At 33.8% G+C, this 144179-nt stretch overlaps 3 protein-coding genes and 2 long non-coding RNA genes across 8 annotated transcripts; 3 read left to right on the top strand and 2 right to left on the bottom strand.

The window, feature by feature from the left end:
• The first annotated feature begins 2351 nt into the window (after positions 1–2351).
• Positions 2352–57007, top strand: GEFmeso (Guanine nucleotide exchange factor in mesoderm). Of its 4 annotated transcripts, XM_075313811.1 has the most exons (10): positions 2352–2915; positions 7030–7709; positions 7916–7977; positions 48888–50448; positions 50509–50703; positions 50762–50927; positions 50991–51144; positions 51197–51339; positions 51500–51716; positions 54273–57007. In XM_075313811.1, the coding sequence occupies exons 3-10, from the start codon at positions 7971–7973 to the stop codon at positions 56477–56479; spliced, it is 4650 nt and encodes a 1549-aa protein (XP_075169926.1). In that variant the 5' UTR covers positions 2352–2915; positions 7030–7709; positions 7916–7970; the 3' UTR covers positions 56480–57007. The 4 variants fall into 4 exon arrangements, with proteins under 4 accessions (XP_075169926.1, XP_075169925.1, XP_075169924.1 ...); XM_075313810.1 differs by lacking the exon at positions 7916–7977 and having other exon boundaries at positions 2352–2519; XM_075313809.1 differs by lacking the exon at positions 7916–7977 and having other exon boundaries at positions 2352–2727.
• On the bottom strand, positions 44762–45145 carry LOC142239223 (uncharacterized). The gene is made up of 2 exons (XR_012722961.1): positions 45020–45145; positions 44762–44957 (listed from the first exon to the last, which is right to left on the bottom strand). It is a non-coding gene; the product is annotated as an uncharacterized LOC142239223 (long non-coding RNA).
• On the bottom strand, positions 45801–47486 carry LOC142240467 (uncharacterized). Its single transcript, XR_012723285.1, has 4 exons — positions 47181–47486; positions 46900–47053; positions 46162–46449; positions 45801–46063 (listed from the first exon to the last, which is right to left on the bottom strand). It is a non-coding gene; the product is annotated as an uncharacterized LOC142240467 (long non-coding RNA).
• A 13321-nt stretch (positions 57008–70328) lies between the features above and the next one.
• LOC142240176 (uncharacterized) lies at positions 70329–142055 on the top strand. The gene is made up of 19 exons (XM_075311877.1): positions 70329–70647; positions 99439–101902; positions 102186–102416; positions 103244–103355; positions 103434–103687; positions 105193–105331; positions 105402–105556; positions 105613–105721; positions 109416–109630; positions 113688–113870; positions 114654–114721; positions 125953–126182; positions 132216–132324; positions 132949–133195; positions 135785–135967; positions 140288–140893; positions 141160–141337; positions 141398–141695; positions 141759–142055. The coding sequence occupies exons 2-19, from the start codon at positions 100411–100413 to the stop codon at positions 142053–142055; spliced, it is 5106 nt and encodes a 1701-aa protein (XP_075167992.1). The 5' UTR covers positions 70329–70647; positions 99439–100410.
• On the top strand, positions 109101–112580 carry LOC142238396 (serine protease 33). Its single transcript, XM_075310034.1, has 8 exons — positions 109101–109237; positions 110731–110864; positions 110986–111266; positions 111325–111698; positions 111764–111909; positions 111971–112078; positions 112196–112231; positions 112290–112580. The coding sequence occupies exons 2-8, from the start codon at positions 110780–110782 to the stop codon at positions 112418–112420; spliced, it is 1161 nt and encodes a 386-aa protein (XP_075166149.1). The 5' UTR covers positions 109101–109237; positions 110731–110779; the 3' UTR covers positions 112421–112580.
• Positions 142056–144179: the final 2124 nt, after the last annotated feature.

The following is a 144179-nucleotide window of genomic DNA, read 5'->3' as shown; positions in this document are numbered from 1 at the left end:
ACTAATAGAATACATTTCGTTATATTAACGAAATGTGTCGTTAAAAGTCAGCCAATGAAAAAATTTTCATTGTATTAATGAAAATGTTTCGTTATATCAATGAACATTTTTCGTTGGCTGACTTTTAATGAAATTTTATTTGTGTGTAGCCAAGAAAATTAGATGTTTTTCGCTTTAATTTAAAAAGTAATTAAAGGCCGATCGCAACAATAAAAAAAATCCAATTTGAATTTCTATCTGGCTAAATCTGACGAAAAATATTTACTATGCCCGAATGATATAATTTGGGCTGAATTTAATCCACAAAAATGTAAGTTTTCCCATTTCATGGAGAAAGTACCGCAATCCTGCCAAGAAAATTTTGTTAAGAGTAAATCGAACCTGAGCAATACTTTTTGCTTAATATATTTTTGATCAATATATGCATACAGAACTGTTTTTTTATCTTTAAATTGGATGGAGAAATTACATCTCAAAACTATACATGAAAAACTATTGATATAAGAAATTGTAACAAATCAAAAGTTCATAATCTTTGCTTTAACAATTTTATTTCTTTAAATTTAGGACACGAATCTCAGAAATTTGCATCTCTCCGTTAAAGTCGTATGTCGCAAATTTTCCTTAAAGTAAAAAATTATTGATATAAAAAGGAATAATATTTAGACTTTGAATTAAAAATAAAAAAATCTTCCAATATAGACTAATGGCGATTTCGATTGGGAAAAAAGGTGCAACATTCTTGAAAGTGATTGCTATATATGAAGGACACTGTCATAGATTTTGGATCCTGTATCCCTCACAATATTATGAATTAACAATAACTTTGGAATGACACTATCATTTGGGCGAAAATACAATGAGGGAAAAAGTAGTGTAACCCAAATGCAACATATTTTTTGCGAATCGAAAACGCCCTAAGACTTGACTTATTTTTAGGATTATGCATTTTTTATTTAGTGTCGTTTTTTTTTAATTAGGAAAATATTTTTTACTTGGAACCATCTTTTATAATTTCGATTTTAAATTTCCATTTATTTGTGATTAAAAAGCTATTTCATGAATAGCTTTTTAACTATTTAAAAAAAGAGTATAAAAATTCCATACATATCTCATTTTATCATCTGTATACTGTAGCTAGATAGAACCCTAAACAAATTGTTTATTTTAAAGAAATTGAATCTTTGGCTCGGAATCATTACCAAAATCCATATGGGAAGGACAAAACCTTTGAAAAAATTTTTTTGGAGTACAACCAGTAAAAATGTCCTGAAATTTACAAACTGCGGTATGACGTATATTATATATAAAAATTGGATTCTATATTTACTATTGCATTCTAAAATCAAGGTTATCCTTTACCTCGAAACTTGTTGTGGAGCTTTTTAGCATCCATCCTCTGCAGAAGAATTATAATAGCGTTTGTGTAACCGATATCTCCAAACCGTGTGTAGTGGTCACCTACTGAAATCCTGTTCACTTCATGAAATCCTTAGCTTATTCTTCTATTTTCTTTTCATATGCTTATTCATTCTTTTATGGACCCGATAATCTGGTCTGAGAATCCGACACTTGTGTCGGTGCTAATGTTATTGACGGCCCCTTCGATGATCTTTCGAGAGTATGTGAACTATGCCATGCAAAATGGGAGGTTGCAATATTCCACTATCTCCTGCTAGTTTAAAAAGTGAAATGCTGTTTCCAGTATCCTATTCCTTCTTATACTACCCTCCAGCTTAATCATTTACCCTTTCTTTCGTTGAACTTAGCTCTAAGTCTAGTTATAGTTTTTACAAATGAGTTTTTATGCGTTATTTTGTATCGCATGTAAATTCTCCGAAGCTCTTTCCCAATATTGCGGATTATTCTGTCATCTAGGATTCTTCTCGGGAGGATAACTCTTCTTGAAACCCCTTGTCAGTACTGACATTAGCGTTTAATGATTGTCCACTATGTCTGGGTCGTCGGATTTAAAATCCTCCAGTTCATGTCTTATTATTGTTTCAGATGTGAATGCTATATTATGAGGGCAATAAATAATCCCAGTTTTCGGAAATAAACTTCCGAATCTGGCAACCCAAATATCACCGATTTGTTTAGATTCTCTCAAAATCTGCGATGTGCTCTTTGACAACTGAGTTACCTCTTTCGAATATCCAAACAATACACATTCGTTTAACAAACAAAATTCACACACACTCACTAATACTCTCAGTTCACATATGGGTGCAGATATCTCTCTGTTTGTGCTTTGGAACATAACAAACCAAACGAAAAACCAAAAAACATGATTCTAACAAACTGAGGAGATACGCTCTGGATGCGATCTCTCCGAAACCCATTCTGTCAGTTGGAGTATAAACGTTGCGCGAACATGAAGTACGGAACGCATGCCATTACGATGACTACGGCGAGATCCTCTTAAGGCACTTGAACAAAGTCAATTCAAAATTTAAAGAAAAAGATAATAACAACAACTGCACTGCAGCAATAATAATAAAATATCAGCAACAATTGAAGTGAAGTGAATAAATATTGTTTGTGTTTTTTTTACAAAAGACCCCCTCCTTAAATGATAGAATAAAAGAAATTCCAAGCATCTACAAAAAAGGTGGTGGAGCAAAAAAAAAAGTTAGCTAACGAAACGCTTTGGAATGTGTATCTTTGTGTATAGTTTCAGTGAACAACGATTGATCTGTGTTACATGCTTGGGGCTCCAAACGGGAAGTGAGTGCATTAACAACGCCTAAATTAACCTCCCCCATCCAACCACCATTGGCTGTGATAGCAGAAACAAAGTGACAAAAGGGGAGCTTCTTTTACGCAATACACTACCCAAATGACAGCAACAACAATAACAGCAGTAGTCCCCCAACAAAAAACAACAATCATGGAGCATTTGTTCTATTCTTAAAGTGAGCCAAGTTCAAATGATTTGTTGTTTGTCTAAACTTAGGGTGTGTGAGAGTGTATAGTGGCGTGTGTTCAGTGTTTGTGTGTGTGTATTCGAGTTCGTGTAAGCAGTGTGCTGGTGTTTGTTTTGAATTGCTAGTGGGGGTATCGGTGCGTTACTGAATACCCACCACCCTCTTGCATTCCCCTTAGAACAAATCAAAACAAGTGGCGATGGTGGTATTTGAATAGGTTGTAATGACAATGAAATCATTTTGAGCGAGGTATTGTCAATATTTAATTGAATTCTTAATTCTGAACTCTGAATATTTTTATTTATACAGGCCGTATATCTACATATCGCAATGCTAAAACAACAAAACAAGATATTTGCCATAACGACAATTCGTCGCCTTTCGATTACATGTTGACTACTGAAAGTAAGCGAATATCGAGTTGAAGAGTAGTTATTGTGGTATAAGGAGTACTATAGAAACTCTTCTTTTTTCGCTGAGAAGGCTAAAATCTTTCGATCTAAAAAAAATTGTTGTTTGTTTGTAAGTCGATCCTCCTCTGTGGGGATATTGGGAATACTAAAATACGCGCGCTCTCTCTCTCTCTCTCTCCGCACTCTCTACAGGTTTTCTTCAACAAGGTGTTGAATGTGTTCACAACTACCTGATAAGGGGGAGGCGGGTTATGAGGCATTTTGTATGGAGTTTTGCGTTCAGTTGGTATCTCTGTTTGGATTTGATTGAAATTAATTTTCGTATTCGGTTCGTGCGCCACACGCGCCGTCTGTCCATATTCATGGGTTTTATTTTCACTGTATTCGTTTTTCTTAATTGTCTGCAAAAGTTTTGCATGAGTAACTCACTTTCTGAGAATTAGGGTCGTTTGTGGCTGTCCATTTTCGCAGTTGTTATAACGCCACCGATCACCAGTCTTAGTAATAAGAAAATTTTATTTCCTCCTCTTTCTTGTATTACTAATACAAACTTGAATGCAATAAACCATGGATGGAAATTATTTTAATATAAACTATAGACCATATAAACAAATAAAAAAAAAAACAAAAACACGTTAATAACTTATATGTGAAAAGCAAAGGGTTACCATGATTTTGGAAATACGATTTGCTGATAAACTGGGATCAAAATGTATGTTTGAAGGCAAATATAGAAAATTCACATAAATAAAAGTATCGAATATCATGTGCAATTAAATATCCCACAAATAAAATTCAATACAATGTACTAAGGCTAATATGTAGAAATGTGATTTATTTGTTTACATGTCTTCGGTATCACAATTCAAATGTGTGAAAATTTGAGACTTCTATCTAGTCTAATAATAATGATATTTATTTATGCTTGGACTTTTTGATATTCAACATATGATCGATATGTGATCCACCGAAATCAGCCAATATGTAATAAAGCCTACATGCAAACCGACTGCACGCTTTTATTTTCCATTCTAACAATATAGAAATTGTTTATTGTTTCGGAATAAGGTGTTATATCCTATGTCTAATGTTTTTTCGCCTCGAGACGAACAAAAATTAGCAAATACAGTGAAACCTCTCAAACTTGGACACTCTGAAAATCGGACACTTCCCAAACATGAACAGTTGTCTGGGGACGTTTGCTATACTAGCTCATTAAAATTAACCTCTCATACCTGGACACCTCTCAAAGGTAGACAAAATTTAGGCGACCGTGGGTGTCCACCTTTCAGAGCTTTCACTGTATATCCAATAAGCAGATAACGAATATAATCATGATATGATATGTTCCAAGAGCAAAATGTTATCTTTTAACGAGAAACAAGCAACATTTTTGTCACGAAAATATTTCTTCAAACATATACATGGTTGCCGAAATCAGAAACATAATTTTCGAGAATGTTACATGGTTGCGACAAACATATTACTGATCCCCGTTTGTCATTGACGTGGTTAATTTACACTTTAGGAACCGACTTCGACTCATTCCAAAAGACTCATCCTGAGAAAAGTTATTAGGATACATCATAGACAGGTCCTCCATGAACCAGTCTGGGATAAACTCTTAGAGGCACGTTTTTGTGAGCATCCGAATTACAGCAGAAAGTAAAAACTGTAGGAATATGTTGAACAATGGCTTATTCTGATATTTGTTTTTTTAATAAATGTGTGTAATTTTAATATCAAGAGAGCATAGAAATCAATAACTGTCCTGTGATAAGACCTTTATTGGCAATTTCCATCAATTTTCCGTAGGTTGTGTATTATGATAAATTGAACTAGAATTCGTTCTAGAGTTTGGAAGAAGTAGAGGTAAGCAATTCAGGCCTGCACCTAACAGTCGCCTTAGCCCATTGCACGGAGTTGCCGAAAGAATGCCGATGGACAAAACAGTGAACATTCCGTTTTAATTTTTCGTGAACGTTTCCTTTTCATTTTGTTACCGTCCGTTCACGATTTTGGAACGTAATTGTTTCTATTAGTGAATTCTCTACCAAAATACTGCTTTACACAAATATGTCCATAGCTCCAAACCCTCCTTCAATAATGCAAATGTCTTAAAATGTTAGAAAATAAATATCCCCTTCTTCCTTACAACATAGAAGATTTTTTCAATTTCAATATACTGTGCCAAAATGTAATATAATGTCTTTAGAAGATAGAATTGGTTTTTATTATAAAATATTACTGTATATTTCCTTATCATCGTAAATATAGTTGTTATTGCTTGTAATTTTTTTTTTATTACCAGTTGTCAGTCGGTTTGGCCATAATGAAGACAGACAAATATCAAGCAATTTCTTTGAACAGTTTGTTCACAACAATAAAAAAATCGATTTTATTAAAAATTATACCTTTATTACATCACTTCAAACTCAATGTGGGTTGGCCCACTCTATTGTAAAATGGTGAGGGGGTTTTCAAACACAACACGAATATTGTTAGCAACAAGTTCTAAAATATCCATCTTAAAATAGTCAATAATGTTGACATTTTTATTGCTAATATTTTTATAATTATCCACCTCAAATTTGTTCACACCTACGGTATGGTGATAATTTTTTAATGTTTTTACGATTTGGATAATTTTATACACATTTCTCATTTACCCCCTTCCCTTAATAGATGAATGGGGGTTCTTCAAGAAGGTAATCTATCACAGAAGAAGGCCAATGTCGTTGTTATTTCCCCTTTTACGAAATGACACTTTGTCTATTTGTTCAGAATTTGAGGGAAAAGGTTTATTTGTTGTCTTTGAGTTTGTCAAAGACAAAGTTTGATAAGATAGCAATGAAAATATAAGCTTCAAAATGGATTCCAATATTACAACCAGGTACACATACCGTCGATTGTAATAACATTGTACACTGGGGAAAATTGAATTTAGCACAAGTGAAAAGAACATTGACTATACATTAACATGGAATCATATGAAGATGAAGTTATGCTATGGAATCCTTTATCAGAGAATCATCCCAAAAGGCATGTATAACGTTGTAGGCCTATCCAGGTTCTCATTAACAAATTTGGGACAAACTCTTAGTGACCTGTTTCATATTGAGCATCCGAATCGGACCACATAGGAAAAACATTGGAATACGTTGACCAATAGATTATTCTGATAATCGTATTTCAGTAAATATTTAGATCCAATAAGACTTGATCATCAAAAGTTTAACAAAATCAATAAATTTTATGAACATTTGGCAAGGTGCTCCAATTTCCCATATCATGATAGAGAACGACCAATATGAGTACGATACTAAAAATGAATCTCTATTATTTCTTTCTATGTACTGATATTATATCTGTATCTTATCGCTACAAAATTTGACCAATTGATATAGGTTCTTACCCACTGCACGAACCTCCTCTAGGTTAGTCATTGCTATACAATCACAATAAAAACACTGAGCAACGCCTGTCAACATATCACCACTAAGATCGGTTAGTCGCGTACCGCTATGATGACTCGATATTATCGTTAAAAAAAAATAAACAACCATATTCTCGCCTCTAGCCTCCCAAAAGCATAGCGTTTGTTAGGTCAGAGCTGAGATTGTTTCTATACCAGATAAAGAATCAAAATAGAAGCATGAATCCTAAAGAATATATTTTTTTACATCCAGTTAGCGACGCAGCTCGGTCAGCTAAGAGAATAAACAGATTGACAACTCGACCACGAGTTCTCAGTGAATAATAGCTGAGGAGATAAATTACTACATATATAAATAATAAATAAATAAAATAAATGCATGATTTAAGTAGCAGTAAATGAGCAGTGTGTCAGAGAGTGGATATCGTTTTCCGTCCACCACGTCCGTATGTGAGTGAAAGACCTCCAATCAATCCAACGCCAGAAACATTCACGCAAGACAGTTGTTTCTTTGTACTGTGCTGTAGTGTCTTGACTTTACTAGCCCACGATATCAGGCTGCGGGAGTGAAAATAGTCAATGATCCACCCAGTAAGTGTTAATGTCAAAAGATAAATACAAAACAAAAGATATAGCAGTGATTTTGATGTGGTATTCAAAGAAATAAAATAGAATAACAAGAAAATATACCAAGAGCATACTCGTTGAAGCGTTGAATACAAATTATGTTAAATATTTACATAAAACAATACACCCAACAACAAGACCATCATCATCATCAGTAAGCTGAGCAAATAATTTTGCACCTCTAGGATAGAGTTTTCCTTTCATCTTCAAAACAAACATAGATACTTGCATCGCAAAGTCCAGGCATTGAACCTGTTATCATGGATATAGAATCTGATGATTCTGAACGTTGGGAGGATTTCTTTGGTAAGTTTTTACCCCTGTCATACACAAGTTATAGCCGTTAATTAAATATTCTCAAAAATTATCATTTCAAATATTTCCAAGACTGGTTCTAACACACATTAGATTACAAATTCCTATTGGTATATAACAAAGATGAGTGTTTGTGCAAAATTTATTTATACATAGTGTATAAGATTAAGTGGTATTTTTGGTATTGTTATTTTCAGATTGAGGTTTTCTCTAAACTAAAAACAAACCGAAGACAATTAATTATATAGGCAAATGGAAGGTTTGTAGCACGAAACTATTTTTTTTAATAAAAATATCTCTATAAGATGCATTGATTATATGTTATTAATGTGACAACATTGAGAATGAGACATTTTTAAAACTATTTTTTAGACAACATCATATAATGCTTGAGAAGATCTAATGTGGAGATTTAATTATACACGCAAAAAAATAATTCTTTCCTCCCAAACGAAATTTTAGACAAACAAAGTTCGTTTCTCATTTGCTTTTCGCTGTAAGGAAGTGTATTTGGGAGAAAAGTATATACTTTTTGTGATAAACGTTTATACTTTTCCAGGATGTAAAAACAATTTCATAAGGACAAACTAAAAAAACATTGTTTTCTTGCTAATTGCATTTTCTCTCACATCCACGATGTTTTTTAGTTCTTAACACCTTTTTCTGTAATACCAACAATGTAGAAGAAATTATACGATTTTTAAAATTTTTTACCTTTCGCCTGGACGGAGAATCGAACCGCGGACCATGCACTTTGTAAGTCAACACACTAACCACTGAGCTATGTACCTGTTATGGTCATCAATAGATAAATATCCATATAAGTCATATTTATACAGCATAGCTTGCGGCGCCCACGAACCGAATAAACAAAGTTTATTTAACAGAAACAAACATTTAGTTTGGCACCGTGGTGCAGTGGTTGCTACGTCCGACTTGCATGCCAAGGGTCGTGGGTTCGATTCCTGCTTCGACCAAAGTTTTTTTTTTGTTTTTTTTTTTTACATATATTCCAGATATGTTCGATTCCGAAAAAATGTTCAACATTACATTGTAGTATATAAAATTTTGAACTGTAAAATGTGTCTTATTAAAGACCTAAAGTCAGAAAAGAACAGTGTTTGATATAAACGAAATGGACTGTGTTGAAGTTTCAAAAATAACTTTTTTTATTGAAAAACTAAAAATTTTGTAACAGACGAATTTTTTTGGTGATAAAAGTTTAAAATTTTCGAAGCAATTCAAAAAACTCTAACAAAAGAAAAACGTTTTCGATACACGTTTTTCAAACGTTTTTTTTCTTTGCGTGTAGGATCTGAGCACATCTGAAAAATGGTAAGAGAATTACCCAGAAAAAATAGATCTGAGAAATCTCAACATTAGCTTCGATAGTTCATATACACTGAAAGACAAGTTTTCCTTTCTGAGAAACATAATTTTAGACAAACTACATTTTCGTTTGACTCTAAAAAAATTATTTTAAATACATATAAAAACGATTGGACACAAGCGGTGCAACGTTTGTCATAAATTCGGGTTCATTTGCTCTTAAAGAAAATACTTTGTAGTGTCATTTGTCTAAAATTTCGTTCTGATATCTTTATCAACATAATTTTTTTCGGTATGTGAAAGCTGAGGAGTTTTCCTCTAAGTTGGCAAGTATGTGGGTCCATATTGTGTCCACGGGATAACCTGTACACGATGAAAGTTGGTCGCTTCCGGTGAATGGAATTTACACCAAATTTCCCTTTAATGTAACGTATTTTCTATAAGAGCAAATAAAGCTGTATTGACGCTAAACGATTCAATGATTGCCTATAAAGATTTTTATTTGCTCTTAAAAAAATAGTTTACCGTCAGAAGAAAACTTTGTTTGTCTAAAATTTCGTTCCTCCGAAAACAAAACTCTTCCTTCAGTGTAGTTGTTAAATCCGCTCTTAAGAAACATATACGATGTTTTTTTTTTTGCACAATAGAATGGCCGTCAGCCCGTGGACCCACAAGTTTAGAGGAAAACAACTTTCACACAAAGAAAAATTGAGTTAATATCTTCACCCATAGAAAAGATCATGAACGGAGTGATCATTTCAAAACGTTTCGTTCATGAAATTGAATCAACACTGATAACGTAAAAACTACACCATGCGTTGTCAAAACAACAGCCAGCGTTCATGATCTGAAAACATAATGGTTACGAATTTATAAACAAAACAATTTCCGCTACAGTGGCTCGAATCTGTGTTGTCTGCACTATAAGCGTCGCCTTAGCAGATTGCACCACCATCGGAGTAGCCATAACAGCGTCTAACGAATATTTTACGACTTTGCATAGCCAAAGAAAAACGAACGTCATTCATGAAAACGTGAACGCCCGTGGACGAAATCGTGAACATTCCGTTTTGATTTTTTGTGAACGTTTCCGTTTCATTTAGTCACCGTCCGTTCACGATTGTGGATCGCAATTTTTTCTATTAGTGTTTATCCGTATAAAAGTTGCAGATTTGTATCCGAAAAAGGGATTTGGAAGCTTAAAAGGTTTAAAAGCTTTTTTTTTGATATATATATATATATATATATATATATATATATATATATATATATATATATATATATATATATATATATATATATATATATATATATATATATATATATATATATATATATATATATATATATATATATATATATATATATATATATATATATATATATATATATATATATATATATATATATATATATATATATATATATATATATATATATATATATATATATATATATATATATATATATATATATTTTTTTTTTTACTTTCACCCTTTGCTTGGACGGAGATTCGAATCATTGACCCTTTGTGTCGTAAGCCAACACACTATCCACTGGGCCATGTAGCTTTTATGTTCATCAACACACAAATATCGATATAGACATCAGCATACAAATAACGCCTACAGCATAGTAAAGCTATTTAGAGACCAGTGTGTAATGCACACATAAGCGCATTTAAAGAACTTCGTTTAAAGAAAACAAACAAACTTAGTTATAAATGTCTGATGCTCAATTTCTTACAAACGATACAAATTTTGGGTAGAATAGAAACGGAGATTAAATGTAATGTAATTTTACAATATATTCCAAAAAAAATTGCGTACATTTTCGAATAGTAAATTTTGGATTTGATGTTCTGTTTAGTATCATACTACATTTTTAGCATGAATCTTCACGATATGTCATCTTTGCTGCGTAAAGTCATTCGTTCTTGAGAAAAGAACAGAATAAAATCAACTGTAATATATGGATACAAATGGTTTCATTTACGGCGAAAATAAAAAAAATGGAAATAATATGCCCAAATTTATAGAAACCTTAAAATGTCACTTACTGAGTACAAATACTGATGGAATGAGAATTTTGCAGTTCTAAAGAAAATGACCGATTTCAGTATCGCCTTTGTCTATCTATAATCATCATCAGTATTATTAACTTTGTTTATGAAACGGATATTGAAATGTATAGTGGGCAGTAACAAGTCCACTGATCATGAATTGATCTTTCTCAGATCAATTTTCGAATTATGACATTTTAATGAAAGAAAACTCCTCCACTGAAGTCATTGCCTCCGAAGCACTTAAAATTCCAATTGCTATCAATAAATAAACTCTTATAAAGAGGATTTTTTTTTGCAATATCGTTCACAACCCTAAGCCCCTCCTCAAGCCAGATACAAAGTGAAATGCTTAAATAAAAGCGAAACATACATATATAAATTTCGCATAAAATGACAACGCATGTCAATGAACTCTCTCGCCATGGAATTGTCATTCAATACCAAGCGTATTTAATTATGCCACTCTAAATACCTACGAAAGCGAATCATTAAAAAATATGGTCTGCTTATTTGCAAAGATGTGAATCCCTAAAGCTTCATCAGATGTAAGGAGGAGGGTGGTGTGAAAAAGCAAACGGATTTGATGCCCGTGCGAACGATATTGATTTGCTGCTATTGATGAATGTGATCAATTGCCCATAAATTGACAAAGAAAAACTGCGACAATGATGATAACAATCTCAGCGATGGGCACTGCGTCGCCAACGATGAGGAGGGAAAAATGGAATGGCTTTAACCCCAATACCACTTTAATGGCGGTTTGTTCGATTGTTTGTTTTTACCAAAATTAGCTGCTGTTACCACCCATCCACCCACCTACCCCACTCTCCCGCCACATGGTACTGTGGATGCGCCAACTACTCGCAGGCACTGAAGTAGTTGTCTTTGGAGGAGCGATCAAAGTTCGTTGTGGACCAGAAACTATGAAACCAGTTTTCGAACGGTGGGGTCGCATGCCTGCCTGGTCATATACGGCGTCGCTGTGTGCTTACTTTTTACCATAAATGAAAAGCCAACAATAACAGCGTATCCAAAACAGGGAGAGAGAGAGACAATCGAGATTATTACACAATAACCTGTTGGACCTCAACAGTGGTGCCAGAAATAGCACCAGCCGCAACAGTCAGCATCCACTGGATATCATCATTACACCGTGCCCGTATCTGTCAAGCAAATGAATGCTGGGCGCACACACATTTAGATTAAACTGTCCGCATTCCTTCCATTTAGACAATCAATAGCAGACCATTAATTTGGTATAGGCCATAACAAATCGTCCAATAACAAGTCAATGCTAAGTGAATTCAGCCTTCTTGCGGCGACTGCATGCTGCCTAGTCCACAGTCACCATCACAATCCCGGTGCGCAATTAAAGGCATTGACATTCTAAATACCCATATGGAGCGTTATATGGTGTTGGACGATAATAAAAATGTCAAATAATTTAATTAAAAGATAATATGCAAGACAATGTGATTGGATAAACAAATGGAAGTGGCGCGAGGGAGGGCGCCTGATTGCTATGAACTGAATTAAATTAAACCAAAAAAAAGAAGAAAATCACCTATATCAAAGACATTGTTACATAGTTAAATATCTAAAGGGAATCGCTTCGAATAGTACGAGGGTGGTCCGTTAAGTACTTCATTTAACTCAATGCACATTACCAGCGATGTCTCAACTTTCTGAAAAATACCTTTTATGGAGGGCTGCCAAATAATTCGACATGACAGCGTTGACCTAGGAATACAAAAGAATCAAATCGTCCTTTTGTCAAAAAGTCTAGTTCGATTGGCAAATTTAAAAAAGTCAAAAATTCAAGACAATGGCTTTTGCACAAGTCTCATATTTTCTTTTTTAAACTTTGTAAAAACCGAAAAGTCAAAAATTAGTAGAATACTGTGAATGCGGTGACAGTTCGTAGCGCCATTCAACAAATTTGATAGAGGCGTGACGGGAAGTGTATGCCGATGCGTTATCAAAGTGAAATAGCTCAGCTTCTCGGTCCTAGTAAATCCTATAAAACGGTGGTCACCAGAATGACACCCTTTTGAGTTTGAAAATTCAAGACTTGATTAAAGCTTTGGTATTTAGTTGCGAGAAGTCTTTCATGCTTTTCAGAAGGTGTAATTTTGATGTGGTAGGCAAAAATTGTCCAGGTCAGCCGAAGAACATTGATATTGGTGAATTGGAGGCATTAATTGATAAGAAATGTCTCCATCGATCCATCGGAACACTTGGGTATGATGAAATTGGAAACCTTACGAAGCCAATAGACGTCTTCTTTGTTGCTAAAAAGGCAACAAAGGAAAGGTTGAATGTTTGGCATCGTTATTGGTGATGAAAAGTCTTTCATATTGGTGATGAAAAGTGGACCCAATACGACAATCCCAAGCGAAACAGAACATATAACATATACCGAAAGAAAAAATACTTTCCTCCCGAACCAAATTTTAGACAAACGAAATTTCCCTTTCTTTTATAAAGTATTTTCTTTTAGATCAAATAAACCCGAATTTATGATAAGCGAGACCACGATTGTTCGGATTCTTTTCAATTGCTTTAAAAAATGTTTAGCATCAAAAGAAACCTTTTTTACGTTTCTCAGAAAAAAAACTCTTCTTTCAGTGTAGTTACCACGGTGATGCCTCAACATTGACGGCAAAGCCAAATCTCCATGGAAAGAAGCTGTGGTGTGGTCAACCGGGTATAACCGAGTGAAACGAAAGTATCGAACTCAGTTGATGCGTTTGAGCTGAGCATTTCAGATAAATGGCCACAATATTTGCAAAACACGTATGCACCGTATAGCTCAGACATTGCTCCTTTTGATTAGCACTTATTCCGATGGATGATGCATGACGCATCAGCATTTTCGTTCTTATGAGGAAGCCTAAAATTGGGTCGATTCGAGGATTGAGTAAAAAGACGCCTTGTCGTCGCGATATCAGAAAATGGCTACCGAAGGACAATACTTTGATTGATGAGTCTGTTACAATTTTTTTGGAATAAATTCTCAAACATTTGAAAAATCCGCGATTTTTCAATTGCGCACCGAAGGATTTCATTAAAAATAGAGAAAAAATTAACGATTTTATTATGAAAAATTTACTACTTACAACATAATTCGGTAATAACACATCAAACATAAAAATTTTACTGCAAATAAGGATAGATTCCTTTGAAATACATGAAATTTTATTGAAAGAAAGTTTCAATCTCTTTTCAAACAAAATTCTTTTATGTGTTCCCATGTATTTGAAGTGAAGTAAAATATGCTTAAAATAAAGAAGGATACTTTCAATTTAATGAAGTAATCTTTAAACTAACAGGAATTTCGAAAGATTAAAGAAAATTAAAAAATATTCTCAAATTTATTTTGGAATGCTTAAAAAATTTCAAATTGAAGATAACGTCTGTGTCTTTATCATACCCTGGCCATAAAGTGGTTTATCTTATTATAACCAAATAATATATTTGCTATTTGGTTTTGCATTCGTATCATTTATTGAAAGTTACCATAGAAATCCACAAAGTTCCCCTTAATTTTTTTACTTCAATGACAAATGCGATGAGTTATGCCTTAGTTTCATGCCCTTCGATCATTTACAAGGAAGTCTCCACAATCGATGTAAGTTACAGAAAAAAATAATATATACTTGTAGTTAATTCACTCGTATGTTTGCGATTTGTTGCCCCACAAGTTTTTTTTTTTTTCTTTTGTTTATTTTCCTTTTAGATGTCCGTCTTAGTATATCTCTGACGCCACCAGCCCATACAAATATTACCTCCCGCCTCAATTTCCCAACACGAACATATTTCATCTTCTTGGACTGTATTAAGCTGCCGGTTTTGAAATACTTAGCGCACGATTTTTTTTGTTATTGTTTTTCAGAGATTTGTTTTTCGTATAGATTCGAAAAGTTCATAAATCTAAATGACATCTTTTTGGTGAATTGCACACATCCATCGAATGCCGAAAACTAGTGCTGGTCTCTATGCTGGTGGTTGGCGTTAATAGTTTTTGTCTTTTTAGATTGTGATTTTGTTTTTTTTTCAAATTTATTTTCGTTTTGAATATTTACTCGATATCCATATTGTGTGTGCTGAATTGAACAAATGAGCACGAACAGGTTTTACCTACTGATGCAACAGCACTCAATAGCTCCATGGGCCAGCCAGCCAGCCAGCATCCATTTAGCTTGGGCAGCCCACGCATCCAATGGCCACTTATTTACCCGAGGCTAAACATTTCACAAATTCAAACAAGTCAACTTCGAGATACATTCGAGTACGTCAAGAGGTAATGGGTCTAAGGGTATGGAATTGAAAAGTTTCAAACTCCTATTAGGATTCACTGCAGAAATTATTTGCGATCTGACATATTAAGGATATATCTACACAAAGTATCAAATTTCAATAAAATTTTCTAACAACTTTTTTAAAAGAAAATTGTTTATCTGCGTATTCTTCTTTTTAACCATCTACTATCATACTCTAAATCTATTTTTCTTTGGGATATTTAAAAACTAATGGAGCTTAATTATGAAAATTTGCTGCCTATGTAAATTTGTCCATCCAACATCAAAGAAACCACTAAAATCGAAAGAAAAGGAAGTTGTTTTTTACCTTTTTCTATTGCCTCTGTACATATTTCTGAAGGTGATTTCTCTTTGCAAATAACGAAACGTAAAAAGCCTTGCGCACCATTTGCATTGGGAGTGCGTTTATGCTTCCTACTCCCCTGGACAATGGTGTAGATACTTGATGCACGTACAAGGTGGAGCCACAATGCTAGCCTCCGCATACTTCAACCATATCAGCGATTTTAGTTCAATTTTTTGTTCCATGTTTTGTGTTTAGTGATCACATGGAGATGTGAAATTTCATCTGCTCTTTACACATGGTTATACAACCCAGCAAAATATCTGCTGTTGGAATTTTTCATGAGATGGAAAGAAAATCCAATGGCGGCAGTAGTTCTGGATTCTGAAAATTGAAAACAAATACGAAATTTAGCACTTCAATAAAATTTTGTGTTTTTCGTTTCAAATAAAAGTCAAAATGATTTATGTCCACTTAGATCATATTAAATTCAAAGATTTTTTTATTCTGATATGAAAAAAAATGTATAAGGGGGTACACAAAGGAAAATCAAATTATTATGCTAGAAGAACATCCAAGGCAAATCTTATGTACTCTCTACATACACCTAGGGAATACAATAAACTTTCTTGAATACTCTGCTTCATAACGGCAGATTGCATGACTAGCAGTCCCTAATAATCTACATAAGCCACTACTTTTAACCTTTACTTCTTTTAAAAAGAGCAGAAGACTGTTTATAGCAACATTCCACAGTAAAGGAGACATAATTCCACCATGAATGGTTCACATTTTTCTAATTTAACAGGTTGGCTGATAAGTCCCCGGTCTAACAAAGAAAAGCACATTTTTTTGTCAAAATTCGTTTTTATTATTCAACATAGTTCCCTTCAAGAGCGATACAACGATTATAACGACCTTCCAATTTGTTGATACCATTTCGGTAGTACTTCTTCGGTTTTGCCTCAAAATAGGCCTCAGTTTCGGCGATCACCTCTTCATTGCAGCCAAATTTTTTCCCTACAAGCATCCTTTTGAGGTCTGAGAACAAGAAAAAGTCGCTGGGGGCCAGATCTGGAGAATACGGTGGGTGGGGAAGCAATTCGTAGCCCAATTCATGAATTTTTGCCATCGTTCTCAATGGCTTGTGGCACGATGCATTGTCTTGGTGGAACAACACTTTTTTCTTCTTCATATGGGGCCGTTTTGCCGCGATTTCGACCTTCAAACGCTCCAATAACGCCATATAATAGTCACTGTTGATGGTTTTCCCTTCTCAAGATAATCGATAAAAATTATTCCATGCGCATCCCAAAAACAGAGGCCATTACTTTGCCAGCGGACTTTTGAGTCTTTCCACGCTTCGAAGACGGTTCACCGGTCGCTGTTCACTCTGCCGACTGTCGATTGGACTCAGGTGGGTAGTGATGGAGCCATGATTCATCCATTGTCACATATCGACGGAAAAACTCGGGTGTATTACGAGTTAACAGCTGGGCTCGCGCGGCACCCATTTTGCACAGAGCTTCCGCATATCCAAATATTGATGAATGATATGACCAACACGTTCCTTTGATATCTTTAAGGCCTCTGCTATCTCGATCAACTTAATTTTACGGTCATTCAAAATCATTTTGTGGATTTTTTGATGTTTTCGTCGGTAACCACCTCTTTCGGGCGTCCACTGCGTTCACCGTCCTCCGTGCTCATTTCACCACGCTTGAATTTTGCATACCAATCAATTATTGTTGATTTCCCTAGGGCAGAGTCCGGAAACTCATTATCAAGCCAAGTTTTTGCTTCCACCGTATTTTTTCCCTTCAGAAAACAGTATTTTATCAAAACACGAAATTCCTTTTTCCCCTTTTTTTCACAATAACAAAAGTTGCTTCACAAAAGACGCTCTATCTCACAAACTAATTGACTTACAGACGTCAAATTTTGACCCGAATCATTTGAAGGTTGGTACTATATAAAAATAATATGCATTTAATACTAGTGACGCCCTCTATGTGTAATAATATGCATTTAATACTAGTGACGCCATCTATGTGTCAGACCGGGGACTTATCAGCCAACCTATTATGCTGTCCTAAAAATGCTAAAATAGTGTTCCTCATTAGGAGTGCGTCTACATTCCACCATATTCCTTGTTAAATACAGTAATCCCTCGATTTACGTCGTCTCGGTTTACGTTGTTTCGATTTACGCCGTCAAATTGTTTATTCCATCAAACTCCGATTTACATCGCCATTCGATTTACGTCGTCGATTTTTTTGCCCACTTTATCAGAAACGCCTTCCATAAGTAAAATATGTATCAATGATGATGTATTGACTGTATTGACTGCTTCTTTAGTATCAAAAAATCGGTGTTTTTCGTGTTACAATAGGGTTTTCTTACATTAAAAGGATGATGTGTTTTCCAAACAACCACTAGATAATTCTTTCAGACGCTGCTTGTATTTCCATCGGAATAATTTCAGCATTCATTTTCTCAAAGCTACACGAATTCCACTTTGAACATTCCGTACAGACGATAAATTAACGTTGAACTTTTATGACTCAACATCTTGAGTGTTATATATATTTCGTATAACAAATGGACCGTAAATCTTTTTGTAAAGGTGACTTTAAAGATCTCTTTCTAAAGGTCCTTGTAACAGCAACCATGATTTTTCCATTTCAAACAAAAATCTGTTTTATTTGGCATCGCAATATTTTCGTCAACTATCATATTATATTCAAATCTTCTGCATTTGGGCTCGATTACATCTAAAATCGGACAATGCGTATCTCGTGTGGTATCACAATGGACGAGTAAGTCGAACTTTTTATCAATGGTTCTTCTTTTTTTAATATTTTTTTTTTTTTTTTGCATATACAAACTGTTCTTCATAGTTCTCCAATAACTCTTTTGTTCGAACAACTTGATATGTATATGCTTCAATACCCTTCATTTGCATTATTTGAAAGGGGTTCATCCATATATCATAGACAATCATGTGATTGATGATTCCAATTAAAACCTATTTTCTATGATGACTGGGAGGTGTCTTCGAGCTGCAGGTGATTACCATGGACCATCCGCATAAAATAAACCTCGATAATTTATATTGAGTTATGGTACTCTCGCTTCTAATTACGCTCAGTGGGAAGTGTGACTGGGTTATTACACATTGAGGGTTGTGTGTTCTACAACGATTTGTTATGATCTGGTCCATTGGTTCACCCACCCCGTCGCTCCTTTACCATGGCCATGGAACAAAACGAAAGAGAAACCCGCTAAACGCAAATGGATAGGTTGTTTGATGGCTTGCTCGCTATCGACATGAACATGAAGTAAATGTGCGAATAAATATTAGAATTCGATTGAGCTCCAATGGCCCATAAGTTTCTATGGCCGATCTGAAAATATAAGACATTACCATCTATTTATGGAGCCAAGACGCATTAGTTAATCGACGACATAGATTGATTGACAACCTGTTGCGAAAGGTGTTCCAAGTGCTGTCCCCCAAATGGACATGGATATGACCATGGAGATGATGGTAGAAAATATCGGTGTCTAGAATCGAATAGAGAATGAGATGGGACGTAATGTGATGCTATGCGATGTAGACGACGACAATTGGTTTCACTCCTTAAATTTGCCACAGATTTCCAGTTCGAACATGGATCGATTTAGTCTCAGGTTTAAGGATGCAAATGGATCACTTAACTTTCAAATGGATATATAAGCAAACAAACAAACATTCATTATGTGTAAACTTTAGCTCAACTATAAGCTATTGAGTTGGCTGTAGAGATTTCGTTGTAGTTGATTTTTCAGTGAAATCATTTTGTGGGGTTTCTAAAGCAAAACTGTAGTTTTTTTTTTCGGCAAACATAAGATGCTTTCAGATATACAATTTCCAAGAATAGAATATGGTTGTAATAAACATATTGCATGTTATCTGCAAGAAAACTAACTTTATGCTCTTGAAACATGTTTGGTGATCATGAAACATAAGAACATGTACCAACTATTTTTGGTAAAATAAGTCATTACCCCCAAGATTTTGGTGGGAAGAATACCACCATCTAGGTTTCTATCTCAAAGTTTTTGTATAGCACACGCAAAGAAAAAAAAAACGTTTGGAAAACGTGTACCGAAAACGTTTTTCTTTTGTTAGAGTTTTTTGAATTGCTTCGAAAATTTTAAACTTTTATCACCAAAAAAATTCGTTTGTTACAAAATTTTTATTTTTTCAATAAAAAAAGTTATTTTTGAAACAACAACACGTTTGGAAAACGTGTACCGAAAACGTTTTTCTTTTGTTAGAGTTTTTTGAATTGCTTCGAAAATTTTAAACTTTTATCACCAAAAAAATTCGTTTGTTACAAAATTTTTATTTTTTCAATAAAAAAAGTTATTTTTGAAACAACAACACAGTCCATTTCGTTTATATCAAACACTGTTCTTTTCTGACTTTAGGTCTTTAATAAGACACATTTTACAGTTCAATATTTAATATACTACAATGTAATGTTGATCATTTTTTCGGAATCTTCCGAACATATCTGGAACATATTAAACAAAAAAAAAACAAAAACAACTTTGGTCGAAGCAGGGATCGAACCCATGACCCTTGGCATGCAAGTCGGACGTAGCAACCACTGCTCCACGGTGCCAAACTAAATGTTTGTTTCAGTTAAATAAACTTTGTTTATTCGGTTCGTGGCCGCCGCAAGCTATGCTATATAAATATAACTTATATGGATATTTATCTATTGATGACCATAACAGGTACATAGCTCAGTGGTTAGTGTGTTGGCTTACAAAGTGCATGGTCCGTGGTTCGATTCTCCGTCCAGGCGAAAGGTAAAAAAATTTTAAAAATTTATAAAATCGTATAATTTCTTCTACATTGTTGGTATTACAGGAAAAGGTGTTAAGAACTAAAAATCGTGAATGTGAGAAAGATGTGAGGGAAAATGCAATTAGCAAGAAAACAATGTTTTCTTTTTTTTTGAGTTTGGCTTTATGAAATTGTTTTTACATCCTGGAAAAGAATAAACGTTTATCACAAAAAGTATATACTTTTCTTCCAAATACACTTCCTTACAGCGAAAAGCAAATGAGAAACGAACTTTGTTTGTCTAAAATTTCGTTTGGGAGGAAAGAATTATTTTTTGCGTGCAGTATTACAAGAATTTGGTTTTATTGAAGTACCTGGAAATATAACCGCCATTGTTGAAAAGATAAAAACTTCGTACAATTGGCAAGTCTGGATACATGGCAAGAAAAGGGTCTGTAAGATTTTTAATTATCGATAATGGACATTTCGATCTTCAAATTCGATTAATCGATTTCCATAGTACCTGTAATGATATAATGGCTTATTTATTAGCAAATCATTTCTGAATTTTCCCCTCATAAGTAAATCCCTGTTGACATCCCTAATCGAACATGACATTTTTTGTTATTCTGAGAATTTTTACCATAGATGTGTGCGAATATTTCCTTAGAGACAATCATGCGACCATACACTTCTTTCGTGGGTATGTATGTCATCGACTGGACATGATGTTACCATAAATGTTATCACATGTTTCTTCTTTCCTTTTTCACATGCGATGACTTTGGCTTTTAATTTGTTCGCCAGAGTCTAAGCGATTCTCCGCTATTAGAGTTGAGCTCCCACCCAGCGTTTTCAGGTGGTGACAGAGATATGGGGAGAAGAAACGACCCATGTTCCATTAGTCTCCAAGGAAAACATGATTTATAACTAAGTTTAGACCAAAACATAGCTGCCGCTATTGGCCAAGACTAGTTATGGCCACATTCCAGTAAATATTGAAGCCGGTGGTAGTAACATCCACCATCCCATGGCCTCAATTCGGTTGTCGCTTAGTCTTGGCAGCAAATCATGGAAAACGCTATGAGAGAAGAACAACCATAAACGCGATACACACTGTCAGACAGTAGTGAAGAAAAAAATGTCACAAAACCCCTTAACTCAGAAATGATGGGGGGCAAACTTAAATTGCCCAAATTAGCTGGTATTGAAATGCGATATGAAAAGCTACAAAGCGGTGGGTAGGGTGTTGATTGTAGAATGCATTTTTGCAAACGTTTCAAAAAAATAACAACTACAAAAATTCTTGCATGAAGCACAAAAATTTTCAAGTGCAAAGAACACTACCGGCGGAGAGAGACAGGTGTTCAGTGTTCTTTTTTTCGCGAAGCCACCAAATTTATTGTGAGCGTAACCGAATGCCAGTGGTAAATGAAAACCAGCTTATTCAATTGGGGAAGCTTTCTGTGAAAAAATGAAACCATTAATATGCAAACGCTCAAATTATCAGGCCGTCTTAATTCACATCAGGAATTTTTGGTATGGCTTCTTAATTTAAATGTAAAAATTCACATATTACTTCTGTTCAAAGCAGGATATATTCCTTTTTTTGTTACATTTTCGATGTATGTCAAAATATTTGGATATTTTTAAAAGTATCTCGCATTTTCTTTAATTGCCTAATTTAAATGCAAATTTTATTGGATTGTGTCTGGATGAAAAATAATATGGCACACGATTCAAACAGAAAAGTTTTTATAATCAATAATATGTCATAGCGCATATACATTTTTTCTGATTCAATCAAATTAATTTTGTAATTGAAATGTCTTCAATCACAGAAATGATAGTATCAATTAAAAAATTAATTGACAGTCATTTGAAAAATGAGTTGATCCAATTAAAAATTAATTGATACTATTAATTTTTGTGAGTGATTTTTGTTTCAATTAAACATTTTGTTGACAACATTCAATTTTTAATTGAATATTTTTTTTATAACTCAATTAAGACTTTAATTGGTAAAATTTTCGTGAAATTTTTTTCTATGCGACAATTCCGCTATGAACTGTCGTTTTGGCAGTATCATATAATCGGACTGATATTCCACACCAATCCTGCTTTATTGGTAGGTTATGGCACATATGAATGATTTTACAGAAGACTTCTCACGTAAACCTTTTACATTTCAAATGAAAACATTTTCAAACCTTTTCCAATTCAAATGAATCTTCTTTAATTCAAATAACAAAAGCATTCGATTCTGCCATTGAAAGTCACTGTGATTGCAATGTTAGCATGCCCACCTTGCATACTTCTCATTTTAGTGATGCTGATGATAATTTGAAGATCAAAAATCTGTTCGCCATTATTTGTCTTTATACAATTGAAAAGAAATTGGCAGTTTCGATAAATTGCACCTTTATCTTGGATTCAAGTGTAAACCTTGACTTCTGTATTTGTCTATCAGGGTTATCAGAGTTCGTATATATTTCGCCATCCGTACAGCAATGATGTTATATTCTCAAGACTACAAGATGCAGCTTTTGTTGATTCTGTGTCATTGAGTCGGAATCAATACCAAATATCTAGGAATCTGACCTTTTATAAACTCGGCAATTACTTTTATGAGTTGTTGAAAGTTTCGTATAAGATATATTCCCCTCTTTGTCATTAGATTATAATTAAATCAGACCAATATTATTTTCAAAGATTCCCATAATGGCAAAACTATTGCAAAAAAGAATTAAGATAATGTAACTCATGTTTGGTTAACCAATAACATGCAAATGCAACTAAGTTAACTCAAGCGGTACATGATCGTTATTCTTGTCGTACTCATCATCATCGCCATCATCCATGCAAACATCTTGGTGACAATAGAGAACATATATCAAATTAATGTGAATTGTTCACAGTAAGATAATGAGTTGAGGTCCTACAGTGTCTTTGCCTCAGACATCATTATGGATCGGAGCTGAAACAATTACCTCAATGGTGGTTATTTCTTGCAGCGGCTATGCGATTCATTCTTTCTTGGCAAGATGTGAATGTGGCTTTTGCATTGATTTTGTCACAAGCATTTGTCATCGGAGTTGTATATGATGACGGGCGACTAGAAGGGGAAATGGGGAGTAAGTCATTGTTAGTGCCATGAATAATGAGTGACAAAATTAGGTCAAACTAAATTGATTTCATGATCTTTTTCTGTGACTTCTAAACGACTGGTGTATGGAGCCCATTATGAAACATCATCCCTTCCAGATGAAATATATTTGTCTAATTACATAGTGTGTGACATTTCATATTTGTTCAATAATTTCAAGGCCATTGAAAGTTTCGTTATTAAGAAAAATTTTTTTTGGTAAATATTTAAAAATTCCTAAATTAATTATGACATTTGTCATGCTGGAGAAAATATTGTCTTTAGACTAACACTCATTTCAAAATTCTACACTGTGTTGATATTCTTTTTTGGTAAAAATTAAATAAACAAAAGTGTAATGAATTTCTCATTTTACCTGAGTACTAAACTGCAAGTGTCACTATTTTAGGAAATATCATGTATAGACGAACTTTATATTTTTATATAATACACTACACAACAAATATTTTATGAAAATATAAATAAAATTCAAGACTTTCAAATTATTATTATGAGAGCTTTGATACATTTGAGAGGGAGCCACAGAGATACAATGTTTAGCATACTTGGATGCACTCAAAGTATTCTGAGTTCAATACCAGTCTCGACCTACCTATGGTTTATCCCCTCTCAAGAGTCCTACACAGATTTCCACAAAGTGTTGTTAAAACCAAGGAAATTAATGCCCTGTGATACCTTTTGACTACATCTCACGAATGGATTAATTCAACTATATTCTTTTTGAGATTTCCACAAAGCTTTGTTAAAACCAGGGAAATTTAATGCCCTGGGGTTCTTTTTAACTACAACTCACGACATTACACCCTCTGATGGAAGAAAAAATTAACTAAAAGTAAAGAAAAAAATCATTGGGTCCATGACCATTTTTACCATACAGTAGTTGATTCTTATTGTTTTTGGGAATCGTAGGAATTTTTTCTTTAGCTTTAGTTCATATTGAATTTAGTGTTCGGTCATTTAACTCTATACCCACGTTTAGTTCAAAAAATGTTTGAGACATACTTATAAAAAAGAAAATGTCATTGGACTGCGGAAATTTTCAAATAATATAATAAAATTTAAAACAAATAATTTTTTTGTTTGCAATAAAAATAAATTAAATTTAGCTCAGCTATAAACCGGAGGTCCCTTATCATTGGGCTAAACATAGAATAGGGCAGCACTCAGTGATGAGGGAGAAGTTCAATCGCAATGATCTGAATAGTCTAAGTGAGCCTGAAAATATCGGGTTGGCACTATAATCTAATCTAACGTACATGAAAACGCTTTGAAAGAGGTAGTTAATCGACATTAACATAAACTACTTCATTATAGGCAAACTGTTTTCCATCGAAGTTGAGGTCCTCTCTTTTTATTAAATACTATCAATTTTCTTTTAATTGAATTTACAACTAAATCCATTCCATTAGTGAATAAATTCATTGGCTTTGATGATTTTTATTTGCTTTTTCTCAACTTTGTTATCGAATGCCATAAAACTATAAACTTTTTGTTGCATTGTGTTGTTGGCATGCGACTCAGAGTGGCTCATCAGCGATTGCCTGAATGCGTTTTAAGTCAATATCAACACTTATCACAATAGAAATGTGAGTAATCTTTACATTGTCCATTATAATAGCAATAAATATGACAATTATTAATAATGTTCTTATTTGTATAAAATATTACCATACCTAGTAGAACTCATTCACAATATTTTTATACGTGAACGGACTTAGAAGTGAGTTATTGTGTGGACGAGTTTATAGCTTTAAAAACAAATGCATAATAAGGAAAGTAAAGTATTTGAAATCGCGCTACTAAAAAAAATAAAGTTTGCCGTTTACAAAAGTTTTTGTTAATTATAACATATGATAAAATAATATAGAAAAATATTATAACATAAAAACTCAACTTGTGCGAGATTTGTCATTAAAACAAAGTACCAATCACAAACATGTATGAAAAACAGTCTTAAAATAAAACAAGTATATACAGTTCGTAAGTTCGGCCAGGCCGAATCTTAAATACCCACACCATGAATCAAATATAATAGTTTCCTTTGAAAACTCTTCGTCGTAGCGGGTTACTTGGTAATATATAGAATTTCAGGAGGTTTGATGACAGATATTCTCCTAAGCAGTCCAATTCAACCAGTACGTTTCCCGAAAATAAATTTAAAGAGTCTACCTATAAAGACTAGATCAGATTCTGGATTTATAGTAAACATTTTTGTTTGTTTTTTAGAGGAATCACAAACATGTCGTGTAGGTGTGCAATAAAGGTGTGCGCATGACTAAAATTTCACATTCACGAAGAAAAGTGTTTATTCACGCACGCTCACGCACGATACGTGGGGTAGCCAATCCCACTCACGCAAATTCACGAAATGAAAACCACTACTTACGCACAAACTACTTTTAAAGAGTCACGCTCACGCACGATTCACGACAATTCCCGAGATTCACGACAAATTCACGAGACTCACGACATTTTCCAAACGGAAATCAGCAAAGTTAACAAAATTCAAAAATAGAATATAGTTCGAGAGCTAAATTAATTTCAGTTAACATAAGAGTATAGGATAGGTTAGGTGGCAGCCCGATGTATCAGGCTCACTTAGACTATTCAGTCCATTGTGATACCACATTGATGAATAACATAAGAGTATGCAGTAAATCTTGATTTTTTTCGTGAGCGTTATTTTGCAGAAATTTTATTCACATACATTCTCGAACCGATTTTATTTCTCACGCACGCTCACACACGACATATTTATTTTAGTCCCATTCACGCACATTCACGAGAGCTGCTTTGAATTTTGTTCACGACTCACGTGATTCACTCGTGAATCACGCACCTCTAGTCTGCAAGAAAATGATCCAAACCTCCATTATTAAAATGAAGAAATAAAATCTGGAAATTTTGCTTTCAGTTTCATACAATTTTCATGATCAGTGCGCATTAGGTTTATATGGAGGCCTTACCAAATGGACCGATAAAAACTATATCCGTTAAAATTTCTGACAAATCGGGAGATCAGTCTATATATATGTCTATATGCTATGCCAAAAACATGCACCGATACACACCAAATTCAGCACACCTAATTGTGGTTCTGAAAAACCTACACTAACAAAAATATTTACGTGATATTGAAGATTACGAAACCTAAATTGCGAAACCTAAATGCGAAATTTACAAAGCATTAAGGACAAATTTCTTTAAAATAATGAAATTCTGATTAAAATAAAGTTTATAATCTTTGCTTCGAACATCATTTTTTCATTAAATTTAGGACAAAAATTTTGTAAATTTGCGTCCCTCCGTTAAAGTCGCGTGTCTTTGAAATAAGGCAAATTTTCCTTAAAGTAAAGAAACACATTTTTGATTTAAAGAAATTGTCCTTAAATTAACTGAAATATTGAAACTTTAGATTTAAGATAAAAACGCTTCAAATATAGGCTAAGACTTATTTTGAGGATTTAGCGTTTTTGGTTTAAAGTTGTTTTTTGGCATTAAGAAAACATTTTTTACTTTGAAGTATCCGTTATAATTTGGATTTTTAAACTGGCATTTGTTTGTACGTGAGTACCTTTATTAATAAACAGCGATAAGAGAATGAAAATCTGATAAATGAGATCTGAATGCTACTTTAATTTTATTGGTCCTAGATTTAAAGTCAGATGGGTCGCTAAAAAATTTCTTTATTTTAAAGAAGCCGCATCTTAGGCTCGGAATCAATACCAAAATCCTTAAGGTAAGGTCAAAATCTTTGAATCCAAGTAAACTTTTCGTTTGAGTGTAGACCCCAAATCAGAGGGCGGGTCTGTAAGGGGGAACACCTATTTATGGCCCTAAAAAAACTCTAGATTTCAAATTTCAGGCAAATTGGATAAAAACTATGGTTTCTAGAAGCCCCAGTAGTAAAATCGGGAGATCGGTCTATATGGGGGCTATACCAAACTATGGATTGATAGACCCTATTTTCAGCAATCCTATTTGTGGTCATAAAATACCTCCAGATTTCCAATTTTTGGCAAATCGGATTGAAAATACGTTTCTAGAAGCCCAAGAAGTCAAATCAGGAGATACACACCTATTTGTGACCCTAAAATACTTCTAGATTTCCAATTTTAGACACATCGAATAAAAACTACTCCCAAGATCCCAAATCGGGGGATCGGTTTATATGGGAGTTATATCAAAACCTGGACCGATATAGCCCATCTTCGAACTTGGCCGGCGTACAGACAAAAGACTGTGTGTCTAATAGCGCCATTGTTGAAGATTATAGCGTAATTATAACAGACGAACCTTTTTTATATCGTCTTACAAATTCTCCCTGATCAAGAATATATATACTTTATATAGTCGGAAATCGATATTTCGATGTGTTATAAACGGAATGACATACTTATTATACCCCCATCACCATTCTATGGTGGTGGGTATAAATACAGAACATCTTAATATAATATTTAGCATTCGCATAATGTTATTTTCAGGAACCACTCCGAATGATTCAACTAAAATTATCTATTGTGTGTGAAACCTTGACTATATAATCACATCATTTACAATAAAACAATTTCAGTTGCCTATGACTCATACATATTCTAAATGTGGGATATCGGATTCACCGAATTCAAACCGAATGAAGGCAAATCACGTTCGCAAGATAAACATTTTCTAATTTCTACATTTATGCATGTGCGGATGCTTTTATTTCATTTTTGAGATATCTTAAAGAAATCTAATAATGTCCTTACACAAATTAGAATATTTGTCTAAGAAGTTTTGGAAACAATATAGGTTGGCTTATCACAATGGACTAAATAGAACATAACCTAACCTAATCTATCCCTAGGTTGGCTTAATTCGACTGATGTTGCATAGTTATCCAAATGACTAATATTTATAACGAATTCTAGATAACGATGATTTTTTTGACGTTAGGTTTCCAGGAAATACGGATCACACCAAGGAACTGTGAATTATTCCAGGCTCCAAAAATAACGCCACCGTATTGTGAGACTTGGAATGTATGTATGATCAACTTAGAGTAGGTTACAGCTTCCATGAAAGCCCATTTTGCAAACTTTTAGAAATAACTTGAAACATTTACTTATCTTTAAGCATCTACAAATCTTCCTGTAATTCTTTTGCAAAAGTTGAAAATTTTCATATCTGAAAAAAACATACATACATATTTCGATAATTATTTTACTAATATGGCATGAAATTAAATTCAATGTTGTGAAATCCAACGGCAACCCTCATTTTCTTACAAATTATTTACAAATTTTCATCGAAAAAGCGTTGCGACCTTTCGATGCTTTGGCAATAGGCATGACGAAGAGATGGTGAAATTGGAAAATTAAATTAAATAACGAATTTCGGAAATAGGGTGGCACAATTGCTTGCCCTCCCCGTTTGTGAATCCATGACGTGCTTAGTCATACTCCATCATATGATGTCTATCATCCTAAGCCTATTTGCTTGTAACAAATAGCAACAGTCTCTTAATGCTCCAAGACTGTCAGCCCGAGTGAATGCTGAATGCTGTCTTGAAGCATTGACAACGTTTTTCAATTTTAATTGATCTTTCGGCCTTTGGCTGGTAGCTATGCCACCGTTACGCGAAAATCCAATTGACTGATATAACCAAGACTCGCAGGGAGCACAAGACACTGGGGTACATCGTCTATGGCCCGATGTATTACTACTCAAGACCATTGGCATGGCATGTGGTGGCGGTGGTACTCGTACTATTCTGTATGTTTGGTTCACCAATCGCGCAAGATTTGAATACGATCATAAAAGGCAAATACTAAACCCCATGACCTAAATTTTTACTACTGCCGCCATGAACATTTTTTTTTTCGCTTTCAATTGGAATCGAAAATATCACCAACAACACTTAGAAGCACCACATAAAGTATAGATGAATGCTTTCCAAGACAGACCGACAAACATTCTATCCAAAATGGTCACACCAAATATTTTTAGTTATTTTTGTTTTTTATTTTATTTTAGTGAAAAGGGTGACCAACAAACTCTATGTGACACCGACAATAATCGCCTCGTGAAAGTCAAGTACAAGCCATAAATTGGAAATGTCCCCCTCCGGGACATGATGGTCACAAAGCAACAAACTTGCCACAAATCACCAAATGGACTGACTATGTGAGCAACTAGACAAGCAAGCAAAAACAACAACCACGACCAATCAAATATGACATACGACAATCGTGTGTGATTGTGCCATGCATGAATGCAGTGCGCATTTGTGCATGATTTAGGCATTGAAGTACTCTATACTCAGCATTATTTGAACCTGTGTATGGTATAGGGTGGGCCGAAATCGAATCCCTCAAACAGATAATTAGAATAAAAGTGGTAAATATGGTTGAAAAAGTAAATAATTTGCGACTTTGAACTGGTTTTAGTTCATCAAGTTGACTTATTTGCCAATACAACACTACACTAAAAGAAGAGTTTTCTTTTCTGAGGAACGAAGTTTTAGACAAGCAACGTTTTCTTTTGACGGTAAAAATTTTCTACGGTCAACTTGGATTTAATAATTCTGAAAAAAATCACCGAAATGAAATAATCTTTAAATTTGTTGACTTTCTGCGTCTTGACTACAAAGCTTAAAATCATTGCAAAAATAGGCGATCTCTTTCAACACTTTATATTGAAAACATTTTTGCTTGAAACATAGTATAATTTTTTTTAGAAATTTAATTTTTAGAAATTTAAAATGCCCTTAACATATTTTTTTCAAGGACATTGATAACACATGAGGAAAACAGCAGGAAAAAGGAAGAAATTCAATACAGTTTCCTAGTATCAAGTACTCAGAACTCCTTTCATTGACTCGGAATCAATATCAAAACCATTAGTGTAAAGACAAAATCACATTAAATGACCCTCCCTTCGGATATTGTCCCTTTTATACAATATTTTTCACCCTGACTATATGAATTATAAAGCTCCTCTACTAAAATTGTACGTACACTCAAAAAATAGTAAACTCAGCAGGATAATTCTGATTATTTTTAGAAAAATTAGTTTAATTTTGGAAAATTTTAACAAAACTGAATTTTAACAAAATCGACAAATTCAGGAAAATTTATTGAACATAATCAATTTTTTGTTTTTACTTGTTAAAGAAAATTTTGTAATTTGAAGGAAATAATTGGAGATCAAAATTGAAAAATTTCTTTAGTGCCATACTAAGTGCTTTGTTAGTAAATTTTAAGAAATTCTGAACTATTTGTGGGAGACACGAATTCAGAAAACCAACCAGTTTTCACGGTTACTTTTTTAAATTAATTAGTTCAGAAATATAAAATGCATCGCAATTAATTCCTTGTATATTTTCCATCCACTATTTGACAAGACTTGATAAAACTATAATCGTCTTCATATATATTTTTGTACTTTTAATTTAGTGTTTTGGTGAAAAAACCGAACATAGTACTCACCTTTATGCTTGATTTGTGTACCTTCTTTTCCACTTTTTTAACTAACATACACAAAAAATAATTATAGTCAAAAAACTTTCTCAAAACACACTGATTCCATGAACTAAAATAAAATTCAATTGGCTTTATGCAATGTAGGGTTCACATTTTTTTGAGTGTATAACGATTTTCAAAAATGTTGTCATATTATACTCATTTGCTAAGCGATCTTCAAAATATTTAGCATTAGCTATATATAATGATCTTGTATATATTTTTCAAATTTTCTTCGCTTTTCTATGTGAATACATTTTCTTTTGAGCCACACTAATATCCCACAAAGACATACTTTCATTTGTTTTACTAAGCTTTAATTTATCGAATGGATAAAATGTTCCTCAGTCTTTGAATTTCGAGTGGATCAAATGTTCGCCCGCAGCTGAAATATAGGAAAAGCGTCTCCTTATTTTCCATACTCTTGAGATTTCAATGGGTATTAGTTGGTTTCGTTTTGTTTTGTTTTGATTTTATTTTATTGATGCATTGGAAATGCGTCTGAGGAAACATCGTCATCATCATCACCATTGCCACAACTGGAGGCGGACAAGCGTTTCTATTGCGCGAATTCGCGTTTGTAGATCCATGATATTCGTTTGTCTATTGGATTTCCATTTGAATGGAAAACCAGTGTTATCTCGCATTTGATATCATTGTTCCATTTTCACCATCTCTGCTAAAAGGCAATTTAATTGTTTTCAAAAGAACCGCAAAGTAGCAACCAAAAGCAGCTATTAGTTGCAAAAAAAAAAACAAAACAAAACAAAACAAAAATAATAACAAACTAGTGATACTTATAGATACATACGTACACACATGCTTCTATACACACTGATAAAGATATATGAAATGAGATACCGACATTTACACACATATGGGCAAATTGAGAGCAAAATGTTTTCATTAAGTACCTAATGGTTGTAAATGAAATTTTGAAATTTAATATTAAGTGTTTTTGTTTCGTAAAAATCTATGCATTAGATTTAATTAAATGTTAGCCTCATATATCACATTTTTTCTATGGTGAATAATATAGGTTCTAGTTGAAATTATAAAATGTTGTTACTAATTCTTCTTAGTAGTAAACATGGTTAATTTGCATACATTATTATAATTTGAATTAAACATGAAATGATAAATAAATAAAAAAATAATTGGCATATGTATGTATCTATAAGAAATGAACCTCTTTATAAATTCCTCTTTTACTATAATCAAACAAATTTTTAAGTTACATTGATAACTAGTTTTTAGTTAAAATGTAAAAAAAATAAGAAATTTTATTTGACATGCGATAAGAACATAGCCTCACCGCTTGATACAAGAATTTTTCAGATGGCTTCTGCCATAATTTCATCCATATTAAATTAATATTTTGGGTTTTATCCCATGTAGAAACAGTGGTATCCGCGCTTTTTGAGAGAATTAAGAAAGAGCAATATCGGTCGGTGATTCGATTCTTGTTTTTGTAAAATCAGAGGGGTTTGGAATGTTCCTATTGCGACTTTTTCCTTCGATGCAGTGAAAAAACAGTGAACCCTCCTGGAAGAAAAATTTTGGTTAATTTTAGAAAATTTGGATTATTTTTAAACATTTTTAACATACAAACACTGACATCACGCCTATATCACAAAAATAAGTAAATATTTTTCGCCAAATTCAAGAAAATTTGTTAGACATAATTATTTTTTTTCACTTGTTAAAGAAAAATTTATAGCTTGAAGGAAAAATTGGAGTTCAAATTGCAAGAATGTCTTTAGTGACATAGGAAGTTTATGATGAACGCATTTTTAATCTTTATGCTTCATTTGTGTATAATTTTTTTCTGTTTTTAGTTAATTTAACTAACGTACGCAAAAAATTATTAGAGTAAAGGAATCTTTCTCCAAACATAGTAATTCCATGAACTAGTTTAGGTTACGTTAGGTGGCAGCCCGATGTATCAGGCTCACATAAACTATTCAGTCCATTGTGATACCACATTGGTGAACTTCTCTCTTATCACTGAATGCTGCCCGATTCCACGTTAAGCTCAATGACAAGGGACCTCCTTTTTATAGCCGAGTCCGAACGGCGTTCCACATTGCAGTGAAACCACTTAGAGAAGCTTTGAAACCCTCAGAAATGTCACCAGCATTACTGAGGTGGGATAATCCACCGCTGAAAAACATTTTTTTGTGTTCGGTCGAAGCAGGAATCGAACCCACGACCTTGTGTATGCAAGGCGGGCATGCTAACCATTGCACCACGGTGGCTCCCAATTCCATGAACTAAAATTAAATTAAATTGGCTTTAGTGAAATAGAGGTTCCACTTTTTTTTTTTTGAGTGTGGCTATTATGGAGAATTGCTAATACGAGTTTCAATGTGGTAGACTATTCAATCTATTGTGATACGGTTACAACAATTCTCACAATGTCATTGCAGTAATCTCAAGATAATTTTAGAGCAGGGTTTGACGCATTTAAGCGCAATTCGCGATAGCTTTTACGTCTACGCATGTCTGTAAATGAAATATGTATCCATTGGTACAATCCGGGTGTTAAAAGAACAGACGAAACAATACAACGCACTTGTTCAGACTATCCCATCTGTCATAGTTTTCACAGTGAGCGATCCATATCGGCCACGGTTTTCACTACGAGCGATCCATATCGATTGCTGTGAGGCTACCGCCACCAGAGAAGGACATGTTTTAGGAGCATAATGTTATTGTTGGACGGGACACATGTAATATGTTTGTCACAACCACTTTATGTTCTCGGAAATTATATATCTGATTTCGCAAGCAACAAAAGTTTTCAATGTTCAACTCCAACAAGGTTCTTGAAACTAGATTGAAGTGATAATATTCCTTTTTTTGCATAGATGACTAGAAAAAGTATTTTTCTGACATTTGTTCTTTTCTATTGGCCAAATATTTGTTGGAGCAACCAATTATATCAATAAATTAGAAATTAAAAATACAAAAAAATAACTTATCTATTAAGTCTGGGTCATACCGATAAAGAACTAATCATCTTATATTCAAGAAAATCCTTATTTGTAAGCGCTGATATATCCACCTATAGTATACATAGAAATTTTTCTTAAACATTATTCGTCTAACACTGCCATTTTGAATTCCCTGCAGCATATCCATCAATTCACACCTATCTTTAAATCACCTGGATTTGCATTCATTTGAAATGAAAGCTATGTTTGTATTACAACGGCTACAAAAAGTTTCTCTCGTTGGCAAAAACATTTTTATATCTCATCCACTTCATCATTTGCTCATAATTTATATGTCAATAGGAGAAAAGGGTTCGTTCATCTACTATGATGGATTATTTATGTGTGACCTATAATTTCTGTATTCAAAGGGATATTCGCAATGGAAGATGCTCTCCGTTTTCTTCTGCCATGGGAGGAAATTGCAATGTGGTTAACGTTGCATCTCCATCAGAGCTTAAAGCTTTTCAAAAGGAGATGTAAACATTGTGTTGATTTAAGGGAATAATCTCAAAGTTGCAAGGGTTAACCAGTACGGAGATTTATAAAGGCATTTCAACGTTGAAACTCTTTAATAAAACTATTTGTATATCTTAATACAGATTATTTGATTATAAAGGAATATCATAAAGCATTCAACAAATGTGTTACAAAATAATAGAATAAAAAATTAATTCAATTTAGATTATGAGACATGGCATTGAAATATTCCAATTGAACACATCAAACCACACTACCCCCAGAAATCTTAAAGCATCACTTAATCGTTTATAATAACCTTATGAACATTAACATTGATGTCCATCATTAATTTCAAATATGTAACAAAAGAAATTAATTCCTACATAAAATGTAAGAGATTTATGAGTTGACTGATGGAACTCTTTACAAAAACAGAACTCTTTGTGCTCATATCAATGGAATGGACAATTATACGCCCTAATTCATTGGACACATGAACGCATATATTTAGCATGAGCTTCCGGTTTATTTTGAGTCGAAATTTATATGTATGCTCATATATTGACAATATACACTCTAAGAATTGTAGATGAATGTAGATATAGTGGCAGCCCGTTATTTAAGGCTCACTTAGACTATTCTGCCCATTGCGATACCACAGTATTAACCCTCTAATACCCCATTTTTGCTAGCAGCTGATAATGTAGTCAAGATTTACGATACAAAGGCAAGAAGTATATGCTCCAAAGTCCCTTGTAAAGTTCTGACTAAGTTTTGTTTTCAAAAAGCTTCCCGTTTTAGCGAAGACCGCCTAAAGACGGGTTTGAGCATTAAAAGATTAATTCTCTTCTCACTGAGTGCTGTCCGCGATACGGACGGTTCAGGCCTATTCCGAATAACAAGAGCAACAATGAGATCCTTTCAGAGCACAGCATGCTTTCCCCAATGTATTTGTTCTCAGCACCACTTCCAGCGTATTCTCATGATTCGATCCAATGTAACTTCTATTGTTTACCAAATTTCAAAAACTCACTCATTATCAACAAATATCAGTCAAATGAGATCTCAAGAGAATATATGCTTTCAATTTCGTTTTTGGCATTAGAGAAGTCATTTTCTCATTAGACATGATCTTGTTAATTTTCTATTTCTGTGTACACATTAATATCATCATCTTAAACTTAAGTACAGAGAAATCTATTGTGATACTTCTCTGCAAAGTATACAAAATTAAATTTTGTTGTTTCTACTTTATATGAAACGACAAAAAAAAACTATTCTAGGTTTGTGCAGTGATTGTTAACTTATTAGGGCCATTGCATTATTGTGGGGCTTCACATCGATATTGCTTCGTTTTACAAACGAAATAATGAAATAAATAAATATTTCAAGTAATTTATTCTGCATAGAATATTAATACAAATAACAAAACAAAAATTTCTCACACTGCATGTCCCCTCCCTGAATTTCGTCGGTATACAAAAACCAAAAGTAGCGGCAACTTCAATTCACCTGCAATGATAAACATACCATACAATTCTCTTTATCTCTTACTCCCTCTTTCTCTCTGCTTACTCTTGTAGCCAAAGCTCTTGCACATTTGTCACCAAAGAGAGCTATTCCATTGCATTGCATCCCCTAACTGTTTGAGGTGTGCGTGTGTGTGAGTGTAACCCCAAAATCCAATACTCTTTTTCCAACACAAAGTTTCGCCACTCACTAGACATGCAAAAGAGAGGTGGACAAATGTGACAAAACTCTAGCAGGCCATTCCATGCTTGGAATGCATCAAAGTTAATCAGCTAAGGTTAGTACCGGTTTGCAATCGAATCGAATCTGGTCGTTATTTGTTGGACATCACGCAAATTAATATTGTCCGGCATTGTGGCGTGCGGCCATTGTTGTTTATATGTGCTCCCATAGTTCGTTAGTGAATTGGACAACCATCCATCCATATATTCATTCGTTTCGTTGAAATCGATACATTTGTGGTTGAGGAATATCTCCGAAGATCTTTGTTCCACCTTTTGACTGACAGAATTTCGAAATGTATGGCATAATTAGGAGTGACTTGTGTCATCGGGCTCCCACATGAATTATCACAAAGCTTCTTAGCTGTTCGCGAGGTGGGATGCTCATTAATTCGTTTTGACTTGAAGTGGGCTGAGTTATTCTTCTCTCCACAAAAAGAGGTAATATTCTCTGCTAAGGTAAGTTGAAATCCTTTTATAAAAGAATGAAACTTTAGCAAAACCATAGCATACTAAGGCCGGCAATTTGGTAGGCTTTATACCCTTAACCTTTGTTTGTAACCATCGTTGCCGTCTTGGTTAAGAAGTATTTAGCACCATTAGCTATTGGCTCACTGTTGTATTGTTGTTGTGGTTGCTTTGTTTCATTCATAAGCCGCATTGTCACAGCAATGGAACGAGCGGGCGCAATCCAACACCACAGGGGCAAAATTACAAAGTCTAGACATTGTACCTATAAATGAGTACACGATGCACTGCATTCTGTTGCATGTCGTTGACGTGGTGTTGCAGGCTTTAAGTGATTTTTTTTTAAGGTGGGCGATAACGTATGGACGCCTACATTTCATCATGTGAATGTGCCGCACACGCACATAAACACACTTGTGGGTCCTTCCTCTTGCCACAATGGGGGGAATGTATCCGTAGACTAAGACTTAACACTACCTTGGTATAGATGTATGTCAGCGGGTTTCGTTCATAGATGGTTACCTTTGTTCAATGATTAACATAGCAATATGTGTAAATTTGATCCGCTCAATTTAACAAAATTAGTTTGTCAATTTTTTGGTTGGTTTTCCTCAGCTTGCTATACTTAACAAAAATGTCTACTTTCAAAAATCTAGAAATTCTTTAATAAAGAAATAAGAATATTTGGCTGAAAGTTATTGTCACGATTTTATATTCTAGAAGTAAAGTTTCTTGTATTTTAAAATAAAGAAAACTTATTTGAACTGGAAGTCTTTGTCATGTTGTGTTTATCAATAGTGTAGTGTATTTCAAAAAGAGATACATTATCCTAATTGTATATATATGTATAGACTATTGATGTCTGGTCCTATATTTTAAGGAAGCCGCTTCCCTATAATTAATACACGAATCTTTAAGTGAAATTTGAGTGTTTATAATTGTTAGATAAAGTAAAATTGTCCTGGAGTTTATTGATTCCCTATAGATCAATCTAAATATTAGAGTTATAATGCTTTAGAACGGTCATACAAAATCAAATCAAAACATAACTTTATATTTTATAAGAAAAATATTTATTAATACCTCAGAGAGATACTGAACATTTGCAGCTTTAGTCTTAGATTTAAAGCAAATCTTAAGTGTCAACCTGTAGAAGTGTAGCGTTTAGCATTAATGTTTTTGCGATATTTAACATATGTATATCCATCCGTCTTTCTATATTCCAAGGTATATGGATAAACATTTGTTCATACATTCAATGCATTGTAGTAGATAACAACACCGTCAAGAACTTAACACCAACAAACACTGGGACACCAGATACAACTTCAATACAGCACGGCTGAATGGTGACAACATTGATGTTGCTGTTGCTTCTCTTCTTAACTCTTTTGCCTAAACGTTCACCAATATCATGTTCAAGCTAATACTTCGAAAACAAGGGTGAAAGGAAGGCATACTGTGAGGCCTTTTTGTGAAATAATCGAATTTGTTAAATCCATAAAAATGTTTTTATAAATGGAGAATTATTCACACACTGGCAGAATACTTTTCTTTTTTGAGGAACGAAGTTTTAGACAAACGAAGTCTTCTAAAATTTGTCTTCAATAGCAAATAAAAAATAAAAAGGGTTAGAGGCAAGCTGCAACTATTCTCATACATTCGGGTTTATTTGCGTTTTCAAGGAGGGTTTTCAATTATTTAAAACTTCATTCTAAAGGAAATAATTTTTTCTCTATATGCAGACTTTTATAAAACATCGAACCATCGCAGCAAAAACTGGGTAAGCACTTGTGATTCTTTCAGTAATACCGGTATTCAAAAAGTCACTACTTGCAGTATTACCTGGGATTTAAAAATAATAACTTACCTGTGTAGGCAAAAAGTGATTTTTTCTATTAATACCGGTAATCAAAATGATATCTTGAGGTCCGGGTTCGGCTCTACAGTGGGCACCGTTAATAGTAGCGATAAGTAAAGCCAAATTACATTTTAGAAAAAAATGTCAATAAAATATATCTTTGTTTTCTATAGTTGTATAGTACATAATTTATATTACAAAATAATATCATTGAATAGATCCATGTCGTGGAGCGTGGTATAGTGTGTTGGATTACAAAACAACAGGGGTGAGTTCGCACCTTTTGGGTATCTTTAAGGTAAAGATATTATTTTTGGAGAGTTGGTATGCTTGCGAAGAAGTACTTATTTTTCGACTGCTGGTATGCTTGCACGTAAGTACTTTACTCCGATGTCATGCCCGTGTAAAAGTATTACTACCCAGCAAAAACTCTCATTACCCGGTAATTTTGTAGGTAAGCCTATTTAAAAATGAATAACCACTTATTAATTGGCATCGCTTCGAATTACATTTACATACGCATGTCCTAGAAGGAAAGTACTTCTCCCCAGGCATACTTTCGGCCATAAAATAAGCAGTGCATTTAAAGCATATAATCACCTAATATGTAATGACTTATTCTTAGATACACCAAACTTTGCAAAATAGCCACTTATTGTCTCAGGCAACCAAATCTCGAAAATATTGATTTCTATCGGCGATTACAATGGATCAAAATATGGCGTGTGATGCTGTAATAGAATAACTACTTGAATAGAAACGGATATTGTATAAATAAACAAACAATCTAACAAATAATCTAAATAAGATACAAATTAATTTCACACTTAAAATAGAAATAAATGTAGGTTGTTTAAGGGAGTTGGCTTCGTGAATTACGTTATAATATATCCAATAGCCAATTCACATAAGGTTCAAAATCTACTAAAAGTGGATTTTAAGTCTCTTTTTTATAAGGCAAATGGCATTTGAAATTTAGTTAAAGCGCATTTTGGAAGTGTAATGTGAATGAGGTATAAGAAAGCATTTATTTAAACCATAATATGATAATTTCATTAAACGCAATTATTATGAAATATTTGGGATAAAAATTTCTTAACGGAAAATTTTTCAGAATTACCGTCACATTACATATTCTTTTTAATTTTTTATGTAAGTGCTCGATTATGTGAATAATTACACCTAATGGTACCATCATTTATTCTATTTTATTAATTCGTTAACTAAAACTGCCTAAAAATTTGAGAATAACAATTCGAAAATTACCGAGAAGTATTTATTTTTGTCATTACAAGTTAGTCATTATAACTCGCCGCAATGTCATGCAAAGTGTAATGACAGCTTTACTCCTGGTAATGTCAATTGTAATGAGATGTGGTTACCTAGTTTTTGCTGGGTACTGATATATGTACGAGGAAGTTGTTACTGGGATTCTACAACAATTGGTAAAGCCTGTAATAATACTCAGCTAAATAAATTTAATAAAACTTCAGCTAAAAATTCTTTAAAATTCTAAAACTGTGTGACACATCATTGGTCACAATCAACTTATTCAAAATTCTATATAAAGAAAATTATGCACCTTCACTATTAAACCTTGTCTGGTTGCGTAGGTAAACATTAACTAAATAGACAAAATTAAGTCAATTTTGTTTTTTGTTTTTTTAATTTCACCCAATAATCACCCAATTTGTACACTCAAATAATTTTCTTTTCTCAGGAATGAAAATTTCTTTTGCCATAAAATATTTTTCTTTAAGAAAAAATGAAATGAAAATGACAGGAACAGGAGTAAGATTATTTTCGTAGGTCAAGCGGTCATATTAATCACTTTGCGTGTCTTCATACGTCCAAGCTTGCAAAATTCCCTTGAGCTAGCTGTGTTGGGCTAACTTTGGCAAGGCCTTCAAATATTAGACCACATAATTACCACTACTGGCCCTAATACGGCAAAGACGTTAAAGTATTTATGAATGCAAATAAGGCGCACTGAAAGGCATACACCAAAGCCTGCGTGTGTGTGTGTATGTGATGCACATTTTGAGAGAACTTCTCGAGAAGTCATTCAACTTTTCAGGGTTACAGACGTCTTCCATGCGCCTCAAAGACACTTATGTTGAAGAAGAAATCCAAATGAAATGAAAGGAAACGACAACAGAAAACATGTGTACACGGTACTAAAATATGAATGACTCTTGACGAATCTCTTGACTGACTCTTCCATGTTTCAGGATTTATTTTGCAAGAAATCACGAATTCATTGCATCCGTCTTGGTGCCCTTGGTACACCATGATATTATGAATGAAGGCATAAATGCTTTGCAACACCATTCACTTCCTAACATGCAGGAAACGAAGGTATTTCCTTTTAGTTAGCCATGTCATTTATTTTTGGGTGCTTCTTTTATTTAATTTTTTTGTTCATGAACGCCCACCCTTGGAGCAGGATGGGTATTTATTTACATATGCAGAGTATATTTTAGGCTATTTGCGCCCTTATGTTGGAGGGTCGAACAAGAGGCACAGATATTTTTATTCCAGGGGGGAAACTAAATGGTTTTGAATGAAGGGTGCTTTCTACTAAAAGGGATTATCCTATTTCTATTGTTTGTCAACAAAAAAAATGTCAAGTGTCATAAAACCGTGCAACATATTTTTTAATGAATTTTAAAGAAATCCTTAAAATATTGTGCAGGTAACGTGATTTTAGCCTATTGGTTGGATTTAATTCAAAACAGCCCCTTATGAAATATTGTACAAAATTCGATTTTAGGGGTAAACGTTTTTCCGATTCTGACCGATTAAGATCCCAAAAATGCAGCATATTTACAAAAGTTAATTGTTGTTAATTGTATAACGAATACAGTAAAAAGATAACTTGGATCCTACAGTAAAAAAAGTTGTTTTATATTCAAAGATTTTGACCTTCCCTTAAGGATTTTAGTATTGATTCCGAGCCAGAGATGTGTCTTCTTCAAAGTAAAGACATTTTTTTGGGAACTATATCTAGCTTCATATCTAGGATCAATATAAATAAAGCTGTTCACGTATCAAGAAAAGAAAGTTTAAAAATCCAAATTAAAACAAATACTTCAAAGTACACAATGTTTTCTTAATTCCAAAAAAGCTTAAAACCAAAAACTCAAATTAGCCTATATTTGAAGTTTTTTTATCTTAAATCTAAAGAATACAATATATTAGTTAAGATGACTTCTTCAATAAAAATTATTTCTTTTTTACTTAAAGATTTTTTCCTAGTTCAGAGACATACGACTTTAATGGGAGCATGCAAATTTCAAAGATTCGTTTGAAGCAAATACTAAAACTGTCTTTTAAAATAACATTTCATTATTTTAAAGAAATTTGTCCAAAATATTGTGTAAATTTCGTATCCTAAAAACAATATTTTTTCAGTGTAAAGGAGATTTGAGACAATAAACTAATTTTCTTTTACCAATCTTCCGCTCTGATTTTAACTCTTCAGCTTTCAATTATTTGCTTATATATGTGTTACATCGGTCCCAATATATCATCCATACACTCAAAAAAGTGTTTATTTGGATCCAAAGATTTTGACCTTCGCTTAAGGATTTTGGTATTGATTCCGAACCAAAGATGCGGCTTCTTTAAAATAAAGAAATTTTTTAGCGACCTATCTGGCTTTAAATCTGGGACCAATAAATTTAAAATTAGGGTACAGATGTCGTTTATCAAATTTTCATTCTCTTTTCGCGATTAGTAATAAAGGTACTCGCGTAAAAACAAATGCCAGTTTAAAATCCAAATTATAACGGATACTTCAAAGTAAACAATGTTTTCTTAATTCTAAAAAAAAAACTTTAAACCAAAGACGCTAAATCCTCAAAGTTTCAATATTTCACTTAATTTAAGGACAATTTCTTTAAATCAAAAATGTCTTTCTTTACTTTAAGGAAAATTAGCCTTAGTTCAAAGACATGCGACTTTAACGGAGGGACGCAAATTTACAAAGTTTGTGTCCTAAATTTAATGAAAAAAATTTTGAAGCAAAGATTATAAACTCTATTTTAAATAAAATTTCATTATTTTAAAGAAATTTCCTTAATATTTTGTAAATTTCTCATCCTAAAATTTAATATCACGTAAATATTTTTTTTTTTAGTGTATAAAACTTTCTATTTTACTTGTTATTGCAATAATGTGGTACTTAGTGGTCCTTAGAACGCTTTAAAGCATCCACCCCAAATGATTGGTTTAAAATTCCTACTTTTGATTTAATTTGTCTAAAATTTTAAATCCATTATTATTTTAAAGCCATAAAGCGGTGAATAAAAAAAATGCCTACAATGCGTAAAAATGGTCTGGTTACAAATGCGCCTACCATTTGATTCTAATGCGAGCGATTCGACATGAAATTCTTAGACAATCTTGCAGCGAATATCCGTTCCAGAGTCTGTTCGTGTATTTGAATTTGGCGCACGATAGAAACATCGGTACACAAAATAATTTTTTTTAATCTATTGGACGTGTAAAATATCCATCATATCTGTTCTTATATGGCCATTGATAGACTATTTCTAATAAGACTAAGAATAAATGTCCAAGTTCGTCTGTCTTCTGTGCTCCTTCCACTTCCAGCCTTTCTTCTTCCCCTTATGCCGAGCCTCATAAAGTGCTGTTTTTTTTTTTTTTTTTTGAGTAGAAACAGCAACTTTTAAAATTAACCCCAACAATGCCCATATTTACACCCAAATTGAAAATATTATAATCCTCAACGTTATTTTAATTCTCTTGAGACAACTTTCACAGGATCAACATTTTTCATTGGAAAAATATTTTGCATACCTACCTTTTTCGCTGGACGTTCCAGTAAGAAGTCACACCGCTTGAAGCTGAGTTCTTTGTGTGAATCAATCACTGCTGGTTGATATGCATTCCTAAGCGTTTAATCATCGCATGCGCACGATTGCTTGGTAGCTGGGTTCATCATCGACCCACAAAAGTGAAATAAAAAGAGCTCAACAATAAAAAGCATATGCGTTTCCCGATAACCAATGCAAAGGCATCTGGTTTTGTTGCTTCTCTTTATTTAAAACTACAAATCTTTTCTTTTCTTTTTTGTGTTGAGCTACCCTGGCAACCCACACACTCACTTAGTTACAACTTTTTCATATTCTGCCTCCGGCACAAGTTGTCAACGGACACTGTTGTAAGCGAATTTATTCAAAGTTTTCGCCTGGCTTGTAACACTGGATCATGGATGGGGTCTTAAAGGCGCCAGTTGTATCCATCTTCAATAGCAACGCAATGGCTGGTGTTGATGTCGATTAATGGTGTGGAGGGTGGTGGTGGTGTTGGTGTCTACGGAATTCCAAAGTTCAAAATAATCGAAGATGTTCGTTTGGATGGATTGTTAGAGGTGATGGCGGTGGAGGTGCATGTTAAATTGCAATTGCCCACACTCTTCTTACATTTTCTTCCCTTCGTTTCGGCGCATTCGCACATCTAATAATAAAACAATATTCTTTGTTGTTGCCTTCCTGGATCACTGAGTGGCTATGACGATGGTTGTGTTGTTCCAATACGATTCGATCTACACGTGCTCTCCACTATCGACAACACCCGCTGCCAATGTAGTGAGCCCTTAGTCTTGCACCAAATAGGAACATTGTGAAGGCACATGCACCCAGAAAAAAGTGACCCCTTCTTTAAGTTAAAATGAACTTATTGTGAAGAAAGTTTGAACGATGTGATTTTCGTAGAAATTAGGAATAATGCATTCCATATATTAGTTAACATTTTCCTATATTTATATACCACTATACTACAGAATGAAAAAAATTAACTAATTTGAATTCATATATGGAATGATTTTATTGACATTTTTTCATTCATTTCGACAAATCTTACACATTTGTGGTAAAACTTTTACTTCATAATTAGAACTGCTTACCTTCGTTTTTAAATACAATTTTATTTATTTCTATAAGCAATTTTATCTTCAATAAAAGACATGTTTTATTAATATATTGAATATATTTATTAAGAATCAACAGCATCGAATCTCTTTGAAATATTAGTTTATTATTCCACTATTTCCAATTTCCGTGTGATATTATCAACTAAAAAAGGCACTTTTTCTTCTTCTTGTACTTTTCACTTTTAATAAGTTGCTGCCTAACGATTTTGTCCTCCTTTTACAATTTCAATACCTACAAATATAAAAAATCATAAAACATTTTTGTTGCAAAAGGTTAGCGTCACTGAATATTACCTGATAATTGAAGATTCCAAAATGAAGACAAATGAAAGGGTTGTTATTCTGCTGGTGTTTTCTTTCTTTATACACTATCACGAACATTGATAGATTTATTTAAAAAAACGAAAATTTTTCTCACTAATTTAAAATAACAAATATTTTATATATTTTATTTGTTATTTATTATATTATTTTACCATATTATTTTTTAACAATCTCTCCGTATACCAAAACAACGCGATTCCAACTAAAAAAACAACCGACGCGCAAATATATCGATTACACCCACGCGCAAACACATCGATTACGATGACAGGTATCGATTACAGGTAGACAATAGAAATGTAGGAAAATTTCCTATATTCTAACAAGTGTGTTTCCTTAAGTTTTGAAAGGATTGCATACTTCTTAGTACGAATGAACTAAAATATTTTTCTATGCCAAGTGTTGTTCGTATGTATGAAAAACTTTCTATTATAAAGGAAGTCGCAATTATCATTTTATAAGAAATTTTACTAATTTTGAGGAAACTTGGTTTTAGTTCGGTTTTTGTTTATTTTTACGAATGCTTTGTTATCGGTGAATAAAATTTTCTTTTTCAGTAGTAAATTCTTATACCCAGCGAAGAAAATAGTATGAGTAAAATTCCATGCCTTATTATAGTTAATGAACTATTCCTAACTGCTTACAGTTTAGGATTTTTTTACTGAAACGAGTAAATTTTATTATTTTTCACAAAAATTTACCTTAATGGAAATAAAATGGATAAACTATATTGATGAAAATTTTTTCCTTTAGTTTCGAAGGCACTTTTTTCTGGGTGTGTGTTGTCCACAAACGAGGTTCCTTACTTGCAGTTGGTAACAATGCTTTCAATTGTTCATTCGATCATCCTAGCCCTTCCATATGTCCTCCTTTAGAATTATGTCGAATCGTATCGTATGCTTTGGGTTATTTTTAGAACACTCACCCATCCATCCATCCGACAGAAATGCATTCCTGGCCATTGTATCGGTGGGAGATTTTCCTTTCATCTTCATCCACACTAATGTTGATCTTCTGGAATCCATATTAATAAAAACAAAAAAAAAAACAACTGAATAAAAAAGAATCATTCATCGACCACATCATCCAAGTATTCGCAGAATCGTCATTACCATCTTTAGGTCCGGTTAGTGAGGAGAGTTGGTGAAGTCAACGATCGGAATTCATTTCCCTATCACAAGTATGGTAGAAATTTCATTTGAATCACTCAAGATGGATGTGGATGGGTGAATGTTTGAGAGGGTTCTGTGATCATTCAGGCCATATAATTCTGGCCGGCTACATATACACGTGTTGGTGTGAGTCGGATGAATTTGGGTTAAAGTACTTTTGGACGGCAGGAGGTCAAAACACTTGAGAAAAATATGTATATATATGTATGCAGATGGAGGAAAGTTGTTCTGGAAAAGGGAGAATAAATATGCAATGATATAGGGAGAATATAACAGAAAATTTACTACATATAGGGGGAATATTGAATTTCAAAATCCCAAAACTGTTAAGTGGTATCTTTTCGATTTGGACTTGTGCTACATAGATTTACTTTTCCGAATGCCCTACTAATTGTTAGTGACCACACCAAAATATTTAACAACTGCCAGCAATCAAAAGAAATAGGATGAAAATTACATCGAAATATGAAACTGTAGTCACATATGTCTTTCCCAATTCCAAGGAAAAAACATCGTTAACATGCAGTACTTCACCGATGTTGTCAAACATAATTTTGAAACCACGTATAGTAGCAAATACAGAAAAAAAGTAAAAATAAAACAATAAAAACAGATCGTATCTAATTGTAATAATATGTAAAACAATAAAATAAAATTATAAAATTTGGTTCTACTTACGATCATGGAAGGGAAAAATGTTAAAATGAGAACATATGAAATTAATAATTAATAAATTTGACAATAGTTTTCGGAACGGCATATATTAAGTCCAATGTGGTATGTGTTGCTAAGGGCTTTCAATTGCAAATTTTTCTTCATAATGTGAAATTGTCTTAAACAAGAGGAAAAAATTATTATTTTTTTCAATTTGACATTATTATTTTCTTCAATTTGACAAACAAAATTATTAACTTATTTATATCAAATTGCGATTAGTAAATTTTTCTAAAATAAAATACATTTTCTTCCATGGCGAGATCACTTTTTTTTTTTTTTTGGATGTAGCTTCTAAATCCGTTACAATGTTCAGAATCAGTTTTACTCCGCGAATACTACTTTCTTTTCTAATAAATTTCAAAACACCAACATTTATTGCGTTAATGGTGGATATTAAGTTCGAGTTTAGCCGCTAAAATCATCATTTTTGTCACGATTACTTTTCTTTAATAAACCATTTACATTTTAATACATTTTATGGAAACTCGCTTTGGGATATTCCACATCAAGTTGTAATAAAATTTGCATAAAAGAGGTATACTTTTATATTCTTTTTACTGATTTATTTTTGATTTTAGAGGCTAAATTCGAACTTACTCGTAGTAAATACCCACCCACTAGTGTTGGGAAAGTAACGAGTATTTGATTACAGGTACTCGTTACTGACTAATTTTTTGAGTACTCGTTCCTAATAAATGAGTACTCAATATCTCCAAAGCCAGTTTTTTTCTTCTGACGGCAAGCAAGTTCGCGGTTTGGAAGTAAAATTCTTGACTTATTGGAAAATATTAATTCAAGTTTTGGAAAATCGTTTTATCAGTTAAAATGACACGAAAAGGATATATGGCTTCACTTTTGAAGAAAGTGAAAAATGTATCTGATTTCTCAAAAACGTTTGCATATGAAAAATTTTGCATTGGGTGCAGGTGGGAGTTTTAATTTAAAGAATCAAATGGATACCAAACTTCCAACTGTTCATTGGAGACAACGTCTCATGCGAATAGTATGAATAATAATGTTGACTTCAGCGGGTCCAATCCTATTGTTTGTTTTATTCCAATTTTGTTGTTTTATTCAAAAACCCTCGGAAACATTGGATCTCACGATAAAAATGATTACTAAATATTTGCATCCACTGTCGATGGTAGATGGTGCAAACATAAGATATACCCTAACGAAAAAATACCGAATAGTGAATACTAAGTTGGCTCTAAAAATTTGAATGATTGGTGGAAATCTTTTTCTAACGAGACCTATATATCTACAACAGCACATTTTATAACACTAGAATAAAATTGGAGAATGTAATGAGTTTTTCTATACCGTTTTTAAATTGTATAAAGAAGAAAATATTACTAAAAATTATCCACAATCTCTTTTTTGAATTTTTTATAAAAGTAACGAGTAGTAACGAGTACTCAATTCAAAAGTAACGAGTAGTAAAGTAATCAAATTTTACAACACTACCACCCACTTACTTTTTAGAGTTTTTCTGATAATGTTTCAACAAAATGAAATAAAGCATACTTTAGGGATTATTTTGAATATATCATAGATCATTCAGAACAAGATGTGAAGCTCAAATGTCATATTGTAGGTAGCAATAGGAGTCGACGCAATTCCTCCTGGTTTTTTTACAAAGGCAAAACTTTAAAAATAAAAAACAAACAAGTCCAATAGTCACCTTCCTCAATTAGTATCAATACAGTAGTTTTTGTTATTTATTCGACTCAAACGCTAGACAATTTTAGTGCTCAACAAACAAACCTAGTAGTGGTTTATGGCGCTACATTTCTGATACAACACAAACTGTATATTGTTTCTTAATACTCTTTGGTAATGTAACCATAAGGATAACCTATAGACTTTTATATTTTTGAGTTAGAATTTTGTAGAAATTATAAACATCTTCTAAATTAGTCTAACTGTATTCCTTTTTTCTCTTGCAGGAAGTTCAACTGATTTAACACCATCCTTATTGGGTATATATGATACACTAACAACATCCTTGGATGGCGGATCTGCTTCCATCAAGCACTCCACTCCCATAAAGAGTATAGCGAACTCTGACTGTGATAATCGAAATATTACAAAACTATCCAAAATCGAAAACCTTCAAGCTCCTTCCCAAACAGAATCGTATTTGAGCAAACTTCAGAGTTATGCCAAAAGGGTGGAACTAAAGACATCTTTGGCAGAGACAGACAATTTGTCACAAATTTCCCACTCACACTCCACTAGTGGTGGTAGTAGTAGTAGCAATAGCATAAGAGGATCATTGGAATCGGTAGCATCTTCCACCGGCGGTACTCTTAGCAAACATCGAAGTAACATTCGTGTTTTGTCTCCAAATGTTCAAAGGATTATCAACCATTCCGATGCCGAAGCTGTGGATGCTGTAGACATTGAAGCTCTACAAAGTACACCAAAAACCGACCCTAATGCACCACATTCAAGGTTATACAAAAAGACTTCAATCCCCCATTCAAGTACACACAAATTAAAATTTTCCCACTTGCCCTTGTCGAAGACTACAGGAAAATTAACTCAAACTGGAACAGATTTGGTAGAAACTTTTAATGTTGCATTAAAGGAAGATAGTCGAAGAAATGAAGAAAAATCGAATGGTCTGAGAAAACCTCCGACACCGGCAGTTTATCCCATACCTGGAGTTGATAACGATAAAACCCCCACAAATGCTGCAGCGTTTAATTTTGATACCAACAATAGTGACCGATTGCAAGGCAATCGTATATTAAGCCTACCCCAAAGAAATTACCTAGAAGACTGTTTGGCAAATGAAGAATCAACTCTGGATGAGATAGTTTCCAATATGTCGTTGGAATATATTACAGCAGATGAGGATTCAGCAGAACCCATCAATGCAGATGTTGTAGCAGAAAACCAAAAAAATCTCAACATTGATGGTAGTACGTCTGCAGTAAACTCGGAAGACAGACAGTTTGTCGATGCCATTAATGCTCCATTGATCTCAAAATATGCGACACGTACAGCAACTACTCGACCATTGACTTATGCCCGCTCCAAAAGTTTGGCAGCGAGAGATTTTGCCCAGAAAAATATAGAAGTTAAGAAGACGGCATCCACATATTCACGATCAATGCTCCTACCCGAACTGGAAACAGAGGACAATCAATTTTCCGCGGAAAGTTTAGATCGCCTTACAGATATAAAGCCGAAATTTTCTCCCAAAGAGTCTAGGAAAGTTCATGGACTGCTATTACCGGAAATAGTAAAACTCAAACATCGTCCATTGTCTTCATCATCGATATGCTCCACATCGTCTAGCTCTAGTTCCAGTTCGGGTGCAGAGCATATGAATTCCAAAATGCAAACTTCATATTTGGCAAGTGTGGAAAGCTTGGACGATCACAGCGAAAATGAATTGGTTGATGTTCATGCGGGAATGTCGGTGTTTGAGAGGGCCTGTATGGAGATAGTTGACTCGGAGAGAAATTATGTCAATGATCTGGGAGAAGTTTTAAATGGGTAAGTGCCGACGAAATCTTGGAAAAGTTTACCCAAGTAATTTGGATGTCTTCCACTTAGATATCTCTTGGATTGGAAAGAGCGTGCATGTCTGCGCCAAGATGACCTACAGGTCCTATTTTCGAATATTGAGGATGTTTACCATTTCAATCAGCATTTGCTGAAACACCTCTCGGATGCCATATTAAATCCAGTGAAAATCGCTAAATGTTTTATTGATCTGAAAGATGGTTTCGAGGTTTACACAACCTACTGGTAAGTAAATGATGTGGAATCACCTTAGGTGAATGCTAAGAATCTATTTCCATTATAGTACCAGCTATCCTGAAGCCATATCTTTGCTTACTAAGCTTCTTCAGGCCACTCATACCAATGCCTTGTTAGCCTCTACACAAAGAATGTTACATCATACCCTACCATTGGGCTCGTATTTGCTGAAGCCAGTTCAGAGGATCCTGAAATACCATCTGTTATTAGATGTAAGTACAATGTTGAGATCCCAAAAACCTCTCATTATCATTCTTCTCCCTTTTGATTTAAAGAACCTAAGAAAGCACTGCGATATCAAGGAAGTTATGCAAGCCTATGAAATAATGCGTCAAGTGGCCCGCAATATCGATCAGGTCAAGAGAAAGTTAGAACAACAGACCAGGGTGAAAGAACTTTGTGGTATTTTGGATGGTTGGCTAGGACCAGGTAAATTTTGCATTAAAGATGATATCACTTGAACTAATTTGGTTTCTTTCAGAGCTCACGGTCCTGGGTGAATTACGTTTGGAGGGTGTCCTCATGGAAAACAACAAACCACGAAAAGTTTTACTGTTTGCCACTATGTTGATAATAGCCAAAGCCAAAGAGGACAGTCGATTGCAATTCAAAAGTTACATACATGTAAGTTATTGTCCGTACACCATCTATTGGTTGCTATACTTAGTTGCTTTTTGGGTTGTGGTTATCCTATTTGGGTGGAGGATAACAGAAACAGCCATTGCAGCCATAGAGAAAAGCAAAGCAAAACTCATGAAACTAACGCTTATCTCCTCTTCCACAGCAAAACAATCTCATGCTGAACGAACACTTGGCTGGTGAACCCACAAGCTTTTATGTAATACCATACGATGAACCTCGCAACCAAATCAAGTTAACAGCTAAAAATCGTGACCAGAAACGCCTGTGGACACAACACATTAAGAGTGTCATACTCGAAAAGTTCGATAACATTCCATTACGCGCCAAGGAGTTGGTCTACCAATTGGGCGATGAAGAAGGTATGTCGCCACTCTGCTTAAAACATTCAGTCTGCATCTTCCGTCACGGAAGTATAGCATTATAGTTTGTTTTTTTTTTTTTTTGCTCTCTAAGTTGCAGTTTTTTATACACACTTGCTTAGTTGCTTAAAAAAGAAATATTTTTGGGTGATCCACGTGTTTTCAGTTTGAAACTATCCAAAGGGAAATGTGGCATTTGTAATGGAAGTACCCTAGATAAGATTGTATAACAAATTTATCGAATCGCGAGAAGCTATATTAACCGATTGATATCTCATCAGCGCAGTAGTTGTCTTTTACGTTTAACTTGAGCGATATGATAGCTCACTTCTTGAGGACTTTTAATATTTTCTCATCTACCTTGCATTTCCTCAGCATTTACTGGTGGTATGCATATAAAGTCGTCGATAAGTCGATAGATTTTCAATAGTCGATAGTCATTTGCATCAACAAGAAAACTGGGGGATGAAGATAAATATTGTACTTATTACGATTTGATTATGGTGAATGATTATCGTCATAGAAGTATTAAACTCCCTTTCATTGGAAAAGAAAACACAAGAAATTGAATCTAGAGCGAAGTCAACATGAATTTAAGGGTTGATACGTCAGCTCCTCAAGCTTCTAGAAAAACAAGAAATGGAGGCAAAGTTGATTATTGGAAATGATGTTCAAAATCTTTAAAACCACAATTGAATGATGAATAAGTCGGAATCACAAAGGAATAAAAATATTCTAAGAGAGACAAGTGGTACAATTCCAAGAGAGGTTTCTCTGAGTGGACTGTAATTTGATTGTTTGCTCTCAGAAATGTTAAATTGGTTTGGAAGAAAAAGGGAAGACATCAATAGGCAAGTTTCAGTCAACAAATTATTATTCGATTAAGGATGGCAACAGCTTGCCAAGTTCAAAGATAAAGCACAAGTAAAATTACCCAAAGGCGTTAGATCGACATTATCTTGTAGTACATACAACAATAAAATTTTTATTTATTTTGGAAAGGAACAAATTCCTGCGATATATTGAGTGAACGCTTTAGGGATTCCGCTCTTTAAGTATTTAAATCGATAACAATAATTCACAATTCAAATAATTTCACGTCATTCAATATTAATTCATTAGGAAAGTATAATTCAAATTATTCAAATCAAAGATTTCATGTCCTTAAAATACGAATGCAAATTTTCTTAGCGTAGAAGATGCATTTCTCTAATATAATAATATAATATTTTTCCTTGTCTAAAAGACGATAAACTTTTCAATGAAGTCGTGTTGTCCTTATAATTTAGTGATTTGACTTAAAAATGGGTATCATAACATGAAAGAAAAATTTTTTGGGCTACGGTCAACTTGACTTTAATAATTCAGAAAAATTCTTTAAAATTAATGAAATTGCCTTTAAATTTGTTGTCTCTTTGCATCTTGACTACATAGCAAAAAAACGTTCAAAAATAGAATATGTTTTTCAACACTTTATTTTAAAGACGTTTTTTACTTGAAACACAGCATAATTTCTACTGGAAGTCGTGTCTGAATTTGGAAAATAAAATTGTCGTTAACTCGTTTTTAAAGGACTTTGATGGCGAATGAAGAAAAAAAAAACGAAAAATTAAAATTTGTTTCCTAGAGTCAAGTACACAAAACCCAAATGTAAAAGAGAATTGTGTCTTCAAAGTATCCTCACTTGTATTCTCTGCTTCTTTGGCTCTGAATCAATACCAAAATTGTTAAAGTAAAGACAAAATCTTTGGAACCGGGCATGCTTTTGTTTTCAGTGTACTAATATTAAAAATTGGAGAACGGAGTTCAACATAAGTATTTTCGATATTATTTGTGAGTGCAGGGCAGAGTATAGGTTATATAAGTTTCAATAGTGTAGTATAAATTTATATCCTACAGTTCGCGTTTGGAACCATTTTTCATTAAAATAACTTTCGACAAAGATCCCAAGGAGTATGATCTGAGATATGTTTTTTCTCATTTCGTTTCACTTTTTGTTAATGTATTAAAATTGTAGATAAAATTCATATGATGCAAAACTTACTAACACAGTCATCCAACAAAGGCAAACAAAATCACCAAAAAAGGAAAGGTGAAGGGTATTGGTTAAAAGAGGACGTCTGCCTAAGAAATATTAACAACTTTATTATATTATTTTAACACACGCTGATTTTCTTCTTTTTTAATTTTAGTGAAGTAGAAAAATACAAAACAAAATTTTGTAAAATGCCGATATTGGTGAATCAAGTATTTTACATAGTCATACACAAAAATTAAAAACAATAAAAACTCGAAATAATTTAAACTGACAACAAACACCTTAGGGGTTAGTACTGCCAGTCTTAATACTTCTCAAAGCAAACTACACCTCACGCACCATTCTGTAGTCATTGCACGAGCCTTGGCATTTCTTACGAGATGCAAGGGTTCTGCACCACAAAAGCATGGGTTGTAGGCACATTTCTTTCACGAAACACACATTAAAATAACATTGGCTTTTTAATCTCTATTCTATTCTTGAATATGAATTCCTAATAAAATCCATTCTTTTTGCAGATCGTTCCACTGACAAGAGTCCTTGGAAATGGGGCTTACACACCACTACCAAACCAATATATTTGGAACGCCGCAACCAATTTCGTCATAGCGAAATGCGTAATCGTTCCAAGGTGAAGAGGAAAACCATTACTAATGGCTCTTCCATTGAAGTCTTCAATGAGACAGCGAATAAAGAGGCGCATAATTTAGTAAAGTTAATTTCCAAAAGTGCCGAAAGCATCAACGATCAGTCCACCGGAATAGAGGAGGGTGAAGATGTGGTGGTATTGTTACGTGAAGAAAAATGTGAAAATGGTAAATGCCAAAAAGGTGACAAATGCACCTGTCCCCAAATAAACACCAAAGAGGGGGAGACACGATCCAAGTCGGTTAGACAAATCAGCAAGTCATTCCGATTTGGAAGTGGCAAGCCTTTGAAGGAGCGCAGTAAGTCTGTGCCACGCATAAGCCTTCCGTTTGGCACCTTGGATAAAATTGCTCAGGATGATGCCAATGAAAAAATATCCAATTATCCTGCCGATAGTGAGCCACTCAACTCCAAGACCTTGCCCAAACGCATGTCTTCCACTTTGAAGAAACAAAAGTCCAAATCTAAAGAGACTTCAACATTCTATATGGCTTTAAATGAATTCGAGGGTTCAAGCAATACGGTTTTAAAAATCACCGAATCTTCGGAGAATATATTAAGCCAAAGCAAATATGAAGAGGATGAAATATCCAAAGATCCCTCCGACAAACAACAATTGCCTGATGTGATACAAAGAACGGAAGATGCTACCAATGGAGAACGAGAGAGGCCCCATACCTTAGCTGTGACATCATCTGAAAAGGCAAAGCCCGATGCTCAAATTGTACTAGACCTTCTAAAGAATAGCAAAGAATTCGATAAGCATTGCTCCAAACTCCAAAAGAAACGGTCGTTTGACAAAAACATGACGTCACCAAAAATTACCGAAACCAAATGGCCTAAGGAGGGTATGTTAGAAATGCCTCCAAGACCTCCTTCCAGATCACCACCTCCTTTGGATACCGACCAACTAGAATGTATAGAGCTCAAGACACATGATGGCCAACCTCAGGAGGAGCCTATCTATGAGACCCTGCTGAGGAACGTTCATGCCCCCTATAAATTCTCTCCCATCTTGACCAGATCGAAATCTGGGCAATACAATGGCAACAACAACCAATCGAAGGAGTCTCCAAAGAAGTCGCCACCACCAAGACCAGAATCAGATTATGTAACATTAGTCTACAGTGCAGATGGTGTTCTCAAACAGGTTGATGATGAAGATGTGCCACGATCTCCAAAAAAGGACCAAGACTCAAGTGTTGCAACATCACCATCCTCTTCTTCGTCATCTACAGTAACTTTGAAAAGGGAAAGTATGGATTCACAAAACCCTCCAGACCATCATCATCTCGTGCTGGACATGCCTCAACAAATGAGCGCTAGTTTCCATGGTATGTCGGATCTCAATCAAATAAGATCGCATAACCCCAAAAGTATTCTCAAGCGACTTTGGAGTCATTCTTCTCTAACAGTACAGGAACAGCAATCAACCCAATCACAAGGTTCCTTATGTCGTTCCATTAACAACCTGGAAAGACGAGGATCCTCGGATTTCGAAAAAGAGCGGCATTCCGTTTTACATTTGCAAGGCAGTGAGACTATAGGTGAACGCATGGCACATGTGGATTATGCCGATCCTAGAACTTTATTTTCAGTTTGCAAGTATGACCAAAACAAACAGGTACAACGAGACTCTGTCTTCTCTCTCACATCCTCCAACGATAGCGTATGTGATTCAAATCCAGTAAATCAAAAACATACTACCCGCAAAGAAAGCTTTGCCTACGAAGATAGCCTGGAGGCTTGTTTGGAGAATGATTTTAGAGATTCGGCTGTCTACAGTGATGACAATGATCGTAGAAATGATTATAGTCTTACACTCTCACTAAGATCTTCGCAAAATCCTCCCCTTATGCCAAAACCAGTGATTGTTCCACCCTCACCTTTGGACAAAGTACCACTAAAGCGTTCAACTTCATCAAACAAGGATTTGCCACAGTCTCCAGCAGCTTCTCGAGCACCTGGTGTAATTATGTGTCCCCCACACATGAGTTCATCAAGTGCCCAAAGTTGGGTGCTACAGCAAATCAATAATTTTGGCAAAAAAATGCAAGAATCCTCACTCATAGAGTAGTGTTGCTATATCAGAACGAAAAACAGCAAATAAACACAAACAACACTTCTATTTAAATCATCCAACAACAAATATGCAATTAAAAATGAATAGTTGTAAGTGTTATATTAGCATCCATTTAACGATAGCAGAAATCATTATCCAAAGACTAGGGCTTTGATCGAAAGACCAATTGCTTTTAGGGTAGATGTAGCCATTTTTGTTAAACAATTAGCATAGCATATATTTAGGCGCTTTGTTCAATGCAGCATTTACATGAGCCTAATGGCCATATGCTCGCATATGTATATGTTTATATGTACGTTAAGTATTAAATAATTGTAGCAAGTTGCATTATTACATTTTAATTGTATATGCAAATTAATTTATTACATTCTTTTTTAACAGCATTAGCAATGCAAATCATTGTAATTATAATAAAATTGTTTTTATTACAACATTTAGCCAATTTTGTAAAGCAAATCTAAAACTAAAAATTTAATAATGAGTCGTCAAATACACGAGCATATGTAAATAACCTTAATCAAATTGTGTTTTATATTTAAAAGTAAAAGCTGTTATATGACACATATGAAGGTTTGACCAAATGAAAGTTGTTTTTTTTTTTTTAATTACTTTTTTACGATTTTGTGACTATTGAGAAAAATAAGAAGATTTTTTAATCGTGCTTCATTAAAATTTCCCTGAAAATGAAAATGTACATTGCAGAAATATTGGTCCTAACCAGATAGGCATCAATACATATCATCCAAACGCTAATTGAATTATCTGAGGGGAAGCTTATGCCAATGTTGCACATTTTTGGTCATGTCCTGGAAAAACAAGCACTCGGTTTTCGGTTAGTCCGTCACGGCTTGATGCGGTACGAAAAAAAAACAAGCGTACATACTACTGTGTGGTACCACAGTGTTCTAAATTACCAGTTATTATAGTGGACTCCTGCAAACTTTTTTTGTTTCTTTTTAAAATTTCCTTGGAGTCGGCGTTTGAAAATCACATTCTGTGAACTAAACCCTTTGATTCGAATTTCTTCAACAACGCAAAGTTTTGCCCTAGCATAAAAGCCATATTTAAGACTTTTGTGGAGTGATGAAAACATCTGAATGATACTTGAACATTGAACACTGAGTCGACGAAACAAATCAATCAAATGATATGAAATAAAAGTCATTCTACTATCAAGAAAGTGCACAATTATGAATTCATACGAAACAAAAAGAAACGAGATCTGAAGAAATCACAAAGCCTTATAATCATGACACTGGCTAGTTGTGAATTTGCCTGCAGACATAATTTTGTTATGACTTTGTCCATCCGCACACGGTAGTAAAGTAGCACAGACCCCCCTAAGCGGAGACTGTCACTGAACAATGGTAAACAATAAATGAACGAATGGACAACTCGTTGTATCATATGACTTTGCTTTAGGTGAAAGCAAATCTCCCAATACTCTATTAGATGACCAATTTTAATGGTGAATGTTTGCATACTCCTAAAGGAGCAGTTGTGTCGAAATTCCTCTTTGTAAATGAGCTATGGTTTTCGATGTAATTTTGTAAACGTTTTAGGAGGCTGTCATAAGGCTCTGATGTCTTGGAACTAAAAATAGAGTCGAATTGATGGAGTGGAAAATGGTAGTTTTTCACCAAAACTTAATATTTATTAAGTAATGCTTCCCAGTCACAATATCATCTTATTGTGAATGATTAAAGGTATTACAGTAAGCGGCGTAGAGTGAAATATATTTTTCCATAAGTAAACAATACAAACAACTATTTGTCACTAGTTTTACGCACTGAACTTTTATGTGATGTGATTTTATTAATACATCCCCTACAAAAAATGGATCAAGTCCAGGACCAGTACTGGACAAGTCCTTTATAATTATGGATCTATCCCAGTTCTTATCAAAACGCATGGAAAGGATATAACTTTGATTCATTCCAAAGTGTTAGGATATTTTAGTTGAACAGGTCCCTCTGAACCCGTCTTTGGCAAAGATCATATTGAAGGTTTACGTTTTTAGCACATTGGTACCCATTCACAATGATAGTTTTTCGTCACCAGCAAGGAAAATTTTGCTATAACTTTTGCAAATATACACGCAAAAATCGTATACCCACCAGGAAGGAAAATTTTTGTTAATTTTAAAAAGTTTTAACTAAACTATATTACAAACGAAGATGTCACGCGGATTTCACAAAAATAAGTAAATATTTTTCGACAAATTCATGAAAATTTGTTTATTAATTATACCCTGCGCCACACTGTGGAACAGGGTATTATAAGTTAGTGCATATGTTTGTAACACCCAGAAGGAGACGAGATAGACACATGGTGTCTTTGGCAATAATGCTCAGGGTGGGTCCGTGAGTCGATATAACCATGTCCGTCTGTCCGTCCGTCCGCCCGTCCGGCTGTCTGTGAACACATTTTTGTGATCAAAATTTAGGTCGCAATTTACGTCCAATCGCCTTCAAATTTGGCACATGTTCCTAATTTGGGTCTGAATAGAACCCTACTGATTTTGGAAGAAATCGGTTCAGATTTAGATATAGCTCCCATATATATCTTTCGCCCGATATGCACTAATATGGACCCAGCAGCCAGCGTTTTATACCGATTTGCTTGAAATTTTGTACAAACATAACAGTTAGTCTATAGTCAAGTGTGCAAAATTTGATTGAAATCGGTTCAGATTTAGACCGATATGGACTAATATGGTCCTAAATGCCAGAGTTTTGGCCCAATTTGGTTGAATTTTGCACAGAAAGTAGATTTAGTATTGTAGCTATGCGTGCCAAATTTGGTTGAAATCGATTCAGATTTAGATATAGCTCCCATATATATCTTTCGCCCGATATGCACTTATATGGACCCAGAAGCCAGAGTTTTATCCCGATTAGCTAGAAATTTTGCATAAGGAGCACAATTGGTAGTATAGTCATGTGTGCCAAATTTGATTGAAATCGGTTCAGATTTAGATATAGCTTCCATATACATTTTTCGCCCGATATGGACTTATATGGCCCCAGAAGCCAGAGTTTTGGTCCAATTTGGTTAAAATTTTGCACTAGGAGTACAATTAGTAATACAGTCATGTGTGCCAAATTTGATTGAAATCGGTTCAGATTTAGATATAGCTCCCATATGTATGTTTTTCTGATTTCGACAAAAATGGTCAAAATACCAACATTTTCCTTGTTAAATCGCCACTGCTTAGTCGAAAAGTTGTAAAAATGACTCCAATTTTTCCTAAGCTTCTAATACATATATATCGAGCGATAAATCATAAATAAACTTTTGCGAAGTTTCCTTAATATTGCTTTAGATTTAAATGTTTCCCATATTTTTTTTATTTTTTACTAAAATTGTGTCCCACCCTAATGCATTAGCCAATTTAAATTTTGAGTCTATAGATTTTGTAAAAGTCTATCAAATTCTGTCCAAATCGAGTGATATTTAAATGTATGTATTTGGGACAAACCTTTATATATAAAGGGTGATTTGTTAAGAGCTTGATAACTTTTTTTTAAAAAAAAACGCATACAATTTGCAAAATCTCATCGGTTCTTTATTTGAAACGTTAGATTGGTCCATGACATTTACTTTTTGAAGATAATTTCATTTAAATGTTGACCGCGGCTGCGTCTTAGGTGGTCCATTCGGAAAGTCCAATTTTGGGCAACTTTTTCGAGCATTTCGGCCGGAATAGCCCGAATTTCTTCGGAAATGTTGTCTTCCAAAGCTGGAATAGTTGCTGGCTTATTTCTGTAGACTTTAGACTTGACGTAGCCCCACAAAAAATAGTCTAAAGGCGTCAAATCGCATGATCTTGGTGGCCAACTTACCGGTCCATTTCTTGAGATGAATTGTTCTCCGAAGTTTTCCCTCAAAATGGCCATAGAATCGCGAGCTGTGTGGCATGTAGCGCCATCTTGTTGAAACCACATGTCAACCAAGTTCAGTTCTTCCATTTTTGGCAACAAAAAGTTTGTTAGCATCGAACGATAGCGATCGCCATTCACCGTAACGTTGCGTCCAACAGCATCTTTGAAAAAATACGGTCCAATGATTCCACCAGCGTACAAACCACACCAAACAGTGCATTTTTCGGGATGCATGGGCAGTTCTTGAACGGCTTCTGGTTGCTCTTCACTCCAAATGCGGCAATTTTGCTTATTTACGTAGCCATTCAACCTGAAATGAGCCTCATCGCTGAACAAAATTTGTCGATAAAAAAGCGGATTTTCTGCCAACTTTTCTAGGGCCCATTCACTGAAAATTCGACGTTGTGGCAGATCGTAAGTCTATTCATGATGAAATGTCAAAGCATACTGAGCATCTTTCTCTTTGACACCATGTCTGAAATCCCACGTGATCTGTCAAATACTAATGCATGAAAATCCTAACCTCAAAAGAATCACCCTTTAGCACCCAACACATTTGACGGATGTGATATGGTATCGAAAATTTAGATCTACAAAGTGGTGCAGGGTATAATATAGTAGGCCCCGCCCGACTTTAGAATTTTCTCACTTGTTTTTTACTAAAATTGTGTTCCACCCTAGTGCATTAGCCAACTTAAATTTTGAGTCTATAGATTTTGTAAAAGTCTATCAAATTCTGTCCAAATCGAGTGATATTTAAATGTATGTATTTGGGACAAACCTTTATATATAGCACCCAACACATTTGACGGATGTGATATGGTATCGAAAATTTAGATCTACAAAGTGGTGCAGGGTACAATATAGTCGGCCCCGCCCGACTTTAGACTTTCCTTACTTGTTTTCACTTGTTAAAGATTCGAATTTCGAAAAAAATGGAGTTCAATATTGCAAAAATGTGTTTAGTACCATACAAGTTGGTAATGGGCGCATTATTATTATTTTTATGCTTCATTTGTGTATAAGTTTTTCTACTTTTTTAGTTTATCATTATTAAAGTCAAGAACATTTTCCTTAAATGTACAGATTCCATGAACTAAATTATAATAAAATCACCTTTAGTGCTATATAGGGTTCACTTTTTTGAGTGTACATAATTATATAGTACATATTTACAATTGTATTCCAATAAAATTAAATTTTTACTTAAAATTTTCTCGTCTCGAGTAAGGTTATGGTTACACTAGGCAAATATTTGACCAAAACGAGTGTCAAACATTTTTCCAGAACCATTTTCCAATGTCTGGATACCGTTTGGATAATCCTACCATGATGTAACATATCCTATATGAGCTAAAAAAAGTTTGCTGATGTGGTTGAGGCGACGAATTCTTTTTTGATTTCTGTGATATAATCTAGATTCTAAATGAATAGACTTCTTTAAATTATACTAATGAATATTTTTTCTCACCATACATAATATTACACACACATAAGAGAAAACATCTTTACGTAAAATGTAAAATTTTAAATTACGTCCCATCAACACACTCACGTTTTAGCTCTTATGTATACTCTTAGAGCTTTTGTTTTAAATAACAAACTATGAGGATTAGCAGCCATATATACATGCACACATATTGCAAACCTTATGTCGTGTAAATGCTGACCATTATTTGTTACAGAGAGTATTCCTCCTAATATTGCACTTCCTAGATTGAATGATGTACGATAAACAACTCGCGTCCAAAATGCGAAAACTTGCATGTTTGAATATTTTGTTTTATAATTTTTGTGGATATTCCACATCTCAAAGCTGCTACAAAACGCTTATAGTTCCTGTTGATTTTAGACAAAAACAAAGAGATTCCTCTTGAAAGCAATTGAAAATCGCGTGTATTCAGTGGGTAGGCATGCAAAGATGTTTGTTGACTCAATAAATTTGCAATTTTTGAGCATTTCTCATATTAGCGATAATTGGTGAACACATTAAAAGTCCCGAATACTTGAATGGATAATTAACAATAATAATTTTTATATTTTAATGGGGACATCTTCCAAAAGAATGACCGACGCGTCGTATTGAAGTTATCGGATAGATTTTTGAGCAAATAACCCATTTGCATTTGTCCATTATTAAAAAAAGACATTTTTGAGTTGCTCGGAAAATTGAATCCGTTTTTTATAATTTAAATTCCTTCTTATCAAGGAATGCAAGATATTTTCCTGAAACTAATGGCATTAAATCGAAGATTTTGGGAATCAGGACCTTTTTAAGCATGTGGACGTACCACCATACGCACAGAAAAACCATATTTGGACATGGTTGCCGCATTCATTTAATGCTTATCTAGAGCATGTAATTGCCGCGACAACCATGTATTTTGTCTTTGTAAAAATAGTTTTCGAGCGGAGAAAAATGTATGGTGGCAATAGGCATTTGAATGGTTCTCAAATACCACATACATGTTCTATCATTTAAATGATAGAATTTGTGACCATTAAATGGTCGGGAAAATCATGTACCTGACCATTCAATTTTTTGACCTTTTTACAGGGAAAAAGGTATTTTTATAGGTTAAGTATAGACATGTCTAGAACCTTTACATGGCCATAAAGACCATGTACATTATTTTCGTGACCATTTAATTTTTTGCAGTAAAAATAATTTTATAAAAACATTGAAAAGGTACACACGATTTTCATTTTGCGCATCAGTCGTGTGTTGATTGTTTCTTGGAATGGACGGAGAATACGGATTTACTGTGTTTTGTGTTAATTTATTTATTCAGAAGTGGCACGTGGTTTTATATGAACACAAAAAAGGAAAGTGTAATTGACAAAATGTACCTGTTTTTTTCTGAATTTTGATATATCATTTATTTTTATTAGCAGTTACATGATGTCTGCGTTGGTACATTTGATGGGCACGATGTAAATATGGAATGATTACTTATTGCTGAAATTGAACCGAAATAGAGTGTGTAAAAATATGTGATGTTTGATTGCACGACATTATAAACACAAATAAACAAGGAATTAGTTTATAAATAAATAAAGTTAATTTTGTGTTTTCTTTTCTCAAGTGGCGTCCTTTTGTCGATGGTGAAAAAAGTTTTTTCATAAAGATCAAAACATTTTAGGTTGTGACCATGTTCTTTTAACTAGAAGAAAAACATTTTTAATGAATACCATAACATTTTAAATCGTGACCTTTGTCTTTTCATTCAAACAAAATTCTTTTTTATCAATATAATAACATTTTAGATGAGGACAATTATATTTTACTTAGAACCATGTTCACTGAGCCAACATGGTTGCAGGTGAAAATGTTACATGATCGCCGCAAAAATAACTCCTATCATATTATTTTGCTCTTCAAATACGATTGTGACAATCATGTTTCTTCTCTGCGCGTGGAAGGAATTGGTTCAGATATAGATGTATCTCCCATATATATGTATCTTCCGCCCGATGTGCACTTATAAGACTCCAGAAGCCAAACCTTTACCCTGATTTGCTTTAAATTTTGTACAATTGATAGTGTCGTAAAGTTTGCCAAATATATCTTTCGCCCGATTCTACTCAAATGACCACAAATGCCCAGGTGTAATCTGATACACTTTGCACAGGGAGTAGAATTAACATTCATGCACGCCAAATTTGGTTGAAAACGGTTCAGATTTAGATATAGAGCTTCCATATATAACTATCGCCCGATTTACACTCATATGACCGCAGAGGCCAGAGTATCACTAAAAATTTGCATCTTCTGCAGATTTTGTAGGAGTTTTACAAAATTTTGCTCAAATCGGTTTGGATTTAAATATATGTATATGGGAACAAACCCCTTTTTATATGGCACCCAATAAATTTGAAATATTTGAGATGGTATCGAAAATGTAGATCTGCTGATGCACAGTATAAAATAGTAGGGCCCGTCCGACTTTAAACTTTCCTTACTTGTTTGTTTTTTATTAACCCTCTATTGCCCCAATTTTTTGCCAGCTGATTAAATTTTCAATGTTAACGACACAAAAGCAAGAGAACTAAGCAATTTATACGGTAAAATTCAGCATATGCTGCAAAGCCTCTTCGATAGTTTCAAATAAGTTTTCTTTTTAGTTTGCCAATGGGAGCCACCGTAGTGCAATGGTGGCCTTGCATACACAAGGTCGTGGGTTCAATTCCTGCTACGACCGAACACCAAAAAGTTTTTCAGCGGTGAATTATCCCACCTCAGTAATGCTGGTGACATTTCTGAGGGTTTCAAAGCTTCTCTAAATGGTTTCACTGGAATGTGGAACGCCGTTCGGAGTCGGCTATAAAAAGGAGGTCCCTTGTCATTGAGCTTAACATGGAATCGGGCAGCACTCAGTGATAAGAGAATGAATTATTAAATGAAGCCCGCCTTTGGGCTTTAGAGGGTTAACTTCATTAAAAATCGTTTACTTCGATATAATTTGAATATTTAAAACTGTCATCTGTTCGTGTAAAGTTTTGTTACTACATCTCAAACTATCGTGGACAATACCAGTAAAAAAATTCCATAATAAGCAAATGTCAATTACATCTACACGTTTAGTTTATAATAATCCTCCCTGTCTCCTTATTCGTGAGAAATTAAAAAAAAACATGAACAGAAAATAAACTAAATACATCTAACAATTGACATTTAACATTTTAATTTGATTTATATACTTTCGAGTTAATTTGTTAATTTCTACACTTTCGAGTTTTTATAAACAAAAAATTCTTTAATAATAAATATCATAATTAAATCAAAATTTAATAAATATTTAATTTTTTTTAATCTTACTAATTATTTACCGTTTTGTTTTATTATTACTAAAGTTTTTTTTTTGACATAAACCAAGTCAAGTTTAATCATCAACCGAAAGTTGTAAAATCCAACACCATAAAAAATTAAAAAATAAAAAAACGAAACAAAAGTGATTTCCATAACAGACGGTCGACAACTTTATAATGTGCTAATCCATTCCATTAAATCGAATTTGTGTTTGGGCTATGATGGTTTTGTTTTCTTCTGCGCATATTAAACTCTTTGGCAATATAGCCATCGCTGTCGCCACCTCAAGGTCATATTCAAATTGATACGATTTACTAATCAATCTTACTTAACTGTAGTATGTGTACTATGATAATTCAAAATTCAAATGAATTGGATAGAAATCCGTTAGGGTCCATACTTCTCATTACCAAACTTTATTCGAAGAAGAAATATTTTTTCAATAATTCCGAGAATTTTTAACTAAAGACTTGTGGTAAATTCATGTTTCACAAACCAAACTAATATTGCAAATGCAAAATAAGAACTAAAATGGGGAAATTTTCGTTAAAGTAAACAAACACATTTTTGAGTTAAAGAAATCGTCCTTAAATTAACTGAAATAACATATTGAATCTTTAGATTTAAGATAAAAACGCTTCAAATATAGGCTAAGACTTATTTTGAGGATTTAGCATCTTTGGTTTAAAGTTTTTTTGGAATTAAGAAAATATTTTTTTACTTCGAAATATCCGTCATAATTTTTTAGCTCCTAGATTTAAAGCCATATAGATCGCAAAAAAATGTCCTTATTTTAAAGAACCCGCATCTTTGGCTAGGAATCAATACCAAAATCCTTAAAGGAAGGTCAAAATCTTTGAATCCAAGTAAACTTTTTTTTGAGTGTAGCAAGCTAGCCGTTGAACCAAAGTTGGTCCTAATATATATTTTTCTTTCTACAGACTATTGAGTTGTTTGAGATTTTCTACTTCAGTGCCAAGGATAAGGTCATGGCTGGATTTCAAATATGCACAAAAACAAAACACCAAACTAATTAATGTAATACCTCATTCACATTACACTTCTAAAATCCACTTTAACTAGATTTCAACTGTCATTTGCTTTATAAAAAATGGATTTCAAATCTACTTTTAGTAGATTTCGAGCCTAATGTGAATGGGGTATAAAAGATTCAATTTAATGTAGAATATCTTCATTGCTTTGTACTACCATCCTAACTGTCATTGACATTAGCATTGGGAGAACAAATCCACGAAATAATTAAAATGGACATATAAATAAAGCCATAGCGAAATGCTATGAGTCAGGGCTTATAAAACTACAAGATCAACTCTCATTAGCAGTTGAAGTGACCGTGATTTCTAGTCTTACGCATAACCAGCGAGTCAAATACAACGATGGGGGTTTTACCATACACATCTCTAGGCATTGATAGAGGAGACGTTAATTACGAGTACAATGGTGGCTGTTTCAATTTTGACAATTTCGAAGGTTTTTTTTTTGTGTTGAAGACAAGAAGACTTCATTGAATTGAGACATAGCACATCATTGAATTCACATATAGACAATATCCGATCAGCAAAGTCTCGTAATACATGTACCAGTCTCCGTCCATCTTTATGACGGAGTTATATGGGATACCCAAAAAATCTTCTTAACCCTGTCAGAGTTCATGTAATATCCGCATATTGAAAGCTCCGCTGGAGAAGGAAAATATGTAGGCTTAATTTATCAAATCCAAAAGCTTAAGGATTAAAAGTAAAAACCATAATATAACATATGCCATACATTGAAAGAAAAATACGGTCAATGAAAGTTAAATAAATTTGTGTATGTATATATTTACGCCAACAAGAGGTCACAAAATGTTAAACATGGTCTCTCACACTGACTTTCATAAACTCTAGTTAAATATAGGCATTAAAAAATGTTTAAAAGTTGCCTAGGTCCAAAAGTCCAAAAACGAAGTTGGTTCGACAAGTCCTTAGCCTCACAATCTAAGGCAAGAGTATCGCAAATTTTTACAGTGTAAGTGTTGGGCTAATACCTTTACGGTATGTTTGCTTATAATCATAACTGAATTTTATTTTCGATTCTTGTTATAAATTTTCAAGTTATACTCTTCGTAATCTTTTGGATTACAAAGGGTATACTCTGCGATATACATCCACAAATAATAACTATTGTTACCATAAATAAAACTGCCATTGCCGCATCTATTACCGCTACTGTGAGACCATGGATCGATGCAATCGCTCAGATGACATGAATAGACACAGTCAGCCCGCATGCCAAAAGTCAATAGTATCCAAGTATTGACCATTGATGAATGCTGCCCTGTGCTACACGGTGGGTCTCGGTTGAATGAATCTCAAATTCAAATGCTTCCAATATAATCTTAATTACCACATTTGACCAATGTGATGACCGTGGCGACATTATGCATCCCCATCGAAGTCGGCGGCGGTATTACTGTAATTATGGCCACCAATAGTAGTAGCTTGTCTCTTTTTCGGGAAATTAGGCAATTTTTGGCTTTTGTTGTTAACAGCACAAAACAAAATATATAAACATGGCTTGAACACAACGGCCCTCACACACAATACAATAGCAAACAATTGAACCTTAATCAGTGTTGCCAGTAACGAAGAGTATTCACATTTCAAATAGATACAAAAAACAAATATTTTTGATACTGCATTAAACACAGATATCGGTATATTAAGAAAAGAAAAATTATTCCATTTTAAGGGATTTGAATAAATAAAATAAAATAAAATTTAACTTTGTATTTATTGAATATTTTCATAAAGGGGATGTTTTCGAACTTTTTTACCTATTTTCTGAAATTTGTAATTTTTTATACAACAAGATAAAAAAACACAAGCTCCTCCAAATATTTCAATTGCATTTAATTATTCGAATATTCGAATTTAATAATACTTTCAAATGTGCCGAATACCAACAATTTCTTAGAGGCATTGTTTAAGTTCTCATATCTAGATTTTATATATTTTGTACTTCTATATATTACCGTGTGGTCTGTTTTTTTTTTTTTGAATTCAGTCATATTTTTATATTTAATTTTCAACATGGCAACTCTTATTGAATTGAAGGAAGGTACAACCCGCGATTACCTGCAGTCAACGACTTTACAAAATGACATTGTAAATTTCAGTATGTTATTCATATATAGAAGAGTACCCAAAATCATGTAAATGGCAGAGTACAATAAAAAGTTGTCCTACATTCGTACTAAATTTTGAAGATTTACTATTTAAGTTTATTTACAAGCTAGCAGAGGAGGAATAATAAATTAATATATACTCTATAAGAAACTGAATCAAATCAAAGATAGATCAACATATATACGCTTTTGCATAAATCCTTCATAGAATTTGCACAGGAAGCTTATTAGCTACTTAACCTATATACAAGAGCCCTTTATTTGTCTTATATAGCCGTGTGAGCAGGGTATAATTAAATAATATGCATGCAAATTTTTCTATTTTTTTCGAGCCGCCATGGTGCAATGGATAGCATGCAAGCATTGCGAACAAAGGGTTCTGGGTTCGATCCCCGTTTCGACTAGAAGTGTGCACGTGAGTAATATTTTACTGATGCTCACGCACCCTTACGACGGAAAAATCTTACTGACGCGCGATATTTTTTGGTAGGACTAACACTCCCGCACACTCACGAAAAGAACATTTCACACTCACGCTCACGCATACTACACGATTAGAAATGTCGTGACTCACGAATAATTTTATGAGTAATTTAACTGAGGGACCGAACTGAAAACATGAAAATGATTAAACTCTTAACATCCTAGATGTCACTAAAATTGTATATGAATTCAACTTGTAAACGTTTTATGTTCGCATACTCATGCTGCTGCCATCAGCATGACTCACGTGAGTCAATCGTTTCATGAGCACACCTCTAGTTTCGAGCGAACATCAAGAAGATTTGCATCGGTAAATTATCCCTTCTCAAAGTGGTTTGATCGTAAGGGAATTCATTGCGGCGATTGATATTTGTAAACTTAGACCTCGCCGACTTCTTCGCTGAACTAATATTTGTGACCAGCGAGTGATATTTGTAAATGTAGGAATAATAGAAGAACTAGTTCAAGGATAAATCAGAAGTGCGTGGGTCTCTGGCCTATTGACCGAGCTGTTATGGTAAAAGATGTCATGCAGATAAAACCTTGTTCATCCCAGAAGGTATGTTCGCTAGGACTGGAGTATACCAGTGGATCGAACTGAATTTATCATATACATCAAACCCTCGGATTGCACTTAAAAAAGCGTCAATTCAGTAAATTCAGTATCACATCATGTCCTATTTACGTTATAAAAATGAAATATTGTGTACGACTGCTCTCAACTTGATTGTGATTCCTAAAAGCTACTTGAAACCCCTACCCTAACTGATTGGACTGAATTTAATTTTCTGCTTCTTTATAATTTCTCATTGGCCGACAAGAAATGGTTGAAAACACCGCCAATATTCATCATACATATTCCAAGCAAAAAAAAAATTATATAATGTATAACAGTTTTCCTTTCTTAACATACAACGTCACGGATAAGACACAAAATCACTTAAAAATTAAATAAATTAGAAACACTCAATTACCAATTTTCCACAAACCGCCATTGTACAAGGGAAAATTTGTTGCCGTTATCCCACTACCTTGGAAATTTAGCAACGCTCATGCCACTTGAGTATTGCCTCATCGTTACGTCGTCGACGTTGGTAAACGGCAGCACCAGCTGTTATGAACGCACTATCATTGTATCAGGATCATTAAAGAGATAGGATAGGAATATCGATTTTCGCACATTCTTCGCAACTCAGTAGTCAGTAGAGGAGACCAAATCAAAATACATTTTGAAAAAAAAAACCAAAAAAAAAAACAAAATGAAAAATATTAAAGCTTTTTTGCTGCAAAACCACAAAGCGATGTTAACTTAAATGAAATACTCCAACTATAAACGCTGCCTTAGTCTGCAGCAGCGAAACAAACTTAAGTGCCTCAGTGGCAAACAATAACAAAAACACTTGGAGACAGCTGTTTGGTTTGCACTGCTTATTTCTCCATTTCGTTGGAGCACTGTTATGGTGCTCACAATGCGCATGCGCGTCAGACTTCTTTGAGACTCGACTCAAGAAGGTCGTTTCAATTCGTGTGAACGCTTAACAGCAATCCGACCAACGTATTTTTGGGACTTTTAAATTTCGTCTCTCACATCAGAGCTGAGTATACGGAACGGGCATCACCTTCATTACCAATCTGGTCGTAGTCGTCGTCGTAATTATTGTTTACCTGTGCTCGTCGGCGATTCGTTTTGATTCGATTAATTATTGATTAAACGTTGTTGGATCTAAACACGGCACGCGCAACGGTCTTGATTTGCGGAAAAATTATAATCGTCTCATTTTAGTGGCAAAAAATTAGTGTAAGTGAAGAGGCCCCCCTAAGGGAGTCATGTGATATGCAAAAACAAAAATTAAAAAACCTATCGAAAATATCAAATGGAAAAATAAACAAACAAAAATTGTGTACAATAAAAAACCAAATAAAATTCAAAAGAAAACCAAAAAAACGTCAAATGTAATTTAATTTCCCTCAACTTAATGTTGTGTGTTGATGTTGCATGCAGCAAGTTGCAAGTTGCAGCAGCAATCTGTCTTCATCCCAGAGCCATTAAACTTTAAGACAGTCATCATAATTATAAGCAAATACCCTCCATCCAACGAACCAAACAATCCCTCAAAAAAAAAAACATAAAACGACAATCTGAGAGTTGCAATTGCTGTGGTGACGATGTCGTTTTTACTGTTGTCACAACAATTGCTTGCAACAATTGCAACATTTAAAAGGAGACTGGTCTTCAGACTTGAGCAAGCAAACACAAAATACGAGAAAAAAACAGTTGGTAGTATGGTTTGTCATGGCATTATGGCCATGTGCTGCTGCGCTATTTCAACCGCAAACCACGTCCCAAAGCCCAAACTATGGTTGAAAGCATTTTTTTTTTGTTTTGTATTTTTGCATTACTTTTCCTTTAGCCCAAATTACAAAACTTTGTAAGAGTGCGAGTGTGAATGTAATCTGGTGTAGCTTGTATGTAAGTTGAAAATGATCTCCTCTTGGGGATTTCCTACAATACATCTAAATATGGATATGGATATATGGGGATGTGTGAGTGTATACAAGTATTTTGAAGACTTGAAATCCTTGAAAAGAAAATCAAAAATCTTGTTTACAATATGGTCAGTTTATATGTTTTGAATGGATAACGTTTTCAGAAAATTTTTAGTTGTAGTAAGTTAATTTTTTTAAAACGATATACATTTTTTTTGGCAACAGTCACGAAATTAATTGCTATAATTAATATTTAATTAATTAATTCGTGAAAATAATAATATCAATCACCGACGTCAATTAAACAATTAATTGGTCCAAATAAAAATTAATTGATTCCAAATTAATTTTTGTAATTGATTTCTGTTCTCTTTAAAAATTTGATTCATTTGAATTAATCTTTTGTTTAAAATTTTAATTAAAAAAAAAACATTTAAAAGTCATTCACATTCGGCTATGAAAATTTAGTCCTTTGTTATAGAGCTTAGAATAGAATCGGGCAGCATAGGAGTTCACAGTAAATGGTATCAATATGAACTTCTTACCCTCACCTACACTCAAAAAAATTTTACTTGGATCCAAAGATTTTGACCTTCCCTTAAGGATTTTGGTATTGATTCTGAGCCAAAGATGCGGCTTCTTTAAAATAAAGGCATCTTTTAGCGACCTATGTTGCTTTAAATCTAGGATCAATAAAATTAAAAGTATGATAGAGTTTCCATTTACAGAATTTTCATTCTCTTGTCGCGGAATATTCATAGAGCTATTCACGTACAAACAAATGACACTTTAAAAATACAAATTATAACGGATACAACAACGTACACAATGTTTTCTTACTTCCAAAAACAAAAAACTTTACACCAAAGATGCTAAATCCTCAAAATAAGTATTAGCCTATATTTGTAGCGCTTTTATCTTAAATTTAAAGATTCAATATTTCAGCTAATTTAATGACGATTTCTTTAAATAAAAAATGTGCTTATTTACTTTACGGAAAATTGGCCTTAGTTCAAAGATAAACGACTTTAACCGAGGGACGTAAATTTCCACAAGTTGTGTCCTAAATTTAATATAAAAAAATTTTTTTGAAGCAAAAATTATAAACTTTACCTTAATTAAAATTTCCTTATTTTAAAGAAATTTGTACTTAACAAGTAACTTGTAAATTGCGCATCCTAAAATTTAGGTTGCGTTATCTTTAATATTACGTAAATATTTTTTTTTCAATGTACAGTTACCATTTACCATATCTTGAATATGTCACTATTGTGGAATATTTTCAGAATTGGTTGTAAAACATAAACCACTATAAACCATAGGTTAGGTTAGATTAGATGTAATGGCAGCCCTTTATTTCGGGTTCACTGAGTCTATGCCCATTGATCCCACACTCAAAAAAAGTTTACTTGGATCTAAAGATTTTGACCTTCCTTTAAAGATTTTGCTATTGATTCCGAGCCAAAGATGCGGGTTCTTTAAAATAAGGAACTTTTTTTGTGACCTAACTGGCTTTAAATCTAGGATCTAAAATATTAAAATTATGATACAGATCTCATTTATCGAATTTTCATTCTATTTTTCTGGTATATTAATAAAGCTATTCACGTACAATCAAATGCCAGTTTAAAAAATCCAAATTATGAGGGATACTTTAAAGCAAAAAATATTTTCTTAATTCCAAAAAAAACTTTACACCAAAGATGCTAAATCCTCAAAATAAGCCTAAGCCTATATTTGAAGCGTTTTTATGTTAAATCTAAAGATTCAATATTTCAGTTAATTTAAGGACGATTTCTTTAAATCAAAAATGTGTGTTCATTACTTTAAGTAAAATTTGCCCTAGTTTAAAGACATGCAACTTTAACGAAGGGACGCAAATTTTCAAAATGTGTGTCCCAAATTTAATGAAAAAAATTTTGAAGCAAAGATTTTAATTAAAATATCATTATTTTAAAGAAATTTGTCGCATCCTAAAATTGAGGTTGCGTAATCTTTAATATCACGTAAATATTTTTTTTTTTTCAGTGCACAGTGATGAACTTCTCTCTACATATCCATATATTTTGGATTTAATATTGCACTGAAAAAAATATTGGTGCGAAACCAAATATTTCATGTCCTTAAAATGCTAATGTGAATTTTGCTGCATAGAAGACGCATTTGTCTGATGTAAAGTTTTTTTCCTAGTCCATGAAAGAACATTTTGTTTGACTAAGGTCAACTTGACTTTAATATTTCTGAAAAATTCTTCAAAAATAATAAATGGTTTCTAGATATTTATGTCAATTCTTTTAGGAGTTTCAAGAAATGAAATTTTGAGCAAACTGAAGAAAGTAAAATCAGAAATTCATCTTGTTTGCACGTATTGCGAAATTTTAGAATTTGTAGGTGGAGAACATAAGTAGGGTTCATATTCCCAAAAAGACCCCAGATAATATTAAGCTCATTGTCACACTCAAAAAAAAGTTTACTTGGATCCAAAGATTTTGACCTTCCTTTAAAGATTTTGCTATTGATTCCGAGCCAAAGATGCGGGTTCTTTAAAATAAGGAAATTTTTTGTGACCTATCTGGCTTTAAATCTAGGATCTATAGAATTAAAATTGGGATACAGAACTCATTTATAGAATTTTAATTCTATTTTTCCGGTATATTAAAAAAGCTATTCACGTACGAACAAATGCCAGTTTAAAAATCCAAATTATGACGAATACTTCGAAGTAAAAAATATTTTCTTAATTCCAAAAAACCTTTAAACCAAAGATGCTAAATACGCAAAAAAAAGTCAGCCTATATTTGAGGCGTTTTTATCTTAAATGTAAAAATTCAATATTTCAGTTCATTTAAGGACGATTTCTTTAAATCAAAAACGTGTTTCTTTATTTTAAGGAAAATTTGCCTTAGTTCAAAGACATCTCACTTTAAAGAAGGGACGCAAATCTTCAAAATGTGTATCCTAAATTTGATGAAAAAATTTTTGAAGCAAAGATTATAAACCTTATTTCAATTAAAATATCATTATTTTAAAGAAATTTCTCCTTAATAATGTGTAAATTGCGCATCCTAAAATTGAGGTTGCGTAATCTTTAATATCACGTAAATATTTTTTTCAGTGCATAAGACCTTAAAATTTGTATCGCGGTTTGTATGGGAGGAGATATTAAAAAATCTTTAAATAATTCAAAAATCCAATCAAGTTTTATTGGTTGAAAGCCATTTTGAAGAGTGATTCGATTAGAAGGACGGACGAATATTTTTGTAGATTTCAATAAAACTGCTAATGTATGTACTGTTTAAATTTCTTACACAGAATGTTCTTTCAATATTCACATCTCAAGTGAAATTGAACTTCAGTTTCAATGAAATTTGAAGACGCCATAAATAGAATCAACCTACACTCATTGATAAGACTGAAGTTCCTCTTGTCTAACCCGAGTACAAAATTTCACACACATGAATTAAGTTAAGACAAAAATGAGCGCACATCCACAGATTATAGCCCATGTTTCCATTTAAATACTATTTCATCTTCTGCATAATGCGTGTACACAATTGTTAAATGCTAAAATATTTATTTTATTAAAGAGGGATTTGTTAGTTTTAGCGCTATTTGTGTGATGTTAGTTTAGTTGGGTTTTTACGCAAAACTCTTGTGAGGCTTATGCTCCCATATCAGCTTCCCACCTTTCTTAGCTGGCCGTCAGACCTAACCGTCCAAAGTGGTGCCATAGTCAGTGAAAGTGATTTTATTTCTGTTTGGAGTTTTCTTTGCCCGTTTGTGCACAGTGCTCTGGAGAGTGCTCCTTCTATTTATTTTTTTTTTTTTTATCTCTAGTTTTATTTATTTTCATTTTGCGAGCTAACTTATTGTTGCTTACTTACTAACTTACTATTATTGTTATTATTTTTACACCGCTTTGTGTGTCTGCCACACGTTGAGGTATACATATAACCATATGAACATACATATATAAATAGGCAGACAGACGGACGGACGGACAGACATATGTACAAACAAGAGACGTAATTTTTTCCCATTTCATTGTGACTTTAAGTACAATTCATTTAATTTTTGCTTCGATGGTGTTGTTGTTGTTGCTGTTAGTTTTTTCCGCAGAAGCCAAGTGGTTGATGATGGCGGTGGTGTGGTGGTGGTGGTAAGCTTTAAATGTGCACTGTTATGGTGGCAGTGATGGCAATCATAATAGGGTAATAGCGAACACATTCTCTTATTTGTTGTTGAAATGTTTCGAATTTGTTTGCCCGCTGGAATGACTCCGCAACTGGTTGACTGACTAGGTGGCTTGATGGCTGTTTGCTTGAATTGTTACACTTACATATTTCATGGTGCAAGAAGTCTCCCCCGCTCCACACATTCACCAAACGTCAATGTGGGTGGGAGAGTGTAATGTTACGTTTATAATTTTGGAGTTGGGTGTGAAGTATGTGAACATTCCAAAAGACAAAACTGAACGACTTTCTTCAAACTTTAAGTTTTGCCTCAAAGAGAGTGCAACATTTTCTAGAATGGGCGAAACGGAATTACATACATACACCCCCCTCATACATACATTTCGTACGATCATTCCATTAATAGAGACCATTTTACTCAAATTAAAAAAAAATTGCGGTATTTACGAAGGATTTAAACACACCTGATTTTGCATCTTGCCTGAATCTTGTCTAGAACTTAAATGCGATGGTGTTGCAATGGTTAGCATACCCGTCTTATACAAAAAAAAACCATGGGTTCAATCCCACTTTCAACTAAACGCCAAAAAGATTTTCAATGGTACATTATTCCGTCTCAGTAATACTGAGTGTTTCAAAGCGTCGCTAAGTGGTTTCGCCGTAAAAGGTAAACAGAAGGTCCCTTGTCACTGACCTAAACATACACTGAATAAAAATCATGCCCGGTTCCAAAAATTTTGTCTTTACTTTAAAAAATTTGGTATTGATTCCGAGCCAATGAATACAAGTAAGGATACTTTTAAGACAAGAAAATTTAATTTTTCGCTTTCTCAGCGTAAAAACGATTTAATGACAACTTTATTTTCCAATTTAAGACTCGACTTCCAGTAGAAATTATGCTATGTTTCAAGTAAAAAACGTCTTTAAAATAAAGTGTTGAACGATTTTTTGCTTTGTAGTCAAGCAACGATTTTTTGCTTTGTAGTCAAGATGCAAAAAGACAACAAATTTAAAGACAATTTCATTAAATTTAAAGACTTTTACTGAATTATTAAAGTCAAGTTGACCTTAGCCCAAACATTTTTTCTTTCATGTTATGATACCCATTTTTAAGTCAAACCACTTGATTATAAGAACAATACGACTTCATTGAAAAGTTTATCGACTTTTGGACAAGGAACAAAACTTCATATTAGAGAAATGCGTCTTCTATGCTAAGCAAAATTTGCATTCGTATTTTAAGGCCATGAAATCTTTGACCTTACGACAATATTTTTTTCAGTGTAGAAGCGGGCAGTACTTAATGACAAGAGAGAAATTCACTACCTGTGATATGTGATATCGATTGAATGTCTAAGTGACCAGAAATATTGTATGTAATAATTACCTTAAAAAACAATGTCTCTCAAATCTAATTAAAATTGAATATTTGATAATTACAGAAACCAAAATTCTAACCTTTAGCGACATGTGTTGTAATCTCTTAGTTGTTATTAAACCCTTAAAATTTTAATTTTAGAAGTAGTACATTTTTCCTCAAGAATAGTGTACACAAAAACAAGTGAACCAAGGCTATTTTCAATACGACGACTGCGTTTTCTAATGGCTATGCTACATACACACAAAAAAATCTGATTCAATTACGAAATTAATTGAAATGTCTTCAATCAAGAAAATGATAGAATCAATCATAGTTTTAATTGGGCATAAACAAATATTTGATTAAAAAATGAATAGATTTAATTTGAACATTTCAATTAATTTTGTAATTGATTCAATTAAAAATTTAATTGATGACGTAACTATTTGCAATTACTATCTTATTTAACTTTGTGTTTTTAGTTTAACCCATTCACTACCGAAATAAACCTAATGTTAAAAACTTAAATTGTTCTCTTGTTTTTACTTATAGTAACAGCATGTAGAACAAAAATTGTGATTTTGAGGACTTACCTCAATTACTTCTCGTGCTATATGAGTTTGTTCTGAAAACTTGATTCTTGAATTGTGACCAAATTTTCTTACGAAAACAAGCGCTATTCAAAGATATAAGACTTTAACCGAGGGACGTAAATTTCTAAAATTTGTGTCCTAAATTTAATAAAAAAATTTTTGAGTGGACATCCTGAGTGGACATCGGTAGTGAAAGGGTTAATTAAAAAGTTGATTGTTTGAAATATTTTTATTTAACTGGCTTAGTCTTCCGAATTAGATTAAAAAGTGATTTGCATCAATTAATTAACATAATGATTCTATCTTAATTAAAAAAATTATTGTATCAATTAATTTATCAATTTAAAAACTTTTCAACTTCAATCAACATTTTAATTGGAAATATTTCGTGATATTTTTTCTGCGTAGTCTGATGTTCATCGTGGGAAAAGAAATTGAAATATGCAGTTTGATAAAGTTTTCTGAATTTGATTGAAGTATGTGAGTTCAATAAAATTGTTGATCAATACATATTTGGCAAAAAAACAGTAATTCATATACAATTGTCTCAATATGAATTTTGTATTAAAATTTGCAAATTATTATTTTTGTGCGTTTGTTTCTTCCAATATGTTTTGTTTAAAAAAGATTTTTTATTTTTAAATGAAAGTTATTGTTTTATTAATTTAACGAAAATTTGTTTTTTTTTTAATTGCATTTTTGTTTATTCCGAGATTGTTATTTTACTGTTCACTTCACCCGTTATTACGATGAAGCTATTGTTTCTATTTTCAAGGGAATATCTCCTCCATACACAAAGACCCTAAATGTAATAAACAGTTAATTGCACTAAATTACGTATGACCTTGTCTGACCAAACCATAGACCCAAATTGTTCAACAAAGGCGAACTGTATTGCACACCAGCACCTTATTCCTGAAAATGGAAGCATACTCGGCTTTATACTACCATAGTGGTTTGGGGAAGCCCTAAACCATGTGACCATTTTGTGGGAACGAGAAAAGAAACACAAAATACAAATTGATGTCATGGCATTGACACATATTGACTTATTATGCTAATACCAAAAACACATAGCTTAGCACCATTAAAACAATTATAAACAAACAAACAGAAACATACCCTCATACAAAAAGTCTCAAAGAAAGAGGAGAGTGGAAAAGCAAAAAAAAAAAACAAGTGTTAAATAATATCACAATACCAAAAATCATTTAAAATTTTAGCGGCAGCAGAGGCTGCTGTTTTGTATGCAATTGTCAATTAGTCAAACCAATGAGTATATACAAAAAAATATTAGCAAAGCAAACCCAAAAACGCCAGAAACAAGAAATTATTACTGTTATTGGGTAAGGTAAGTGCGTACAAATACACAATACTACTCAACCCGAGGCTGTAGACCTAATTCATGCAAACTTGTACTGCACGCGGTCAACCAGCAAGCCAGTCATATAAACTGCTGCTGTTGTTGTAACAAAGCTAAACGTTCAAACACCTTTTGCCAGAGATGCCATAAGACACACCAAGCCATCCAACCATCAAAAAGTTCGGAAAAATATTGAAAACTGTTATTAAATATTCAGTCCACAACAAATCTACGCAACTAGCAAGCTAGCTCTTCACTCACTACTACGGTTAAGCAATTTTGATATAACCAACAATCGTCTCCCTCTCTCTTCTTCCCCCAAAGCCTTCGCTATGTTGAGACGCTAAAACCGAACTGAACCCGCCACCTTCTTTAACATTTCTTCTGTTTACTACCTATCAATTCATCTAAGCCAAAAATCCAAACAGTCAGTCATCTATCAATCCCCTGGCAATTTTATCGCTGCAATGTTCGAAACTCAAAGTAAGCCGAGTGAGTGTCATGCAAATGGTTAGCGCCACTTTGGTTACTTCTTCTCGAAGACCATGTCGATGTTTGTATCTTCTTCCCTGTACTATGTATAGTTGATTATGCAATTTAAGCCATTTCAAATTATTAATAAAAACAAAACAAATTTATTTTTTATATAATATCATAACCACAGTTTAATAAACATAACAAAAAAAAAAACAGTTGTATTCAACTTTTATGGATGGAGCCAGTAGAAGATTTTATTCATAGAAAAAAATGAGTAAGAGATGAAAATGGTTTTGGCTACCTAGTTGGTTGGATGAATGAAGATGCATGAGAAATAAAATATCGGCAGAAAAACCCAATCTCTTCTCCTCCTCTCTTATCTAAAAACACTACAGAGAGTTTACTCTGTCGAAATAATTACTTAAGAGCTAAAGAAAGGGGTATGAGCTTCCCCAAAGAAAAACATCAGCCCATCTGTTGGATTAATAGCAACATTAAAAAAATTATAACATAATCATGTTTATATGAAGAAGAAAAAAAAACAACACAAACGAAACAACAATAAAATCATTCCATAATTAGTTTAGAGCGAATATAGTATGATGGGGAATCTCTTCAAAACGAAAGACTTAAGCAACAAACTTGATTTATGGTTTTGTGTTGTCTGCGAACGAGAGCCACAGTATCTAGTTGGTAGGGAAATTTGTGAGTGCCCTCATTAAGACGACCTAAATGCAAACGGGTGAAGATGATACCATAAATTGTGATACTCCTCCACCAACGCATTGATGCAAGCAAAAACCAACTTCCGCCTTTCGTCTTTTTGGCAACATTAAACGGAATTTACAAATAAAACCATCATCTCCGTTCAAGATCTTTAAGCTGCTGACGTCGTCTTCGTCACCGCCATCATTTGCATAATCAATTGGGTAAACATAGTCAAAAGCGTTTATGTAACAACAAAACAAATATACTACAGAGCAATACAATCACACACACAGACATGCATACATCTCAAACCAATAAAAAAACGATCCCTCATACACATGCAAACAAGGCCAGAATACATTGCAATTGTAACGGTGTTCAAAGGCTGAAACTCCTCAAAACCCTGTATTGTAGCACATGGGGTATTAATGCATCAAACACAACATCTCCAAACCCATGTCTCCATCCATGTCCGTGTTAATGATAAGTCAACGAAAAAAGTTACCCATATGCAACTCTTTTTCCATGGCCATGGTCACAATTTTACGAAAAAATTTATAAACTGGTTCCTCAACACAACATTATGGTCTACTTTGTAAACAAAAAATAACACTCGGCCACAATTTTTCTAGTTTAATAGTAAAGATTTTGTTTTTTTTCCATCGTGGTTCCATAATATCCATATATGCTCTTTATTTTAATTTTTTTCGCTTACAACTACTTTTTAGTTTAGATTAGTTTAGTAAATTTATTTTGTTTTATATAATTTTATTTAGCTTTTGGGGAAAACTCTTTTCGATTCATTATATTTTAATTTAACTAAACAAAATTTCATTAAACTTTCAGGTTTAATTAGATAATTTTAAACGATTAATTTAGTTTAAGCTAGATATGCCAGTTTAGGTTAGTTGTGGTGTGTTTTTACATGCACACAATAGGGGAAATCACTTAGAAAAATTTTGAAAGACTCAGTAATGTCAACAGTATTACTGAGAGAAGAACAATGAACCACTGTAGAACCAAGGCAACTTTATATATTTGGAACCACTTCTAACACAGATTTCTTTTAAAATTTGTATATTGGTATATCCTGATTATCAAAAACATGGTTATATCACACCCATTTACTATGGTTTCATTCAAATTTGGCACAAAATAGACCAACACGAAAAAACAAATTGCGTTTGTTGCTTAAGTCTTTTGTTTGGAAGGTATTAGTTCTAAACTAATTTTGCACTTTGCTAATGTTACAACTAATTCAACTGATGCTGGTTTTTTACTTTTGGGGCTAGCACATACGCAATGTCTATATACTTTTACTTGTATGGTCATATCTTTGTATTCAAAGTTGTTTTTTTTTTTTAGAATAGACTCACACGTCCTAGTATTATCATTACGAATGACTCTACATAATATTATGAACAGCGTCAACCGACTTAAGTACTTTCTTACTTATTTTACGTCACAGGAAGAATTTAGCCAAACGTATATGGGATCTTTATTGAAAATTTTGTTTAGCAGAAAAAAGCCTTTTGAATTTATTTCTTATTTTATTGAAACAATTTTATTAAGTCTTAATCTTGCACAAAATTTCTGTTACATAGTGTAAATTATCTAAAAACTGGCAACCATGAGTATTTTGACCAACGTTATTATCTTCACGGTTATCCTCATAATGAAGTTATTACGTGAATTTTGTATATGAACTGGGGAGTTGTTTTGTCGTTTAACCTCAAAATCTCGTACCCACATCTTGCGGAATAACATTGATGGTGTTGTGCCCTTAAATCGAATTGACTCAACTCCATTCGCCCTGACTTAAAACAAAACCACTGGAAACGAGTTTGTATGACTTGACGCTTGGTAATGGCCAGCATCTACAACCAATAAGACTTGTTGCTATTTTTGGCCTTATTACCACATCTTTGCCGAAGTTAACACATTTAATGTATGACCATACAATATGTACCTGGGTTATTGATGATGTCTGTATGTTTACACTTACTTCAAGGGTTCTTGAGGTGCAAAATTTGTTTGCAATGTCTTTATTTGGCGACAACCACTTCACTCTGCAATTTCACCACTTATGCAATGTGAGATAGCCCATCATCGACTTTGTCCCACAACCAAAGAAACAGACAGACTGACAAGTGCTGATAACCACAACAAATCAGGTAAACCATCAAACCATCTTGGGTGATAATGAGAAAGGGAAGCTCTATATCCGCCCCCACAAGCTATCTTATGAAACTTGTCGTGAAACCATAAGAGGGGAATAATAAAACCAACATAATCCATAAAACTGTAGATTTGACCATATTTTTAATGGGGTTGCAACATTTGCTTGTTAGTAATTTAAAGTTTGCCACAGATTGTTAAAAGATCATTTTGGTATTTGGGTCGAGTTTCGGAGAAGGAAATTCAAGTTTCACCATAGGTTGCGGCAAAAAGTATTTCTAACATTTGATCATAATTGGTTAGACTCTACAGTAGCATAGTGAAATTACGAAATCAATACTCGATTGATTAATCAATTGAAATGAGTAATAATAAAACTAATGTGGCAAAACGAGAATACTATTTTCGAAATATGTATTGTTTTGTTCATTCCTATTTGGCAGTAAAATATTTCTAATTATCAATAAATGGACCATTTTTCATTTCTACCTTTCATTTTAAATTAAAAATCTTTTCAAATAGAAGAGACACAACAAGCCAGTCGCGCAGATTTTTCTGCAAATTTTGTCTTCAAAAATAACTAGAGTATAAAAGCCACCATAAGATAGATTTGTCTAAGAATATTCAGTTAAAAATCAAACCTTCAATGAAAGAAGATTTTCTTGATTTTAATATATATATTTTTTTTGTACGTTAGTGAAATAATAAAGGGTGAAATAATGAAGTATAACGATAATTCCTATTTCCCAAAAAATCATAGTTTCTTAATATTTCCACAAATGCGCCCATCTTGAACTTCGTCTAAAATATTTTCTTGAATTTGTCGAAAAATGTTTATTTATTTGTGTTATATCGGCTTCAATAATACCGTTTAGTTCAACATGTAGCTCGCAATTGAAGTTCCATTGTCTTCAAATTTTGTATACACCTTTTCTTTAGAGGTTATATATATTTATCACCGATCTGTCTACATATGGGTTATGTATTGATCAATCCTTTTTAAAACTAGCATAAAGTTATATTATATGAACGTCTCTAAATGTGCTTAATATCAACAAAATTGGTTCAGGTTTATGTAGATATAGCTCCCACTTATATGTATTGGTCAATTTCCTCAAATATGCCTACTTTGCCCATATTTATTAACCAATTTCATGTTCGAGCGCTTGGAAACAAAGAAGACATCTATCCTGGCCGACATTCGCCCAAGTACACCCAGAAAAAAGTGTCTTCGAAACTAAAGGAAAAAATGTTCATCAATTTAGTTTAGCCATTTTATTTCCACTCAGTTAATATTTTGTGTGAAATAATAAAATTTACTTGTTTCAGTAAAAAAATCCTAAACTGAAAGCAGTTAGGAATAGTTCATAAACTAGAATAGGGCATGGAATTTTACTAATACTGTTTTCTTCGCTGGGTATAAGAATTTACTACTGAACAAGAAAATTTTATTCACTGATAACAAAGCATTCGTAAAAATAAACAAAAACCGAACTAAAACCAAGTTTCCTCAAATTTAGTAAGATTTCTTATAAAATGATAATTCTGACTTCCTTTATTATAGAAAGCTTATCATACATACGAATAACACTTGGAATAGAAAAATATTTTAGTTCATTCGTACTAAGAAGTATTCAATCCTTTCAAAACTTAAGGAAACACACTTGTTAGAATGTAGGAAAATTTCCTACATTTCTTTTATCTACCTGTAATCGATACCTGTCTTTGATGTAATCGATATGTTTGCGCGTGGGTTGTTTTTTTAGTTGGAATCGCGTTGTTATGGTATACGGAGAGATTGTTAAAAAATAATATAGTAAAATAATATTATAAAAAACAAATAAAATATAGAAAATATTTGTTATTTTAAATCAGTGAGAAATATGTTCGTTTTTTGAAAATTGGTTTATAAAAAAGAAAACACCAACAGAATAACAACCCCTTCATTCAACTTCATTTTGGAATCTTCAATTAACAGGTAATATTCAGTGACGCTAACCTTTTGTGAAAAAATTGGTTTTGGATTTTTTTTGTTTATATTTGTAGGTATTGAAATTGTAGAAGGTGGACAAAATTGCTAGGCAGCAAATTATTCAAAGTGAAAGGTACTACAAGAAGAAAAAATAATAATAATTAATATTTCAAGGCCAGTCGATGCTGTTGATTCTATATAAATATATTTAATATATTAATAAAACATGTCTTTTATTGAAGAAAAAATTGCTTATATAAATACATAAAATTGTATTTAAAAACGAAGGTAAGCAGATCTAACTTTGAAGTAAAAGGTTTACCACAAATATGTAAGATTTGTCCAAATGAATGAAAAAAAGTTCAATAAAATCATTCCATATATGAATTCAATTCAGTTGAATTTTTTCATTCTGTAGTATAGTGGTACATAAATATAGGAAAATGTTAACTAATATACGGAATGCATTCTACCTAATTTCTACGAAAATCACATCATTCAAACAAATAAAAATGTCTTTGGCGCTATACGAAGTTCAACTTTCTTCACAATGAGTTCATTTTAACTTAAAGAAGGGGTCACTTTTTTCTGGGTGTATGAACTTGTTTCAGAACCATAAATTTATATACTGATTAATTAATATAGAAACATAATTTTATATAGTCCCTTGTTCACTTGTTCATAATGGAGCGTATATCGTCCTAACATTACTTTCCAGAAAAAATTCACTCAAATAAAAGACATAATAGAAAACAAAAAGGCATTTTAACGTCACACTAATGCCGAAATCTTTAAATGAAGATCACTTCCTTGGACCTTAGTAAATAGGGCTCTATTATTTGGGTCGCTTTACAGAAGGCTGAAGAAAAACATTGAAATGTTTTGCACATTTAAAGCCTGGTATGGTTTTATCCAAACAACAAATTAGTTTGATTGGTATTCTGTTTTATCAGCTATACACATTCTTTTACCACAAAAAAATTAGCCTCTTGAACTTTTTGTTTAATGAAATTCATATTTTTGCGAGATGTAAACGATCCAAAAATCCAATAAAAACCCAATTGCCGAGTGAAATGAATATGAAAACCACACATTTACTTCCAGGTTGGTATCATTGACAAATATTAATCCTTACCTAAGCAACCATGAGGGGATTACTCCATCATATATGTCACCAAGTCTAACAAATATTTTTTCCTTTCCTCATAATGGGATTTCCACATCACTCCAAACGTTTGAAATCGCTGGAAATGCTTTAAGCTTGGGTCTTTAAAGTGGATGTATGATCAGTGGAAACATTTCATGCCAATTGCACAATGTTTTTGTGGTGAGTGGAAAATGAGGAGCTTCCATGCCAAATTAATGACATAATCGCTTGAGAAATGGATACAATTTCATTATTAATAATCATGCCATCATTATCATCATCATGAAACAATTCAAATCAACTCTAGACGTGTTGAATCGAATCCATTCAAATGGTACCCGGAGAAAAAACACAAAACTCACCTCCATTGTGAGGGGTTAGGTGCAGGTCGGCATTCCTATGTGTGATTTGTGTGCCTTTGAACGGTGCTAATCGTTACCATAAACTACTCCAAATAATCCTTCGTTGTCATGAAAGGCGGAATATTTTGATGTATACTCGATTGGAGTTAAAACAAAATAAAAAGCCACTTTAATGAAAATCACCATTTCGAAATGATAATTACACCTCTGGTATTTGAATAGGAACGTGAGTCTCCCATCTGTTGGGTTGTGTTCGCCCTGGCACACAGATGCATTTGTCTGGAGTCATAATTATGATCATATATTGAAATTTAAATTAGGTACAAACACAACATTTATTATTATTATAATTGCCGCTTAAAGTGGGGGAATGTATGCAGCAAAGAGTTTTAAAATAACTATGCCAAACAATTAATTCAGTTATTTGCAAATAAGCCAGCCCATGTTAATCCGACAATTGTTTGTTTCACAAACACTAATCTTCGAAATTGTTCATTTGCTTTCAATGGTTTCCTTCATACACGCAGAGAAGAAACATGATTGTCACAATCATATTCGAAGAGCAAAATAATATGATAGGAGCTATTTTTGCGGCGACCATGTAACATTTTAACCTGCAACCATGTTGGCTCAGTGAACATGGTTCTAAGAAAAATGTAATTGTCCTCATCTAAAATGTTATTATATTGATAAAAAGAATTTTGTTTGAATGAAAAGACAATGGTCACGATTTAAAATGTTATGGTATTCATTAAAAATGTTTTTCTCCTAGTTAAAAGAACATGGTCACAACCTAAAATGTTTTGATCTTTATGAAAAAACTTTTTTCATCGTCGAAAAAAGGACGCCACTTGAGAAAAGAAAACACAAAATTAATTTTATTTGTTTGTTTTTATTTATTTATAAACTAATTCATTGTTTTTTTTGTATTTATAATGCCGTTCAAGCAAACATCATATATTTTTACACACTCTATTTTATTTCAATTTCAACAATAAGTAATTATTCCATATTTACATCGAGCTCATCAAATGTACAAACGCAGACATCATGTAACTGCAAATAAAAATAAATTATACCATATAGCAAAATGCAGAACAATAAAACAGGTACATTTTTTCAATTACACTTTCCTTTTTTGTGTTCACATAAAACCACGTGCCAATTCTGAGTAAATAAATTAACACAAAACACAGTAAATCCGTATTCTCCGTCCATTCCAAGAAACAATCAACACACGACTGACGCGCAAAATGAAAATCGTGTGTACCTGCTCAATGTTTTTATAAAATTCTTTTCGCTGCAAACAAGTTAAAAAATTAAATGGTCACGAAAAAATGTAAATGGTCTTTATGGCCATGTAATGGTTCTAGACATGTCTATACTTAACCTATAAAAATACTTTTTTCCCTGTAAAAAAGTAAAAAAAATTGAATGGTCAGGTACATGATTTTCCCGACCATTTAATGGTCTCAAATTCTATCATTTAAATGATAGAACATGTTTGCGGTATTTGAGAACCATTCAAATGCTTATTGCCACCATACATTTTTCTCCGCTCGAAAACTATGTTTACAAAGACTAAATACATGGTTTTCGCGGCAATTACATGCTCTAGATAAGCATTAAATGGATGCGGCAACCATGTCCAAACATGGTTTTTCTGTGCGTGTATAATTAAATTAAAATATTTGAAACTCATAATGAATGTTTTCAAGAGTTTTTTTCTTTTTAATTTGTTTGAAGATTATTATGCAAAGTTGTAAATATTGCACCACGCCCCGCATTATATAATAGACGCTAGACTTTTATAATAATTTCTAATGCAGAAAGTTTCTGTGCGGCTTAAATTTCAACCCGTTTCTCCATAGAATGCGAAGGCGGACCTCTCATTACGAATTGTAAAAAAAAACAATGTTCGGTAGCAAATACTCAATCAAAAAATCCATTGTTAAAATGAGGCTAAAATGAAGATATTCTCAACGACAGTCTTTATCCGTGTTTCCTTATTATTCTTTAATACTTGAGCTTTGGAATTTTCTCCCAGCCCAGTGAAGTTGTCCATATTCGAAAATCTTAGAAATGACTGCATAAATAAGATCAATGTAATTTAAAACCGGAGAAAAAATGAGCACGCTGTCCAATTATGGCTCGGTTAACATTATTTTTATTTAGATTTTGAAGTTAGATTCTTTAAAAGTAAAAGTGACAGATCGACCAATATAGGAATATCAATTTCTTTTCAGCACATAATATATGTGCCTAAATAGAATCCCAATTAACACTTAGATTCAAATCTTAAACTAATCTATATGCTTAAGTAAAATGGAAACATCGGTCTAAAGAGAGCTAAGCAAATAAACAGTCTTTGATCGTTTGTAGTAGATATGGTACCCTAAACAGCTAATGAATGGTCCGAAATATTTACGGATTTTAAGATCTATATTTACTAAGGTGATTATTATGAGCTACACTCAAAAAAAGTGAATTCTCAATTTAACTAAAGCCAATTTAACTTTATTTTAGTTCATGGGATTATTCTGTTTGGAGAAAGTTTCCTTTACTCTAATATTTTTTTGCGTACATATAGGTTAGGTTAGGTGGCAGTCCGATGTATCAGGCTCACTTAGACTATTCAGTCTATTGTGATACCACATTGGTGAACTTCTCTATTATCACTGAGTGCTGCCTGATTCCATGTTAAGCTCAATGACAAGGGACCTCCTTTTTATAGCCGAGTCCGAACGGCGTTCCACATTGCAGTGAAAACACTTAGAGAAGCTGTGAAACCCTCAGAAATATCACCAGTATTACTGAGGTGGGATAATCCACCGCTGAAAAACTTTTTGGTGTTCGGTCGAAGCAGGAATCGAACCCACGACCTTGTATATGCAAGGCGGGCATGCTAACCATTGCTTTAGTAAACAAGCCAAGCTTTTAGTAAAACACACCTTATGACAACAAAAATGGGCAAAATAAAAAGAAAACGTAGTTAAAACTGTTCAAGAGGCTTTGCAGCATATACTGAATTTTACCGTATAATTTTTTTCTTGTTTAGTTTTCTTGCTTTTGTGTCGTTAACATTGAATATTTAATCAGCTGGCAAAAAAATTGGGGCATTAGAGGGTTAATGATCAATCCTTTTCAAATCTTGTACAAAGTAATATTTTATGATCTTCTTCAATTGTGCTTAATTTCAACAAAAGTGGTTCATATTTTTTGTAGATATAGCTCCCAATTATAAAATTGCTTCCTTGAAAAGACTTCACTAGAATAAGACGCATTTCGACTCCACACTAATGCTAAAATATTTGAATAAAGATCCACTCCTTGGACCTTTAAAATTTCAGTTCATGGGGAAATTCGGTACAAATTGCAATTTCCGAAACTGTTTATTTTGATTATGCTTTTTACTCGACATGTGGTATGGTGACTTTGAGTTACTCGTAGTATTGCAATTTTCGTTACACTTGACATGTTTCACTAAACATGTGTCTTAAAATATCTTTCTCCTAGAGCTTTGAAGTCAAAAACAAATGGTATTCTTTAAGCCTTTGTATTTTCCTTATAACCGATATTTATGTGTGGTATAATACATCAGTTACTTGAAAGTTCTAGTTTTCTGAAGTGGAATACTGGCAGATCAAGCCGTTCTCTTCAACATAACTCTAGAGGTTTTATGTGGAAAGTGATTTGTATCAGGAAGTCGATTTGTATCGTTTTTTTTTTTTGTTTTGCTATAAATGAGCCCAAGCATTTATACAGTACCTGAAGAGTGCACCTCGTTATCATTTGTTTGAATGCCAGTTTTCACTTTCAATAATGAGTTCAGCACACTTTAAGAGGATGTTGTAATAAAAAAAAATCATTTAACCGCAAAAAACTACAAACTCACTTATGTTCACTACCAACAGCGAGGAGACAAAGACATGATACATGCACATTCATGAACACCATTGTTACAATAAAAAAAACACTCTCCTTTTTCCAGTTACAAATTTTTTTGTTGCAGAAAAAAAAATTGAAATAAAAAAGCATTTCCTATGCGGGAGGGAACCAAGTCAGGCCATTGATGATGATCAGTTTAGCGTTAAACGATGTTCGTAGTAAACTTGAATTTCTACTTTTTCCTAGCTTAGGTAGAGGAGGTTTGGCATCGAAAGAAAACCGTCGGGCGGATAACTTTCCATTTATCTGCAACGCAACACTAACAGCAGTAGCAAGAAAAAACTGCAACGCAGCGGCTACGATTACCACAATCTGCCAGAGAAAAGCGGAAGTATAGTGGTAATGGCATAAAACATAACTGACCTTGAAGAGTTTTCACGAAACATTCACCACCTCCTCTTGTATAGCGGTGTCTCATTCGAATCTGAAGTTGGAGATTTCCACTCACAGTTCATTTGGAACGTGACCAAATATTGGTAATGGCAATGGTGATGATGAAACAGGATGATGAAACAGGAAATGAAGAGGATAGCCTATGTGAGCATCAGTGTATTATAAATTAATAGATTTATAATTTGGAAATTAAACAGCTAGTAGCCCAATTTTGTAAATTGTTTTAGATAACAGTTTGGATATCATGTGGTGATTGTATTACAAATCGTTAGACGTCAAAATAGGTACTCAAAAAAACTGAAAATGCACTATGGAATTCTGAATTGAGCCTTTCGACATCTTATGAAATGCTTTAGAATGTATATACAATTACTCTATTCCAGTTTTATTTTTGTTTTTGTCACCCAAAAGATGTACAGAGTATAAGGACACAAAAGTCAAAAATCTACTAACCGACTTTCGTCAAAAATAAAATGTTAAATTAGTCGATTTTGTGTAATTTTCAAATTTGGCTTCACCCAGATAAGGAATATGATCACCTCAAACATGTTTTAAGAGCAAAATGTTATTTTTGGGTGGTGACCATGTAACATGGTTTTCGCAACCATGTTATTTTTTCGGAAAGCATGTATCTGATTACGGCAAGCGGGTTATATTTGACGGTAAAATAACATTTTAGTGACAAACATGTTACATGGTCAAAAATAACATATAACAAATAACATTTTGCTCTTGAAACATGTTTGAGGTGATCATATTCCTTCTCTGCGTGTTGATAGTAGACTTTTTATGTTTTTTTTTTTTTAATCAAGTAAAATTCGATGTCAACCAAAATCGGCCGTTGATATGGAAGAACACTAAGTTCCAACACTCCAACACAAAAAAAAAGTTTACTTTGATCCAACGATTTTGACCTTCCCTTAAGGATTTAGGTATTAATTCCGAGTCAAAGATGCGGCTTCTCTAAAATAAAGACATTTTTAGGGACCTATATGGCTGATATGGAAGAACACTAAGTTCCAAGACTCCAACACAAAAAAAGTTTACTTGGATCCAACGATTTTGACCATCCCTTAAGGAATTAGGTATTAATTCCGAGTCAAAGATGCGGCTTCTCTAAAATAAAGACATTTTTAGGGACCTATATGGCTTTAAATCTAGGATCAATAAAATTAAAATTAGGATACAGAATTTTCATACTCTTTTCGCGGTATATTATTAAAGCTATGTATCTTCGTACAAACAAATGCCATTTTCAAAATCCAAATTATAATATATACAACAAAGTAAACAAGTTTTCTTAATCCCACAAAAACAAAAACCTTTTAATCAATGATGTAAAATCCTCAAAATATGTCTTAGCCTATAGAAGCGTTTTTATCTTTAATCTAAAGTTTTAATATTTCAGTTAATTTAAGGACTTCTTCTTTAAATCAAAAATGTGTTTCTTTACTTTAAGAAAAAATTGTTTTAATTCAAAGACATGCGACTTTAACTGAGCCAAATTATTAAAATATTTTTTTCCAGTGAAATTTCAGAACATTTTCGAACCTGCCCTGGCAACGAAGCACAGACAAATATTTTCAAAAGCTTAGCACGATTACACTATTTCTAAAGGATATAGAACAAAAAAGCTCCAATCAAAAATAGATATACTTCCCATTTATAAGTAAATCCGATTTTTGCTCATTTGGCATTCTTTTAAACGGCAAATACTTTCTCCCTAATGTATATTGTATCAAGGTATTTATTAAATTAAATTTTTTGTTAGGGAATATTTTGCCTTTATGAATGTAAAGGGAAACCATTGAAACCACTGTCCAATAAAAATGAATTTTTTATTTTTCTTTTCTTTGCAACAATAGCATTGTCAGTCTGATATGTGACATCGAGAGCGGTTAAAATTCGTTAGAAGTGAATAGTCGCTCCATTACCCTAATGGCTATGACAATGACATTCAGTGAAGCTTATTGCCATCTTATAAAATTTAATCCGTGTCCATATTATGCAGACGATGTCATTGGAATGACCTCTTTCCAAGAGAATACTCGAATGTGACCAATAATTTCATGCAAATCACCTTTTAAGAGATTTTTCAATAGAAAATATTTATTGATCTTAACAAAATCTCTATTTGTGGTCATTTTTGAGTTGCTTTTGACCATGTTTTGTTTTTGTTTTGGTAACACGATATTATGGCTGGCTAATAATACCTTTGTCTTGGACCTTTTGTTTTGCCTAATCAGACGCATTGGTTGTTCATAAATGTTATGTGGTTGGTGGAGTCATTTGTTTTTTGGTTGCATTGTTCAAACAATTTTTTGTGGAATGCTTTCCCATTGACTTGAAGTGGAGTGAAGCTGTCAGTTTCGATTGTATTTTGCACATCGCCATTGTGATGGATAGTGGGGTACCACAGTCACCCTTTTTTAAAGTACAAACACAGGAATATTTACCAAATCACGCAATAATCTGCGTGTACATCTCTTTCCGTCCTTCCATTAGTCACCCATACAATATGTCATTCGTTTTTCATCTCAGATTCAGATTCGGTCTCAGTTTCAATGTCTATGGTGCAGTGAAAGTTTTTTTTCGTTTTTATGATCTTTTCATTATTTTGACAATAACAAAGTCACAAAAAAACAGCACAAAATACACAAAAAATAACAAACAAAACAATCTCCGACGTTAAGTTATGTTATCACATCACAATGCAATAAAATGCATTCACCATCAAGAAAAATGCATTCTCCCATATTGACTCAAGGTACGTTTGCCATCATGGAGAAGGTCTGTAGGACGATATGTGACAAACGATAACGACGATGGTGGCGGCTCACGAACTACATGTGTAAAATGTTTTAAATTCAATCCAAATGTCATTCATGATGGTTCATGCACGGCGTCGCTTAACAAAAATTGCAACTAAACCTTCAACCCGAGCAGCAAACCAACTCCATGGAGCGTACAATGCAGAGACTTTGTTACATTTTCAATATCCTTTTATTGATGTAGTAGTCTATTTTTTGTAGTTTCGTTGTCTGTTTATATGCGGCTTTGACAGTTTTTCCAGATTACGCCAAGAAAATTCGAAATATGAAGGACATTGGCGTTCGAATTGAAAAGGTTTTCACTAGGACTTCCTAACGAAAAGTTAGCATTTTCTATAAAATTCTTCTTTTTTGTTATAGAGTATTTGCTTTGAAATCAAATGAATTCGAAATTTTAACATGGGTACACTGTTAGAAAAATATGTTTTTCATATGTTCCGATATAAACAAAATGTGTTTCGGGCACAATTTTTAAACACAATACATTTAAGTACAAACATGTACTGTTCCTAAACTAACACAAAATGTTTGGGACACATATGTTAATATGTTAGAATATATTATGTTTGGGGCATGAATATTTCATAAAAATAATATGTGTGAATGTAAACATATATAAATTTCAAGTAAACATATATATGTTGGGATACTTTATTCAGAGAGCGACAGAGAGAGAGAGAGTTAGTATAGAGAAAGAAATATAGATGGAAACCGGGAGGGTTGAATAAAAAGATATCAACATAACACAGCGAGAGAATGAAATGAGAGCAATTTCTGTGAAACCGCTTGTATGTTGTTTCGGAAAACTGTTTCATGATAAGGCCAAAAATTTAATATGCTTAAGTCTAAATATTATTTAATTTGAATATTAGAATGAATATTCGGAACCAAGAGAATAGACATTTGAAAAAAACAGCATATTTGTATTACAGAAAAAGATGCGAAGAACTCAAAAATTTCGTGGAAGTGAAAATTATGTGAGTGAATGAGCACAATCTTCTTTGGGGACTTCTCCCAAGCATATACTATTTTTGGACTCAAAATGCTTCCAAACATATAATATGCTCACATAAAACGAACATATTAATGTTTCGGCAGTATCCAATAATATATGTGCTTCCTGCAAAATATGTTTGGAACATATGTTAGAGAAGCGATTTTTTTTGAGGGTGTAGAGATACTCATGCGTTTCAAGCTCATTAAGATATTTTTGAAGATAAAAGAATAAATTGTCGTTTCTTCCAATTTAATCTTTCGGTAACCATATCTGATAACCATTTAATAGGTAAGATTTCTTCTGAAAGTGGATGCAACCTTTGTACGGGCTATCCAGAAAATCGTTGCCTATATATTTTCAGGATTGGTCCAAACAAAATATTGTTTGTATTGTTCACACATGTTATGTTTCACCTTAGGGCATACATTGGTAGAAAAAAAATTTAATGAGATTTTCTTTGTGTCGATATTTTTTAAGGCGCCAAATGGTTACATCCATTATTTTACTTGCAGCTTATTCTCTAGGTCTCTCTTTCTAAACACATATATGTTTTATGGTAGTTTATGAACATTATATGCTTGCACTTAAAAATATTGTGTTAAAAAATTTGAGTTCAAAACATATAATTTTTACAGCCAAACATATGAAAAAACACTCTTTTTCGTCCGTGTACACAGTGCAAATGCCGGTAGCATTGTCAGTTCGAATTTTAATTATTTTTAGAAAAAAAGTAATAATAAACGTATTACAAAAAATTTATTAATTAATTTTGTTCAATTAGTTTTAATATTATAAACCTTAACGCCCATGTGCAAATATCTTTAAAACATCCTGTACATTCATTTTTTAGATGTTAGACTACTTCGGATTTCATTTGACAAAATAAAGGAATCTAACAAACTAATGACCATTTTCCCTACTCGAAAACGAACATTTTCGTTCGACTAAACAGTAAAAGCATCTGATTTTTTGTTATAAATTGAACTGTTTCTAAAATTGCAGTCGACCCATAAGAACTCGGTCGACATAATGAAACTAGATATACAACAGTTTGTTTAAAAACATTGTGTTGAAAAACATGTCCTATTTTTGAACGGTTTTTTGCTTTGTAGTCAAGATGCAAACGACAACAAATTTAAAGACAGTTTCATTAATTTTAAAGAATTTTTCTGAATTATTAAAGTCAAGTTAACCTTAGCCCAAAAAATTTTTCTTTCATGTTATGATACCCATTTTTAAGTGAATCACTTAATTATAAGGCCAATATGACTTCATTGAAAAGTTTATCGACTTTTGAACAAGGAAAAAACTTTATGTTAGAGAAATGCGCCTTCTACGCTAAGCAAAATTTGCATTCGCTCACTCACGACAATATTTTCAGTGTGGAATAGCATTCTACCACATTTGTTCGCTAGATAAAATTTTTCTGGTGAAACATGTATGAGGTGATCACATTCGTTCTCTGGGTTTACATTCACTCAATAAACCTTTTATATATACGTTGAAAAAAATATTAAGTAATATTAAAGATTACGTAACCTCAAGTTTAGGATGCACAATTTACAAAATATTAAGGACAAATTTCATTAAAATAATGAAATTTTAATTAAAATAAAGTTTATAATCTTTACTTCAATATTTTTTATACCCTGCGCCACACTGTGGAACAGGGTATTATAAGTTAGTGCATATGTTTGTAACACCCAGAAGGAGACGAGGTAGACATATGTTGTCTTTGGCAATAATGCTCAGGGTGGTTCCCTGAGTCGATATAACCATGTCCGTCTGTCCGTCCGTCCGTCTGTCTGTGAACACATTTTTGTGATCAAAGTCTAGGTCGCAATATAAGTCCAATCGCCTTCAAATTTGGCACGTGTTCCTTTTTTGGGTCAGAATAGAACCCTATTGATTTTGGAAGAAATCGGTTCAGATTTAGATATAGCTCCCATATATATCTTTCGCCCGATATGGACTTATATGGCCCCAGAAGCCAGAGTTTTGGCCCAATTTGGTTGAAATTTTGCACTAGGAGTACAATTAGTAGTATAGTCATGTGTGCCAAATTTGATTGAAATCGGTTCAGATTTAGATATAGCTCCCATATATATCTTTCGCCCGATATGGACTATTATGGTCCTAGAAGCCAGAGATTTGTTTCAATTTGGTTGAAATTTTGCACTAGGAGTACAATTAGTAGTATAGTCATGTGTGCTAAATTTGATTGAAATCGGTTCAGATTTAGAGATAGCTCCCATATATATCTTTCGCCCGATATGGACTAATATGGTCCTAAAAGCCAGAGTTTTGTCCCAATTTGGTTGAAATTATGCACTATGAGTACAATTAGCAGTATAGTCAAGTGTGCCAAATTTGGTTGAAATCGGTTCAGATTTAGATATAGCTCCCATATATAGCTTTCGCCCGATTTACACTCATATGACCACAGAGGCCAATTTTTAACTCCGATTTAGGTGAAATTTTGCACAGGGAGTAGAATTAGCATTGTAGCTATGCGTGCCAAATTTGGTTGAAATCGGTTCAGTTTAGAAATACCTCCCATATATATGTTTTTCTGATTTCGACAAAAATGGTCAAAATACCAACATTTTCCTTGTAAAATCGCCACTGCTTAGTCGAAAAGTTATAAAAATCACTCTAATTTTCCTAAACTACTAATACATATTTATCGAGCGATAAATCATAAATAAACTTTTGCGAAGTTTCCTTAAAATTGCTTCTGATTTAAATGTTTCCCATATTTTTTACTAACATTGTGTTCCATCCTAGTGCATTAGCCGAATTAAATTTTGAAACTATAGATTTGGTAGAAGTCTATCAAATTCTGTCCAGATCGAGTGATATTTAAATGTATGTATTTGGGACAAACCTTTATATATAGCACCCAACACATTTGACGGATATGATATGATAGATCTACAAAGTGGTGCAGGGTATAATATAGTCGGCCCCGCCCGACTTTAGACTTTCCTTACTTGTTTTTTATTAAACTTAGGACACAAATTTTGGAAATTTGCGTCCCTCCGTTAAAGTATGTCCTTGAACTAAGGCAAATTTTCCATTTCACATTTTTGATTTAATGAAATCGTCATTAAATTGACTGAAATATTGGATCATTAGATTTAAGATAAAAACGCTTCAAATATAGGCTTACACTTATTTTGAGGATTTAGCACCATTTTGTACTTTGAATTATCCGTTATAATTTGGATTTTAAAATGGCATTTGTTTGTATGTGAATAGCTTTATTAATATGCTGCGAAAAGAGAAAAAATATTCGATAAATGAGATCTGTAGTCTAATATTAATTTTATTGGATTTAGATTTAAAGCCACATAGGTCGCTAAAAAATGTCTTTATTTTAAAGAAGCCGAATCTTTGACTTGGAATCAATACAAAAATCCTTAAGAGAAGGTTAAAATCTTTGGATCGAAGTAATCTTTTTTTGAGTGTAATTTTGCATATTAAGGTGAGTAAAGGGTGATTTGTTAAGAGCTTGATAACTTTTTTTTTTTAAAAAACGCATAAAATTTGCAAAATCTCATCGGTTCTTTATTTGAAACGTTAGATTGGTCCATGACATTTACTTTTTGAAGATAATTTCATTTAAATGTTGACCGCGGCTGCGTCTTAGGTGGTCCATTCGGAAAGTCCAATTTTGGGCAACTTTTTCGAGCATTTCGGCCGGAATAGCCCGAATTTCTTCGGAAATGTTGTCTTCCAAAGCTGGAATAGTTGCTGGCTTATTTCTGTAGACTTTAGACTTGACGTAGCCCCACAAAAAATAGTCTAAAGGCGTCAAATCGCATGATCTTGGTGGCCAACTTACCGGTCCATTTCTTGAGATGAATTGTTCTCCGAAGTTTTCCCTCAAAATGGCCATAGAATCGCGAGCTGTGTGGCATGTAGCGCCATCTTGTTGAAACCACATGTCAACCAAGTTCAGTTCTTCCATTTTTGGCAACAAAAAGTTTGTTAGCATCGAACGATAGCGATCGCCATTCACCGTAACGTTGCGTCCAACAGCATCTTTGAAAAAATACGGTCCAATGATTCCACCAGCGTACAAACCACACCAAACAGTGCATTTTTCGGGAAGCATGGGCAGTTCTTGAACGGCTTCTGGTTGCTCTTCACTCCAAATGCGGCAATTTTGCTTATTTACTTGGTCGATTATGTAGACCATAAATCGGACGTAAAGCGCGAAACACATTTCGAACCGAACACTGATTTTGGTAATAAAATTCAATGATTTGCAAGCGTTGCTCGTTAGTAAGTCTATTCATGATGAAATGTCAAAGCATACTGAGCATCTTTCTCTTTGACACCATGTCTGAAATCCCACGTGATCTGTCAAATACTAATGCATGAAAATCCTAACCTCAAAAGAATCACCCTTTATAAAGTTCGAGTTTAGCCGCTAAAATCGTCATTTTTTCACTAGAGTGAAAACTAAATCACTTAAAAAAGGCATAAAATTATACATATTTGTTGCAGATTTCATTATAACTTGATGGGAAATAGCCCAAAGCAAATTTTCACAAAGTTTTTATTCCAAACTTGTTTTTATTGTATTCGACCTGTATTTGATTTTTCCAATTAATGAATTGTTGATTGAAATGAGCTCGAGGTCTGTATTTTTTAATTTATTTTTTTATTCAATATTTCGTCTTTTCATTGAAAGACTTCATCGGGAAAAATTATTGAAAACAACAAAATATTACACCCACTATTGAGTAGAACCTAACGACACGGCGTATTTTGTCAGACTTTCCCGATGAAGTCTTTCAATGAAAAGACGAAATATTGAATAAAAAAATAAATTAAAAAATACAGACCTCGAGCTCGTTTCAATCAACAATTCATTAATTGGAAAAAGTTTTTATTCTTTAAAATGGATTATTAAAGAAAAGTAATCGTGGAAAAATGACGATTTTAGCGGTTAAATTCGAACTTAATACCCACCTTTAGCATAGATAGGACAGGTTTCTTTAAGAGTTGGAAGTTCATAAACATTTGTGTGAGCTATCTAAAACATCAGTGTAGAAATCTCGCCGGTATTGTCAGGTTGAATTTAGATAACAAGAATAATGAGTGATTAATTTGTCCAATAACATGATATTAAAATTAGTCAAATGTCATAAATATCGCACAAGTAAATAATACGAATATCAATTTTAATTACTCATCCATTAAAAATTTACAATTTCACTTGATTCCTATGATTGTGTTTAAACTGCGTATGACAGGGTTGCCCACTTTACTCGTACCAGTCTGTTGTGGGCCGTCAATGCTTAGCTATCCATTACTAAATGAAAACAGTCTTAAGAGATAACCACAAACATGGTATTTATTTCTTCCTTTGGTGCGTGAATTTTTCCAATTCACTACTACGAACAATGACACATGGGGGCTACCCCTGGCAAAGACATTGAACATGCTATTGCTATAATCAACAAATTAATACCTGTTATGCAAAAACTTCCTGATGGACACCTCTTTCTAAGAAACCAAACACTTTTTAATCGTCCAAAACATCTCTACATCTATTTCTATTTACAGTTGGGGCTACTCATGCTGCCAGTGGAGCAGTAAGGAAGTCAATTATCGATTACTCGCCAGCATTAACAACTGCCGCCGCACTAGAGCTCACCAACTACGAAAAGAAACCGAAATACCCGCCAAAAAAAGTCCAGTGATGATATGTGCGGACTTTGTTAACACAAGTTTTTCATGTTCACGTAATAACAGCAATAGAGAAAGACAAGGCACCAGTGAAGCAAGGTGCCCCAAAACGTGCACCATCATCAGCATCTTCTTCACCGTTACTCCTCCGCCAACGTTGTCATACTGGTAATTGTAGATTTGGAAGCAAACTTCCAAAGCCAAACACCGTGGAGAGAAGTGGTAACGCCGCAACAACTTTTTAAACGGCAGCTAGGCCAAGTTGAAAAAGACCAATAACCGCTGTCAGACGAGTTGGGCGCAAGTCCCCAGCAGCGATTGGAACGCCAACAACTGGAGCATTAATACAACTACAGTGAGTTGTGGAGGAGCTGCTGTATCATCGTCATCCAAAGCTCATCTCTCTGTATACGGGTGCAGTTCTTCAAAAGACGATAGCGTCAACAGTGGCAATAGCTACAGTGGCACGAGATATCCGCGGCAGGTACATATTCATCACCATCATCATCACTACCGTTGCCATCGGATCATAGCGGCACTCGCAACAAAACAAAATTAACAAATAAACTAAGTATTGATGAACAGGAAAAGAGGCAATAGGCAGCGTTGTTGAAACAGCATTCCATTCCACATCCGAAAAGGAGTTCAATGAACGTGGTGGCTCTCTAAGCAAACAGGCAACCGGAAGCAACAGCAAACTTCCCCTCTCGAACCGACTTGTTTTCGGGTAACTCTGTGGCGCCAAACAACGGAAGCTTCACCCTCTCCACTATCTCTCCACAAAATATTTCTCCATATCCCTGAACCCCCATACCCACCACCATCATTATTTGAAGAGCTCAATGTAAAATGAAAGCAACCACACAATGCAGTATCTGGTCTCTCATCGTCTTATCAGCAGTGTCTGCGGTCTCAGCTCAGGTGCTCGAAGGTAATAAAGTCCTTCGGCATACGCCATCGTTGGTTCCAGCCTTGCAGCTGACAGTCACTCCTACAACGCCTTTACAAACCTCCTCCACACAAGCGTATGGTACATCGGCGAATCAACCTCCATGGCTGACGACGCGCGACCAAAAAAATACAGCTCGCAATCTTTATGCTCCCTATCAGAGTTTCTCAAAGAATGATGTAGCCAACTTTGCCAATGTTGTAATACGACCTGATGGATCCGCTGTGCAGACCTTCGGATCATATCGCCAGGGACGAGCACAGGCGATGCAAGTTAGGCCACAGGCGCCATCCAATAGACGTTCCGACAATGCCGAAGTGGAAATTATTAATGCCCCAGCCGTGGAGTTGCCCATGAATCCTCTGATAACTATTCCCAAGAATGTGGTGCCAGCAACAACGGCCTCGAATTTCACTAGGCAAGGTCGTAAACGCAATTATCTCTATATTCCTTTGCAGCAAGATGCCTCCCAGAACTATCTCTTACAGCTCAAACCGAAAGGAAATACATCACTCAATGATTTGGGACCTCCTGCCAGTGGTGTTTTACCAGCGGTGCCTGAAATTGCGGAAGATAGTCCCACGATGGGAGACAAGACCGAACGTAGTGACAGCCCAGCTTCTGCCCCGAGCTCTACTGATCGCTATGATAGGGGCGAAGAGACGAGTAGTCGACGAGTGGGTTTTCAATTTCCCAGTTACAGCCTGAATCCTTCTAGTCCCTTCCAGCCCCAGGGTTATAGGGAGGATAATCCCGTCTTTGTTGAACCATCTGGCTTCGAAGAGGTTCCCAGTATTCAGGATAAACGTTTGACTCGGCAACTGGTATTTGAACCGGATGTATCGCCAACCTCATACTCATACGATTTTTCTGGCCTGGGTTCAAGCGCCATACCACACACTTTGAATTCGGCCGTTGCTGCTGGTAAACAATATCGTGATGAAGTTACGAAGTTCGGTGACATAAATGGTCCCATTACAGCTTTGCCGCAGAGACCTCAAAGGGGTCTGTTCTTCGGTGATACCGAATTCAGAACAGGTTCCGTGGTACGACCATTCACAGCTCAGAAAACCTTCAATGATTATATTGGGCCAGCGGTGGACCCTTCCAGTTCCCGTAAAAGCCGATACTATCCCTTCAAATCATCACGTAGTCCCCGAGTGGTGTTTCCCACAAATGATAATGTCGGCACCACAGGTCCCAGTGCCGGCACTGGTACTGGGGTCTATTTCAATGACAATGTCGTATTTCGTGATCAAAATTTCGGCCTCAATGAATTGGCTTCAGTTCAAGATGTTCGTAATGAATTCAGTTTACAGGATTTGGATAGTACTTCCGAGAGCAGCGGTGGACCAAATGGCGCTCAATCCGCCAGTACATTCAAGGAAAAAGGTAAGATATCTGTAGGGTGTTGTGCAAAACTAATCGCTCCTAAAAGCTTCAAATGAACCATGAAAATTAATTCCTAGCCGCTACCGCCAAAACGTCTGATAGAGGCAATTTCTTAGTGAAGAAGTGGTGGAATATTAACCCATGATCACTTTTAAATTGCTTCTGGGTGTAAGTTTAAGGGTCCATTAGCACCGCTATGCAACACTGGTAAAAACGCTTCCTCCTCGCCTAACTCCACCTCTCTCTCTATTTCACACTATCTTTCTGTCTTTCTCACATCCAGTTGACATCACAAGCGAATTGGAGTGTCAGCATCGCGGGGGATCCTGTGAGTTTTTCATAGGCTGCTGGATGACTGGCGGTCTACTGCAGGGCACGTGCAACGGTTTGTTACGTGGCTGCTGTCACCGGACAGCCAAGTCAGCCAATTTGCGTACTTCCGAATATGTGGGCAATACAATCGATTTGACTGATCTTCCGCAAAAGAACTATGGACCCGTGAAAAACGATCCCAGTGAGTGTTAGAAAGCAAGAAACCAAAACAAAATGCACGGTATCGGTGGACGGTCGAGCACTGGCTTTGAACGAACGGATCTTCCACCTGACATCCACTATGATTTTTTTGTATGACAAACCCAGATTATGTTGCAGCCGGTGTTAGGATTTGCATGCTTCTTGTATATGGGGGTATTTAGAGGATAACACTTTGTGTAGCCTGCTGCATGATATGACCTGCATGTTTATATCCTTTATCTCTCTTCCTTGCATTAATTCTTACTTCCCTCTTTGGAGTTTTAATGTTGCTCACCATATTCTCTTAGTTATGCATATTCTACCCTAATATACTGGTCTTATCATAGATTCTGGGTGATTCTTGGTCAACTTTGGACTAGTACATACATATTTGGGTCTTTTGGTATAGGGTACTCTTGTAGCTGTCGTCTGGGGGATGAAAGGGAAATGCATGGTTCCACACAAAGTACTTTTCGGCCAAGTTCATTAGCCGTCGTGGACAATCTCGTAAGCTAACACAAAATAAAACCAAATCTAACCAAAGAAAAGCATTGTTCCTGCGGAAGATCAGGCTCAACTCGTCCACTATCCACCATTTCCACTCTCCCCTACACTTCTTGTCTCACACGCTTTTAGCTTAGCTTTTGCATTTGTATACGCTTTCAGTTGCACGTAAATATCTTATGCTGTCCTTAACTCGCTAAAATTTATGTATATTTCCAATAAATAAACAAAAATATTGGTGTAATGTCTATAATATTGGGTGTACAAGAGAGAAAAATCAATTCGAGTATGAATATGAGTGTGTGTGTCTCTCTCTCTATTTAGGTTGTGGCATATCCTTGGCTAAACAGACCGCCCAGAGGCGTATAGTTGGAGGAGATGATGCTGGTTTTGGCTCTTTCCCTTGGCAGGCCTACATACGGATTGGTTCATCCAGGTAAGATAGCCAATCGGTGATGGGTGTTTTAGGTAGGTCTTTCATTTTGACTTGTTCTGATAATCTTTTCATCCGCAGATGTGGTGGATCTCTAATATCACGGCGACATGTTGTAACTGCAGGACATTGTGTTGCCAGGGCTACGCCTCGCCAGGTTCATGTCACACTGGGAGACTATGTCATCAATTCGGCAGTAGAACCTTTGCCAGCCTACACGTTTGGAGTACGACGAATCGATGTTCATCCCTATTTCAAGTTCACACCGCAAGCAGATCGTTTTGATATCTCCGTATTGACGCTGGAGAGAACGGTGCATTTTATGCCTCACATAGGTAAGTCTAACTACCAAGCAATTAGCTGTATTTGCTACAGCAGATAAGATGAAATTAAGAAATGAAAGAAAATTAAAATTAGATTAGATTAGAGATTAAAAAATATAAAGAAACATAAAGAATTAATATTAAACATAAGAATTAAGCCTACTGGAAAATAATATACCTAATAATATCTATTGCATATCGCTGGAGTAGACCAATTAGTTTACGTTGAGAAATCTGAACTGACTGTGACAGTCACACGTTGTCTGACCCCAGGACATAGTGAAGACCGTCTCATTGTGAACAATTTAATAGTTTTCCGAGCTATAACAGATAATGGATCAGTCTATAACTGCTGTCACAACAGCGATTCCTCTCTAGCTTTATGATTTGGACGACGATAAGTAGGCCTTAGATGATATTTGAGGAATCCGCCGTATAAGACGCCGGATGTCAGAGGTAGAGATAAAAATGATCATGAGTTCCATCTCAGTTTCGACTGAAAGCTCAGAAGGTTTTCAGCGATGGTTTTTTTTCCTCAGTTCCCTCAATTGTAAGTGATTACAATCTTCTTAAATACTTAGATGGATACACCGTTCAGACTCGACTATAAGGAGGAGATACTGAACTTGGTAGACAAAACTGGCAGAGAAGATGATCTCCGCTTATAATATCAACCTTCGAGCATGTCTCTATTGGCTATTAAAACAGTACCTATTCATCTTTCGAAATTTTGTACATTAATTATAAATCCATAGCCCATCTTCCAGTGGCATCGGCAATAAATATATCAGCCTTTGTCCATTTATGTATACTTGCCCATACTTGATTCAAAACTCCAAGTGAACCTTTTCATACCTTTTATATTTTCAAATCAAAACTTACCGGAGCGCTCACGCCTAATTCAGATGTATACCTTATATCCAAATATTTTAAATGTTTTCAGAATTCAACTTAGACTATCCAAAAACTATATAAGATGATAACGATTTAGGCACGATCGATTTCATATTCGCTCTAATTATCCTCAGATTTTAACGAGCTACTTACAAGATAACCTCCAAGTTATCAAAGCAACCAGTGTTAGATTCCAAAGGTAGTTACCTAGACTGCAGTAGAGCTTTCAATCCACTCAGAACTTCACCAGTTAAATATATGCTTATGACATTTTGTAGTCTCAATATTATTTCCTATATTTTTTTTTTACTTTTTGGACAACTTTTCCGTGTTTTATTTGTATTCTCTGCCCCAAAATCATCAATAAATCGACATTTTGTATAATGGACAGATGACCTAAATAATGTTAGGGCCAAATAGTGTGATGACAGTTAAACAATACAAGACAGTGTTTACACTCTTACTTGCCAAATATTTCACATGAAATTCGAATTGAAAGAAAGCCAAGCTTATAACCATGTATTTACATAAAGCATCAACAATACCGCAATGGAAATTTTTCATTTCAATAAAAAAATTGGAACAGTTTAAGGTTAAATTTAAATTTACGTTTATGCTTTTAGCTCCCATATGTTTACCCGAAAAGAATGAAGATTTTCTTGGCAAATTTGGTTGGGCAGCGGGATGGGGGGCTCTTAATCCAGGATCACGTTTAAGGCCCAAAACTTTACAGGCGGTAGATGTTCCCGTAATTGAAAATAGGCAAGTCCACTATCAAAAAAGAGATACAATTTTAAAACTAAAGCTTAACTCGATATTGTTTTTTTTTCAGAATATGCGAAAGATGGCATCGTCAAAATGGCATTAATGTTGTAATATATCCCGAAATGATGTGTGCCGGTTATCGAAATGGTGGCAAAGATTCATGTCAAGGAGATTCTGGTGGTCCCCTTATGCATGAGAAAAATGGTCGTTGGCATCTTATAGGTAGGTCATTTAGATATTTACGTAAATCTTTATCAACTCTCTTGATCCCTCCATAGGTGTGGTTTCGGCTGGTTACTCTTGTGCTTCACGTGGTCAACCTGGCATTTATCATCGTGTTCCCTATACCGTCGATTGGATATCCTATGTAGTAGGCCTTACGGGGAATATTTAACAGCTGCATCCCATTCTCCTCTTCCCTATGCTTGTATTCATCCAACTCTATTGTAAATAGCAGCTACTGCTGATTCACATGGAATCCATGGACTATACCTACCTACAATATTTTGGTTTTCGGGGCTTTAATGCTATCGTCAACTTCAAATGTAGGTCTCTCATTAATATTAGGATGTCTGTTTTAGTAGTATAAGCTCTATGCATTTCGCCTTCCCGCTAGATCCCTCATATAAGTTATAAGTTTATTGTATTTATTAACAAATTTATGTTTTAATTGCCACCATCTGTGAGTGTGCGCAATTCAAATATATCGAAATATTTAATTTTAGTTTATGAAATGACTAAAAAAATGAAACTTTTATATTTATTCAACAAATTGTAATTTATTTTCTATTTAAACGGTTAAGAAACCCAAAAGAAATAATGTAAATAAATATTAAATATTTTTTTAAAATTACTGTGGTCTCAAATTGTTTTTCTTATGATGACTGATGCCAATACTTTCGAAACTGATCTCGTATTTGATTCATCTCCAATGTAGTTGTTTTACTAAACATTAACATAAATATCAAAGAGACATGGGAATATGAAGATATATAATCCCAAAACCGGTAGATAGATGATATACGATGGGGAGAAAAGGAACCAAGAGCATACCATTTTTTAGGACAAGTATACTATCATTTAGATAATGATCGAAATTGGCTCCTTATCACTGTAAAATATGTAGTAAACATTTATCCCACTTACAGTGTTGCCAGAATTGTTTCACCAAAAACAGTATTTTGTTGTACCAAAATCACGGCGGTATTATTATGTTTGGATCGAGTATTGAAATATGTGGAAATTCTATTATGGAAGTAGAAAAATTTCGAAAATAAATAAAAGCTAAATGCCGCTAAAAAAGGTCATAAAACACAGATCTAGCGGGAAAAAGCCGAATTGGCTGGTCCAGCTTTGCTACTTCGGCTTTTTAATACAAACGCAGCATAAGCCCAATAAGAGAGTTATCATTGTGTTTTTTGGTAAAAGCTTATTTTCAAGTTTAGAGATTGCAGTACTGCAACCATTTACAAAACATAACCCAACAAACACAAGGATGAGTATTTCTCATATCTAACACCATATCAATTTGATAGTGAATCCCATATTCAACATTAATTCAAATGGTCTTGCAAATTGCTTGCCCTCAACAAATTTTGCAATAGGCTTGAAGCATTAAAATGAAATTTAGTTTGAAAAGTTGTTGCTAATATGTTGAGAAATTGTTGCTAACGTTGCCTGTTTTTTGTTGAGAACGCGATTTTCTCAACGATTTCTCAAATTTTATTTTAAGGTAATTCTTTGAAAAAATGTTTGAAAGCGTATTGAATATAAGCATTTCTCCACTGTTTGTGTTTATTGGGAAGTTCCTTCTAAGCCTTTACATTTCCAATGATTTTGGTACATAACTTTTTAATTACCACTTGTCCAACATGTTTTCATAATAAACTATTTCTTTTCTCAATATCTATGCGTTACTTAAAGGCTACATCAAAACGTGGATTTTTTTTATTAATTTTTGCAGGACAGATATTAACACCCAGTAAAAGGTGAACCCACTACGAAAGAAAAAGCAAGTTTATATTACAAATTTGTAACTAAAATATTTTAGTAATTGCAATACAAATAAGTTAAAAATTTTTATCAAATTGAAGAAAATTTATTACAAATAATAAAATTTTTTAACATGTCTTTAGCACTATATGAAGTTTATGGCAGATACAATTTACGAAAAATTTATTCATCTGAGAAACTTATGAGCTCAATTTTCGGAAACTTCACCCATTTTAGGATAATATTAACTAGTTTCATATTTAGTAAAATTGTGTACTTCATTTGTATACAACTTTTTCTCATTTTTAGTTCACGTCATTAAAGTAAGCAAACAATAAATAAAATTGGAAATATTTTCTTACATTTGGTAAAATACGTTGTCTTTTTTTCTGGGAAAGAGATAAATATTTGGTACTTATATGTAGAGTTTGAAAGGAGAAAGGGAACGACCCCTATTCCCTATGCACTCTATAAACATTAAACTTTTGTTATTTACTTCAGTTATTTAGAGCATATGCAGTGAGATCATGCGGAAAGAATTTATATTATATTTTTGGGCAATTACGGAATTAGGAAATTCAAGAAAACTTCTTAAAGTGTATTTGAAATGTTCGTAGAACTTAAATCATGTTAGGCAACCCAGTGTACTTGAAATGTTCAAGAAATTAAGGGGGTGTCTCTGAGTGGCTATTGAAGAACATAATTGTTTGGAATATAGACTGAGAGTTTTTGTTTTAATTCCCCATTTTCTTAAATCACAATAACTTATACAATATAATCGACGTTTTTGGCGAAACTATGCCCTGAACTGCAAACCTAGTATCACAATTTTCATAGTAATAAAAAGTGTCACTCTGACTCAAAGTTAATTTCAAATTAAATCCATATTTTACAAAGATTTGTGAAATACGTTGGTAAAAAAAAACTTATTTAAAATAAATTATTTCCAATTGAAGATATTTGTTTTGGAAGAAGCCCAGTTTTCCTAGTATAGAACATTGCCACTGTGTATATCTTCAGATGTCACATGTCCGCTTGGACACGTGAATTCGATTATTAGAGAAACCCAAAAACAAAACAATGAGACATAAAAATGTTAAAAGTACGCCATTTAGTGGCGAATTTTCCAATAGAGTGGCACAACGCTAACACTGTTTGAATTACTAAAAAATTTTATAAACATTAATAAGAAGATAAAAAACCACCGGGAAATTTACTGGTGTTCCATCTAAACTGAAATCTAACCTGTGTAAGCAAACCAATACAAGTGTACGATCATTGAATCTGAAAATAAAACTGGGACTAACGCAATGGTTAAACATATTAATTACAACATGAAAAAACTAAAAATCCTAAACTACCCATAAAGATCAGCTGGAAAGAAGAAATTACAGTGGTTTCACGCTCTTGATTTCCTATTTCTGGAAGAGGGTTCATTTTAAGACATCTTAAATACAAAGTCTTAATCTCTATAGCTCTTGCTTTTTTCGAATTATTACAACAAATCATATTCTAACTGGGAAAACATACCTCGCAAGACTATCTCATTTTACAACATGCATTAATAAAATAAAAACAAAGTAATTCTGTTCTTAACTAGCCGAATGAAAATCTGCTTAGTATCCAAATGTCTAGATAGAACCTGTTGTTGCAGTGATGTGTTGAGGCTGGATAGCTGGAGCCATTACTGATGGTACCCATGTCTGCAGCATGCATCACATTAATGAAGATGATAGTTTGGCTTCGAGACTTTTACTCTTCTAGCACCAGTTTTATTTGATCTGTCAACGTGTAAGGTCGCTCGGTCGGTCATCTTTTGCAAAAGAAAGTAAAATTTTAATCGGAAAACTGTGAATAAATACAAAAGCTTTTTTCTGAGAAATCATCTTTTGGCATCGTTAAAAACAAGTGGTATGGAAAACTCGATTCTTTGGATAACTATAATGTTACATAGTTTCTATATGAAATTAACATATGAATATTTCCATTATGTTGGTAAAACATTGAAAATGATGGCCTTGACATCTTGGCTTGTAGTAAAATCAGTGTAAGATACTCTTCCTCCTTACCTATTCATTCAATTTCACAGAAATGTGCCAAGTACACAAGGGCGACAATGCCATTGTCGTTCTAACCAACAGTCCATCATTATCCAGTCATTCATGATTACTATCACAAAAACAGATCAAAACATAAAAATAAATACGAATGTCTTTGCCGCAAAAGTAGATCAGTGTCAGTGTCATTGTAAGAATGCGATAGAAATTCTAGTCAATGGTGTCATTATCAATAGAGCAGCACAGTGTAATGGTATCTCGTTTTAAAATATAAATAAAATTATAAGCAAAGTATGCATTTACCATTAAAATCATAGAATATTATTGCCTTATTCCGTAAAAACAGTGCTTATAAAAAATGCAATTTCCAAATGTACCATAATACAATGGTGCAAAAGTAGTTCCAGTTATAACGTAAGATCCTACTAAGCCTTCCAAATAATAATAATATTAGACCATTGCATACAATTATAATACTATTCACAACTCCAATTCGTGGCCAGATTATAAAAACTGCGTTGGGCTTGAAAATATGCCTACCAGAAATTACACATGACGATCCTATATTCCTGAGTATACCCAACTGTCTTTCGAACTATTTATTTTTCGCAAGATATAGATTGCTATTTTATCCGGTCTAAGTGACATTGGATTCAATAACCAGCGGAATTCACCCTATAAAAAGGCTTAAAGGAAGACGGCTGCCATGAAGAATAAAGTGACCAAGATAGTCATTTCAGAGCAGAGCATTGATTCCCGCTGCTGCTGCTAGACTGCAAGGAATCGTGGATTCACTTAAGCCCACCAGACAGTAAGTAACATCCTGCAAACATGGTCCAAAAGCAGGCGAAGACTGTTGCATAGACCGAAAAGGTGACATCTGCCGTTTTCTGGGATTCACATCGACTACTTGGATAAGGGTACAATGATCAAATGGCTGTACAATGTCAAATCGATGCCGAATGGTAGAAAACACGACCTTACATATGGAAGAGAAAAGTTCCCTATCACCACTATATCGCTTCGCCACAACCAAATTGTGGTGTGTCCTGGTGCTTTATCCAGCCTATTCTCCTATTATGGCCCGTGTGACGTCTCCTTATATCCAAACCTAAGAAAAGTACTCGCTGGGCACAAATAGCAGTCGAATGTGATAAGCATTGTCAAGTAGGCCTATTTATATAAAATAAATGTAAAAACTCCAAAATATTATTTTTTTTGTGCCAAACAGCTATCGGACCACACTCGTGACCCGTATTTCACAAACAGACTTCAGGAATACTTTAACACATTATTACAAAATACTGGCTTAAATAGGGAATAATAATTTTGATTTCTTCCATATAGGAGGGGAATTAAGGAAATGATGCAGAAGCGCCGATAACCCACAACGAAGATGTACCTATGGAACTGTGTGTCACTCATCCCTGGAATTATCTATATAACAGCCATTGAACTGGGAACAAGTTCGGCCCAAGCAAGTAAATTTCAACAATCCTGTGGTGGAAATTGTTATCAAGTCAACGACACAGATACTAATTCAACCACGGCGAGCTTCGATTCCTATGATTTTTGATAACATTTAATTTCACTTTGTTTAAGATATCCTGAATACCATTCTGGGTGTCCCTTCAGAATGTATGCATCAGGGTGGAGTTTGGCCTTGCAAATTATCATTTTCCTGTTGGCTTCAGGGTGGAAAACATGCTAGAGGTTGTGGTAATAATAAATGGTTCTTCTCGTGTTGTATAGCGGCCGAAGGTGACATTTCACCAGCAGCAAACTTGGTCGAAACTGCATTGGTGGAATATAAGAAAAAAGTTAATTCGCTTCCCAAAAGGGTATTTCTAAGACGGCGCGATGAAAATGATATTGCACTAAAGGTGAGTTATTTTTTGAGAGGAGACTTGAACTTTGGCTCACAAATTTCGTTTTATACAGCCCGAATGTGGAATAGCTCGTAACTTTCAAAATACTTTGCAAAAACGTATAATTGGTGGTAGGCCGGCCCACTTTGCCGAGTATCCTTGGCAGGCACATATTCGTATTGCGGAATATCAATGTGGTGGGGTATTGGTATCGAAAAATATGGTGGCCACTGCTGCCCATTGTGTACAGCAAGCAAGATTGCAAGACATCTCTGTCTATTTGGGTGAATTGGATACCCAAAACCTGGGTCAAGCTCATGAACCTTTGCCGGTAGAGAAACATAATGTCATACAAAAGATTATACATCCACTTTTTGAGTTTCGCATGACCCAACCAGATCGTTATGATCTGGCCTTATTGAAGTTGGCGAAGCCTACAGGATTTAGGTAAGTTAGTAAGCCGAGTCCAAGTACGATAATCGCCAATATGCAATTCTAATCCATTATATTAGTGAACACATATTACCGATTTGTTTGCCAGTATACCCCATCCGCTTAGTGGGTCGCAAAGCCATCGTAGCTGGTTGGGGTAAAACGGAAGCCAGTATGGGTCAAGCAGGAACTAATTTATTACAAGTGGCCACAGTGCCCATCATAAGTAAGTAAATTTTCAAATTTCCATTTTGGTAAAGCTCACATGGCTTCACTTTCCATCTCAGCTTCTATGGAGTGTCTTCGCTGGCATGAGAGTAAACAAATCAATGTGGAACTTTTCAATGAAATGTTTTGTGCGGGACATTCAGATGGCCATCAAGACGCTTGTTTAGGTAGGTACAACTGCAACACTTTACTACATCAATAAATAAATTGTAAAGCATACCTTGAGGCTGTTTGGTAAATATCCATCAATGCAATAATGATGTTTTCCTCTATTTGATCTTTAGGCGATTCTGGTGGCCCACTTATTATTAAAGAAAGAGGTGAGACTGATTATAAAAGTAGGGGTTGTTCGTTTTACATTAAGATATTTTTTTATAGGACGCTTCTTCTTGGTGGGTATTACCAGTGCCGGCTTTGGTTGTGGCGTTGACCATCAACCTGGTATTTATCATAACGTCCAGAAAACTTCGAAGTGGATTCAGGATATCTTGTTACGCTATGCACCCTGAATTATAGTTAGCCTTTAATTAAAATTTTATATTAACTCTTATAATTAAATTTTAGATTGAGTGCATTATAGATTAAAAATATCGTAAATGTTAGTTCTTAGTCTTCAGGGTTTTTGACATTACTAAATAAATCTCAATAAAATTTGCTTATATGAAAAAATGTTGGCTTTATTCATGCATTGCGAAAATACTCACCACACAGAAAAAAGTAAACTGTTTTATAGCACGAATGAACTACCTCGTGCCAAAATTGAACTAAATTGTACTCCACTGAACTAAATTATTTCCACAAAGCGTTGTTAAAACTAGCAAAATGTAATGCCCTGGTGTACTTTTGAACTACAACTCGCGAAATTAAACCCTTTCATTGATGAAAAATTTAACTAAAAGTAAACAATTGATTGACACTAAACCGTGATCATTTTTACCATACTGAACACCCAGAGAAGGAATATGATCATCACAAAAACATTTTTCAATAGCAAAATGTTATTTTTGGATGGTGACCATGTAACATTTTTATCGCAATTTTCTCGGAAAAGATGTTATGTTTGCCGAGAAAAACATTTTTGCGATAAACATGTTACATGGTCACCATCCAAAAATAACATTTTGCTATTGAAAAATGTTTTTGTGATGATCATATTCCTTCTCTGTGTGTAGTTCATTCTTACGCACGAAAATTGCTATAGTTCATATTGAACATACGTTTACGGTCATTGAACTTTATGCCCTGGTTTAGTTCATAAAGTATTTGAGACATACTTAATAAAAGGAAAATTTAATTGGGCTGTGGAAAATTTCGAAAAAATAATCAAATTTAATTACAAGCAAATATTTTTTTTTTTTTGTAATAACAATAAGTTAAATTTATCGTTAGCTTAACTACTACCATCTTCTAAAAACTATTTCTCTTAGTTTTTTGACCCATAAGAACTATAGCATAACAGATTTAGCTTTTCGCATGCCCTGAATTAGAACCACGAAATCATCGTTTAATTTATTTTTGTAGTATGTAAATTGTAGCGTTTATTATATTTTCAAAATTACTCGATGGGTCGATTTGTCACACATTTATCCAACTAAATTCCATTGGCTCGGCCCATCATACATCAGGGAAATCTGAGATAAGCTCATTATCATCGGACATGGTTCATTTCAAACAAAAACCAGTTTCTATACAAGATGCGTTTTAAGTATGACCTTGCTACGGTCAGTTATTGGTAACAACGGTGACATTTAAAATGGAAATGTGTTCATTCACCAGACGACGAAAACAAATCAAAACAAAGCTCAACACTATACGGTAGCACAGTTGCGATTGCGTTGACGGCGCTAAGTATGAAGAAGCTTCGTTGTGGTGTCCCCAAAAACAAGCTATGCCAGTATTACATAATAGCCAATCGTAAGCAGCAGATAGCTACGGCATCGAATTCAATGGGTAAATGTAGTAAGTGTGAAGACGTTCCACTTTGGCCAACATTTAGACATCACAAAAATGTGTAAATGTGCCCCCATCAAATGACTAATGCAGTCTATAGGTATGCGGAATGTTGACATAGGTTTTTCGTTAAAGACGCCAATAAATCAGAATGTTGGAATTGTTATTTGTAGGTCGGTCTAATATTATATACGGTCAGATCGATCTTGAGTTGGAGTTTGAATTTGTTACATGCGCACAGCAAAGATCGTCTTAATATATCCTTATAATCTGCCGTTACCAGCTAAAATTTTCAAGAAAACTACTGGTTAGCGATCCTTTGTGGGTACTTATGATCCGTAATGACCGAAGATTCGTTAACATATCAGTGTTCCGATGTTATTTCATGAGCAGTTATTCCGACTTTGCTATTTTCAATGTTAATGTTTTCGTTGTTCTGTAAGACTCACATTTAATAAGGGGCTTTTTTGAATAATCCAAGGAATGTCTTCGATATTAAACCGTTTAATTTGATCGTTAAATTATTACAAATGTAGACGTCATTCTGGAATACTTTCTTTTTAGATAATAAAGGAAATATCAATGAATCTCATTCTTTAATGAAGAATAATGTTGTAATACCACAAGTGTAGGAGCCATTCATGGTAATTGCATAAAACGCACAAAACTGCATTCAATCTGCACTTCTTCGTACAAATACTTCCACGCAAATACCCAAAAATGCACCTACAAATATTAATACATTTGTGTAAGTGAAACTTAGTCATGTGCTCTTCGAGCTCTCTATTACAGACATCATACAACGAGCAACAAAAACTCAAAATATGGCATACAACCTGAGAGCAGAAAGCCTATTGAACGTGTGCCATTATATTTTTGCTTATTACACATACTCCACCACTACATACAAAACGCTGGTCTAATACCTCACACCCTTATGACTGAACCCATAAAAATCTGTTGAATGTGATATATGGTAAATTTTGCTATTATAATTGCTCGGTTGCCAGTCTTATTTTCGGGTTATTAAGTGCAAATGCCCTGTGAGTAGTTCATGTATTACCGCTGTCATTGCCCGATTGTTGTGCTAGTTTCCCAATTTCTTCTAAAATTGGCTCTAATAAAAGGCCAAATGACATAATTTGTTGTTTGTCAATAACGAAAAAATTACTGGAAAACCATAAAAGTCACACATTTGCTATATCTCTGTAATAAATCCAAGAGTGAGAGAAGGAGGGAGGACATATACAAGGTTATATTGTAAACAGTTACATTGTCTGTCCTATAGTTTTGCATTATATCGTGCTTGTTTCTGATCTTATCAACACTAGTAACAGCAGTTTACAAATCCGCTGAAATGTGTAAGTAAGAACGCTTCATTCGCCGACTTGAATGCACTCTTCCAGAATTGGTTAAATGTTAAGGGCTGACAGAACGATTTGGGTCACAATAGATAAGAGTTTCATGAATACTGCAGGTAGACCAAACATTTATACACTGAACAAATATTGACCTAATATGAAAGATCATGCAACCTAAATATTAGAATACGTAATTTACACAATATTAAGGACAAAGTTGTTTAAAATAAAAATTGAAATTAAAATAAAGTTTATAATATTTGCTTCAAAAACTTTTCCATTCAATTTAGGTCACTAATCTTGTAAATTATTTAAAAAATATGTTTCTATTGAACATTTAGTCAAAATTTTATTTCTATAGAAAACTTTGTCAAAATTTATTTCTAAAAATAAAGAATTCTACACTGAAAAAAATATTGTCGTGAGACTAAATATTTCATGTATTTAAAAAACGAATGCGTTGTTTGCTTAGCATAGAAGACGGATTTCTTTGATACAAAGTTTTTTCCATGTCCGAAAGACTATGTACTTTTCTATAAAGTAGTTTTTCCTTATAATTAAGTAATTCAAATTAAACATGGGTATCTTAAAATTTTGTTCGACTAAGGTCAACTTATATATAATAATTGTGAAAAATTCTTCAAAATTAAAGAAACTGTCTTTAAATTTGTTGTCTTTTTGTATCTTGACAACAAAGCAAAAAAGCGTTTAAAAATAGGAAACGTTTTTCAAAACTTTATTTTAAAGACGATTTTTACTTGAGACATATCATAATTTCTACCTGAAGTCGAGCCTGAATTTAAAAATGTAAGTTCTCGTTAACAAGTTTTTAAAGGACTTTAATTGCACATGAAGAAAAAAACAGAAAAAACGAATAAATTAAAATTTGCTGCCTAGAATCAAGTACGCAAAACTTCAATTTAAAAGATAATTCTGTCTTAAAAGTATCCTTACTTCAATTTTACGCTTCTTTGGTTCGGAATCAATACCAAATCATTAGTGTAAATACAAAATCTTTGGAACCGGGCAGCTTTTTGGAATTAAGAAAACATTTTTTACTTTTTTTACATTTTTTACTTTTTTTACATTTTTTACTTACTGAGTATAGTTTATTTGTCGAAAACTAAATGTTTTGCTCATATTTCGTAATGCTGCAAGCAAGTACTTTGCTCATAGAACGGGTATCTTAATATACAGTATATAACAGGTTAATTGAAGAGTCCCCGGCCTAACATATAAATACTCATACTAAAATTAAATCCATATGATTTTATGTAAGCCGTAATGTAGGTTAGGTTAGGTGGCAGCCCGATGTATCAGGCTCACTTAGACTATTCTGTGCATTGTGTTACCTCAGCGGTGAACTTCTCTCCTATTACTGAGTGCTGCCCGATTCCATGTTAAGCTTAATGACAAAGAACCTTATTTTTATAGCCGAGTCCGAACGGCGTTCCACATTGCACTGAAACCACTTAAGGAAGCTTTGAAACACTCAGAACTGTCAACAGCATTACTGAGGTGGGATAATCCACCGTTGAAAAACTTTTTGGCGTTCGGTCGAAGCAGGAATCGAACCTACGACCTTGTGTATGCAAGGCGGGCATGCTAACCATTGCAACAAAAAGGGACAAGTATAATATGGAAATCCTTGGTGAATGTGGATGCCGTGCGAGCTCGCTTCTGACCAAAATCATTGATATGTAGAAGACTCTGAGTAAGGTTTTGATATTCAAACACATCACTATAATTCAATATCCCACACTGACAGAAACAATATTAAAATTAATGAAATGGGACATTAAAGTTGACTCAATGAAACAAATTCATAGATATTTTTCGTTACTTTTTTAATTTTTTACTAAACCACGAAATGTTTACTACTATTAACGTACATTTCCATCGACTTACAGAAAATGTGTACAGAAAATGTATATATATATATATATATATATATATATATATATATATATATATATATATATATATATATATATATATATATATATATATATATATATATATATATATATATATATATATATATATATATATATATATATATATATATATATATATATATATATATATATATATATATATATATATATATATATATATATATATATATATATGCTTGGTTTACTATAAATGAAATTCTCTTTGTGTGTTACAAACAAACTGATGATCTTGATATACCATTCAATTTGATATCCAACAAAAAACTCTTAATCCATACAGTTTTAATACGAACATATTTTAGCAATACCTTTCGGGTTTTTGGGCCTATACAAAAAGACAACAACTCGGAAAGTTGTTAACTGTCTTTAAATAAGCGTGTTGGAAATATTGTTGTTATTACTGCTATTATATGACTTACGAAACTTTGTATGCTCACTTCACACGTACGAAAATATAGAGGGAATATGTACGAAAATATAAGTAAATAAATAAATAAACATTATTGGTCATAATTGGAAAAATACCTACCTTGGATTACAAAATTGTTGATACAAGAAGACTGGCAGGCTGGCATTTGAACAGACAGTACCATCCAAATAAAGAAAACACTGGAAATGTGGCATATTTCAAGGTTAAATGTTGTGCAATCAATGAGGGGCTGCAGTTGCAGTTCCGCCTGATGATCAAAAGAAATTGAAGGCCAACCTGATTGATGCTCCGACCTACAAAAGTGTTGCCGCAAGGTTCAAACACCTTTAATTGGGAAAATTTGTTTACAAGGAGGGCAGTTATTACACAAAGATGAAAACAGAAAAATTAGTAAATGTAATTATACTTTATGAACACAACTTGTTAAAAATAAAATAAATTGTAAAGAATTGCCTCAACTGTGATGCAACTTAAAATTGCCTATGTCTGTAGTATTTTTACACAGTACTGAATTAGTTGGGTGAATTATAATACACGGAGAAAAATTATTTCCATACAGGCTCAATTCGATACGATATTTTATTGGCAGTTAGCCAAGCCCGTATGGTACAATAATAATACCGATCGGTATAGGCGGTACGCAATGCAAGAAAGTATCATATCGCTTATGAAAGGACCAATAAGGTATTGAAAATAAAATCTAAGCGGTATACCAGAATACCATAACGATATTGGGTTTAATAACAACCCGGAAATGCCAGGGCACACTTACAATCTAGAATCAGTCGAACAAAAACGAATTTCTATTGTTTGTATGTGTATTTGGCCGTAATTCTTCCTGTCAAATTATGTTGATCTTATTCATCGGATTGCTTGTGTGGCTGCTTGGTCGTATTTCTTACTGTAGGACATTTTTGTAGAAACATATACCAATTTCATATAAGATTGACATCAGTTTTTTATTTAATTCTGGGAGCCATCGTTCATATAAAGCAAATGAAAAAAAAAATTATAAATTTACTTTGTGTCCCATTTCATTGATTGTGGGTATATACAATTTATCCAGAGCAAAAGCTTACATTTTAGTCTCTCATGCTCACTTCGATATTTATATGATAAGTTTGAACAGCTGATTTTGTTTGCAGATATACTCACATATGGAGACAAATCAGCTGAAACGTTTTATTTGCCATCGACAACTACCATCACTTAAATGCTTTATTATTATTACCAGGTATGACGAATATAGAGGGGGGCGAACAAACCGAAACGTATATGCCTTCAATTTTGTAATATACGCAATGAGATGATGCCGAACAGCGTCGTCTACGTTGACGTTGGAACTGCAAAACTAGCAAACAAGTATACAATTGTCTGTCCCCACTCGTCAATGCATCGCCGACAAAGAATATGACGTCGTTGTTCGCGGTTATCGCCTTCATTGACTCACTTTGCTTTCGATTTCGTTTGACTGCTTGTGGCGGTTGTGGTTCATCTTGCAGCGTTGAGCTTTAAGCAAACCCCATAAATTGTGAAGAGCATATGTTTAGCTGCTCTCGCCCCATGAATTGGCATGTGCTGTTTGTCATCCAGTGTTATTAGTTATTTCGAAGTTAACGCATAGCGATCGATTAAACCGGAGTGCAACTTAACGCGATCTACGACCATTCATCCCTCCATCCATTGCCATTGGGGTCTACTCTTCGGCAATTGAATTGCGCGCACTTTATTCAAAAATAAAATTACGCGAATTTTTCAAAATGATTTGCATATCGATTGTTGCGTTGTATTGACGAACCGTGGTCACGTCACATCACAAATTCAAAGTGAATATCTTGGGCGAAACCAAAACTAATTTCAAAATTTAAGAAATTAAATTGTGCCGGAAGAAAATCGAAAAAGGTTTAATGCCACCACCTCAAATTAAGCAAAATATTATCCAGATTATGTGTTGAGTGACAAATTGTGAAGAAATTTTTATGTTTATCTGTTACCCATAATATGAACGCTTCATGTTGAAAGCGTAAAGATACAGAGGAGTTTAGTGAATTTATTTCCACATTCCCCAACGCAAGGGAAATACGGATAATTATCCAAGTTCGACTATGTTAACCAAGTCATTATTATGGATTTTACCATTATGGACGTGCTTTACGATCATCAGTTCTTCACAGAATTATAATTCAATTTACAACACAGCCATCACACCTGAACTAAAACAAGCCATTCAAAAGGATTTACCAAAAGAAGCAAAATTTTTCGACGATTTTGACTGTAAGTTAATATGAAAACAAAAAACTTGGGAACATAATAAGGTTTTTTTTGTAAACACTACCGCACCACAGATTCGAGCCAATACATGAATTGCGAATGAATGAATTATGTACAAATAACAACCAAGTGTTTTCAAAAAGCTTTCACATTTTTTTTACAGGACACAAAATTCAAATCTAAACCTATTTAGGTGAAATAAATTTCTCATAAAAATAGGCCATTTCGTAGATTCAGATTATATGGTGCAAAAAAAAGTTTAAGTCTATACTTTAAAATTTTAAAAACCATATCTAACCTAATGCTCACTATAGAAAGACAAAACAAAAAAATTTTAAATCATCATAGTCACAAAGAGAAGATTTGTCAAATTTCAAACAAACGATCTGTGAAAATGTGGCCTGAGATTTAACGAAATCATTGACCTGAGTGAAAATATTGGAAAATATTGAAATAGAATCAACCCTACACTGAAAAAAGCATGCCCGGTTCGAAAGATTTTGTCTTTATTCTAATGATTTTGGTGTTGATTCCGAGCCAAAGATGCGGAGAATTCAAATAAGGATACTTTTAAATTTGGGTTTTGATTACTCGATTCTAGGAAGCAAATTTTAATTTTTCGTTTTCAGCTTTTTTTCTTCATATTCTATCCATTTAAAACCATGTGAACGACAACCTTTATTTCTAAATTCAGACTCGACTTCGAGTAGAAGTAAAAAATGTCTTTACAATAAAGTGTTGAAAAAATTTCGTTGCTTTTGAAGAATTTTTCCTTATTATTAAAGTAAAGCCGAAAAAAATGCGTTAAGGAAAAAACACTTTATATCAGAAAATGCGTTTTCTAAGCAAAATTCGCATTCGTATATTAAGGACATGAAATCTTTGGCATCACGACAATATTGTTATTCAGTGTAGTCGATCTAGCTTTTCTTGTCCGTCATTCTGCATATTTATTTATTTATTACGAAATACGTAGAAGTCGTGCTTATTAACCGATCTTTACGGAAATCAAATTTTAAATATACACATAACAAATAACACTAAACTCAATTTACTTTTAAATTTTTGATTTTAGCCCAAATTTGTATTATACGATCTTAACACAAGATAGGTTTCAAAGGTACCACTAATATTCCCAAAATATAACTAATGACGGTTACATTTATTATTTATGTATCATCCCATTTCCACCAATGTGGACCTAATAAACTATGTTATTCAAATTTGGTCCACGCTATTCCACCATAGTATCACTAACATCTGAAATGTATTACACGTATGGACTCAGAGTTCTATTGTTCAAAGCAAAATCCGTCGGGAAATAACATCAAACTTTAGAATCAATATAGATTTGTTCGATCTAGTTCCATTTGGAAGGAATTGTGGCCTTCAAAATGAGATGAGATGATCGATGCTTTGGTATTTTCAAACATACTCTCCCAGGCGCAAAAGTCCAACGCATTGAGATCTGGAGATTTTTATGTCCATGCGGTAGAAATGGAGTGAGGAAACTCCATTTTAAGCCATTTGAAATGTTTGTCTGCTCAGGGCTTCAATATTGTCTTTAGGACATTTTACCGATAATGTTCGGCATTATTTTGACCCCACGATTAACGCATACGAGCAGGGATCGACTATAGCTTATTACCATCGGCGGCGCTTGTGCTTTGGTAGCCAATCGAAGGCTGATATCTTTGGCAAGTAAACCGGATCGTTTTTTTGTTCACAATCTGTTAAATTTGAAATGGCTCTCCTTGGCTCTTTCCCGTCTAACTTTGTTTTGTGCATTGGTGATCACTTTTTGGAACTACAATGGCTTTAATCCAAGCTCATTTTTATACCCTCCACCATAGGATGGGGGTATATTAACTTTGTCATTCCGTTTGTAACACATCGAAATATTGCTCTAAGACCCCATAAAGTATATATATTCTGGGTCGTGGTGAAATTCTGAGTCGATCTAAGCATGTCCGTCCGTCCGTCCGTCTGTCCGTCTGTCCGTCTGTCCGTCCGTCCGTCTGTCCGTCTGTCCGGCTGTCCGTCCGTCTGTGGAAATCACGCTAGCTTCCGAACGAAACAAGCTATCGGCTTGAAACTTGGCACAAGTAGTTGTTATTGATGTAGGTCGGATGGTATTGAAAATGGGCCATATCGGACCACGTTTACGTATAGCCCCCATATAAACCGATCCCCAAATTTGGCTTGGGGAGCCTCCCGGAGCAGCAAAATTAATCCGATCCGGTTGAAATTTGGTACGTGGTCTAAGTATACGGTCTCTAACAACCATGCAAAAATTGGTCCATATCGGTCCATAATTATATATAGCCCCCATATAAACCGATCCCCAGATTATACCTCCGGAGCCTCTTGAAGGGGCAAAATTCATCCGATCCGATTGAAATTTGGTACCTGATGTTAGTATATGGTCTCTAACAACCATGCAAAAATTGGTCCATATCGGTCCATAATTATATATAGCCCCCATATAAACCGATCCCCAGATTTGACCTCCGGAGACTTTTGGAGGGGCAAAATTCATCCAATCCGGTTGAAATTTGGTACCTGATGTTAGTATACGGCCTCTAACAACCATGCAAAAATTGGTCCATATAGGTCCATAATTATATATAGCTCCCATATAAACCGATCCCCAGATTTGACCACCGGAGCCTCTTGGAGGAGTAAAATTCATCCGATCCGGTTGAAATTTAGTACGTGGTCTTAGTATACGGTTTTTAACAACCATGCAAAAATTGGTCCATATCGGTCCATAATTATATATAGCCCCCATTTAAACCGATCCCCAGATTTGACCTCCGGAGCCTCTTGGAGGAGCAAAATTCATCCGATCCAGTTGAAATTTGGTATATGGTGTTAGTATATGGTATCTAACAACCATGCAAAATTGGTCCATATCGGTCCATAATTATATATAGTTCCCATATAAACCGTCCCCAGATTTGACGTCCGGAACCTCTTGGAGGAGCAAAAGTCATCCGATACGGTTGAAATTTGGTTCATTTTGTCAATATATGGCCTCTAACAGCCATGTAAAAATTGGTCCATATCGGTCTTTAGTTATATATATCCGATGACTTATTACACAAAAATTGGTCCATATCGCCAAAAATAATCTACCAAAACTTTATTTCCATAGAAAATTTTGTCAAATTTTATTACTGTAGAAAGTTTTGTCAAAATTTCATATCTATAGAAAGTTTTGTCAAAAGTTTATTTCTATACAAATGTTTGTCAAAATTTTATTTCCATAATAAAATTTTGTCAAAATTTTATTTCTATAGAAAATTTTGTAATCTACCAAAACTTTATTTCCATAGAAAATTTTGTCAAATTTTATTACTATAGAAAGTTTTGTTAAAATTTCATTTCTATAGAAAGTTTTGTCAAAAGTTTATTCTATAAAAATGTTTGTCAAAATTTTATTTCTATAGAAAATTTTGTAAAAAATTTATTTCTGTAGAAAATTTTGTCAACATTTTATTTCTATACTAAGTTTTGTCAAAATTTCATTTCTATACAAAATTTTGTCAACATTTTATTTCTATAGAAATTTTTGTCAAAATTGTATTGCTATAGAAAATTTTGTCAACATTTTACTTCCATAGAAAATTTTGTCAACATTTTATTTCTATAGAAAATTTTGTCAAGTTTTTATTTCTATAGAAAATTTTGTCAAATTTTTATTTCTATAGAAAATTTTGTCAAAATTTTATTCCTATAGAAAATTTTGTCAAGGTTTCATTTCTATAGAAAATTTTGTCAAAATTTTATTTCTATAGAAAATTTTGTCAAACTAGATTATATACGTATTTAATCGGCCTTTTTTTGTTTAATATATACCCCGTATGGGCTAACTTACAATTTAGAAGACAGTGTTAAAAAGTTTTACGATACCTTGCCATCGGCAAGTGTTATCGCAACCCAAGTAATTCGATTGTGGATGACAGCCTTTAGTAGAAGTTCCTACGCAATCCATGGTGGAGGGTACATAAGATTCGGCCTGGCCGAACTTACGGCCGTATATACTTGTTCAATATGTGTTGCATCCGTTTTCCCGATATGTTCAGCTCACGAGCAAGTGTTCCACCACAGCGACGTGGATTTCGATCAAATCTGGACTTTACTTTTCGGATCATTTCTGTTGTTGTTAACGGTCTTTTTCGCCCAATTTTTGGACGCGATACATCAGTGCCAGTATCACGATAACGATTAACACAAGAGTTATTCACATGTAAATGCTGGAAGACTCTAACGATAGCCCCTTGCGATTTTCCAAATCAAAATGATATTGTAAGCTTTTAAACAATAAAACAAATCCCTATTCCGACCTACATTTTATAAATCTTCTCATCATCTTTTATTCTCAGAAATAAAATTATTTATGAGAAGACAAACTACATAATCGGTGCGATTATTATATGTTCTTAATCTAATTAAAAAATCACACCGTTATCTACTATGTAGATTTTTTATACCCTCCACCATAGGATGGGGGGTATATTAACTTTGTCATTCCGTTTGTAACACATCGAAATATTGCTCTAAGACCCCATAAAGTATATATATTCTGGGTCGTGGTGAAATTCTGAGCATGTCCGTCCGTCCGTCTGTTGAAATCACGCTAACTTCCGAACGAAACAAGCTATCGACTTGAAACTTGGCACCAGTAGTTCTTATTGATGTAGGTCGGATGGTATTGCAAATGGGCCATATCGGTCCACTTTTACGTATAGCCCCCATATAAACGCACCCCCAAATTTGGCTTGCGAGGCCTCTAAGAGAAGCAAATTTCATCCGATCCGGCTGAAATTTGGTACATGGTGTTAGTATATGGTCTCTAACAACCATGCAAAAATTGGTTCACATCGGTCCATAATTATATATAGCCCTCATATAAACCGATCCCCCGATTTGGTTTGCGGAGCCTCTAAGAGAAGCAAATTTAATCCGATCCGGCTGAAATTTTGTACATGGTGTTAGTATATGGTCTCTAACAACCATGCAAAAATTAGTTCACATCGGTCCATAATTATATATAGCCCCCATATAAACCGATCCCCCGATTTGGCTTGCGGAGCCTCTAAGAGAAGCAAATTTCATCCGATCCGGCTGAAATTTGGTACATGGTGTTAGTATATGGTCTCTAACAACCATGCAAAAAATTAGTCCATATCGGTCCATAATTATATATAGCCCCCATATAAACCGATCACCAGATTTGACCTCCGGAGAATCTTGGAAGACCAAAATTCATCTGATTCAGTTGAAATTTGGTACGCGATGTTAATATATGGCCTCAAACTCCCATGCAAAAATTGGTCGATATCGGTCCATAATTATATATAGGCCCCATATAAACCGATCCGCAGATTTGACCACCGGAGCACCTTGGAAGAGCAAAATTCTTCACATTCGGTTGAAATTTGGTAGGTGATGTTAGTATAGGGTATCCAACAACCATGCAGGAATTGGTTCCTATCAGTCCATAATAATATATAGCTCCCATATAAACCGATCCCCAGATTTGACCTCCGGTGCCTTTTGGAGGAGCAAAATTCATCCGATCTGGTTGAAATTTGGTACGTGGTGATAGTATATGATATTTAACAACCATGTGAGTTGAAATTTGTGGATGACAGTCTTTCGTAGAAGGGAGGAGGGTACATAAGATTCGGCCTGGCCGAACTAACGGCCGTATATACTTGTTTAAAGTTAAACCCCGAAAATTAAATTTCGCCATACGAATATTATATCTATTTGCATAACAAGTACTAGTAGTTTTTAATAAACAACGTAAATAGCCCTCTATTACACCTGGAATAAAACATTGATGTATATCGACAGACCCATTCAAATCAAATATGCTATTTCCGATTTTATTTGATTTAAATTGTTTGAAAATTTCCATCGTCCTAGTAAACATGGCTAAGATTTATGAACCTTATTGAGTAATATCCAAAAACGCTTTCAAGAAAAAGTTGTTCGTTAACACGATTAACTCATAATATTAACTTCCAACCAATAAATCCCATTTCATGGCATATTACCAGTTTACAAGCAATACCATCCAACAACAGCAACCACAAATCACAGGAGAGACAGCCACAAAAACTTCTTGTGAAATCTTCCAAAAAGCATTTTATGATATTTCCATGCAAGTCGAAGCAATAAATTTCAAAACTTCATACCTGGAGTGTCATTCAAAAAATCTACCAGTCAAGAAAAGCCAGACCTTCCAAACTGAGCGCCAATCGTCATCATGTAAACCAATTAAGGCAAAGTTAATTTATGTAAAACTCTCGGAAGGGAAGTTGATGTGGCTGGAGTTCAAGTGAAAGTAATTCATTCAGCCAGCACCCAATAGTCCAACCACAAAACCAAATGATTCTGTTCGCTGGTGTGAGATCTTAAGAGTTGGGGGAATTGCTTCTTCTTACTCGTAGCTTAGCTGTGGTGATGACCAAAATATCAGCCATAGTCGTTTGGCATCTAAATCTCCTTGTGCATCAAGATTCCGGTCAAAGAAATTGCCGATGTCTATCGCAACATAAATGACTAAAATAGGAAACAATCTTCCAGACGTAAAATAATTATTATCCAAAATACAACTCTATGCTCAAACAACACTTCGGTAGTGAATGGCGTTGATTTTTATGAAATCTTTTATTCAATGGAAGACAATCATTTAAAAGTGTTTGTGTTAGGCAATGTTCACCAGTAACAAACGCAGAGTTTTTAATTGATTTAAAGCTCCCTTTGATCAGATTTGCCGTGAAAATTCATTGATTCATTTTAAATTTAAGAGAGATTGTGAAATTGTTGTTCTTGCAGTTATACATAATCACCTAATGATTTGTCACTACGGTAGGCACCTACCTACCTACTTACCTAAGGAATTATAAAAGTTGACGATCGATTTTTTCAAACGATGGAAAATTGACTTTTTGACTAACCCCCATTTCCATGAAGCTCCGTTAGTGCTCTGTTAACTAACGAACTTTTAAACCGTATTATGGATACAGCTGTCATCTGGCATATATGCTCCATATGCCAGTTAGGAACTTAACTGCCGAAAATTTTTCAGTTAAAGTTAATCGGAGAGAAGATATTTGCAATTTACTTTCTGTTAACTGACAGTTAAAGCCTAACGGTTCTACATGACAATGGCCGTAATAAATATTCTCTTGAGTAAAAAAAGCTTTGACCTCCGATTGTAGCAAAAATTTGGAGCTATACATTATTTGTAAGATTATTACATTATTTGTAAGATTTTTATAATTTATTCATGCAAATTAAAATAAACGAAATTGGTTTGATCTAACGTCATAAAACATTTCATACGAAATCAGCCATGAAGGAATCTACACTATTGTTTTTACACTATTGTTTTTAAATAAAATATAATCCTAGACTCCTTTCTAATTCTTGTGTCGTAATTTATTACTTCGTACACTGAAAAAATACTGTCATGAAGCCAAAGATTTCGTGTCCTTAAAATACCAATGCGTGTTTTGCTTGGCACAGAAGACGCATTTCTCGGATATAAGCTTTTTAACCCCCTGTCCAAAAGACCATCAACTTTTCAATAAAGTCGTTTTGTCCTTATAGTTAAGTGATTCGACTTAAAAATTAGCACCTTAAACTGGAGGACAATTTTGGCCACAAAGCAAAAAGGCGTTTAAAAATTCGAGGTGATTTTTAACACTTTATTTTAAAGAGGTTTTTTACTTGTAATATAGTATAATTTTTACTCGTAGTCGTGTCGAATTTGGAAATTTAAGTTGTCGTTAACACGTTTTTAAACGTCGAAAATACAAATAAATTACAATTTGTTTCCTAGTCCGCAAAACTAAAAAATTAAAAAAGAACTGTGTCTTAAATGTGCCTTTACTTCAATTCTTCGCTTCTTTGGCTCAGAATCAATACCAAAATCATTATTGTAAAGACAAAATCTTTGTAACCGGACATGCTTTTTTTCCAGTGTAGAAAAGGGATTTACATCCTAAATGTCCTTTGATGGCATTTTTCGCCCTTATATGGATTCAATATTTTTGTATTGATTGTTGACATCTAAATTGACACCAACTAGCCTTAAGACATTTTAATTTTATTAAAACTGGAGACAGTAAAAGAGCAAACTAAATTTACGAACATTTAATAATAATTTCAATCCAGAGGCCGTTTTTTGGGAGTAAAACTTCGAAAAACAAACCAGATCGTTTTGTTTGTGCAACAAGTTCATTGGCATGCAATTTTAACATTAATAACACATCTACCTGTTAGCGTAATCATTTCACAGATGCATCGAAATGAGAGGCAATCCACCAAAGAGTCAGACATAAAATCCAGGAAAACTACTTTTCCAAGGCACATGGCACCATTATATGCGCTGTATCAGCGGATGGATGTCTGAAGCAATGAATGTTTACATGAAGACAAACACACACACATACATACACGTATATGAAAAGACGGACACATGACAAGTTTGTAGAAATGACTTTTTTTAAACCTGAACAACAACAGATTTAATTGAGGCTGAAAATGAAGAAAATTGATGAGAAGGAAAATTGTTAGTTGGATCAAAACGAATTGATTTTACGACACATCAAAAGTTCGAAGTTGCTAATATATAGAATATTTTCCCAATGTGCATATGTGCATAAAACATAACAGCAGTCTTTGGTTTTTTGGTTAACGAAATTTTTGACAAACAAAGTTTTGTTTTTACATATTATTACAATCTTTACATGGGCTAATTGGACAAGATTGTGGAATTGTTATTATTACACAGAAAGTAAAAAAAAAGTAAACTATGTTATAGGGAAATTGAACTAAATTTTATTCCAAATTTTGAGATTCATTAAATTAACGTAAACTTTCTAACATTTTTGGATGCTCCATTTTCCGAAATGCATCCTTATCGAAATGCAAAATTGAACTAAAAACAAAGAAAAAATTTAGGCGCCAGATCATTCCGATTTTAACCACGCTGTAGTTCACTCTGAATTTTTTTGAGAAGTTATTTATTTATTTATTGTTTATTTTAATCATACAGTAAATGTATGATAAAAAGAGAAAAGTAGCATTGGCTGCTATCGAAGTTTTAGTTACAATTGAAATTTTACTGCCATTTAGTTCATAAAATTTTTGAGACATACTTGGAATAAAAAAATCGTTTGGCTGGAGAAATTTTTAAAAATAAAGTAATTTTAATTTTAGCATCAGTTTTACAACTGACTTTTTCTGTGTAAGGCTATGATCCCACTAGGCAAATATTTGACCAAAATGAGAGTCAAACATTTTTCCAGAACCATTTTCCAAATATCTGAATATCGTTTTTGGAAAATAATCCTACCATATAACATATCCAATATAAGATTAAAATGTTCGCTGGTTTGGCTTTGGCGACGGATTCTTTTTTGATTTCTTTCAAATATTTGCCCAGTGTGGCCATAGCATAAGTTATTGAAAAGAAAATGTCAATAAAAGACATGTTTTATTAATATATTAAATATATTTATTAAGAATTAACAGCATCGACTGGCCTTGCAATATTAGTTTATTATTCCACTATTTCCAATTTCCATTTAAAGTTACCAACTATAAAACGTAATGCTTTTCTTCTTCTTGTTCCTTTTAATAAGATGCTGCGTAGCGATTTTGTCCTCCTTTTACAATTTCAATACCTACAAATATAAAAAACCAATTTTTTCACAAAAGGTTAGCGTCGCTGTATGAATGTTACCTGATAATTGAAGATTCCAAAATGAAGACGAATGAAGAGGTTGTTATTCTGTTGCTGTTTTCTTTCTTTATACACCATCACGAACATTGATAGACTTATTGTTTGTTATTTCAATAATTTTGAAAAAAAAAAAAAACAAAATATTCCTCACTAATTTAAAATAGCAAATATTTTATTTGTTGTTTATTATATTATTTTACTATATTATTTTTTAACAATCTCTCCGTATACCATAACAACGCGATTCCAACTAAAAAAACAACCCACGCGCGAACATATCGATTACATCGATGACAGGTATCGATTACAGGTAGATAAAAGAAATATAGGAACACTTCCTATATTCTAACAAGAGTGTTTCCTTAAGTTTTGAAAGGATTGAATACTTTTTAGTACGAATGAACTAAAATATTTTTCTATGCCAAGTGTTATTCGTATGTATGATAAGCTTTATATAATAAAGGAAGTCAGTGTTATCGTTTTATAAAAAATTTTACTAAATTTGAGGAAACTTGGTTTTAGTTCGGATTTTGCTTATTTTTACGAATGCTTTGTTGTCTGTGAATAAAATTTTCTTGTTCAGTAGTAAATTCTTATACCCAGCGAAGAAAACAGTATTAGTAAAATTCCATGCCTTATTCTAGTTAATGAACTATTCTTAACTGCTTTCATTTTAGGATTTTTTTACTGAAACAAGTAAATTTTATTATTTCACGCAAAAATTTAACTTGATGGAAATAAAATGGCTAAACTAAATTGATAGTTTCCTTTAGTTTCGAAGGCACTTTTTTCTGGGAGTAGCATTACAAAACGCATTTCTCTAATATAAAGTTTTTTTCCTTGTCCAAAAGTCGATAAAATTTTCAATGAAGTCGTATTGTCCTTATAATTAAGTGAGTGAAAGAAACAACTTTTGGGATAAGTTCAACTTGACTTTAATAATTCAGAAAAAATCTTTAAAATTAATGAAATTATCTTTAAATTTGTTGTCTTTTTGCATTTTGACTACAAAGCAAAAAATCGTTCAAAAATAGGAAATGTTTTTCAACACTTTATTTTAAAGACGTTTTTTACTTGAAACATAGCAATTTCTACTGAAATTATGAGTCTGAATTTGTCAAATAAAGTTGTCGTTAGCTAGTCTTTAAAGGACTTTGATAGCATATGAAGAAAAAAGATGAACAAATGAAGAAATAAAATTTGCTTCCTAGAAGCAAGTACACAAAACCCAAATTTAAAGAGAATTGTGTCTTAAAAGTATCCTTACTTGTATTCTCCGCTTCTTTGGCTAGGAATCAATACCAAAATTATTAAAGTAAAGACAAAATCTTTGGAACACCCAAAAAAAAGTGAACCCACCGTGGAAGAAAATGTAGGTTTATTTTAGAAAATTTTAACTAAAATAGTTTTCTAATTGCAACATCTTACAAATAAGTTAATACTTTTTGTGAAATTGAAGAAAATTTATTAAAAACAATTAATTTTTTTCTCTTTCTCTTAAAGTTAGCACAAAATTATTCAAATAAGGAACATTTACTCATATTGTGCATAATTTAACTAAAATCAACTAATCTTCATGAACTAAAATAAAGTTCAGTTGGCATTATAGCCCCTTTTTTCTGGGTGAACCGGGCATACTTTTTTTCAGTGTATATTTATACATATTTTCATTGGCTGCTAACTCGAATTTCCATAGAACGAAAATTTAAAAATTAAATTTCCTTACGGAGGAAAGAATTTTCTCTTTATGCGTGTAGAGCTACTTAATACCGCTTATTGTTATGACATTGGACCTTGTTGAATCTCGTCATAGCAGGCACCTTTCGAAGGAGAAAAGTTACCGCACCAAACGCTCTTTGATTATGCACGAATCTGGGTGAAATTTCAATAGAAGCCTATAACGAGATAGAACAACATGATAGTTAGTTGAGTAGAACGGTGTATATTTTCGAGGAGCTACATAATCGTGTATCAACTATCTATAGATATGGAGAAATATTACTCGACTTGCAAATTCAATAAGCTAAATGTAAATTTCATCGCATTGCCATTGTTATATCGCCTTCTCATCAAGTAATACCTCGCAGAAGTGAGTCATGAGTATCCTAAATGGGCCGCCTAAATTTTCTCCTCATTTGGAACCGATTTTTTGTTCTAAATATTCCGATCACTTCTTATAAATGCAAATGCTATGATGAATCTAGTAGACCCACTACTCGATGTATAGGCCACAAAAATTATTTGAATTATACGAGAGACGAGTTACAAATGCTCGTTTGAATTACAAACCACAAGAAAAAAGACCACACAGCAGAATAGAGTCGCCACCCACATATCGCATATGTGGAGGAGAATGATTAGTTCGTCTTCCTGCTCCAAGTGCACAGACACAAAAACTCTGGCACAGCCACAACACTGTAAACAACTCAATTACAAAATGTTGCTGAATGCGCAAACGCGCCTGCGCACATTGAACGCAATCGTCTCGCTTTTGCTGAAGAAGGCAAACGCAAACTGAAGCAACATGCAGTTTTAATTAAAGCCAAAACCCCTCTTAATCAAAAGAAAACAAAAAACAACGGTAGATGAAAGACGAAATCGAAGGCAAGGCAAACCAAAACAAAATGACAGTAAACAAGTGCAAAGAAAGGTTGGAAGAGCTACCGACGAAACGGTTTGAAATAACTGAGAGGATGGAGGGTTGGATGGATGAATGGGTTGGAAAGTGAAAAGCGTTTGCCAAACGAAATCGGTGTTGAGTTGATTTCAGACCTCACTGAGCCTTAGCAGCTATTGTTGCTGTTGTTATTGTCGATGATGATTCTCTGTTTGTTGAATTATTTTCTTCAGTTGGCTTCTTCTTTTATTTTCTCATCATTATCGTTGTGATTGCCGTTTTTCTTTCGTGCAATCTGGTGTTTCGTTACTCCAAGACAGAGCGTTTGCTCTTCAAGTCTTTAGTTCTGATTTGTGAGCGGAGAAGTGCGGTTCGTGAAAACTCTATAACGACGCAGAACGGCTAAAGGAAAACTCTTTTTGTTTGTGTCAAAGTCAAAAAGCTTTCTTTTTTAACCAGCAATCAAATTTGTGCACACCCCCATCTTCTCTTCTACAAGCCAAAGAAAATTTCCTTTCGCTTTTGAAATCAAACGGGAAAATTAGTGCCGTCGATAACGATCGCATCGATAAAAGTTCGATTTTCCCTGAAATGAAAACACAAAGAAAATTGTAAAAAAAAATAATTTGCCAAAAATAAGAAATAATGAAAATTTTCTAAAAAAAAAGTGAATAGGAGTAACCGACAGAATCAAGTGTTGTTATGTTTGCTACAAGAACTAAACGTCATCGTGCCTGTAAAAAGGATACTTGGCTCAGATGGACTATCGAAATTCTTTGTCTATTGGTTCATTCCTGTGATTCCCTCTCATCTTTGGCTTATCCCACACCACAGCAGGAGCATGATCTCATTATACTGGATGCCTTATCAAGACGCAGTGGACCTGGATACTATGGAGAAAATTCGGTTATGGAAATGCTAGCAAGAAGTATTGCCATTCATTTTTTTTCTTTTGTCTCTCACACATTTTCAAGTACATAATAAAAGCAAATTCATATGAGGAAAGTTAAATGTCGGATTCGAACGACTATTTTATACCCTTCATAATACCATCATTCACAACTTACTACAGAAATCGTTTTAGATCAAATCAAAAACTGTATTACTGGTAGTATTTAAATCAAAATTTGGTTAAGTTCTACTCCAATCTACTCCAAATGGGATAAATTTAAGGATTTATTTCTCCAAACAAAAAAAAGCAACTGTATGACCATTTATATTATGAAACTTTCACAAACAAAAATCAAAAATCTATTGAAGTTCTCTTTTGTTTTTTATAATAACAAACTGGACAATCAATTCAATTATTTGGCATTTCACACATTTTTCTTTTTTATCAAAATCACTGCGAAATTGCCTTGAAGTCTTCAGGAAACAAAAATGGGTTTCCCAATGTACATTTAAATCAAAAATTTGTTAATTGTGCATAATAAACTCCTGGGTGAACATGTGATTTTCCACAACAGATCAATATATACCACATCCAATGTATTTCAAAATTTGTGGTAACATAGAGAGATTTCTTTATGTCAAAATAAGATAAGCAATATTCTTATATCCCTTTTCCTTATCACCTTGTCTTAGTAGCTTAACTTAAACGATTTATTTAGTGATTTAGGGTATAAAACGTGATTTTCTTTGTTGACAGTCTGATAGGTAAATTGTTAAATTTGATGGGACGCGTACTTATGGTTTCGAACAGGGCGAAGACCTTTTTCCTAATAAATCAACTTAACTGAACAACTTATAAATGTTTTTTTTTTTTATTATATTCGACCTGTATTTAGATTTTTCCAATTAATAATTGTATATAAAAATGAGCTCGAGGTCTGAACAACTTTCAACACAACAGTAGCTCAAAGACCAATTCAACATATTTTCTTCGCCAACGAAGAAATTTCGGCCCAGGCTGAAATTTCTATAGAAACCCTTTACGATAATGTTCTACACATTTATAGAATTAAGTAAAAAAAACTTTGTATGGACCGATGGAAATTTAACTCTAATCTATTTTTCCGAAATACGATATTTTTTTAATCTCCAAAAAATGCTTATGTTAAATAATTTAACGTTTTGTATAAAGTTGGCACTTTGTAGTAGTAGTAAACTTTTTTCTAAAATAGGCCTACACTGAAAAAAATATTGTCGTGAGACCAATGATTTAATGTCCTTAAAATACGAATGCGAATTTTGCTTAGCATAGAAGACAGATTTCTTTAATATAAAATTTTTTTTCGTGTCTAAAAGTCGATAAACTTTTCAATGAAGTCACTTTGTCCTTATTGTTAAGTGACTCGACTTATAATTGGATATCCTAACACCAAAGAAAATATATTTTTACTTGACTTTAATACTTGGCTTTAATACTTCTGAAAATATATTCAATAATAATTAAATCGTCTTTAAATTTGCCGACTTTATGCATCTTTGCTACAAAGCTAAAAAGTGTTTAAAAAAGGAGTTGTTTTTTTAAAGACGTTTTTATTTGAAACATAGAATAATTTTTACTTGTAGTCGAGTTTGAATTTGGAAATTTCGTTAACACTTTTTTATGGACTTTGTTAGCACATGAAGAAAAAAGCTGAAAAAATTATTATATTAAAATTTGTTTCCTAGAATTGAGTACGCAAAACTCAAATTTAAAAGAGAATTGTGTCTTAAATTAATCCTTACTTCAATTTTCCGCTTCTTTGGCTCGGAATCAATACCAAAATTATTAGAGTAAAGACAAATTCTTTGGAACCGGTCATGCTTGTTTTCAGTGTACATTTGCTACTATGGTTGGTTATCGTTTTTATATTCCAGTATATGCAAAAATCGCATCACTCATCATAAAGTTGAATCATCTACATATTGCAAGTCGAAAGGTCCACCTTTGGTTCTTATTAAACTTTATAATTGATCAGATGTCATTAAAGATCTTCACTGCACTCAAAAATAAGTTGAATTTGATCCAAGTATTTTTACCATCCCATAAGAATTTTGATAATGATTTAGAGCCAATGATGTGGCTTTGGCTTTAAATCCAGGCTCTATAAAATTAAAATTTGGATATAGATATCATTTATGGAAATTTCATTCTCTTTTTGCGACATATTAACATAGCTCTTCATATACAAATACATGCCAGTTTAAAAGTTCAAATTGGTAATTATTTAGTAAATCTCATTAAAATTTTATGTATTTTTTTTAATCTAAAATGTTTTTCTTTACTTTAAGGAAAATGTGCTATACTACAAAGACATAGGACTTTAACATAGAGATGCAAATTTCAAATATTGCTATCTAAAATTTAATTTTAAAGTAATAAAGCAAAGAATATGATTTTTTTAGTTAAAATTGCTTTATTTTAAATGAATACGTCCTAACATTGTGTAAATGGCTTAATTTCTGAAATTAAGGAAATATTATTCATTTCGTGGATATATGAACGCGTGAGCGATACATTACAAAACATTTTGCAATTTCTAATTAAAAAATGTAATTTAATTTCAATTGTTTTGTTTCCTTCTTACAGTGATACCTCAAACATGTAGATATCGTGGCCAGAAATATGAATGTGGTCTCTCAATATCATGTGTCTTGGGTGGTGGCAAACCTTTGGATTTATGTTCAGGTGGTATGATTTGGTCCTGTTGTGTGGACAAGGATAACACTGAAGAGGAAACTGCGAATGCAGCAGGTCAAGTCAATAATACCAGTAAGTATTCTCAATAGAAAATCATTACAAATTACAAAAAAAAAATAAATCTAATAAATGTGCTTACTACTATCTACGCAATTCATTATTAGTTGTTCGCTTGGTTACAAGCCAGCTCCATAATGACGACCAATACAATGTACAAACTGCAATACAAGCTTGAGCTATCTGCACAAATAGTCTAGGTTGAGCAACAAATACCTCGACGAACTGAAATACAAGTCTAATTGCACAAAATTGAATTTGCTTTTTAGATCAATTTCGCAAAATATAACGAAAAATCAGAAAAAAACAAACGAAGCAAAAAATAGTGGCTAGAGAGACACTACCAATTCACTTCAATGTTCAAGTGCAGTAATGCAGTTAACTGCTCGCTTCGTTTAATTACCAACCACTTCAGCATGGGGAAGGAAAACAAATAAAACAAATCGATCCCATAGGAAAAATATATGGATGGAGCCCATACATTATTCTAAAGGCTTTAAAACCACAAACCTTACTTTGCAGAATAACGATTAGGATCCACCAAATTTCCAGAGGAAGCGATTTTCAAACCGGAAGACACAATTTTGCAATGACTTTATTGTTTTGTCAACCTAAAAGATTTCATTTACTTAGGTAGTTAGGATTACCAACATTTGCAAAACAAATTGAAAAATAACATGAAAAGCACGCCTTATTTACTTGCGTAAAATTTCCACCACCATATATCATATGCAATTAATTTTTGTACGCGAGTTTTGATTCACTCCAAAGATACGACACCATGTTAATGTTCATGCATTACAAACATTAGGTTTCTAGTGCACCATTGTATCTGTAAGGCTTAAGGTGATGACAATGGAAAATTTGTGTACATTTACGCCATTGCCTTTTTGGAAGAAAAGCTTCATTTGTAAAAATAAAAAACTGGAGCTTTTAGGGAATTTGTAATAATGCGATGTAATAAAGATGTAAAATTGGAATACGAATACTTGACTGACAATGTGGTATAAAGAACTAAAGCACTAAGATTAAATATAGGTCAGTCCATGACAATACTTACTAAGGGTATACTGAAGTATAACCGTTATCCTATATCATTTCCTATGGGGTATCTTTATAAAAAAATGGAATAAAGCAGGGCATGTCAGAATACAGTGTGTCTCAAATGTCCAGGTATCAAAATGCGTTAGAAGAGCATCACAAGAAGAAAAAACTGATTCGAATAAGAAATACCAAATGGAAATCTACACTTGCATATCTATAAAGATTAAACTAGTATGGAGAAAACAAAATTTAAATATTCCTATCCGCACTGTGAATTATATGCTAACGTATCGAAAAGTACTACTGAACATCTAAAAAAAAACTATCAAAACATACAGAATCGATGGAGATAATAAACTTCGTCGTCGATTTGAACAGATTGCCCCAGATTTATATAAAGACATATTTTGTTTTTCCCATTTTCTACATATATTTCTAGTGAACACTGCTCCGATTTTAATAGCACCATCCAGGCAGAATGTCATAACTATGAAGAATATATTTAATCAAAGCTTTATCCAAATTAACTAGGATGATAAGTGATAAGAGAAGTTCACTACTGTGGTGTCACAATGGACTGAATAGTCTAAGTGATCCTGAAATATCGGGCTGCCACTATACCTAACCTAACCTAACTAGGATGAAGTATACAAATGTGGAAGTTGTTACAATGACATTGATGACCAAATGCAATACTTAAATTCATTAAGATTTTGCCAGAGTAATTAAGTCAACATTTTTCTTCCAACAATAATTTTAAATTTTTTGCTGCTGCTGCTGTTGTAACACCAAACTCAGCGGGCTGTTTTATTGTTTTGCTTGTTTTAATTTTCCATAATAATTTTAAGTCGGTGGATAAACGCGTTTATTATGTCTTAAAAAACAAAAGTGAAACTCTTTTGACAGGCGTACATATGTACCATGTAGCTGTATGATGTACACGGGACACGGCGATGATTCAAGGCAGTTTTATATATGTGCCGGTGGGAAAGGGTTTTTGAGGGAATATCTGTGTGTCGGTGTGATTTTCGTTTTCAGTTGTAATCTTTTCTAAATGAGTTCGCAAAAGTTTTCTTTATTTTTACTACGACTTCAGGTCTTTCTTCATTTGGGGGAGTTTCATGTCGCAGCTCTGTGGGCACACAGATAGGAACTGAAATAGTTCGAGTGTAACGCTTTTACTTACATACCGACACATTCATTGGAAAATATCAACGATGCCTTCATCACCATCACCAGCACTACAGTCCCCCACCGCTTATTGTGAGTTTAGGAATGGCCATTTTTGTCTTTCCCCTTTTCCGTTATTGGCCTGTCCATTTGTTTGTTTAACAAGTGCTAATGAAGGTCTCGCGTTCCTTGAATTACATATCTTCTGGTTCCAACCATCCGTCTACTGCATTTTGGCATCGTGTGAGTTTCTGCACTCTTTTGGATTTGTATAATTACAAAAGCCGAATGGGGCCAGGAGGTGGAGTAGGAAATAGGAGGTGGGGAGTGTTATTTATGTGTGAATGAGAGAAATAGAAGAAGAAGTTATCTCATCATTACGTTGCCTTTGAATGACTAACTAACTGATGGACTGATGAGGTCTATGTATTTGTCTTATTTTTTGGCATCAAGTGGAGTTTACACATAGCTGTTATATTTGTTTTATTTAAATACATTTGTTAGTCCGAGTTTAACACCGTGAAAATGATATAATTCCACTCCAACAGGGGGCATAAACAAACATTGCTCCAGTGGACAAACGTTTAAATGTTATGTCATGTCCAGCAACAATCACTGAGATATATAATCTATACCATTTATTTGTGACAATTGCAAATTTGACCTTTCTGGGGCGGTATACAGTCAAATTGTTAAGGAGAAAACAAAAGACTTAAGACACATACTCGTTAAATACATGTAAGAGTCTTTGAATTATAAATTGAGGTAATGAATCATAATTGAAATTGAGGTAATAAATTGGCATATATACATGAGCCCGATTGAAATGTAGTTAATACGAAATGAATAGTAGTATTACTATTAAGTACATTAGTAATACTACGTTCTCACTAGACACGAAATCTCCACAAAATCTCTTAACACAAGTCTTCAGATTGGCAAAATATGGAGATTTCGATCATTTGCGGACCTAACAGCTGCTTTTCATTTATAAACTGAAAAAGTAAAAATTGTGACAATTTTTAATGTACTTTGAATATTATTATATTAACATAAAATTAACGGTTGAGAAGTTGGGGTTTTTTATTTAAATTAAGATTGAAGCAAATAATTGTTTAATTTAATTTTTTTTTCTTTATTGCCATCATAAAGACTTCTCAACTATTTGAAAACACAAACAAAGACGTATGTGCACACACGTGCACAAAAAAACTACAATGAAAATTATCACAGACTTGTAGAAAACGAAATTTTAGTACTGAACCCACGGCAGTATAGAGGACTTTGAAACAGATTTTGTTGAAATCCTTTGCAAGCCAGCTGATATTCTACTGAAATCTATGTAGATTTCGGCCAGAATCCACTTTAAGAGGATTTCGTGCCTAGTATGAACGCAGTATGAATGGATTTTCTTAGATCATTTCGAAAATCAATGAAACCCGATTTAGAAGTACAGCGACTTATTCTTTTTCTCAGGAATAACAGTTTTGTAGATCTCATTTTCTAGATTTATAGATTTCAGAGCTCTATTACAGTAAGAACTCAATCATCACGTGTCCTCTTTTGTTTTAATGAACAAATTATTTATGTATGGATTTATCGATTGATGGATTTATCGATTTTCAAATAAACCTACAGAATATATTTTATGCATTCCAGAAAATTGCTTTGTAGGAAATGTTAAATAGCTTGAAAAATACAATATTTTAAAAAATTTCAATGAGTTCAGCATTAGCCTCAAATCAAAGCATTTGTTTAATGAAAAAATTCGGCATTAGCCTCAGATCAAAGCATTTGTTTAATGCATATGAAATAATCCTAAAAACAGGAGGTTACACAGTTTCTATTATGAAGCCCATATTTTGCAGTTAGGGATTTCCCTTCACTAAAAATAGGAATAATTCTTATTTTTACCGGTTTTTTTTATTTATGAAGAAGTCTCTTGTCATAGAAGCCCCTGATATAAATACATGCTTAAGGCCTTTGGTTATTTAAAACGAAAACTGATCAGCAAATCCCCCGCCTTCCAAGAAGATATTCTTAAACCTTTCTTCAGACAAAGGGACAACAACTTATATCTCAAATAAATATTGCACAACCATTTTAATTTACTTTTAACAGGTGACATCATCCATTTATACGACATTTATCCGGATCTGGCCAATCATAACAAACACCATGGCAGCAATACAGGGAGCAGTAGTCATGCATATATAACATCATTGAAACGTCCAACGCACAGTAATGTTATCAACTCTCACAGTTCTTCGACGACAAGTCACACGGCTTTGTCGAATAGTAATCTGGTCTATCCAACGAATGGGAACAATCATCCGTATCCCATATCCTCGTCATCGGCTTCACACTACACAACAAATCGACCCCATTTACAACATTCACATCCTCCATACAAACCAATAACAACTCGACCAGCAATTACCGGATTTGCAGGTCCTCTAGGGTCATGGGATACCAATCACATTGGAGGACATTTAGGTGGTAGTAATACGGGCATAACAAATCATTTGGATAGTTTTTTCGATGTGCATCCGGAACCACAGGTGCAGAGACCATCCACAAGTTTGGATTCCAGTTCCCATTCTCTGGGTCCTCCTAATGAATCCACCTATGCTGTGGGCAATGTTCTGGACTTGAATACGGGTGAAGAGGGTGACGACTACAATAGCGGTTCATCACATGCTGGTGGAGCATATCGTCCTGTCCCGGGTATAGCAAAAACTACAAACTTCCAAAGATATTTCCATAAACACACTACAGAATTTGTTCGCCTTTCACCAATCTCTCTAGGGATTATCTTTTCACCACTGTTTTTGTTAATAATTTTCTTAGTTCTTCTTGGGTTTTTGGTTTGGCACCCCACAATCTGTCTAAGCATCCTACCTATGTGCACTTTTTTTGTTATCTTTGTTTCTTATCCTATTCTATTTTAAAGATCAGTTTTATTAAAGCTTCAATTCAATTTTTTGTTTTAGGTTGTGGCGAAGTATTTTCACGCTCCAATCGCATTGTTGGAGGTCATTCTACAGGCTTTGGTTCCCATCCCTGGCAAGTGGCTCTAATCAAGAGCGGCTTCTTATCACGCAAACTAAGCTGTGGAGGTGCTCTTATCTCGAACCGATGGGTCGTTACAGCCGCTCATTGTGTAGCCACGTAAGTAAAGAATTTTGAGAGCATTTTACGGTTTCACCAAACTTTCCCAATCCCATTTAGGACACCCAACTCTAATATGAAAATCCGCCTGGGTGAATGGGATGTCCGAGGTCAAGAGGAGCGACTAAATCATGAGGAGTTTGGCATAGAACGGAAGGAGGTACATCCTAACTATAATCCAGCTGATTTCAAAAATGATTTGGCCTTGATAAGATTAGACAGGAATGTGGTATATAAACAACATATCATACCAGTTTGTTTACCACCCCCAACATCCAAGCTGGTAGGAAAAATGGCCACAGTAGCTGGTTGGGGTAGGACGAGACATGGTCAGAGTACAGTACCATCAGTGCTCCAGGTAATCTGGGAAATTCCATTAGCTCTCACATTTCTATATTAATTTGCTTTATGTCTCCAATAGGAAGTTGATGTTGAGGTACTCTCAAATGATCGCTGCCAACGTTGGTTCCGAGCCGCTGGTAGGCGAGAAGCCATCCATGATGTCTTCCTATGTGCCGGTTATAAGGAGGGTGGACGAGATTCATGTCAAGGTGATTCAGGTGGTCCTCTCACTTTAACATTAGATGGTCGCAAAACTCTTATTGGCCTGGTCTCCTGGGGTATTGGTTGCGGTCGGGAGCACTTACCTGGAGTTTACACCAATATCCAAAAGTTTGTTCCATGGATCAACAAAGTGATGTTCAATGATAATGCGTAGCTCTAGCAAGACGTTCTCCATCCATCCATTTCGAGCGTCGTCGTCCATCCCCATGATGGTCATTGTCAACAACTCGGGGTTGTTAGCACTTAAGTCATCAGTGTTTAAGTCTTCTAGGCATCTGACCTATTATTCTCCACTCGTTGTAGTCGTTTAAAGTATTCGTACGAATCGTTCAGATTCGGAGTACCCATATACGGAATTCTGTATTCTACTAATTCTCCATCGAACTGAGTATCGTTGTATTATCTATTGTATTTACTATCATTTTAGATGTAATTAATTTATTTATTTGTACTTGATTTTTTATACATAGTTGTTTTGATATGAATTGTAATATGTAAGAGAAAATACGAAGCTAATTCATTTGGTTTTTATTTATTTATTTATTGATCGATTGAAGAACATTTGCATTTTTCTACAAGCGATTTACAGAGATAGCACTTAAATCTCCCGCTGAAAATTCAGTAGATTGGTTCAGACCAGAGAACGAAGTCGACCAATTTTTGTCGACTGCCACTATATTTTTGCCCCCCGGCGGCTTGTCGATATAAAATTATCTATTCGACAGCGCACAATTATCCATTATAAAATAAAAAATTAATAAATAAAATTTGATGTGTTCCGAATTGTAATGAGATTAGTTGCAATCAAATTTACATTTCATTCAAATTTTCTAAGCTAAATTTTTGTAAAACTATTACAACAACTTGATACTAATTGATTGTAGGTGGAAAGTTCACAATTTTGACAAAAAACATAAATATATAAAAATATATAAAATATATAAAACACTGGCCGGCGCACGTTGGGGTTTTTGATACCAAAAATGGGAATTAATTGAAAAATGAAATTTAGGAGAACCGAAAAATTTTTTATAGTCGGTAAAAGTACACAAAATTCCACATCACTTGCGCAAAAATTGTGTCTTTGACAAGTACCGTTGTGTCACTATATATGTTTGAAGTTGGAGTTATTTTACGTTTTCCTTGCGTGCTATATAAATGTAAATTATTGGTGTCTTAAAAATTTGTTTTGGGTGTTTTCTAAAGCGATAATTAAAAAAATAATAATGGAACCTTCATCCTCAAGTTAATAAGATTATTTTTGTGTTTTTTATTTTTATATTTGACTTGTGTTATTATTTGAAATTTAGTTTCGCTCGTAAGTCTTTAAATTAGAGGATTTCGAGAAATATGTCGACAAATAGTTGTGAATAAAGCCAAATTAAGTAAAAAAGTTTATATTTTCTAAAACAATAAACTCTTTTGAAAGCATAGATGAAAAAGTTGTCTGCACTTTTTTGCACATTTTGAAATTAAATGGAAATACATTTTTCAACCCCTGGTACTATATGTCCCCAACTGTTCACAAATATTTATTACTTGGAGCAGAAATAATTAACCACGCTTTACTTCCAATTGGACAGTTGTCGGAAGAAGCGCAAGAAGCTAGAAACAAAGATTTTAAAAATTTTAGAGAGCATTTTTTGCGAAAATGTTCTATGGAAAAGTCAAATGAAGAGATATTTAAAAGACTGTTAATTAACATACTTCGGATCCAGTTATATCAGAAATGAGAAATTAAAAGAGAAGAAACCCCACAATTTGCCTATGGAAGCAATTCAAATGTTGATATTTGAGTCAAATCTTGATGGTGATCAAAATGCCAGTGTTGATGATAATGATACATATAGTAATTTTACTGACGATGATGATAATAATTGTTAAAAATCAGATCAAAAAGCAGATATTCATTCTCTTTTTTTTTTGTTGCAAATTAACTAATGGAAAACAAATAAAATGTGGACTAAAAAATATTTAAAATTTGATTGGTTTTATGTCTTTTAGTGAATTTGGCCGAAAAAAGTTAAAACTATAAACAGGGAAAGCTACTTCGAATTAATTCCCATTTTTGACATCAAAAACCCCACTGTGCGGCGGCGCGACTCAGCAGTTTCATTCTCTTGTTCAGATTATTTAAATTGTGCAATCGTATTTAGATTGTACAATCGCATTTCGAGTGTACAATCTTATTTCGATTGTACAATGTTTATTCGATTGTACAATCTTATCCATATTACACAATCTTATTCGGAATTCTCAAAATGAAAATTCATGAAAT

Source organism: Haematobia irritans, chromosome 5 (genome assembly GCF_050003625.1).
Source record: "Haematobia irritans isolate KBUSLIRL chromosome 5, ASM5000362v1, whole genome shotgun sequence".
NCBI lineage: Eukaryota > Metazoa > Arthropoda > Insecta > Diptera > Muscidae > Haematobia > Haematobia irritans.
The sequence above is the reverse complement of the archived record's forward strand: the minus strand, read 5'-3'. Positions and strand labels throughout refer to the sequence as shown.

Coding starts and splice junctions, on each gene's coding strand:
- GEFmeso (XM_075313810.1), top strand. CDS start 7,664: ATGGATATAGAATCTGATGATTCTGAACGTTGGGAGGATTTCTTTG. Junction 7,710..48,887: donor ACGTTGGGAGGATTTCTTTG/GTAAGTTTTTAC, acceptor TTTCTCTTGCAG/GAAGTTCAACTGATTTAACA. Junction 50,928..50,990: donor AATACCATCTGTTATTAGAT/GTAAGTACAATG, acceptor TTTGATTTAAAG/AACCTAAGAAAGCACTGCGA.
- LOC142240176 (XM_075311877.1), top strand. CDS start 100,411: ATGAAAGCAACCACACAATGCAGTATCTGGTCTCTCATCGTCTTATCA. Junction 114,722..125,952: donor GAGCAGAAAGCCTATTGAAC/GTGTGCCATTAT, acceptor GCATATTACCAG/TTTACAAGCAATACCATCCA. Junction 126,183..132,215: donor TGTAAACCAATTAAGGCAAA/GTTAATTTATGT, acceptor CTTAATCAAAAG/AAAACAAAAAACAACGGTAG.
- LOC142238396 (XM_075310034.1), top strand. CDS start 110,780: ATGTACCTATGGAACTGTGTGTCACTCATCCCTGGAATTATCTATATA. Junction 110,865..110,985: donor AACAAGTTCGGCCCAAGCAA/GTAAATTTCAAC, acceptor ACTTTGTTTAAG/ATATCCTGAATACCATTCTG. Junction 112,079..112,195: donor CCATCAAGACGCTTGTTTAG/GTAGGTACAACT, acceptor TTTGATCTTTAG/GCGATTCTGGTGGCCCACTT.